Source organism: Pempheris klunzingeri, chromosome 6 (assembly GCF_042242105.1).
Source record: "Pempheris klunzingeri isolate RE-2024b chromosome 6, fPemKlu1.hap1, whole genome shotgun sequence".
Taxonomy (NCBI): domain Eukaryota; kingdom Metazoa; phylum Chordata; class Actinopteri; order Acropomatiformes; family Pempheridae; genus Pempheris; species Pempheris klunzingeri.
This window is the reverse complement of record NC_092017.1, coordinates 21,576,600-21,683,693: the sequence shown is the minus strand read 5'-3', so window position 1 is coordinate 21,683,693 and position 107,094 is coordinate 21,576,600. Positions and strand designations below refer to the sequence as shown.

General features: G+C 41.2%; 4 protein-coding genes across 7 annotated transcripts; 1 reads left to right on the top strand and 3 right to left on the bottom strand.

The window, feature by feature from the left end:
• Positions 1–832: 832 nt before the first annotated feature.
• Positions 833–11,359, bottom strand: ttc4 (tetratricopeptide repeat domain 4). The gene is made up of 10 exons (XM_070832408.1): positions 11,103–11,359; positions 10,848–10,965; positions 10,580–10,741; positions 10,392–10,469; positions 9,175–9,299; positions 9,006–9,092; positions 8,600–8,844; positions 8,077–8,161; positions 7,628–7,710; positions 833–1,148 (listed from the first exon to the last, which is right to left on the bottom strand). The coding sequence occupies exons 1-10, from the start codon at positions 11,211–11,213 to the stop codon at positions 1,049–1,051; spliced, it is 1,194 nt and encodes a 397-aa protein (XP_070688509.1). The 5' UTR covers positions 11,214–11,359; the 3' UTR covers positions 833–1,048.
• Positions 11,360–11,946: 587 nt separating this feature from the next.
• On the bottom strand, positions 11,947–15,542 carry pars2 (prolyl-tRNA synthetase 2, mitochondrial). 2 transcript variants are annotated; one of them, XM_070832414.1, is made up of 4 exons: positions 15,426–15,542; positions 14,213–14,549; positions 13,301–13,546; positions 11,947–13,155 (listed from the first exon to the last, which is right to left on the bottom strand). In XM_070832414.1, exons 2-4 carry the CDS (start codon positions 14,534–14,536, stop codon positions 12,274–12,276), a joined length of 1,452 nt encoding a protein of 483 aa, XP_070688515.1. In that variant the 5' UTR covers positions 14,537–14,549; positions 15,426–15,542; the 3' UTR covers positions 11,947–12,273. The 2 variants fall into 2 exon arrangements, with proteins under 2 accessions (XP_070688515.1, XP_070688514.1); XM_070832413.1 differs by having other exon boundaries at positions 14,213–14,552; positions 15,426–15,517.
• Positions 15,543–20,493: 4,951 nt separating this feature from the next.
• insl5a (insulin-like 5a) lies at positions 20,494–22,910 on the top strand. The gene is made up of 2 exons (XM_070832733.1): positions 20,494–20,744; positions 22,446–22,910. The coding sequence occupies exons 1-2, from the start codon at positions 20,573–20,575 to the stop codon at positions 22,622–22,624; spliced, it is 351 nt and encodes a 116-aa protein (XP_070688834.1). The 5' UTR covers positions 20,494–20,572; the 3' UTR covers positions 22,625–22,910.
• Positions 22,911–23,742: 832 nt separating this feature from the next.
• sgip1a (SH3GL interacting endocytic adaptor 1a) lies at positions 23,743–85,139 on the bottom strand. 3 transcript variants are annotated; one of them, XM_070831701.1, is made up of 24 exons: positions 85,061–85,139; positions 81,212–81,256; positions 52,671–52,734; positions 52,038–52,062; positions 51,320–51,382; positions 50,771–50,834; positions 49,744–49,919; positions 45,519–45,530; positions 43,975–43,996; positions 43,780–43,864; positions 42,426–42,511; positions 40,717–40,776; positions 39,930–40,004; positions 38,953–39,714; positions 38,003–38,124; positions 37,463–37,616; positions 33,096–33,155; positions 32,015–32,126; positions 30,972–31,127; positions 29,713–29,848; positions 29,313–29,515; positions 28,921–28,985; positions 27,721–27,885; positions 23,743–27,085 (listed from the first exon to the last, which is right to left on the bottom strand). In XM_070831701.1, the coding sequence occupies exons 1-24, from the start codon at positions 85,110–85,112 to the stop codon at positions 27,063–27,065; spliced, it is 2,787 nt and encodes a 928-aa protein (XP_070687802.1). In that variant the 5' UTR covers positions 85,113–85,139; the 3' UTR covers positions 23,743–27,062. The 3 variants fall into 3 exon arrangements, with proteins under 3 accessions (XP_070687802.1, XP_070687803.1, XP_070687804.1); XM_070831702.1 differs by lacking the exon at positions 40,717–40,776; XM_070831703.1 differs by lacking the exon at positions 40,717–40,776 and having other exon boundaries at positions 42,426–42,508.
• Positions 85,140–107,094: the final 21,955 nt, after the last annotated feature.

The following is a 107,094-nucleotide window of genomic DNA, read 5'->3' as shown; positions in this document are numbered from 1 at the left end:
GAGTAGACCGTCTGTGAGGTTACATCATAAGCGTTACTGATGCCCCTAAAATGACACAATTTCACAGTCTGTAAGTGATCATATTAGGGGACCTGAGACTACCACCAACACTTGTAATAAGGTTGCAACACTAATTTAACTTTTACACCCACGAGAGAATTGAAACTATGAGGAAATAGTGCCACAAATTCTCTTAAATCACTCCTATGAGCCCTTTTAAGAACAAATCTGTTCATTTGAGTGCTTCTTGCATGAGGGAAAGCGTTTGTGTGCAGTGTGCTCATGATTTGTAGGAAAGTCTGATGATGACAGCAGAAGTCAAAGATTCGACTCGGCCAGAGTATCTTGGTAATCAACCAAGCACCTAAACAACGCAGAAAGCTTAGATTTAGGGAGGTCACGTATGGCTCAGTAATCTGATGTGCTACAGTACATCAGCAGGACAGAAAAGCCTGCTAAACAAGCTTTTCGAGCATTCCATGCATTCAGACGCTTTACGTGGTTATCGTTAATCATCCGTGTTTTATGTCGCACTGGTAATGCAGATGGGGATCCCCCCCCCCCATGTGCATGAAACCATGAAACTTCCCTCTAAAAACAGATCGTCTCTTGCTTTCACTTCTCCCGTGGCTGCTTGTTAACGGTAGTTGGAATGAGGAATAATTTCCCTAAACATAACAGAGCTGAGCTCGACTTAATTGTATGTTGCTTTTGTTGTAGTGACTTTTTCTCCAAATGTTTACTTACAAGCACTCGCCATCACTTGTTTATATCAATTACACATTGTGATTAATTTCTCTAATAAAAAATAAGTTGAATCTCGTGAATAAAATCGGGTTACACAGTCTGTAGTTTATATATCGGTACAGACAGAAACACAAGCACTCCACATGGTTTAGTTTGAGAGAGCACATTTGTTTTCCATTCATTTATATTGATATCAAACAGCGTGTCCTGCTCTTGGCCACAGGAGGCACATGTGTCCTTTTCAAGAGCAAAGTCACATCACTTTGTGTATTAATAGTCCGAGATTTGAAAGCCGTTGTCTTTACAATCCTTGTATTTTCTTCCCCGTTAAAAACTGCTTGCAGAATGGAGAGCCGTTCACCAAAACGATGAAGCTGGGAGTGCCTGCCTTGATGAAAAACCTGTCATGGGAAGAAAAAAAAAGAGACAGTGAATCAGGAAGAGTGTGAAGGAAGTTAATGTCGAGGAAGTTATGGTACAAACACAGTCCCTGACAGAGACAAATATTACTCAGCTGTCCTGGATTGCGGAGGTATAACATCATGAAAAGGAACATGAGATTAATATGCTAATCAGAGGTTGCTATCCTGCTTACACCTGACAGAGAGAAGACTTAGTGTAGAGAAGACAGTATTGTTGCACTGACGGTTTTCCCTCTAGAAGTTTCTCCCATCTCCACACAGCTCTAGAAACAGTCTAATTTATTCACTGTGTTCTTGGGAACCTTCAATACAGCGACAGAAATGTTTCTGTAGCCTTCTGTTCCCCCGACACAATCCTGTCTCTGAGCTCTGATCTATGTTGAGCTGTGAGAGATTAGATAGACAGCCTGTGTGCCTTTCCAGATCCTGTCCAATCAATTTAGCTTACCACCGATGGACTCCAATCAAGGTGTGGAGACATCTCAAAGGCGATCAAGAGAAATGGGAGCAACACGAGTGAGCCTAGTGTCTTATCAAAGGGTTTGAATACTTTGTCAAGGTGATATCTAATTATATTAGATGTATATTAATACATGTGTGGACTGAAGAGGGGCAAAGTGAATTGAAGTGATTTCATTGTAAGACTGCAACATAAGAAAATGTGAAGAAAGTGAAGGGGTCTGAATATTTTCTGAATGTACTTCATGTGAATTGAGGCAGGGTCTGTAACACTGGAGAAACTAGCAAAAGTAGCTAGATTGTATCCACCTAAAAACATCCCACCCCTCACTCACACAGCCACTCCCCGAAACAATACACACAATACTAGTATTGTAGTAGTACCGGCTCAGAGGGTGCGCTTTGTGCTGTTAGCGGCCAGATTCGAATGGTTGAAAAGGCTTATTACATTCCTATTGCAGATGCTGGATAGCTGCATAGCCTGCCTTTAAGTTAATTTGTTCCTTCATGTCCTTCCTGCTTAACAAGGAAACCAAACAGCAGAGAGCACGAACAGATTTTTTTTTTTTTAAGTACTCTGAGCGGCTCCTCATTAGGTTATTTGTCTATTTTTTTGAACTGGTTGCAGGTGACTGATATTTTGACCTGCGTCTCATTTTTAGAGTTACAATCACAAAATTAAAGCTGCAAGCAGCGTTGGAGGGCCCTCGCACCTCCGTGCACGTCGTGGCGTGCTTCTACAGCTGACTCAATCAGTGAGTTTGTTTATGTCATTGTGTTACTTCGATGCTTTTAATGGTTAGTTTGGATCCAAAGAAATATTTATGTAGCACACAACAACACAAACATACTAACTGAATGAGGCAGCAGCAGAGCAGCAGCTTCCTGTGTTCTGTGTGGTAAAATCCCTGTTTTAGTGAATGTAGTCTGGTGTGTGTGCAGAGAGCGATAGAACGGCTGTTTGTGGTTAAACCAAAAGGATCTTCCAGGTCTCTCTCTGTAGGGATCCTTTCCATGATGCTGTCACACACTTAGAATAACACTCTGAGCCTGTCAGTGGATCAAACAAGCTCTTTTAGTGGACCTACTGTGATCAGGTGCAGTTGGCAGTCGACTGAGGCAAACTGGACCAATTTTTTTTTAAAGTTCCACTTTAATGTCTGACTGAGCTGCAGTGAAACGAGGAAAGCTTCAGTGTGACTGCAGGATTAGTTGGTTCTGTCATGAGGAAACCAGCTGGAGGTTCCTGCAGGGAGACTCTGACCCATGTGACGACGTGACACCTCATCGCCTCACACCGTCGCATACTAAGAGCAGAAGATGGGCCGCATGTGTCGTACATCCAGATCACACACTTGAACACAACACAAGCTGATTTGTAACGCTGCAGTAGGAAATATTACATTATAATTCTGGTTGAAATAACCCATTTTGTCACTACAATATTTATTTGAAGGTTTCCTTTAAAAACAAATGTGTCTGAGTGCTGTTCCCTTTGTGTTTAGATTTTTTTTGGCCTGTAAATGCACCAGTGATAATATCTAATTATATGAAAACACACTTTGTCCGTGACTCTTCAATTTAAAAGAAGAGCTGGAGCTGGAGGCAGGACGTGGTTAGCCTAGCTTAGCATAAAGAGTGGAAGCAGGGGGAAACAGCCAGCCTGGATCTGTCCAGAGTTCAAAAACACACCTGTGAACACCTCTAAAACTCATAGACGAAAACACGTTGTGTCTGGGTTGAGTGTGAACACAAACAGAAACGTAAAAATAACACAGTGGTTTCAGGGTGAGTTACGTGCTGGAGTGACCTCATCTCACTCTTGGAGAGAAAGCTAAATAGCACATTTCTGAAAATGTTGAACTGTTTCTTCATGCTACAATTAGACAATTAAATTAAAATGACATGTCATTTTATTATATGATACATATTATAATATTATTTTTATGTGCAACATTAAATCAAATCAGATCAGCTGATACTCAGTAAACAGTCCTTGATTGTATCCCAGTATGATATGAACAGTAAGACACCAGTCTGAACGATGTTCTACAGAGGAACAACTACACAGGAAATCAGTATTTAATTTCTAATTTAAGTTTTTATTTCAAATTATTTCAGATTTTTTGTTTGTTTGTTTTTTGTATGTTGGATAAACCGGAGCACCCGGAGAAAACCAGTTTAAACACGGAGGAACAGATCAGATCCTGACAGACGGATCGCTCCCGTCTGTCAGGACATGAAACTGAACCTCATGTTTGTTTTTTGTATGTTGGATAAACCGGAGCACCCGGAGAAAACCAGTTTAAACACAGAGGAACAGATCAGATCCTGACAGATGGATCGCTCCCGTCTGTCAGGACATGAAACTGAACCTCCGTGTCTTGTTTCACGCCTCCTTATTTTTCTGCTTCTTGTTCTTGTACTGGCGGCGGTGTTTCGGTGTTAGAACTTTCTTGAAGCGCCTCCACAAAGACGGCTGGCCGGTGACTTGGGCCTCCCCCAGTGGGGCGACCTCGTCAGTGACTTGGCCCTCGCCCCGTGGGGCGACCTCGTCTGGGACCTGGGCCTCTTCAAGTGGGAAAACCTCCTTGTTGACTTGGGCCTCCTCCTTTGGGGCGACCTCTTCGGTGACTTGGGCCTCCTCCTTTGGGGCGACCTCCTTGTTGACTTGGGTCACCTCCAGTGGGGCGACCTCCTCGGTGACTTGGGCGTCCTCCTTTGGGGCGACCTCTTCGGTGACTTGGGTCTCCTCAAGTGGGACGACCTCTTCGGTGACTTGGGCCTCCTCAAGTGGGACGACCTCCTCTGTGACTTGGGCCTCCTCAAGTGGGACGACCTCTTCGGTGACTTGGGCCTCCTCAAGTGGGACGACCTCTTCAGTGACTTGGGCCTCCTCAAGTGGGACGACCTCCTCTGTGACTTGGGCCTCCTCAAGTGGGACGACCTCTTCGGTGACTTGGGCCTCCTCAAGTGGGACGACCTCTTCAGTGACTTGGGCCTCCTCAAGTGGGACGACCTCCTCGGTGACTTGGGCCTCCTCAAGTGGAGCGACCTCTTCGGTGTCTTGGGCCTCCTCCAGTGGGGCGACCTCCTTGGTAACTTGGGCCTCCTCCTTTGGGGCGACCTCTTCGGTGACTTGGGCCTCCTCCAGTGGAGCGACCTGGGACTCCTCCGGAAGGGCAACCTCCTCTGCGACAGAAGTGTTCTGTGGTGCATGGAGGTCAGTTGTGATCAAGTTGTTTACCTTTGAAATGGGGGTTTTTCCAATCTGCTCACACACCTGGAGCATCATTTGCTTTTTGTAGGTATCAACTTGTTTCTGCAGTTCATGCGTCTTTAGTTTGAAGACCAACAGAGAGTCTCTTTCACCTTTCAGCCTTTCTTCCAGGCTCAGGACTTTGGTGACTCTCTCATTAAACTCAAGCCTGAGTTCCTCCAGTTCATTTTTCAGGAGGTCAGCTCTCTGCCTTTCAGCTTGGACTTGATCTGTGAGATCTTTGATCAGGTCGTCTTTGTTGTTGTTGGACCCGTCCAGGGGCTCGGCTGCGAGGGCTGTGGAGGAGAGACTCTTGATTTCCTGTTTGAGCCTCACCACCTCCTTGTCTAGATCGAACCTCAAGCTCTGCTGCTGCTTCAGTTTCCACTCTGCTTCTTCACGCATGTACTTCTCATTGTAAGAAGTTTGCTGCTCCCTACGTCTCAAACCTCTTTCATTGTGAAGGTCGGTTAGGGCTTTCTGCAGACGCTGGTGCAGAGGTGGATTCCTCCCCCAGTAGTATGGAGATGACTGGCCACCCTGGTGGTTTTGAGATGACTGGCCACCCTGGTGGTTTTGAGGTTGCTGGCCACCCTGGTGGTTTTGAGGTTGCTGGCCACCCTGGTGGTTTTGAGGTGGCTGGCCACCCTTGTGGCTTTGAGGTGGCTGGCCACCCTTGTGGCTTTGAGGTGGCTGGCCACCCCGGTGGTTTTGAGGTGGCTGGCCACCCCGGTGGTTTTGAGGTGGCTGGCCACCCCGGTGGTTTTGAGGTGGCTGGCCACCCCGGTGGTTTTGAGGTGACTGGCCACCCCGGTGGTTTTGAGATGACTGGCCACCCTGGTGGTTTTGAGATGACCGGGAATCCCAGTAGTATTGAGATGACTGGCCACCCCGGTGGTTTCGAGATGACTGGGAATCCCAGTAGTACTGAGATGACTGGCCACCCCGGTGGTTTTGAGGTCGGCCGCCACCCCGGTGGTTTTGAGGTGGCTGGCCATCCCCGTTGATTTGAGGTTGCTGGCCATCCCCGTTGTTTTGAGGTGGCTGCTCCCTCTGGGTGTTTTCATGAGGCTCTCTTGCATCCATCGGAGCAGGAGAGACCTCATTGGACTCCCAATCCATATTTTCGACAGCGCTGCTGCCATCAACAGGTAGTGTAGCTAGTAACTCCTGTTTTTCGTCCTCCAACTCCATGATCTCTCCCCAGGTGAGACCCGCAGGAAGCATTGCCTCGACTGGACTGCTGTTGGCTTTCATTGATCTTCTTAATGGAACCGATCGCAGTTGTAACGGGTTTTCAATGGTTGTTGAAGTGTTCTTCGAACGGTGGTGTGTCTTGGATGTGTGGTGTACGTGTATCTCTCTCTGTCTATCTCCCTCAGCTCAGTTTAGGATCCGTCTCTATTTATATCGTTTCAACATTCTGGAAGCCTCTGAGGTCATCAGTGACACCCTCAGCCAACATTCTGATTACTTACAAACTTGTTTTTGTTTGAAAAATAGTTTTTCCAGTATTGTTCATCACATAGAAATATCTCAAGACAAGATATCTCAAGATATCTTGTGTATATGTCAATGGTTGCAGGAGTCCTTTAGGAGTTTCTGAGAGCTCTGGAAGTGGCTCTGCTATGACTTTTCATATCCGAAACTTTAAAAATGTCCGATTTATTTATTTCCTCATAGAAATGAATGTGAAAAATTTTCAACATTCCCATTTCTTCACCCGACTTCTAGCCGTCACAGCTCCTTCATGCTTTTAGCTAGAAACTCCATTGAAGCTTTAAAACGTTCATCATCTCTCCCTCTTTCAGCACATACCTCTACCTCCTTTGTGCCATTCACCACTTCATCACAGTCGTCTTTTAAAACAAAGTTTTTCTCATTTTACATGAGTGTGTATGTGGCCGCGCTAGAGTGGGTGAAGTCATTGCTAGAGTGTGGAGGAGCGGAAAAATCACATGAAAGTTTTGTCTTTAACTCGCTGGTTTGGCCGAACCGTTTCACCCACAGTCACAGTTTATCACTCAAAATGTAGCTTAAGTCTTTGGACACGCAGTCATGTGACTCACAACACACAGAAACGCACGCAGCATGTCCCACGAGCCTCGGAGCGACGGGAGCACCGACCAAACGCCTCATTGACTGCCATGTTAAAATAACAGAGGAGGGAGAGAGAAACACTTCTCTTGCGCTCATTTCACCAGATAGAGACCTCAGATTACAGCTACGTGTTCAGGAGACTCTCTTATGTCCACTGGTCTGCACTTTATGGCTGTGACATGGACCGTTTTCAGTAAAACCTGCATTTTCAGGGCAATGCAATAAAAAAAAAAAAATCAGGGCATTACGGAATTTTTCACCACGACTGAATTTTCTGCAAACTTTCATGAGTTTTCGTGCATGTTCAGGCCCCCAAAAATGCAATTCATTTGCCTAAAAAAGAAGAAGAAGAAGAATTCCTTGCATTTCAACTATGTTTTTGGCCCCCTGGTCTCCTGGTTTTTTTCATTTCACGTATGTTTTCGAGGCCTACCTGCTCGAGGCCTATGAGGTCCGTACACCTCTTGGTTCTTGGGTACTGGCCCGTTTCCTCCCTTGCACATTTTTCCCCCCACGCAGTTTCAATAGGGTCCTCGCACCGCTTGGTGCTCGGGCCCTAAAAATAGCGGCCTCTTGGCAGCTGATCTCAACTAAGAATTCTTTGCTCACTAAAAAGCCGACTTTATCTGTATGGATTTACCTTTTGTGTTGCAGTGCTTTTAAAAGTGACGTCTCTGGGTCGACTCGGTAGAGCGTCTCCTTTTCCACATCCTCAAAGTACAGCTAGAAAATGGAGAGGTTCAATGTTAATTAGGATTAAAAATAGATTATCATTTCGTTTATTGACATAACTACCCTGTTTTTAAGTAATTAAGTATAAGCCTTGTTTGGCGGTTGTACTTTTGATTAGTTATTGGTTAATGTATTCAGTTCATCAGAATGTGACAACAAAGTCGTCCTGCTGCAGTTTGTAAGAAAAAGACAATTTCACAGGTTTAAGGACGCAGAACAAAACGACACAGTATGTCACTTTATCCGGGACGGTGGTGTAAATTATTCCTGACCATTTCTTGGGCTGACAAGTCACAACATTTTTGCTTCATCTACCTTACTTGTCACGAGTGACCAATAAGCCAAAAACACACAAACCTGCAGATTTTGTGGGTGGTATTTTCTGTCTGTGTCCCAAGGGGGAAGCTCTTCTCCAAACATGACCGCCAGGTGATCTATGAAACTGAACAAGACAAATAAAATGATGCAGGAGTGTTTTGCAGCCGTATTTCTGATTAAAAACACTTAAAACTAACGCATTTAATGCTATTTGATAAAATGAAATTGACATGATATATATAGAGTACACTGAATTATACCGTGGTCCACATATAGGAAGACCTACTCAGATGTCTGTTGAAATATTACATGGTGGTTTATCTTTGCTTTTCCTGTATTTCTATAAATATTTCTATATTATTTAGTATAGAGTGCTGTATAACAAAACTCTGATTGCCTCTATAGGAAGTTTTTCGTTTATGACTCTGGAGGAAATGACTTTACATTTCTTCTTTTAGTTAGCTTTCAATAAAATTCAACGACGTATTGCTTACCACAAGCACAGAAATACACAAAATCAAGACATATGCAGGACCAGACGAAAAGCACACGAGGAGCTTACCAGTTGTTCTCAGAGAAGGCGGAGATGAAGTCACTCTGCTGGTGCTCAGGATAGAGGAAGAGAACCGGCCAGTGCAGGCAGCCATGCTCGTCCAGGAAGACCTGAGCTCCCGTGACCTCCTGGGAGCTGAGGCCGTCCAGGCTCAACTGTGAGATCGCTGCCGAGGAGCCTTCACCCTCCTCCTCCTCACTGTCTGAACCGCGCGGACGATGCTTCACCTGCTGGAGAAGCTTGATGCCTCGATCCTGCAATAAAGCAGATAAAGCTGATAATCACTAAAAAATAAAAAAATAAAAAAAAACGCACAGTATGGTTAGATCTTCCGTCATATTACACACTTATTAGTAATAGAATGATTGTCAGATTTGATTGATTGTTTCAGGTATAGCAGTTATAGGAGGCTCACCTTTATAGCAGCCAGAACAGACTCTTTCTCACCATGCAGCTTTTTTTCTTTGGCCTTGGCCTTCCTGGCATCTCTCTCTGCTGCTCTCTGTGGCACAAAGAAACCAGTCGCGTTTGACTGAAACTAAAACCTCCAGCCCAAACCCGCTTGAGCTCATTTGTCGTCGTACCTTGTGTTTATCCGCTGCTGCTCTCAGCTCCTGCAGCTTCTTGTCAGTGGGATGGACCTTGAGCCCCTCATCACACCACTGCACAGCCTCTGCAAAGCTGCGCAGCTCTATACAACACTGAGCGCCTGCAGAGACAAACACAAGATGTGATTGCTTTTGTCATCAAAACGTTATGTATGTTCATATTTTTTGAAGATCCTTCTTTATTGGAAAAGATTTGAACACTTGAGAACATAAACTCATCAGGAAAGTGTTTCCTGAGGTAATAAATCAAGTGAGAAGTGGAGTCACTTCCATACAATCGTCTTCATTTGGAAGTTTATGAGACTTCTTTTGCAACAAGCAGTCGCCCCCTGCTGGCCAACAGAAAGAATGCTGGTTTAAAACGCTTCAGCTTTAGCTTCACTTTTCAGATCCAGAAACTACATCCTCTTCTTTTATACAGCCTATGGGTGCCACAGCAGAAATGTGTTTGTGGAGATTTGGGAACACCATTTCCACAGCCGAAGCTATGCCTTAGTGCCTCTGCTGTACAGTGTATTCAGAGTAAGCAGCAAATCAGAGCTGGACTCCTGTGTGATCTCATGATCTCCCCTCGCTGGAGAGAAACTGTAAATACAGAGCAGCAGAAGGAGGCATTCTAACCAACCCAAGATGAGGGAGAAGAAGAAGTGTTACTAAAAGAGGTGCAACCTGAACAGAAAACTATGCGCCTGACGGTCATCTCTGGAGGTGGAAGTATGTGTAACCACACACAGCAGTACTGTGAGGGCCAAAGACGCAGGACACATCCAAAAAAATAAATCAAAAGGGAGCACGTCCGAGTCTTTTGCCAGAGGCGCTAATTATAAATACAAGTAAAAAAAATATACAATAAACTTAAATGGAAAGAACACATTCCATTACAACACATATATATATATATAAATATGTAAGACTTGATATTATTGTCCTCATTTGGATCTTTGAAGCTTCCATTTTGAGAGAATATCAATTTTACTGTTTGTTTTTGTCTTTTTTAACTCAAGCGCCCGTCATCCCATGTGAGGCAGATGTTTTTGTTTGTATGGAATTTCAAAATAAAAGGAAAAAAAAAAATCAAATTTGATTAAGTATGGTTATTTCAGAACTACTGTATACTGTTACCCCAATATAAAATTCCATTTACACTGATGGAAGACTTTGGCCATGTTGTCCACCCCTACTTCACCACATACCTCTGATCAAGGCTTTAACGTGGTCTGGTTTGATCTTCTTTGCAGCCGCAGCATCATTCAAGGCAGAACGCATGTTACCTGTGTGATTGAAACCAGCAGAAGTGATGACACGATATTACTCGCATAATGCATAACAACATATAAAGGCTGTGAATTCTTTGTGGCATGTAAAAAAAAGAAATCCTCACCCAGGTGGAAGTGTGCTGCAGCTCGGTTGGTGAGGAGAACAGTGTTGAGGTCCTGGTCACCACATTTCTTCTTCAAACCTGCCGTGTAGGACAGTATGGCCTTCTGGTAGTTCTTCTCTTTAAAAAACGCGTTCCCCTCATCTTTCAGGCTCTTCGCTTGCTCTGGGGAGGAAGGAAGGAAGGAAGGAAGGACGTTCACTGAATCATAAAGAAGGAGAAGAGGTGTTTCACAAAAAGCTTGAGGGGCTTGAAGCTGTGGGCCACTTACCTTCAGGAGGTCTATCTTCATCATGGATGATGGCCTGGAGGCAAGCTAGCTCTGGGTATTTCTTTGGGTCAATCTCTTCAGGGGCTGTTTTCATGAACATGGGTATTTTATCAAACTCCTGAGTGAGAGAAAAACAGAGGGATCAGAAAATGTACCTCCAACAAGTTACCAGCTAGCTTGTTAGCTTACACTTAAAATGCAATGTTGATGCAGCAGAAATAAGAGTGCGGCTAACACATTGCTTCTTAACGTTACCTCTTCCCAGCCTTTTTCAGCGAAGGCATTTTTATATCTCTGGGTCTTGAATTTGTCCATGAACTCGTCCATGCCGTCGTCGCTGTCATATTGCGCTCCCGAAGACGCCATTTTCGATCAGCATATATTTTTGAAACACTTGTTTTGTTGTTTGTGAACCTTTTACAAACTATAACTTGATATCACTGCCACCCGCTTTAAAGACGATAAGTTGCCTATTTTAGTCGTTACCCAGCTCCTTGTTTACGCATGTTCACGGGCGGTACGACGCGAATGAAGATCCGTGCAGAAACACAGGACCATTACATTGGTTCCTCCTCCGCCTGGAGAACAAATGATGAAGATAACATTTTATCATCAAATCGCCAGAGATGGAAACACTGATATAAAGATATTATATAAATGTACTGTGGCCCACTTAAGTGTAACATGTGATTAAAGTGTACAATAGTTCAAATTAACCAGCAGCGATGAGTTCTTTCTTTTATGTAACAATTATTACATCTTAAATAAAACAGCTGTTAAACGTGGAAAGTCTGCATAATGAACTATTTATGGTTGTACGTTTTTGTACTTAAAATTTGCAGGATTAGTAATTACTTGTCATGTTGGGGTATTTGCCTTATTTACCTCTTCATCCAGTGTTAATGGTAATGTGAGGTGGTAGAAAGTCACTTAGTATACTTTAAATCAGGTAAAGGAAATATGATGCATTGTTATAGTTTAAAGGACCCAATTGTGTATAAAGCAGTTAAAATAGACCTTGGCAGCTATACACTACGGATGGAAAAGCATATTAAAACACAAGAAATGGTCATTATATCTGTTCACCTCTGTGGGCTCATGTTTTTATTTGCATGGGAACATGACAGTCTGCAAAAAATGAAATTGTGACGTCCTTGTGCACTATATCATGGAAACCAAATACAGTGTATTATCCTGAGGACCATTATCAATCACTTGTCGTGACAGTATGTTTACACCAATCAGTACATTGTTGGTTTTATAACTTTTTGTAAAACAAAAAGAAACTTCCAATCCTCTTAACGACAAAAAGTTACAAAAAATGCAAGGCTTTTATTTTCTTTTCCCACAACCTCACTAACTGCATCCCGTTTGCTTATACAAAGTCCTCACAAACGTAAAATAGAAGCTTTACTGTGGTTGTGATTCATACCGTCTCAACTCTTCCCAGAAGATCTAACAGTCCATCTTTGCTGAGAAACATCGTCTCACCTGTCTGCTGACAGATCACCTCAAACCTGGGTGCTGCCTCTAGAGCTCCTTGTCCTACTACGATAACGTACGGGTAGCCCAGTCTGCTGGCGTCCTTCAGCCTCTTACCGATGGTCATCTGTGTACGGTCATCAAGAACAACTTCACCTCTCATGTGAGGCAGAGTCTCGCCCAAAGTGTGAACCAGTTCCTCAGCTAAGACTGCTGCCCCGTCCACCTTACTGCCCTTCTTTGGGGGTAAGACACACACCTGGTAAGGGGCGAGAAGGCCCGGCCAGCGGATCTCCTCTTCTGTTGACATCACTTCAACGGCTGCAGCGAGAATACGGGTTACCCCAAGACCGTAGCAGCCCATCTCTGCAACACTGAGCTTGTTCTGGGCATTGATGAGGGTGGCATTGAACACACGAGAGTACTTTTTACCCAGGTAAAACGTGTGGCCAACCTCTATACCCTTCGACTCTACCAATGTACCAGTTTTGCACTGTGGGCAGTCGCTTCTGTCTGACGCCATGGTCTCCACATTAGCAGAGAAGGAGCAGCTCCCACAGACCAGAAGCCTGTCCTCGCCGATGTCTGCTGGCAGCTGGAACTCGTGGGAGAGTTTGCCACCGATGTTGCCAGTGTCCGCCTGCACCTTAACACAACGCAGACCGAGGCGGGCGAAGAGCCTGGCATAAGCCTCGCACACAGATTCGTAGGTCTCGTAAGCTGCTTCTTCACTCACATCAAATGAGTACATGTCCTTCATGTAGAACTCCCTCCCTCGAAGCAGACCAAACTTTGGCTTTGGTTCATCTCTGAATTTACGGGTGATCTGTTTAAAAAAAAAAAAAAAAATCATAATGTAAGAATTGCAGCTTGTTACAATAAATACCTTTATTCATTTAACCAGGAAGTCCTTTGAGATTTAAATGTCTGATTTGCACTATATACACTGGTGGCAGTGGGATAAAAGTTACCTGATACAGAAGCAGGGGGAGCTGTCTGTAGGAAAGAGTTGTCTGGTGAGCGACCAGAGTCGTCACTGCCTCTTCGTGCGTGGGAGCCAAGCAGTAGTCGACTCCATGGCGGTCGTTCAGACGGAGCAACTCTTTTCCCATCAAGTCCCAGCGCTCACTGGTTTTCCAGAGATCAGCCGAGCACAAACTGGGCATGTCCAGCTTCTGCCCGCCAATCCCCTGCATCTCTTGGTCAATCACTCTCCCCTGTTAATTTAAGTTGTGGCATTTTTTAGGATCAAAATTAGAGCTTTAGAGTCAACCATGCATCCTGGTTCGTCACACTTATGATCTAATGCTGTGGTTCACATCCTTTGAGCCAGGACCACACCCCAAAATAAATCTTAATGATTAAATGAATATGAAAGAAGGATTTTTGCAACACAATCAAGTTTTCTTCTGATTTTACCTCCTCAGGCCTCTAAAAATTGTTCACTCAATCTGAAAAATGTAAACTTATTCTTTATGCAAAATATGCAAAATGTGACCAAGGCCCAAAATTAGGCACGACTTTGATCTAAGGGGTCACAAACCAAAAAGGCTGTGAACTTTTGCTCTAGTATGCAGTCATGGATGGCCTATAAACCAGATACCAAATTATCAGATGCATATGATTAATTTTTTTGTCTTTTTATTTGGATCATTATTACTGTTGTTCCCTGAAGCAGTTGCAAGTCTTCTAAATAAAGAAAGAACAGAAATCCTTTCCAAATCCAAAAAAAAAAAAATCACAAAACACATTAAAATTAGACATAAAACTAAACGTAAGATCGATTTTTCTAACAAAAAAGTTTGTTTGTGGACATGACAAATCCAGATCCACCATGCTTACTTGACATGTGTTCTTTCTTTAACAAAACAAACTAGTCTCACCAGCTTCTCCATGGAGCGGACGGTGGCAGGAAGGTAGTAGTAACAACCCGGGTTGGACGGATGGATGAGTCCAGCCTGCATCATGAGCCTTTGGCTCTTGCACGTCAGCTCTCCTTGCAGCCGGCTGTCCTGCCCCATATCACGCAGGTTTGACGGCTGATAGAGGCGGGACACCAGCAGCGTGGGCTTGATATGTCTGGAAGTGGTGGAGGCAGGAACAGTTGCGTGCTCGGCGCAGCCTGAATGGCTCCTCCTGGGACGCACTGAGGCTCTGTGGAGCCACTGGAGGACTCTCGGCCACATCTGACTCACCATGGGCTCCATGGCAGATCCAGACCTTCTAGACAAGACAAATTAGTCAGAGCTGAAGCACAGAGTCAACTGACGGAGAATAAATTAGTTATATGTTGATTGTTGAAAATGCCACGCTGTTTGTGGCTCCAGTTTCTCAAAAGTGAAGCTGGTCAAATAAAAAACTTAGTCATGAGCTTTTAGAAATTGTAATTTTGATTTTCTGACATTTTATGAAATGAGCAATAAACTGATCAATCAAGATATGAATTAACAGATCAGTCAATGGTTAGTCGCAGCAATAAAAGTAGTGGAACATTTAGTGGTAAATTAAGTCAAGAACTGTGCATTAAGGTACAACTACTTTACTTTTGTATTAGAATACAAATAAATACAAAATAATATAAAATACAACAATAAACAATAAGAATAAAATACAAAAGTATTTTATTCTGCTTTATATGTCTACTGAGAGAAACTGTATACTTTATACTTGTTGCACATGTATAATAAATATGTTTATATGCTTAAGTCTATTCTAATAATACTAATGCATCTGTACATGTGTAGGTTTTTAGTGCCTTTAATACAATAGAATAGAACTACAGCTGTGCTTCATCTTTTACAGGAAGTCCAGCATTAGTAGCTGTATGCAAGTAGTGCAAACAAACAGGTGAAGTCAAGGTCGTTCTTAACTCAGAAAAATATCCATTCAGTCGCTGCAAAGATCTACTGCACAAACGCAGAGGACTCATAGCTGTGGTTGGACATTTGTCATTGGCTTCTGTCACTTTCAGAGTGTCCGCATGCATGTTATAAGATCCAGCCCTAATTTAGCAGTTTAGCTAGCTGAGGTTAGCATCTTCTGTCTCACACACACACACACACACACAGCGACGGACAACTACCGGGCAAGACTCACCTTGAGACCCGTAAATGCCGCGCGTTTATTCCGAGTGGATTAATGAGAAAAGATTTACATTTCTATAGAGTTGACAGACAGCAAAACATTGAAGGTCCCTCCACCATGCTGTCTTCCTGAGCTACATGGCTGGAGGCTCGTCGCTTTACCGTCACAGCGCCACCTGCAGGTCTGGAGGAGGAACGACGCAAATGCAGAAAACCAGAACCAACTTTGTAATATGTCAGATTTTTTTTTTTCAATGATATTGACTGGTTCATTTATTAATTTAGAATAGAATTAGAAAGATTAGAAAGAAACGGTATGTTTTTTTTTTATGATAGATGGCAAAAAGCATTCTGTCTTTATTTTATATTGAAAAGTAACACGTTCACAAATGTAAATGGACTATAAGGATGCCACATATAGAAGAATTTAAAATAGAAATCAAACAGTTTCTCTGATATGAACAGATATCTGTATTATACTGTATTTATAATGTATTTACTGATGCAGTGTGTGAAGTAGCTGGAATAAGTATTAAATTATTAATTCCACAGGTTGCTGTATAAACAGGAGCTAAGTGGATATGACAGTATGTGCATGTTTACAATATACAGTATAGACAGTGTGCCTATGTTTGTATTTGATATATACATGTAAACTACAAAGACAAAAGTCTATAGTCTCAAAGGCAGACCGAGTGTATTTTTACACCAATAAACACATATCATATGTCACCATAATCAAAAACTCTCCCCTCTGGTGATCTCCTTTGCAAAATGCAGCAGGTTTATTGAATTGAAAACACTAAATTAAAACAAAATATTTTAAAGTGGTATTTTTTTAAATGACATATTATGTAGATTCCATTTTAAGGCAAGACTAGTGTTTTTTATGGTCATGTTCTGTGAATTCTGGATTTAGACTTTATTGAGGTGAAAACAGGAAACATTTAGTGTGAAAGGGAAAGGCGGACGCACTGGACGGGAAAAAGGATGAAGGTTCAATTGACTGCAAACACATTTAATGAGTCATTTGGTGCTGGCATTACTTCACGTCCTCACACAGTCATGCTACTGTATGTATTCATGTACCAGTTACATCACATTTTTACAAAATAAAAGTGTTCACACAACCTTCTTATGTGAGTTTTACTCTGACCTCATAAAATCACACATTATTTTTTATCACTTTTCCTTGATGCAGCAGGATGTCACTGTCACCGGCTCTACAATTGACAAGTTTTTATTGAAAGAACTATACTATCACAGGTAATCTTCGCCTGTTGTTGACATTATACTGTGCTGCAGTCTGTGTTAATGTACATTTGCTGGCTTTATAGCGTTTTATGTTCGCAATTTGCAACCATTATTCACTCAGTCAGTCAATGGCACACAGACACCTGATGGTCAGCTCACATGGCAAACACATCTGAGCTCACGGTGTCTCTTCTCTCTCAGGTGGACACTGTGGAGGACATCGCTCAGTCTGCAGGTTACACACACACACACACACACACACACACACACACAAACACTGATGTATTCCCGAGCCAATTAGGTTTGCGCTTGTTTCATCCAGTTATCTAGTCGCTCTTGTTGTAAGATTTGGTTCTCAGAGAAATGGGCGACTGAATGTCTCCTTGAGATACAAACAATCCCATTAGGACAGATCTTATCTGCAAACATCACATTTGCCTGGTTTTATATCAACCATAGAGTTCAAACTTTTACTGTGGCAAAGATTAGTTTTTTTTGGGTGAAATCCAGTCTAAAAATGTAACGTGATCAGCTCCTCTCTTCTCTGATCTGGATTACACCATCTTGTATATTAGACTTCAGTTAAGTCGTCATACTTGTGACATGTACAGCAAATGATGATTGTGCAGTCTGCTAAAAAAAATACTTAACTGTGAACTGCTCATGGGAAATGTTGTCTGTTAAAAGTAGCTTAAAAAGCAGACATTTTAAATAAACAAGGGATCATTTTTCATAAAATGAAAAAAAGGCTCTGTACCAAAGCTGGATTTGTGGTTATTTCAGTGGTTAGAAATGTGGGATTAGGGATTTTGAATGACATTTCCTTGCATGTGGAGCAGAGCCCGGAAATCAGTGCTGTTGCATTAAGGGTGCAGAACAAAGATTCAAAGGGTGTCTAGATATTTTTGGCAAAGTAGTTTGTTAAATTGTGTTCAAGATGGAATAAATCCTTCACATGGGACGATCAGTGATCATCACCGTGAATGCTTCCCCTTTCAGTGTCCGTTCAGTTCTCAAATTCAGTCTCAACATTATGGCCCGATACTGAAATGGAAAACATGTACGAGCTTTGTAATTTGATAAAAGCTAACAACATCCTACCATGATGGGAGGGAACCTTTTTTACTTCACTGCAGCTGCTTCTCAGTTTGCTAGTACTGAATTTCTGTCTCGCCTCCGTCTGAATTGCATAAATTGTTCTTCTTTGAATTCAAATGAAATGCCGCTGATACGGCTCAGCACACAGTTGGAAACATTATTCTAACTTTCTGCAGTGGCCACACACAGCCAGAATAAACTCATAAGTTCTCTTTGAACTTGGTGCTGAAATATTGCTGTTTTAGTGCTTTAAATCTGCTTTTTGTTACTTCATGTATAACAACTAACATGAGATATTACATTTCTATTTGTGTTTTTTCTTATATGCTGGCAAAATAAATAAGTCTTGTTTCTGTTGAAAACAATTTTTTTTTGTCTTTTTAAAAAAAAAAAAATATTTTAAGGGATAAACAATCACATTTGTTGGTCGCCTGGTAAACTTACCTCACAGAGAGGTGATTTCAGGTCGTCTAAGTCGTCATAATTCAGGTCATCTTCTTTGCCTCTCCAAGCCCTAATTAGGGCAGTCGTACAGAACTGAGCTCATTATGTCGAAATGCGTTGCGTCCCTGGTTACAACCATCTTGGTGTGCAGCTCATCAGCTCCACACACACACACACACACACACACACACACACACACACACACACACACACACACACACACACAAGGCAGATGGCGACTGCAAACAGAAACCCTGTTATTTCTCTTCTCATATTATTAGAGTTAAATTTTATTAACACATGCAGCAGTGAATGGAATATAGACAAAATAGAGAAATAGAAGTTACAGTAACCATCATTGGAAGCTAGCAGTGGTTCATAAAACATGTTGAAACCTTAGTTGGACTCAACAGTCACAGTCATTCTCTCAGCCGAGATAACTTCATTAGAAATAAGAGCCAGAGCAGAATCATAACAGTAGCAAACATGTTAGCCAGCCTAAATGAATAAACCCGTGTCTGCTGATGCCGAATGATAACTTCACCTCAAAAGAACCATGAATATGTTTATTTAGTCATTATTTAGTATCAATCATACCACATGGTCTTCATCAGTGGAGGGAACCTGCTCAGATACCTTAGAGAAGGAGCTGTGAACATGCAGGCCAAGCAGCACTTTTCTGCTGACGAATACCATGTGACGCAGCTCAGGAAGATTTTGTGTTTATGTGGTTACTAGTGAAACATGACACTGACTCAGCGCTAAACTGGTGAGGTTTCCCAATCTGACTGATGTAGCAGCACCAAGATTTGAAACGTTATTAGACTGTTTAGGGTCTGGAACGAAGATAACATTATGGTAATTTTGTGCAAAGAGTCAGTAAATTATTATTGATTTCACATTTCATTATCTAAGGAGATAAAATGGCCCAATTGATGCTGAATCCCTTTAACATACAACACCAACACGTCCCGGCCTCGACCTGGAGCACAGCAAACTGTGCAGTTTGGTTCATGAAGTTAGTTTAGTTGTTTTTTTGTGTCATGTCATGCTGCATACTTACAGTTTATCCTGATAAAGAGCTTTTTTCCCCTCATCTTTCTCCGTGTATCTGGATAATTTAAATGTTTCACATGAAAACAATCAGCTCAATTTACGTGCATCATCCATATTTACAAAATCAATATCATAATAATAAATAATAATAAAAAAATAATATCCTATTAAACAAAATATTAGCTGTTCCCAGAAAAACGGACAATAAAGAAATAAAATGAAATGCATTTCCTATCTTATTCAGACATGACCTGAATAGAATATAAATATTTAATACAAGAGAGCTTCCAAAGTCTTTAGATGCCACTTCAGTAGGATTTTTTTTTTAGTTCTTGGTGAGTTTTGGTCGAGCTCCATTAGTCTGCTAAACCTGTTGATCAAGTTTGTTTTAAATAAGAAGGAAGAACAACAAAAAGACTTACTCTTCTTGTTTATTTCAGTGAACTTTGTAAAGCACTGTGAGACAACTCTGTTGTGATATTGGGCTATACAAAATAAATTGAATTGAATTGAACTGAATTCCAATAAAGAAGCCATTTTATTTTCATAACTAAAACCTTTGTCCTTGTCTTCTGCTACCATAGGGACAACCAGGCATCATGGTCAACTTAACATAATATCATTTCATTGACATCTTAAGTGGGACCTCCAGCGTTAATGGTCAAAGGGAGATGTCACGCTGAGTATCACATGGTGCCATCAGCAGCACCATAATGACCTGCGTGATGAGACGGTCAACATTGACTTTTTTCCTCTCATACGACCCAAACTGCTGTAAAGCAAAAGACACCCAGGTTGTCAAAGTGTTGTAAACAGCTTAAACATCTGTTTGACTGCGGGGGGAATCACTTTGCAATCACTTAGTTAGCCATGCAGCGTAGTGAAGGTCGGTGCAATCACTGCCATCACATAATCACAGAGAGTCCGAGGAGGAGGAGGAGGAGGAGGAGGAGGAGGAGGAGGGAGGCTTCCCTCATCAGTTCCTCAGTTGAGGGTTGTAAAAGCCTGATAGCTGTGTGTGTGTGTGTGTGTGTGTGTGTGTGTGTGTGTGTGTGTGTGTGTGGGATGGGCTAAGGGCAAATTAGAGGGAGGAGGAGGAGAGATCCTCAGCACTGATGAACTGAAAGGTGGATGGTATAAAATACAGGGAGATGCAAGCACGGGATCAACTAGCGGTCCGCTGTGCTGCAGAGTACAGAAGACTCAAAGACTGGCAGCAGAACAGCAGATAACCAAGAGAAAACAGCTGACGTAGTTTGAGAATAAACCAGACCTACAAAGAGATAAACCTGGTATCAGGTATCCAGCATGCGTGCTCTGGTGGTTTTGCCTCTGCTGTTGTGGGCAGTGGCTCATGTGGACCAGGTTAGAGCAGAGGTGAACGCGGTGAAGCTGTGCGGTCGTGAGTTCCTGAGGGCCGTCGTTTACACCTGCGGAGGCTCCCGCTGGAGGAGATTCCTCAGTGAGTCAGACCTGGATGGTGAGACAGCCTCTCTCTTTATTCTCAAAACAGCATAACACATGAATAGATGTTTCTGTTTCTGTGTAGACAATCTAGTAAAGGGGTCACATGTACATTGACAACAGGCTTGCTGGTTTATTTATACCGGCCATTAAGAGATCTTTTCCTAGTGTAAGTGATGGGGTACAATAATCCACAGTCCTCCCTTTACCTGAAGTTACCGTGAGGCTTCAGCAGTCAGAGTTGGATAAATCAAAATCAGATTTTCTTCAGTGTTTCAGTCCAGACAATCCCTCTGAGTGCTGCCACCCCTCCACTGGAGCTCACAGGCAAACACAAAGATGTGTTCCTTGATGTGACTAACTCAATCTGCTGAAGTCTCATATTAGCTTCAGAGAAACTTTAGAATATATTTTTGCACAAGTGAGGACCGTGACTTTGCCCCCCCCCCCATCACTTATATCGGAGGCACGCTTGGGTGAAAGGATCTTTTAGTGGCCAGTATGAACAGAGGGAACGATTACAGCAAGAAAACCTGCTTTTAATGTTCAAAAACTATTGTTTTGAGACTGGCTTGGAAAAACTGTGAACCTCTTCTTTAAACCGGGATTTATTTTCTACTTTTTTTTTCTCACACGTCTTGGAAAAGATATCTTGAGCTAAATGAGAGCCAGCTTCTGCTTTTTGTTTGCCTTTAAGTAGTTTTAAGGTTGTTAAAATCATCCTCGTCCACGCCGTCTAAGCTCCTCTAGTACATGTTCTGTATCAGCTTGTTTCAGCTCTTCATTAAACAAACCGTTTAACTTTGATAATCTCTACTTGCATTTAAAATCACTTCTATAGGTTTGAACACTATTTGACCACACAGAGTTTGTAATGACTGACCCACTCCTGGACAGCTGTCAGCTGCTCAAGTCTGATAAGTACTGATGAGGGGGGATGTCCCACCTATATATCCTGCAGCCTTGAGTGGAAATTTAATCTTTTCTGTGCCGTCTATAAGACCTCATCATCATCATATCTGGCTGAAACTGTTCCTTTTAAGTGTTACTGTTTCTTTAACCTCATAATATCTCTCATAGGATTTATGTGTTTTGATTTTACTTCTTTAACTTTAACCCTGCAGAGGTTGCACATGCAAGATAACAGCCTTTAGATTGAAACATAAAACAGTTCTCAAACAAAAAAAAGGGAGCTTTCCATGCTGTGTTCCAGCTGTTTTCACTAGTAAAACTTTTGTTTAAGGATCTCTCCCTTCATCCAAACTGACGTGATTCTTGCTGAATGTGCTGAATGCTGTTAATTCAATGGCTGCAGTGCAGTGGGTGTGCAGGCAGGCAGGTGGTCCAGCGCAGAGACATGGTCTGCTGTTCTACCTCATTAGTCCAGAGGAGCCCACATATCATGATTAAATGCCGCAGCCGACTGTTCCCCCGGGCGGCCTGTGTCTCACTGCCTGTCACACACAAACAAACCCGGTTAGCATATCAGTCGCGCTGATTAGAAAGAGTAAAGTGACACTGTAGAAGACAAATGGCAGTGAGTTAATATGTGCTGTCATTTGGAGTTTCCTTATTTAATGGGAACTCAGACCTCAGTTACACAATACGTTGATCATCTGGTATCCTGTGTGTTGGACTAAATTAGAACAAAGTTTTCTTTTTTTTTTTTTTTATGTCAGAGTGTTTCTTTAGCTGCTGCCGTGCTCTGTCGTTCCAGGCTTTCCCACAGGGGAGCAGAGCAGTTTGGAGAGCCTGAGCAGCAGCAGCAGCAGCAGCAGCAGCAGCAGCAGCAGCCGCCTCGGCTCCCAGCTGACCAGACGGGATGTTAATAACATACTGACCACCTTGTGCTGCCAGGTGGGCTGCAGGAAGAGCGACCTCACCTTCCTCTGCTGAGGACAACCCCTCTTCTTCTTCTTCTTCTTCTTCTCTCTCAATCTCCAAGTGACCAAAATGACTCTCCCATTTTGCCTAGGTAGAAAATCAAAACGCTGATGTTTAAAAACAATATGATCGCCGTATTTTGTGTACAATAATGATCATATCAACAACAACTACTGCTCTAATTACTTTTGATATTTTTGTGAGTTATTGCTTTAACTTTTGTTTGTAGATGTGAATGTGGGCCACTTGAGCATCTGTGAACATGGTTGTGAACCTGGGCTAAAAAATATGTGCAATCATAAAAACATTTTTTTAATTGTAACATAAAGGAAGAGAATTAAGAAACAAACCTGAATAGAGATAAATGCTCTCAGGGATGATATTCAAGCGGGCAGGACGGTATCACTTCCCAGTCACAGTGTAAAGGGAGGGCAGATGTCCTGTATGCAGCCAAGTACCTACAGGGTTTCAGGTTTGTACAATTTCCATCTCTGCCTTGATGTATTTATAGTTAACTTGAGCTGCAGTCTATCATTTTGCTGTTTTTGTCAAATAAATGTTCTTGCACGGGGCTTACACTCTGTGAAGTGTGAGATCTTTTTAAAACGGTGGTGAGCACTGGATACTGAACAATACTTAGTTCATTTCAGCAAACCTGGAGTCAATATGTAAACAACATGAATAATTGACAAGAACATCAAACAAAAGCACTCCAGCAGCCTTGATGCCAACCATGACCCACAGCGCTGGGGACCGTTGCTGCATTTCATTCCCCTTCGCTCTCTAACGTGGTCGTCACCTCATGCTGTGGGTTCACCAGAGTAGCTGCGATACAACGTCTAGAAACCATGAATGTCCGTACAAACATTTACGCTAATTTGTCAGATATTTTACCGATAAGTGAAAATTTTAACCTGCTGGTGATGCCAGATAACAATTCAGGGGATGACCATAGTGAACAGAGTTCACCTTCTGATACAGAATTTCAAAGATTGTGGCCTGCAGACAGACAAGCAAAGCCATTCCTAGATCCATGCTGCTGGTAAAACATAAAAAAGCCAAAGAAAAATACAGAACTTTTTTGTATGATTTCACGAGAAAGACTGAATCGCACATAATTATGTAATACAAAAACAAAAAACAAATGCAAGGATCCAGTTATAACTTTTATTGGTTTTGGAAAGAAGCAAACTAAGTTTCTCAGTTCATCTTAGCGTTGTTATGTACTGTACAAACAGCTTGCACATGTGTTTGAGGTTAACGGTACAGAACCAAAAAGCATTCTGGCGAATAGCACACATAAACACACTCCCTGCTCTCTTCTCAACATTAATACAGGTGACAGACACTCAGCACAACACGTCACTTTAGTACTATCTACCATCATAGATGCCCCACCTATTACTGCATGCTCTGCATGCAATAATAAATTACTGCAGGACAAATTCACCACAGAGATGAAGATCTGGAAAGTTTTGTTTCATTTTTTTTTAAACTAGGTGATGTAAAGAATGATCTGGCAGCTAACAGACTGAGACTGAGTTTCGCACTGCAACATGAGTTTTAAGCCAAAACCTGTGGTGTAGTGGTAATTTAAAACAGATGCATGATGGGAGGTGTGTGTGGTGGGCCTCTGTAGATAATGCTGTAGTGACTGTTGCACTGATTGCTTCAAGGTTCACTCAGAAGGTTCCAGCTTCTTGTCAGGCATGTCGATCCATCCGGTGAAGCAGAGGAAGGACTGACATGACTGAAAGGAAATGTTAACAAAATAATGTGGGAACTAAATGGCACCAATCATCATCACTTTGCATTAACAAATGAAGTGCAATGTCAGAGCACAGTGCTCTATTAGACAAAGTCTGCACAAGAATAATTGTAAAACCAGTCATAAAGACAATTTCCATTTTAATTGCACAGCTGAAATCTGATCGTTTTATTAGCAAAATTACCACGTTTAATACTATGTCCGATCGAAAGCACGCCATCATTGACCGAGAGCACTGACATGTTGCTAATAGTCCTCTTGTCCTAAACTCAGCCTAAGATGCTTCTACGACAGCTCTGAAAGGACCATGATTGGTTGCATTTAGCAGAATGCTGACATAAAGTACAGTACGGAGATCTTCACACACACTTTTTGTTCTTCATGTTGAGTGTGAGAGCATTCAGGAAGTTCAACATCATCAGCACAGTGTTTGTTTTTTTTGTTGTTTTTTTTTTTTTTTTTACACATTAGACAATATAATATTTTTTCACTTTTATCCGTTTTAAAAATATTCAGCTTATTCTCCTTAACAGAGGACTGACTGTCTGGGGTACACGCACATAAAATACAAAAAAAAAAAAAAAAAAGCATTTTGGTCAACTTAACCTTGCTCCACAACCTCATTCAACTCATGTCATCTCACAGAGACCATTACGATTATGCAAAATAAAGCCATGGATTCAAGCGCTGGTTGGATGATCGGGGGTGTGCTCATGAGAAAGTCAGGGAGTTCAGATACCACTGAGGTGGGTGGGAACAGGTAAGAAAACAGGTAGATGTGGGAACTGAGAATGCTGGATTAATACAAGTTTTCTCTCCGTTTTATCACAATGAGGTCTGAATTAAAAACAACAAAAAAAAAAAGAGCTGGTCCCAGTAAATCCTGTTCCAGTAGTGGTACCACTTAATCACCGTCATCGTCATCGTCTTGACCTTACTGAAAGGAAAAGTTTAACAATTCGGGAAACACGCTGATTCACTTTCTTCCTGAGAATTCGATAAGAAGATTAGCGTCACATTTCGTGTCTTTTTGTTAAATGTTAAGCTGGTGCCGTGAGATGTTTAACTTAGCGTACCAACAAGACTGGACACAGGGGGACACCTTCTCTCACTCTCGAAAAAAGAAAACGAATGAGCCTATTTCCCCCCCCAAAAAACAAAAAGAAAGGAAAAAAAAAAAAAAAAAGAAGTGTGGACCTTGCCCATGGTATAACTAACTCTACATTAACACTGCTTTCACAAAGCATTACACAGCATCCAGGAAGATATTTATCTTTTTCTTTAAATTACCCCCCTCCCCGCCCATATAGCTCAAATCTTCTGTTGCACTTGAGTTAAAAAATTATATCTGAAATAAATTCAAAAATTATACCTTATACTGTACACAGGTTACCCAACTACACAGATAACAAAAAAAGAGAATTCAAATATGTATACCTTTAAGGGTTCTGAGTTGTGTGATACCATTCAAATTCTATTTGTATACAGAATCACATGTTTTATACAACAAATCATCGTCATCAATAAATAAAAATAGAATGCTGTCATGTACTCTGGAGTCTATCACTGCTGTTCTGGGAACAACAGAAAGGCTATCTGACAATACGAGGAAAACACCAAACGCCCTTTAAGATATATATTATTGATTTAAAATGACACTTTGTACACTTCTTTTGTTCTGACGGGAAAACATATTGTCTTATTTTGCAACCAGTACATTGATTCGTCATTGCAGCTGCCTAACTCGCTAAAAACCTCTCCATGTTTGTATATTCCAGAGAAATAAAAAGAGAAAAAAGAGAAAAAAAAAACAGTTTGATTGACTGATCAGTGCATTTCTATTAAAAATGATGTGATCCAAAGTCATGTGACCCTGTAGTACCAGTAGGTGGTGCATGAAAATCTGTTTTTTTCTTTTTTTGAGTTACTTGATCCTGTGTTTTGTCTGATCGCAAACGAGCACAGGCAAGAAACATCGTTCATTTAGCTGTTTGTGACAACATGTGTCTAAAATGCATCAGTAAATGCACTTACTTTGCTGGCGAATGGCCGCCGTCAGTGCGAGACAGTGAGGTTAGCTATCTCAGGCTTCGAGCTCAGGTTCCGACAGATTATTCACAGAGCTTTTAGGTTTTTCATCTGCTAATGAAGTTGTATAACTTACTATGTATTATCCTGGGCCCTGCGTCAGACCACAAAGATCACACTCAAGGCTATGTTGTTGTTTTTTTTTTTTTTAAACAGCCAAATCTTTCTGAACTCGAGACAACAAACAGCATGTCATCCAGAGTTCAAATCTGGCCATAACTCTCTCTGTCCGTGTGTTCGGTCAGGCAGCTGCAGTGAAACTTGAATTAAAAAAAAAAAACACCACCATACATTGACCAGAGGAGGATGGAGACAGAGGCACAGACCTTCGAGGGAGGAGGAACCCAGGTGTCTAACTGCAGCAATACAGATGTTATGAAATGAATACAAATACGATAATTACATGACCTAAAACAGCTCCACGATGCTATATGCAAGTTATACAATACTGCTGGGTAGGCTGCGGACCTGTTGTGTGGGTTCAGAAAAGGTTAATGGAAAGTCTGTCTGGTCTCGGTTTGTCCTCTGTCCTCGGCGTCAACCTCAGTCCACTGGGATCGTTTTGTTCAACAGTGTTGTTCTCAGTAGCATGGGCTAGTTGTCGGCCAGGTACTTTCCTGAAACGCATCAGCAATATGTTTATTTTATGTTTCAGTCATTTATGGTTCTTTTCTAGATGTATTGTTACCTTCAGAGACATTTACTACAGTACGTACAAGCTGCATAATTACATAATAATGGAGGGAATGAAAATCGACCTGATGCATAAAACAATAAATCACACATACACTGAAATACTTTTTGGAACGATCAGATAAGTGAAAGTTATTCAGTTGCTGCACTGAGCATTCCACTGGAATCTAGAAGTTTTTTATTAGTAAATTAGATTTGTAATTTAGAACTAAAAATGTATAGAATAATACTTTCAGCTGACTGACTTCAAATTAGATTCAAATTAAAAGATAACTAACCAAACAAAACTCGCGTGTGTTATCTATGCAAACAGGAAGTATATCAAACCCTGATCCATAAATTAGCAACATCACATAGAATAACATGCACATTTTTAAACAGATAAATATAATTTTTTTTTTTTTCTAGTATTTAAAAAGGTTTTCAAAACACATAACTGCTGAAAACCAAACACTTTGAGTTTTAGAGGGTTTTGCTGACTGGCTCATTCACACTAGTGAGAGTGATGATTAACTCTTTACAAAAACCGCTCTTGATGTTACAAAAAAGCCAAACCAACCTGCGGCGAACCTCTTCTTGACGAGAGAGAAGCGGTATCCTGGCCCAGCCAGTTCAATGTCACAGCCCGACAGGGTGCTGCCCTCACTGGTAAACTGCACCGCCAGTGGAGCTGGTTTACTGGGGCCGTCTGTTAGCTGGAAACGTGCCAACAGCGATCCCACACCTAAGGGAAGAGGGCGAATTTAGAAAGATGTCTGTCTACCTTGAGAAATGATTTAAGGTGGACGGAACTGAATTGCAAATAAAATAAAATTACAAAGCATCCAAGAGTCACATTTCTGTGTCAGAGGACAATAAACAGATAAAAGACAAGATACAGAGTATTAGATTTATAAGTCATCCATGTTAAAGAGAAACAAGGACAATCTGATCATGCTTGAGCCTGTTTTCTGAAATGCATAATCTAGTTTACTGTTCTTCTGGAGACCAGGTAAGTCCCGGAAGCTTTCTGGCTTTGTAATGCATGAAACAGGCCAATAATTTAATGTGCACTGATTGGACACGGAGTTGTCTGACCATTAATGAGTAAAGAGAAGCTCTGGAAACACACGCACAGTACAACACACAGCCAACAGTCATAAAATAGCACATCAGGGGATTTGCTGACATAACTGTAACACCATCATTGGACAGAAGGGGGCACTGTTTACTTCAGGCAGAGCTAGGGCCCCATCCTTTACTGAGGGCCGTAGTGTACAACAGGCCTTTTTCCAACCTGTAGCCTGCTTAGCTGCATTCAGGCCTCTTAGTAAAGGCTGTAGGTCAGCAGACCTGTCTGGCCCTACATGCAGCAGAGCAATATTTAGACAGCGTGTATTTTTCTCTTTCCACCCTCTTGCTCTTATCTATAGTTTCCTCTTTTTCAGTTTTTGTACAGTACTAAAAAATGTACATAAACCTTTTTACCAAGGTTTGGATTATTCTGTCATTCTGTGAACACACAGGGCTGAAAAGGGATTCTCTCTGCCAGGCTTATACAATTTTGTGATTCTTCAAAGTCAGTTAAGATGTACAAATAAAAGAATCTGAGCTCAGGAGTCCTAAAAATGTCAAAGGCGGCTCCAGCAGCTGTCATCAGGTTTTTTTGAATCCCGGATTACGCCCGACTTTTATAAATGTAGCAGGGCTCTCATAACTCGCCACAAGTCGATTCAACATCACTACACATTACATGCTACTGTCATCACACTGCACATACCTCCATTTTCAGATTTCTGAGAGATATCAGGAATCTTCCAAAGGATTCTGTGCTGCTCCGCATTCCTGGATTACAAAGACAGAAAACCACATTCATAAAGTGACCAACAGAAAGTCAAAGGCAAACATCTTTAAGTGAAAACTTTTGTGTAGATACTACATATGAATTTGAGGTGTCTTCGTCCTTGGCAACCATACACAAAGAAGCGCCCTTTACACTAACCATTGGTGTGATGGTGACAGAAGCATTTCCAATGTGTACAGTCAGTATTTTCAAAATTAAAGTAGCAGAGAGGTCCCTTCCTGGTATCATTATATTTGTAATTTCTCTAACTGCAGTACACACACTGAATTCTGCGTGGTAATCTAAATAGTACTCGGCTTAGACTATACCATGCAGCAGGAGGTAAGACAGCCTGTAGTTTTGACACCCCTCCGTCTACAGGGACGAGGAACTGGACATTGTTGAGGGCCATTGGCGTCGTCATGGCCTCTCCGTTGTATTTGTAGTCTATCCTCAGGTCGGTGCTGGTGGGCTCACATCTCCAGCTCACCGCCAGATTCAGAGGAATCGACTGGTGTCCCTCCGCCGATACCTACACGCGGGTAGAAAATGTGCAGACACAACTTAAAATAACTCCAAAGCATTTCAGCTAATGTTTAGAGAACGACATGTCGTCACATTCGTTGTAAAGTTCATTCAAGCGTATTTTTCAGCGTTCATCTCGTCAAAGCTGCTGTGCATCTCTTAGCTTAGTAATGTCAAGTCCTAACCCCAAACGGCCGAGGTTACCTGATATTTAAGCATGTCCACATTGTAGTATGTTGCCTGCGGCTTCTGCTCTGCCACCTTCTTTAAGTGGGATATCAGGTTTGGCATGTTCACCCAGAAGTCCTTGGCGTTGGCCTTGGCTTGTGTGGTGGTGTCGCTGGTGGGGGAAGCATGCAGAAAAGCACGATCAGACCACAAATACTTCATTTGATCCAGGTGATTTGTCTGACCCGAGGAATCTGTAAAATTAGAACTCTGCATCCTGTTTCTCACATTTAAAGGACAGAAAGAGAGAGTTATTTTGGTATGAAAGACTTTGGAAATCTGCAACATCGCATTTGACAGGCTTTGGTCAGCATTTTAATTTCAATTTCAACAGTCAACCACAAGGGGTCAAGCTTTACACTGATTTTAAAACTATGCACACCAACTACACAAGGTTCAGGAAAAGCATTTCATCAATGACTTTCTGCAGAAATGATCCTCCATTACTTTGAAAGGGTTAGAGATATCCAATAATCTTCATTTTGTAATGAGTGTATCACAATTAAGGCAGTACAATTCAAGTGACATTAAGTAGTGATTTTTTGGATTGATTATTAAAATTAAAATGAGTTTTTGAGTATTTTACTATGCGATTTTAACACAAGTTAAACAAATGAAATACAATGAACAAAGGTGACCTCTGCTCAAGGTAGTAGGTCTGAAACTCAGATAGCCTCATGATGACTCAATATGCAGTCAGCATTAGTGTCTGAGATGATCTCACTGAAGTTTACTCATCCTCACTGGTCATCACTTGACAGCCAAACTCCATATGAGACCATGAATCTTTTATGAACCATTTCTGGCATAGTTTTACCAGCTTACATACGAATACAGAAGTATTGTATTATGATCAGTGACTCTACTATGATTATTATGAAAAATACAATGAACTTGAAACAAACATAGTTGATAACCTATGAATGTACTAATTTTTAAACTCTACAAATGTAACAGAAAAGGTGACTCATTTTGATTATATGATGGAACATGTTCAAAGTGAAATTAATATCATTAATACAAATTATAATGCACGGTGAGTGAGCACATTTGATTTGGTTTAGTTAAATTATAAACACTCGTAATATATAAAAACAAAACTTAGAGGGAATTTCAGGGCTGGACAGTACAGCATCCAGTGTGAAGTGCACAGGGAGAGGATGCAGTAAAACAAAAATGGTGTATGTATTTGTTTTTCTGTGAGTGAGGTGGTGAGGTCACAGCGGCGTCATTACCAGCAGAGGAGCTGGGGGTTAGGCAACACATGCTCCAGTCGGCTGTAGTTGGTTATGCTGAAGGTTAGCACGGCGGGGGACGGGTTATTGGCAAAGTGCCGCGTGATTCCCGCTGGAAACGACAAAACCATCTCACCTATGATCTTCACAACACACCTGAGAGGAAGAGGAAGACAAGGAGTGGGTTGAGAGAGAGAGAAAGAGAGAGACAGACTCTGTACGTATAATGGACACTTATTGTGTTGGTTTTTCAGTTTTCCATCTTTGTCATTTCTTTATTAACACAAGCAAGCACAACGGTGCCATTTTAAGCCATAATTTGTTTCACATAAATTTTTTTGGGTTGAAATTCTTCATTTTGGGACTGCAATATGTATTATAATACATCTGGACAAAAACACGACAATATATTTAAGAAAGTAAAGTGTGCCCACAAGAGCAATACAAAAGTATGTCGGGGAAAGTTGAGAGAAACTAAATTAAATCTCAATGAGGTTTGCTAGAATAAAACAGCATTACGGGGTTATTTATTCAACGCTTCCACAAAATCTGGCCGCAAGGGCCTCACATACTTAGTTTCCACTTAGTTTGAAATTTAATGAACACATTTTTCTACAGATGAAAACAAAAAGTAATCTTTTCCATAATAAATAATAAATGACATTCACTATAACATCCACTCTTGTATTTTGGGGGTGCTGGCAGTAACCAGCGCCTCGTGAGCACAAATATTTGTCAGTTCGTCCTGCCTGGATATCAACTCTTTCTAAAAATAATACATACTGTATTTTTTTAAACAAAAGTTTGTGCACAAGAGCCTTCAGAGATTCAATCATGTGGTCATAAATTAGACTGGGCATATTCATTATAATTAAACAATATGTCCAAATGCCAGCTGCAGCATTATCCTTTAAGTACTGCAGAATGAACATACATCAGCCAAAAATGAAGAAGACATGAAAATTGCAATCCCGGTCAGGGAATCTGTTCCCCTACTGTAACATGTGATCACTGGACCCGTTTGAAGGTATCTGTTGACCTACTTGCTTGGGTCGGCTCCTTTAAAGAAGGCGTTGACCGTCTCTGTGAATGCAGCGGCCACAGGAAGAGTGTCCTGAGCCCCCATGGTGAGAGGACTGGGCCCTCTGGAGCAGCCTGGAGGTGACGCACACACACACACATACAGACACACATTAAAATCGTCTGAATAGGGCACATACACAACGGATGTCAATAACTAACAATCCACTGAGCTGAAATGTCCATATTTACTATCCTTTCTATCACCCTTCAATGTACAGTAGCTTCAACCCAGAATAGAACAGCCGACAGAGGTCAACAGATTAAGAATAGACACCAAGATCCAACCCCCAAACCAGGACACTACACTCTTCCTAACCAATAATGTGTGGATTAAATGAGGAACAACACATGGTGTGTAATGAAATGAAACTTTGTGACCACTTGACATAAGAACTAATATGGATGTTAGTAAGGTGGCATGAAAACAGCAGGTTATGTGCATAGAGGTTACTCATTTCTCTCTGCTCTTTGACTGTGAAATTGCAGATTTCAACACAATGACTTAAAATATCTCCCTCTTTTAAACTGAACGTTACACGCCGACATCTGCTTGTAACTGAAGAAGCACAGGTGGATGAGAAAGGAAAGACAGAGGCAGACGTAGAGAGAAACCTGAGAGAGACGTGCATGCTTATTCCACACATGCTGCTGAAGCTAAATCATTCTGATAAGATCAAAGATCAGACAGTCCAAAGATCAAACCAAGAACCAAAGGACCAAAAGGACAAAAAAGACGACAAAGAGATTAGTAAAGTACTGAAGAACGATGATTCTTCAGGGAATGAAGTCAGTGCAGATGAATGAATGAACAATGTCAGGAAGAGAAGATAGAGAAAGATATGACATGACTGCACAGTTGGCTGCATATGAGGGGACTCAGCCAAGAGTTAGCATGGCGTGGGCTAGTGTGATGGAGGGATAGCAAAGGAGGAAGAGGAAAGGAGGGAGGGAGGAAAGAAGGGGAAGGGCAGGGGCGAAGCTTGCATAAATGAGCCACTAAAGAGTGTGTGTACACACTACCCTGGTGCAGAGAAAACTTACCTTCAAAGGTTAAATAAAACTTCCCTCTGTCAAACCATACAAGGGATGGCTGGTCATTCTCTGTGTGGGGTCAAGGGGTGGAGGAAGGAGGGAGGTGGGGTCAGGAGAAGGAGGAGGGAGGAGGAAGAGGGATGAAAGGGAGGGAAGTGGGTGAGGAGGGGTGAGAGGGAAAAGGAGAGAAGGAGAGTAGCGTGAGTCTCACATGGCAGGTCTATCACACGTCACAGTGAGGTGAAACGTGGAGGTGGAGGCTGGGGGACGAGGAGGGCCACGGCACGCTGAGACAGAACACGTGACGACGATGGGTGTTTTTGTGGGTGCTTGCGTGCGTGAGGAAAGGTGGGAGTGAGGTGGAGTGAGGCCCAGGTGCGTGCTGCTGGATGTTGGCAGCGGTACAAACTCAATGTGCAAGATGTGCAATGTAGGAAAGAGGAAATGGAGGCTGTAGAGTCTGAGGAGGGACTGCCAGGAGAGACCGTTTGGTGGTTGCCGGTTTTGGTTTTTTCCAGAATGTAACATAACAAAAATGGTAATTCTACACCAGCTGATGCTCCAATTGTGGCAATTTTGGTGGCACTAGGGGTCCACTGCAAAGCTGGCACTACTTTCTTCACCTTGTCATGTATAAGGACACCCTGCAGGGGGTAGTGATGACACAAGAGAGACCACAGTGCAGGGAGATGAGGAACTGTGGTGCACAGAGGGATGCTGCGTCCCAATTTCAGGGGCTGGGTCCTCCAAAGGACACAGACTACCAGGAATGATCTTTCAGAGGATGACACACAAAGTTAGGCTGAACTCCTCCAATGAGACAGACTAGCCTAACTAAACAAAGTGCATTAAGACAGTCCTGGATAACTAGAACAAGACAGATAAATTGGCTGGGCTGATATATCCTGAGTCCTCCTGAGTTTAGAGAAAACATTGTTAATATCACTTTGCACATGATGGGCAACAGGCAAAAAGTCTACAAGTTTAATGGTAAATAATATATATGTATAAATATCTCATACTTTTTTTAATAGGACTGTTTGACTAACAAGATATCCATAAAACAGTGGCACTTAAGTCTGGCTTCTGGGACAACCTGCAGCGTCCCAGTAGGCCCAAATGGGGACCAAATGATAAGATAGGTCCAAAAAGACAGATTAATCAGTAACTGATGACCACAACGGCCCAAATATGTGATTAATGAGAGAAGGATTTTTTTATTTCCTGATCCTATGAGTTAATAGATTGTCCAAACACTTACTGAACAAATGAACAATGCAAATGAACAATGCATTATGGCGACTGTTGACCGCCATAATGACCTCAAGAGGTCGAAGACGAAGGGAAAATTATTGCACTTGTCATGAGTCACAGACACATTAAACCTGTGATGAGAGGGTCACACAGAGAAGTTATTTGCTTCGTTTTAAGAACACAAGTCAAACAGACTGGGAATCTATGGATTAGAGGATATTGCAAGCTATGAAAGATACACCAGTTCTGTCCTCAAACTTCCTCGTGTCTCTGCTGCATTTAGAGGAGCGTTTCAAAAGCAGCAGGCTTTTCCGGCTGGCCATAATGAATTTGGTCTATGAATTGAGACTTCGGAGGATCCAGGCCCTGAACTGAGATGCAGCTCCAGTTTGAATAGAACTATCATTACCAGTGACTGAATGTGTGCATTTCACTCATGTCAGTGTTTCCCTTTAACCCAGAAAACTTGGCCAATATCCTGGCAGAGCAGGTTAGACTAGTCCATACTATTGTTTTGATGTGGGGTCCCAGCAGTGAAGGTGTGTTGTTGAGTGAATGCCGTGTTGGGTGGAGGAACGACGAGAGCAGCGCCGTGCTTCATGAAGAGAACAAAGGGGCAGGTGTTAAGATGGGAAGGGTGGGGTTTGGGGCTGTATTTTTCTATGGCTGGAGAGTGCGTGAGTGACAGGTGCCAAAGGTGGGCGTCAGGGGTCGAGTGTGGAAGTACACTGAGGCTGTAAGGCCGGCCTGTGTCGTGCTACTCCAGCGGTATTAGAGAGAATGGCATGAATACCAAACAGCTGCTGCCTGTCTAATTCGGCCTAATTCTCATGCCAGACTTCAAACGACTCTGTGAGCGGCAGCTCAGATCTGACAGTGTGTGTGAGAGTGTGTGTGTGTGAGAGAGAAAGACAGACAATATGGATCCCAAGGGCCCACAGATAAGGAGCTCTTCAGACATGCTCATTGAACACACAGCACACAAACACTCAAATACACTCGTGGTGCAGACCAAGAGTAAAGGTGTCTGGGAGTGACTGCGCTACACTCTGCACACACACACACACAATGTGTGTTGCCAAGAAAAGAGACGGGAGGTTGCCATGGTGACATGGCGAGACAGCCACTGGTGCACAGTCATAAAACAGAGAGAAAAGTCTCACAAGTGGGCAGATGGGCAAAGGGGAAGACACTCAAACTTCTTCATTTAAAAAATGTTATGCAATAGGTGCAGCTTTTTGTGTCACCACAGCTTTCATTTTTTTCTGGCAGATTTTCTGTTGGTCACAAGCGAGATACAACAGAGTGAGTGAAAGAGAGAGACAGACTGAGCGAGTAAGATATGCAGATATGACAGAGCGAGAAGCTATCATATCTATTAAATGGTTGGGAAGTGTGTGGGAAGGTATGAGTTGGCAAGAACAAAACAATGAAGAAAAAAAATGACAGTTTCAAAGGAAAATGCTGCCACATTGGGAAAGAAAAAAAATGAACGTGTGGATTGTCCCTACATCTGTGAGCAAAATCTGTAGAAGGGTAGTCAAATGAGTAGGTATTAGGATAATGACACAGGGATGGTCTATTACAAATTTCATAATTTGAGATATATTTAGTTTGACAAGATTGACATGAAGCCTAAAACCAGGCTTTCTGAAACTCTGAGAACATAGGAAAAAAGAGTCTCATTGTCCCCATACCTACACTTTTTTTGACTGACATTCATCAAGAAAGTACAAAAACACTCAGTAATGGCCTTCACCCCCTCTATGTCAAGTGCAATCTGGGTAAAGAGCATCAAAGAGAGTGAAACGGACACAGGAACACTCCTCCAACCCCTTCCCCCAACCCGTCCCCCTTTCCTCTGTCTGAGGGGTTCATTACTATACCTGCAAATGAATCAAAGTGTCTCTCAAAGGTGGGCAGTTTGTCTACATAATCGTCTTCTGACAAGGCAAAGGAAAAATAAAGAGACGAACTTCAAACTTCAGACAAACTTCAGAACAGAAAGAAAATCAAACCAAGGAAAAAAGGAAATTAAATGAAAAATCATAAAGCACCGTCAGGCACACAAAAAACGAAACAGTAAAAAACAAAAAATAAGCATCTTAAACAATAATGAAGTGTCAGAACCAAAAAACACTGGAGCTGGAATGGGGAAGTTTATAACTGAAACTGCCTGTAATCATCCATCAGATATTTGGTCTACAAAGCCACAATAAATAAATAGTGTATATAATTTAGGGAGACTTAAGTGAAATCTCCATACAGAAATGATATTTTGAACCTAGTGAAGCCATTTTTATTGTTTGTCCTGGCAATCTGTTTAAAAAAGCAACCTCCAACCAGGGACTGTATTCTGTTTTTATGTAACTCCTGCTGCTTTCAGAGTGCGTATTTTTTAAATCTATTATGACTCAGCCATGTTGCAGTCTACTGAGATTTGTTATTATCCACTCACAACTCTGCACTGCAAGGCCCCTCAACATTGACGCTAAAGTTAGATCAAGGAGAATAAACAGTTGTTGTGCCATTCATTTATTAAAGGAAGGTTTGTCGAGAATGTGCTTTAAAATTAAATCTAACACGCTGCCTCCCACATTCTCACCTCCCACTCATACTCATACTGAGACAGTGTAAATGTGAATGCATGTGTCAGCCGAAACCAGGCATAATATTTATGTGCAGTTTAATAATGCATTGTATAAAATGAAATTGAGGAGTAATTAATTCTTGTTCCAAATGAATAGAAATCAAGTTATAAATAATTATATCTTATTCTAATAATTCTGTTTTACTACCTCCACATAGTAACAGCATACAAGCATGAGTTTTAATAATAAAGTATGGTGAATTAGATGCTACAACAGGGTCTGGCACCGTATTACTGATATTCATCACTGCCGGGAAACCATTTCCAGTGAAAAATAAAAACTAAATTTAAAAATAAATAAATAAATACACAATTGCATGACTCATTCTGAGAACAAGGAAGGATGGGGCCACTGCATAAAATCAATAATTGACTTTTAATATTAGACATGAACAGTTAAATTCAGCACGGCTGTGACCGCAGCTGTCAGATGACGGCTGCAAAGCTCAGTGACTGTTGAGGGAGCACACACCTGACACGGACAAGGAAAGCTCTTTACTGACGGTGGGCGTGGTGGCGGCACTCAGGGAGTTGGTGGAGGAGATGGAGGAGGTGCTCTCAGCCCGCGCCAACGGGGCGATTGGAGGGGGGCTGGCAGAGTGGACTGGTGGGCTGAACGGACGATTCTGAAAAGAAAGTAGGGAAAAGCAAATCTGAAATCTTTGCTTGGCTGTGTTTTCGGTGAATGCATTTAACCATCAAAAGTTGTTTTGAGCAACCGGGATAAGCTCTTATTGTGAGGGACTTCATTTTAGCTGGAATAGTTTTCCACAATTTCATTTCACCATAAGCAAGCTCTACATTTGTGTTTGGCTCTGTTATGGAAGTTTCATGCGGGGATGTAGGTGAGCCACAGACCAGGAGAGCCACAGGCATTAACTGACCAGGACTTGCTGCAACAGTGACACGGTTCAGTGTCGGTAGGGTTAGTACTAAAGGTTAAACAGTTGGCAAAATACCCAAATACAACCACCTCAATTAGAAGTATAATTCGATTAAGTGCAACACTTACTGCATCTGCTATGGTGGGTTTCCCTGGAGGAAGTTTGGGCCGTGAAGAGGGGCGAGGCGGAGGGGGTGGTGGGGTGGGGTTGACTGATGAAGGAGTGGCAGGCCGCACCGGAGAGGAGGAACCTGTGGAGCAGAAACATTACAATCTTTTTAGATGCTTAATAGTGCGGAAACAGCTACAGTGCAGAATAGATGGAGGATCGACAGGGTCATGTACAGACACACTGGCAAGCATATTTCCTGTTTTGTGTATGTTTTAGAAATATATTTTCATGCTTCACTTACATAGATGCACATAAAACTTAAATTTTCATATTCTAGTTTCACTTCCATCCTCTGCAGAGGATTAAGAACAGATGTGCACCTTTTGAGCTCAGCTATTAGTCACACACTTTCTTTTGTGAACTACTGGCCCCCTGTGTATTTAGGCTATTTCTTCAGAATTTTGTATTCTGTGTTTGGCTCCCAGGTTCATTAGTATTTACCAGAAAAGATTTCTGTCTCCTGCATAATGGACAGTTGACACGTTCATACAAAGGTAGAAGTCCTTTGACTCAGTGATGCTGACAAGGCTGGTTGACAGCTCCTATGGAAGACACTGAATGTGCAATAAAAAAAAGTGTTTGCCTGACCTTTAACTACGAGTCAGACAGAACAGAAAAACCTCAGCTAACATAACAGAATTCTGCAGCAGGATGGCAGTGTACATCTAACCGGGTCAAGACATGACCTCTTTTCCAAGGATAAAAATGCAGGATCACTGTTCACTTTGAACAAGTTTAACAACAAAGATAAATATATAATTAGAAAGTTGTTCCTGTGTTTGCATTCTGTTCTCTGAACCCAGCTGTTATTATCTAGGCGGGACTCAGTAGGTTATTTTCACCAATCCAAGCTCTAAAAACCGGCCCTCTATTAACCATATTCCACTTAAAACACTAGACTACTCACCACTATTGGTGCCACCAGCTCCAGATGTGGGACCCGGTGACGACACCACCGCCCGGTATGTGGGGGGAGGAGGTGGGGGAGGCGTACTCCGGCTCCCCTGGCTGCCATCATTGGGAGAGGTGACAGCTTCACCTCCGTCCTCTTTGGGTTGGGTGGCGTCTGTGTTCTTGGACTGCTCCTCTTGAGACAGGACAAGAGGTGCTGGGACGGGGCGTGCTGCAGGTTCCTCAGCAGGAGGAGTCCCCGCTGAAGGGGTTCTTGCTTTGGGAGCAGGGGCTGGGGGGGTGCTGACGGGCGAGTCGAGAGTAGGGGGAGAAGAAGTGGGAGGAGACGCAAGCTCCTTTGGTGGTGCAGGGGGTGGAGAGGTGGCGAGCGCAAGAGGATTTCGGTCCTCTGGCGTAGGAGGGCCTGATGGGACAGTAGGTGCAGCGGGCTCCTCTGAGGGAGGTGGGGAGGTGGGTAGGGGGGGCACAGGGTCTTCATTTGGGGGAGGGGAGGTAGGGAGGGGTGGTGCAGGGTCTTCTGGAGGAGGTGGTGATGTTGGTAAGGGGGGGGCAGGAGATTCAGGTGGAGGGGGGGAGGTTGGTAATGGAGGTGCTGGTTCCTCTGGTAGAGGCGGCTCGTCAGCAGACTCTTCATTAAAGCAGACCCACGAGTCGCCTTTTTCCTCGCCATCAGGGGCAGCCTCTTCTGGTCCAAAAATGTTGTCCAAGTCAGCTATTGAGGCCTTCCTGGTGGAAGCCTCTGCTTCTGCTGACACTTCTGAAACACAGACGACCAGTGACCAAATCAAAGGTCGTGTTTGCAGAGGTGTTCAGTATGTTTACACACAGAGATAAAACATGACAGACAGGCAGAGAGAGTTCGAGACCGAAAGCTGGAGATAAACAAGCTGCTGAGATCACGTGTAAAAGTTTGATTTATGCTAAGGGTTAGCATAAATCAAATAAGAGAAAATAAATAAGAGGATTTCTTACCAGCGTCATCTATCGAGGGAGGGCCAGTTGTTGGAGGGGATGTCGGGACATTCTTAGGTGGAAGTGGAGGTGGAGCTGCAATAAAATTATCATCATTAAAACAATGAACAGTGACAGGCTATAACAGCTACCTCCAGGAGACTACTGCTTAATCAACATCAATGATTGTTAATTAGACAATGTTTGCATACAGTAAAAGGTCATTTAAGTGGTTTAAGATTTGTCAGGTCACAGTAACGTATGGTGGGCAGCATACAATCCAAAAAAAAAAAGGACCATGTCACAGATTAGCCTAAAACACAGAAAGATTCTTGTAACAAAAGGTTTGAAATTTTGGATCCACACATGATGGGAATTACCTCATCTGCCAAACACAACCACAACAACCGGAGGAGAAGACATCATCCAACAAATCATCAACCATGCAGCACAATACATTCAGTGACCACCATGCCAAATGCAAGGAGGAGGTAGTGACAGGGGAGGGACTGGTGCAGTATGGGAGACGGATACTGAACTCTCCCATACATTAAACAACACATTAAACAATCCAATAAACACTGTATTATCTTGCTGTGAAATGGCTGATGAAATGAAACAGGTTACAGCTGGCTGTTTGTAAAAAGAAGCAGTGTTATCGCCACACAACTGTTTGATCGGGCCAGTTTGCAGGTCTGTTTGTTAGTCGGGTGATGAAGGGGTTCATGAGGTGAGCTGATTGGCCTGTGCAGTCATTCCAGGGAGAAGAGGAAGTGCAGCACAATATCCAGGGAATAATAAAACTTACTTCCTGTGGGGAAGGGTCTTGACGGAGGAGTTGCCCACGCATCGGATTCAGACAGAACCACTAAGTTCAGGGGGGGACAGAACAGGCGATGTCAGGGGCATTAGAACCAAAACATTTAAGGGTTTTGGATGCTTTGGGGCTTCGAGGTGTCGGAGAGGAAACAACACAGATCAGCAAATCTTTTATTAGAGAAAGCAGATTTCCAGTCTGCAGTCAGGATGTTTTGTAAAACTAGACCAACCAGAATACCTTTGACTTGCCAACTAAAGTGTCACTATAACACACAGTGCTACTATAATAGTGGAATACACCGTTCAGCACAAAATGCAGAGATCTAAAGACATGGCTCCAAAACTGTTCCCTCTAACTGATTTTTGGAGACAGAATAAAAAGTGTGTGGGCACAGACAGCCGCATGAATGACATCAAACTTCTTCTACAAATCCACAACAAGTCCACTTATGACCACTTGTTTTGTTTTTAATCAACCATAGTATCATAGTATTTGCATTTTTCATAGGGTTATACATAACATAGTTGATATTGATTGATATGAAACCTAAACTTTCATTATTACCCTGAACAATAACTTGGCTACATAAATGTTAGCTTAACACCAGCTTAACTATTCCTATAAGGGTGAGGCAATATGACAAAATACAGTATGACAAGTTATTTAACTGAAGAGATTTTGTTATACTGTTTACACTAAGTTAGCTATCTGTCACTCTAACTGTACTTTTTCTGGATATACAAGCCAAAACGTTGCAAGAGATCTTCATGAAAATAATGGATCTACAGGATATTTGCATAAATGAGATGACAGAGTATGATTTTTCTAGCATTCAATTATCTGGATTTGCTAAACATATTCCCAAGAGATTTTTTTTTCTTCCATAAACTGTTTCTCAAATACATTTCCAAATAATTTACCATATGTTTACTCAGTTGCAAGTTAATCGTATACAAATAGTTAAAACTAATGCAGTATAACGGTGCAATAAACCTTCCTTTCACAAATATTAGATTGTTCACTTTTTTTTATCCAACTGTATCCATTTCCTGGGCTGCAGTTTGTGGTGCTGGTGAATTGCATTGCGTTCTACTAAATAACAGATGTATGATGCAACACAACTCAACAGCACCACAAACGACATCAAATCAACTCCTCCCAAAAATTTGCGCTGACTTGATGTTAGTCGTGCCTGACATGGCAGTTGCATAACAGCTAAGAGCGCTCCCACAGCCTGCACCACCAAATCCTGCTGGATCAGATGAGAGAGACGCCGACAGCAGAATCTGCATATTAACAAACTGCACTGTGCACATGAACGTGACCTCCTTGTGCCAATTTCAACTTCGACCTCTGCAAAGGCAGATGGAGCGAATCTACAGCTGAACAGTGAGCCTGAGGGAAGAACCATCATGTTGGGAGAAATAGGTGAGAGGGAGGGGGAGGAGGAGAGAGGAAGAGAGCGGGTATCTGCTATGACAGCCAAGCAGGGCTTAGCTGGCAGCTTTAAAGAGACAATAAGTGTGTGTTCGCAAAGCCTTTTTCATTGTATTGCTACCATATTTTGACAAAAAAAAGCAACAACCATGAACACAAATATATTTCAAGAACCATTACAGACACAAAGACCGAGAGAGAGACAGAGAGCATAAAGAGACAGAAACACAGAGCGGCAAAGACACACGGAGGAGTGTTACCTTCAGTTTTTGGTTCTCCAAAGGCTGTTTCCAAAGGAGGCCCAAATAAGGCTGTGGTGTCTTCGGGGACTCGTATTTGTTGACTGCTGAGACAGACAAAGCAAAATATGAGAGAAGAGGTTGTACGACACAGCAGTTACACAAGGTCAGTTTAGGAAACGGCTCCACCGTACATATCTTGAAGCATAGTTTCTATCATCTGATCGTGCTGCAGGTAGAACACGTTTTAAGTGACGTGGCAGCTCACATTTTTGCCCTGCCTTTATTTTGTTTATATTAAATGAACCATGTAGGGATAATATCGATTTTTTTTTTTTTTTACTGTTATTGATTTGCTTGTGCCAAGGCATACATTAAGATTACCTACTTTGTTTTATCTAATTTTATTTTTTTCCTCAAAGAGTTTCATAATTGATTAATGTTTTATGTGGACATTTTATTGAGTGAACCACAGGAATATGGGCAACTGCCTTGGAAGAAGCTAACTATCCTCAATAGTTATCACAATTACAAAATAAAATAGTTATTTTATGCAAAATATAAAAAAGTATTCTGTGCTCAAAATACCAAGGACTCTGGTAGTATACATAGTAATGTAAAGTGACAGAGTGAGACCAAAAAAGACTAAAAAAGACTGACAAGTTGTTTAACCAATAACAAATGTCAAAATAAAGTAAAGGAAAACAATCAAGTAGCACAAAATTGCACTTGAAACATGGGACATGCACAGTTACAACATTTTCAAGCAGTGATTGCTGCTGTGGAGAGAGGAAAAGCACTGGACAGACAAATCCAGTTACACAAAAATAGACACATGTAGAAACAGAAAATTAGCATTTAAACAACTCCCCCAAGGACATGCTGTATGTGGAGGAATAACTATGAAAACAAACATAAACTATATAACTAGAAACACAAGCCTTCAGACCACAAGAGCATGTGGTTATGTCCCCACAGCATACAGAGCATCACAGTGTTGTTGGGTAGATAAACACAGTGACAGCTCCGCAGATTCGCTGAAGCCTCAAGTGGCCCTCCAGCAAAATAAACAGAATCTTTGTCTTGAACTTCCTCTTATGTTTTAGCGGGATTTAGCGGGACAAAGGTTGGGCTTCTTGTAGTGTTTATCAGCAATTATGTTAGAAGCACAACACAAACATACCGTTTGGTTCTATCAAGAATATTTCCATGATGCCAGGCCTTTTATTAAAGATTTATTGCTATAAAGTCGTAAGCCGAAAGTTTCAATAAGACAAGATTTGACATAGGATGCTGGTGAATTCTGAATAAGAAAAAAAAAAGTGAAAGGTGATGTGATCGAAAATATGTGGTTTTAGTGAGGCATAGTACGTACCTGGGGGGTTGTGGTGCTGCAGGTGGTGTGGGGGCCACGGAGGATACAGTTGGGGCGACACGCCGCGGTCTGGCAATTTCCTCGCCTGGAACCACAATGAAAGTTTTTTAGCGCGTGTAACCGTTGCCTCAAATTCTCTGTATTTCACAATCATTAAAAGTGATCCTGTAAATGTGTGACAAGGTAGACACTTACTGGATGTGTTCCTTTTCAAACCCTGTAACATGAAAAAAATGTAAAACCTCAAAACCATAAAACTTCAAAAATGTCAACAGCAAGGACTGAATAGCATCAATAGTTGACTATTGTGATACTAAAATCATCATGTACAGTTGTATGTGCTGCACAAGTGTAGCAGGTACACTGAAAAACTAAAAACTGAAAAATAAATCAAATTGTCCTTTAATGATAATAATATTCTGTGTGGTTTCAACAGAACAACAATGTAGGCTGTACAGCAGTGAAGGTCACATGGTTGACTTAATGTGATAAGACCAGAGCAACTAGCTGTCTAGCTACAAGTTACACAGGAGTAGGTGTTACTAACATCCATAGCAAAGGTTGTGCCATCTTGCCAGGATGGTAATACTTTTGTTTCTTTATTAGACAGCAGACAGAAGAGGACCAGGGGTACTGTGGCCCCCAAATGGAAATACTGTACTGCAGTTGTTAAGCAGAAATAAGAAATGTTCTGAAGTTCTGAATCAAATTAATTGTCAACAGGTGAATTTTTTTAGCAGCAGCATTATTGAATGTTTTTTGTGTGCATCTGCCAGCTAAGGTACATGCTGTATGCTAATGCTGATCTGCATGACAGTGATCAATTTGAAGGCTATGTAAATGACACTTCTTATGCTTTATAAAGCCATTCACTGACGACTACACATTCATTGAAACGAAGGTGCAGTTCTGAGTTCAGTTCAGTGTACATCAGATGGAACAGCAAAAATGTCTTATGGATATAGTTTAAATTAAGGGAAGAGAAGTTGCTCCAATAAATAACTCCAAAATTCAATAACAACAACACTGTTAGTACTGCGTTAGAAAATTAAAACTTGATGAACTGCTGCTGCCTGTAGTGGAAATATTGGAAAGCTTTCAAAAACATGCTTTTGAAGTCCAAAGAAGCCACCCCTGGTACTAGAGAGGGTGCGAGGCTGATAAACTTAGAGCGTAAGAAAGTTAGAAGAGAAATGAGTTTTGTTGTTGGAGAGGCAACAGCACAAGAATATTGCCTCTTCAGCTTTGATCCTAAACACCCATGTGTATGTGAGCGCATGTACGAATTCACCATGAAAGGGACACAGAAAGCAGAGAAAGGCAGAGAGCAGATAAGGATAGAGAGGTGGAGGGGAGGGGAAGAGACAGGAGCAGATGAGATGAGAAGACACGGCGATGGGGAGTGACTGAAGTAAGACATCAAAGGGTCCAGCTGTCAAAAGTGCAAATTTTCTCCCACTACAGAGACCAAACTCGAAGCCATTCAAGATGAAAAACAAATATACTAGTGAGCTTCAGAATCTGCAAAAATACATTTAAACATGTATTTATCTGTTTGAATGTTAATGCCAAAACAATTTAGCCATCAGTTTTGACCCATTGCCTCAGGCACTGAACCCACCTACGTATTTTCTCGTATCTAACCAACTCCGAGGGCAAGGTGAGAGGCAAAAGGGCACGAGGAGGATGTGGCATATTTTGAGCCTGACCCCAGGGGGACGGAAGAAACAGACACTTACCGGGCTACGTCTCTGTGACCAGCAAAAAGGAAGAGAGAAGAGATACCTGGTCAGAGAGTGACAAATCAGTAAGGCAGACATCATGTGCATCAGGAGAAGAAGAATTTTGGCCTGGCTGGTGAGATTTGTGGATGACGACGATAGGATGTCCATAAAGAGGACGTTATGTGGTCGTCAGTCGTAGATTTAGTGAGAAAGTGCTTCTGCATCCTCATGTGTTTTAAGATATGTTGAGCACTAAAGCACATAGCTCAATAAGTCACGGATTATGAGACAATTATTATTATTGTTGTTATTGTTAGGAGACAGCTGAGGATGACTTATTCAAACTGATGTGTGTGTTTGTGTTCAAGAAATAAAAGTTCAGCAATTCAAGGTCTTAAGATGAATGAGAATATTTGCCTGAATCTCTTATGTCATCTGTGAACCTGCTGTGACATCCAAAATATCTTGTGGAGCTGATGAAATCACTTCCCTCTCTTCCTCCCTTTATTTTTTATCCTCAACGGTCTCCATCCCCATCCCTTTATTTGATTATTTTTGTAAAAAAAAAAAAAACATTTTTGTTGATCCTTTTGCATTTCCTGTCATTTCCCCGTGTAGTCTCCCATCTGCCCCCTTGGTCTCTTTTAATTTCTGGTGAAATCTCTCCATCTGCCTGCATCACGTCCACCTTGCATCAACCCTCTCTCCCTCCATCCCTCACTCTTGTGCTTGTTCCAGTTGTGCAGTGAGCCATGAGTGATTAAAGTGATGCAACCAGGGGGTGGGACATGCTGGTGGAAGGGATTCATTTCATTGGGTAAACTGGCGCAAGACTTGGCGCAACACTGGCTGACACGACCAATCACTGTCTTCCTGCTGCATGTAAACAGGAAGAACAACAGGAAGTATTCAGAGTCCCACACTGTGACCTTTTAGCCACAGTCAGTCATAAACAATGACCTTTAACACATAAAGAGTTGTGTACAGACGTGCCGATGTTTGAAATGGACAACTCCAAATACAGCTGTGTGGAATCAGAGAATGTAATAGAATCAGAAGAACTGCTTTTTTTTGTTTCATTTTTGTAAAGTTGCATCTTTGCTTTTGGTGCTAGAGTAATGACACGTTTTGTAATAGGGTCAGGTCATATCTGAACTGAGAGTCCGCTGGGCTGTAAAGTAACGGACATGGCCTGAGGGACCCTCACTGTGTAGACCTGACTGCACAGTGGCTGGCTACACTAATGGCACATATTCTGAAATGTGAAGAATTCATCATAAAAGTAAGATGTTTTTCTCCCAAATCAAGCCTTTCTGGCTGAAGTGCGGGCACACAATAAGACAAGGGAGGAATAAGATGCGATGTAAAACCTCTTGTTTTAAGTTTCTGCCATTTAAACGCCACCCTCGACCTTTTCTTCTCCTCCTCTACTGCTTGTAGTCTTGTTATCTGGAATGAGAGCTGGAAGCTCAAGGCTCCGGAACCAATTAAAATCAGATTTAAGACGTCTTAGTCAGCGGAAACAAGCTAAAAGACAGCGCTCTTGTACTCCAAGTACCTGGGCAAACAAATCAACATGTGCCATAAAAAATGCTGAGCAGTCACACACATGCACAGACAGTATAAAGTAAATACCTCCACAAAGAAAGACAAAAAAGAGAAATCACAAATATTGACCATTTGCCCAGTAAATACTGGGCCAATAATAGAGCCTAAAGTTATTACACACTGGCTCGATATCTTGCTTCTTTTAGTTAGCCTATTTTCAACAACACAGAGCAGGTTCTATGAGCAAATGCATTCATGAGCAAGCAGTAAGTATTAAATGGGATGAAAGTAAAAAAGATCCAAACACAACAGCATGCGAAGCAAAGGCTTACCGGACTCCTCTACAGAGGTTAGCATCATTACAGGCAGCGAGGGAACGAGAGATAAGAGAGAAATAAAAAGAAAAGAGGGGTGGAATAGTTAGAAGACTAGAGGTGGAAGCATATTAACAATGGCAAAGCAAAGCATCTGTGTACAATGTAGGCAGTCATCTAGGTCAGCCGTAATCATTAATACAGACAGATAAAGCTGGTGCACTACTATGACTGTTCACTGCGTTCAGTCAACCCTTCATCCCTCCGCCCACACATTACCCACTACTCCTCCTAACATGATGTGAGCACCGACTGCCGGCTACGGTTTTCTGTGAAATAAGCCGTTAACCTGCATTATCATGCCCCTTTCACGAGCTTGTGTACATATGAATGATTCATGCAGAATATGATAATACCACATAAATTAGGCACATGCAGTCGGCAAAATTCAACACTCTAGGTATCTAGGTGTGTATAACCTGTACGTATACCTGCATGTGTTTCAGAGCTGAGGTAAAAGCATCTAGAGCCGGAGCATCAGAGTGTGGAGTCTCAGTTATTAATCGAGGGAATCTCAATGATATTCAAATGGCTGCGAGCTGTTGACAAGTGTGAGCCTTGTTTTTGAAAATAAGAGCAAGTCATAAATGTTTTAGTCTGGGGAAAAAAGATCTTTTTGGATTACTTCAAGGAAAAGAAAAAGCTAGAGAGGTGGCGAGACGCAGTGTTTGCTTTTGGAGGGCTGTTAACATTTGGCCCCTCTTCCTCTTTTCATCAGACCATTTTATTGTTAGTCCATAGTCAAGGTTACCCACAGTTGCCAGGAAATGGGAGTGACTGCGTGACTCATGAAACTTATGTGTGAGGGAAAAGCTCTGCACAAGCAAACATGATGCTAATTTTAACTGGTAGAGGTGAAAGTGGCAGTTTCATAATCACAACTACGGGCCAGTAATTCCAATGTCATGATCTTTATTAACATTCTGGTGACCTGGCTGCATCATATTAGTTAAACACCCATGCATCTGGATTATACCTAGCTACTGTCTATCACCACAATGCATAGCAGCCCCAAAACCAAATCTGTTATATTATGAAAGCTACACCTAAAACCTATTGTCATTATCGATGAATCTGCTTCTCAATATCATTTACTCAATATCAGGAAAAAATAAAAATGACCTTGAGTTTCTCAGAATCAAGGGTGATGTCTCATAGTACCTATTCTGTCCAAAGATGAAAGGAAAACTGAGAGAAGCAGCAAATTCTCAAATTTAAGATTCTCTAACAATCTATCCATTATCAAAAGTCTTGATGATTGATTTTCTGTCGACTGACTAGTAGACAAAACTTAAAATGGGAAAAAAAACAACCAGTCTCCACGCACGTGCACAAAACCATTACAAACATGGAAAGACCTTCACACCTGATCGGGTTAACGGAGCCAGCGGGTGAACACACGGAGGCTCGGTTAAATTATTGAGTCCAGAAGCTCAAATGACCACAAGCAATCTCGCAGCACAGCAGACGGACACACCGGTTCATTGTGCCCACTTTCCTACCTGAATTATTAAAGGTGGACACCCAAGCTAACTCTCCAGACTGGGGACATAGGGATTGTGGGTAGAAACTAGAAAGGCAGGGGAGGCCAAAGCCTGTTTTGGTGCCCCACTGATAATTACAAGCTGTCTGAAGGGGATGTGCGCTTGGTTTTGGATTCATCAACTGAGCTGCGTCACATCAAACGGGAGCTTCACACCCCGCTATTTGGCAGCGGTACGTCGTCAGATGGTTTCTGTTGTGGTGGAACATCTGTCATGTTTTATATGACAGCGGACTAAACAGGAGAACATTTAGGTCCCTGACAGTGCTGACCAAGTTTCACAAATTAACTATATGGAATTCAAACTTTGATGTAAATTAACTGCCGTCACTTGTTACAGGGGCATAAGGGCTAGGGTTGAAATCAGAGACATTACGCACTTATGCACACAGGCTCATTGAAACAAACTGGTACTGTTGTCACATAAAGACCTAAGAAAAGTGAAGCAGTGTCTCATTTAGAGCTCTGAATCAAAAGTTAGAGCAAAAAGTGGGCTAAGGTAGAATACATATTGTAGAGAGATATAGTTGGTCAGTAGATAATAGCACACAGAAGTGGGAAAAAAAAAAAAATCACATATCACAGACACCATGTGAACAACACGCATGCGCAGCCATACCTGTACACATAAAAAGACCTAACTCAACATAAAAGGCAGTTAAACAGGATGGAGATAAGAAGCTGGAGTGATTTGCAGATGCACACTATAACTATCAGAGCACTAATACATAGCCGACTGTTGATGAAGGTCGTCAGTGGCGTCACAGCTACTCACCAGAGGAGACGGGGACAGGGTTATGTTGCCTATGGAGGCTTTGAGCTCGTCGACCGAGGGCACTGTCGTTACACGATTGGCCGGCAGCGGCTTGATCTTAATTTTGAATTTTTTCCTGTGGTCCTCCTCTCCTTCCGACTCATCAGAGGAAAACAAGTAGGACTTTTTCACAGGAAGTGGGAGCAGAACGTCAAGGAAAGCAAAGATCCTTTTCATGAATAGTTCAGGATTTTGTTCGACATAGCCTTACTACTTGTTTCAATTATTGTCTCACTGCAAAATGTCTCAAACAAAATGAGATCCCTGCATGGCTGTTAAAGTGGATGACCAGTTGAAACCTGAAAATCACTAGTAGATAAATTGACAGCTAAGGCAATTCCAGCCTAGACCTAATACAAATGTCAGCTTAGGTTTGGTGCATGCCTACCTACAGGATTGGGCGTCTCTTTAAATTACCTTCACAGTAGGTTGACCATTTGTTGTGATGGTTTTACTGTATTCATCACTTGGTTCACATTTTCAGAGAGAAGAGAAGAGAGCACCAACTCAATATGAGCTGACAGTCTGGAGAGTATTGACTGGTTTGGAGAATGTATTGATTAGAATGATATTTCCACATTTCACTTAGAGGTCTGGAGCCTTCTCTGCAACTTCCTGATCACGTCTGGCTTGTCAGTGACTCATTCCTCTAAGGCTGTGTTATGTACTGCACCATATTACCTTTATTTAGATCTTTGTTAATTGGATGTTTTTACACTTTGTTAAGCAGGGGTCGCACGTCATCAGCGTTACACGTCTAGTGGATTTTTTTTGTCTTTGGATTTCTCCGTAAAACACGAGGATATGAGGAGGGAAGGAGGAGGGAGATCTACTGCACAAGCTGATCTCCTATCAGTGTGCACCAATTTAACAAATCCTGTACTAACAACGGAAGCAATGCGTTGTTAGTGAGCCAAAGTAACTTGTCAGAGATAAAATAAGACGAAATAATTCTGTCAAATGACAAATCAAGCAGTGGTGAGGATATCTGCCTCTTCTGACTCCTCATCAGGTCTGATGCTGTAGCCCTCTTCATCCACCTCAGGGGAGTTCTGAAACACAAAGTGACTTAGTGTGAATCTCTTTCAATGTCTGTGTGACGTTATTAGTAACACACTGCTGTGATAGCAGTTGTATTGAAATAAAATTGAAATAGAAACAGCAGTTGGTTTAAAGAGCATTGACATATTCAGACAAATCATACTGAGACTTCCAGTCATATTAATGGCTAAGATCCCTCCTTAATGAAACATGACCAAATGCATATTGACAAAGTCATAATCTGGATCTAAATTATAAGCAAAATAATTGATAAATGATAATGATGATAATTGTTAAACCCATCAACCAGCTGTAGCCACTTTTAACATGCATTGTACACAAATTTGTCAATAGTACATTGATTTTACAATAACATGGATCAATAATATAGGCTGGTTTAATGCAAATGAAAACAAAGCAGCAGTGAGTTGGTGCCGACCAAGTGGAAACACATCAAAGCACAAAATAAAGAGTTAACATTCAAACTGTTACTTACATATCTGTCCCAGTCGATATCTCCATAGAAGCCATTAGGGGCCCCGTTGGTCTTCTTCTGAGACTGAGAAGAGACAGTTTGATTAAAATCCCACCAGACAGTCGATGTGTTTCTATGTAAGCTACTGTTCAGTGGAAGTATAGTGCAGCTAATTCTGCCCTATAAACCTTGATACTGTGTACTCTGGATGATATGTCACATGAGATTGTCCCACGCTTCCTCATTTTCCTGTTATGGGCCCTCATTTATTGACCGTTTTGTCCCTTTGTGGACATAATAAATATAATTTTAAGGAATTTCTGAGACTGTTTTCTGCAAAGCAAAATGAAACTCTGCTTGGTCACTAATGATCTGATGATGACGATGATTCTCGTTATTATCCAACATGCCACAAATAGTCAGTACTGAATAATATTCTGGATAAAATCTTAAAATCCAGGTCTCTTCAAGCTACCCCCTAGATCTCAGGGGGGAAGAATGGACAGGGATGTGTATCACCAGTCTAAGCTCTAAGTTCTAAGCAAACTACTCTAGAGGTTAGTCTACTCTAAAGGAGCAGAGACTAGAGTTCAGTACCGAGTCAACCTCTTGGGAATCCTGACAAGTGGAGAGAACACAGAAAATAAATGATTTCCTCCAGTAATACACATGCAGTGTAAATAATAATTTACAAATGAATAAGTTGGCTGTTACATATTAAGCATTTTCCGTTACTTACACCGCCATCTCTGTCTGGGGACCCCCTGTGAGGATTTAAAGAAGAAGAGAGAAAAAGGGACAGCATGAAAGTCACTTAAAATGTGAGCTCCTCATTTTGACTTCAAGTGCTTTGCTAATTAGTCGAGCTGAAATCTTTAAAAAGCGCTATTCAAGTAAAACCTTTTCACACCGCCATACCCACACACTTATTCACTCACACAAGCCTTTTACAGTAAATCCAAGAGTGTCATGTACAGTTACAAACTGGCTCAACACCCCTGGAAACCTGTCACACTTTGGCTCTCTGCAAGCTGACAAATACGGTACAATGTACAATATAACTGACTGGTAGACACTTCAGCTGTGCATGTTAATGGACACAACAGTCTTCATGTGACAAGACCTGTACTTTAAACTAATCCTGCAATTTGTCTTACTTATTCTAATCCTTTCATTCTGCTGTAATATATATATGGCACCTGCTGCCATATCTCAATTTCTCCTCTTAAAATTACTCATTCCATTTCAGGAGGTTTCAGCCAGCTCTCGGCTCCACTGCACAGCATCGGTGTAAACATGCTCAGCGGTGGAACGACTGACGTGCTCTATGTTTGGATCACACAGTTGACCAGGAGGGAGGATCAGGACTTACGTGGAGTCATTGTCTTTCTCTTTCTTCCGTATACCAAAGGCCTTCCTGGTACGTTTTTTCAATCCTGAGGGGGGAAAAAAAAAGGGAAAAGGGTGAATTATTACATGAAGAGACACCAAAGGCATGACTAAAAGGTGCAGTCTGTGGGTGGGTTAAAGGTTAGGGGCGGTCAGTTGTCCTGCATGCATCATCCAGGAGATAAAAGGTGACGGTTTTTATGTATTATTGAGTGACTGTCTGCATCACAGTGAAGGCAAACACCATCTTTTAGAAATAAAAATGTGCTCATGGTCATTGCAGATGAACAGGCAGCCTTGCGATTCTCAAGGCATGTTTTTGGGACTGAAAATTCATTAGCAATGCAAAAATCAATGCCCCAAGAATTTAGCAAGGATACTTTAAAGAGCTGTGGAGCACAGAGGAACCTACTGCAGGTCACACAGCAGATAATACCAAGGGATCGGATCTCCAGCTGCTCACTGACCAACAGTACAAATAAAGACTGTATCCTTAAAGCAACAAAAGTCTGAAAGTGCATTTTGGCCTTTTGGGGGAAAAACGCCTTAAATACAACCTTTGAGCTCTGAAAAAGACACTAACGTTCTCCTGTATATAAAGTGGATTGTATGGACAGTTGCCAGTTGAGTGCAAGCACGACAAAACCAACATTCAAAAGGAAAAGGAGAAGTAGTCCATCTGCACAATGAATACTGTAACTGCCAAAAAACTGCCAAGCATGATGCGGTTTCATATGTTCTAGCTTGTCACATAATCTTCTCCAACAACAACTCAAGCTCCGCCACACTGATATGTTTCAGCTCTCCTGATTAGCTTCATGTTTGAAAAAATAAATATCCAATCAGATCATGTCCTTTTCCCTTTGGAGGAAGTTCAATTGCAATCCATCTCTAGTTGACTCAGCTTTAGTATCATTAAATGTACCCATTGTACTTTACAATTATGCCCAACAGACAAATCTCAAAAGCTCCTGGCTCATTCTTACCCCAGATGAAAGCCCAGTTGTCTCCCTCCATTTGTTTTCAGATAATTTCTCGACACTCATTCTTCCTCGTCTTTGTCTGTTTGTGAACTCATCACATCACCTCATGACCAACCCCACTCTTCCTCATACCACATGCGGACGCACACTGAGCCTCAGAGCAGGAACCTGATGCTACCTCCTGCTAACCCACACACACATGAAAACACACACACACACACATACACACACGCACAGACAAGGTATCATGATCCTGTTCTTGATCTGTGTCTGGTACTCAAATTCAACACCTGTGACTCCACTCATGAATTAAAGACAAACTTTTTTTTTTTTCTTTCTTACATTTCATACAATTGTTTTACTACACTAATCTTTGCACCTGCACGGCTGCGGTCAAAATGGGGAATTGATCCAGACAGGCCTGCTGGCCACAAGGAGTCTCACCCAGAAATACCCTTTTATTGATTCTGTTAAAATATCTCGCCTTGAATACGATGAACAGTCACAAATCAATAAATCAAATACACGCCCCACTGCAGAGGAAAAGCATTCACATGCATTAAAAATGCAGCCACATTCATAAACACAAAGGCTTGTCCTTGTACACGCGAACGTAGGCACAAATGTTCCCGGAAAATTTTTTAGAGCTTATGCAGAGACATGCACACACCTCAAGAAACAGATCTTGATAAATATTCATGGGTACTAGATCAGGTGCTAGAAAGCAGCACCAGTTTCAACATCTCTATAAAAGCTATCAACATCATTACTCAGAGGCGAATAATTAGATAAAATCAAACATACAATGTGTGAGATGCATGAAAAAAAAATACATAAATATAAATAAAATAAAATTTCTTCTAATGATGTGTAAAGGCAATATGTCTGACAAGTTGGACGGTGAAATATCAGTGCTAAAATGTAAAAGCAACAGCTGTGGCCTTGAAAGAGGCAATGGCAAACCAAAAACAGTATTTTTTTTTCAGAACAATACTTTAGGGAGAGTGCTGAAACTATCACACTGTGTGGGTGTTTGTGGCTGCGTATGTGTTGCGTGTTTTGTCATTCTGTTTGCACACTTGTGCACACATTCAGACGCCTCCTCCCCATTACAGAGATCAACTTTTCCCACCTAAAGTACAGAAGCTTCGTTGCTATAAAGCCAGACTGAGGATTAATTCTTTCATTCTGTGGCAGTTTCCCCTCTTTCTGGTCTTGATGAGGCAGCTGACAGAGAGAGCTCAGTATGAGGACGCAGTGTGCTCTCTCAGTCTGTAGGGTAATACAGAGAAGGAGCTTAAAGTGTCCCTTCAGCAGCTGTTCAACAAAACCAAAGTTTCAGCACTGACTGAGTCCGTTTTCTAAACTGCTGCTTCAAATCTTGTGTTTATTTACAGTATTAATTTTCTGCTGAATGCCATTAGAAGCATTTTTCTCCCTGTGGTGACCCAAAACCTGGATGTTTAGAATTATCCTCCATGATAATGTCTGGTTTTCTTCATCCTCTTTAAGCACCATGCTCTCATCATCATCATCTTATTCACTCTAGGCACCGCCGAGGCGTACCAACTTTAACTGATTTAAGAATCTGAGCCATGTCGGTTTTTAAACCGCACTCTCATTTCAGCACTCTGTATCTATTTAAATGTGTTTTTAACGCGCTTCTTTAAGCTGCCATCTTGTTTCAGGCTGAAACTTGATGTCCTCAATAAATACCTTTCTATATTTCTTGCCCCTTTATTGGCCCCTCTTCTTTTTCTTTCCTTAGGTTTGTTTCCCTCTCCTGTGACTCCAGCATTGCCCCCAAGCAAGAGCTGACAGGTTTACAGCTGTGCTAATGAAAGAGTGTTTTGTGTGTGTGTGTGTGTGTGTGTGTGTGTTTGGATGTGGCAGTGTGAACGTGGTAGCTGTACCCTGGCTACAGCAAGTTTGCCTTCTGCATTATGTGAGATTACAAGCTTCATTAATATTTCACTTTATTTTTATTGTCTTTTTTGTCCTTTTGTTTCCCCAGTTCAGTTTTTTTTTTTTCATTTTATTGGCTTGTTGAGTTTTATATTAAGAAAAGTAAAAAAAAAAACCCAAAAAAGCAGCATGTAGAGATCCAGCAATCTGCCTTCTTGCCTTATGACGTATCTGTTCTTAATGCAGTTTCATTAATTCTACATTTATTTATTCAGTTTGGGACACTCATGATACAAATTACAAAACAGAATAATGTAAACTAATTCTTCAGATCATTCCAAAGTATAATATTTTAATCTTTTTACATACAAAGACCAGAACAGATGAGATACTTTGACATTGTATTCACACACAATTCAACTGACCAGTGAAACTTACTAATGATAAAATGGATTACAATTTGATGTCCAGAGTACAGCAGGACCTAAATCTGATTGGATGACGTTGATGTGAAAGAAAACATGAACGTCTATGGCAGGGGTTAATTAGCAGCGAAGGAAATAACAGAGCGTGCGGTACACAGTGTTTAATGACTTAATGGCTTCCGTTCAGAGGGATGCTAGCACAAGTGCTAACGTAATTAGCGGTCTCTTCTCAAGACACAGTAATGTAATTCTAGGAAAAGCCAAATGACATGAAGCCAAACAGGACAGGACACTGCCAAACCTAAAAAAAGAAAAAAAACTGCCTGACAACTGAAGAGCAACAGTACACTGATAAGAGTTTCAGTTTCAGAACCTATAGAAAGAACACAAAGCCATTTCTTTTTCTAGTGTGTCTGTGGGACTTATTTGCAGAGTAATGTTTCTCTGGTCTATGTATAGAATTTAGAGTCTGGGCTTCAGGATAATCTTGGAGGAGTGGGAAGCTAACTTTAGAAAGGGTCTCATGAAGTGAAAACACACTCGCAACAGGAGGAACACCACCCCGAGCAGCAGAGAGTGTATTATTATTATCATAATAATAACTCTGTGAGGTCCACTGCTCAGCCCACAGGAAGAGGTTGGCACTAACAAGCCTTCAATAAAGAGAACCTAGAAATGTTGAGACACAGCAATTAAACCTTTCTCCCATTACTAAATTGAGTGAATGTGCACATTAGCTCGCTGCAAGCTTTCGCCGTCAGGATGCAGATTTACACCTGGGAGCTGATTAATCAAAACAAACTGGTGCTGCATGGCGTTAGCTTTTAATGAAACTCAAATTGAGTGTCACTTGCATATGCTTTTGAGGGAGGGTAAAACATTTTTGTTTTCCAGAAAGCGAGTCTGAGAAGATCAACTTTGAAAGCAGTCCTTTAATTCAAAAGCTATCTAGAAAATACTTCAAATATTACTGCATCTAGGCCAAGTTACGCTGGGCTATTTTATCAGGCAGGAAGCCTTAATAAGTCCATTAGTGTTGCTGTATGGCTGCATGTCCATCTGTGTTTGTTTGTTAATCCTGCCCTGGTGAATAAAGCAGCAGTTGGTTATCTTAGTGAAATCTGAGTGACCATTTACCCCCCCTCATCTACAGGCGAACGAAATTGATATAACTGATGTTGGAGGTAAATTGTTCTCAAATTTCAGCTCTCAAATGAAATTTCTTGCAGCAAATTGTTACACAGTCACACACAGTTGCACGTGTATGTTACAGCACACACCCACTGAAACACACCTTTCTTTTCTTTTTAAAACTCTACTCAAGCAGAGCAGAGGCCGTTTAACAAGTTGCTCCAAAGGGGGAAGAGATGAAGAGGCTCTACTGGCCAACCGACAAAACACACACACACACACACACACACACACACACACACACACACACACACACACACACACACACACACACACACACACACACACACACACACACACACACACACACACACACACACACACACACACACACACACACACACACACACACACACACACACACACAAATACACAGCTTGTGCTGCCAGCCACAGCAGAGCAGAGCAGGCCAGGCCACTCCAAACTCTGGATGGGAGACCTGTGCTGCTGTGCATAATAAGTAGCGAGGACAATAATATGCCATTGAGATCTAGAGGCAGAAGACTAGGATGGTTTTGGTAAAAACACTGATGTTTACGACTTTTTAATACTAATTCTAATATGAGAGCGTTCAGTTGACTTCTTAAATCCTGTGTAGTACACATGACATCAGAGCGTGACGTAAGAGCATGTTTAGTTGGGAGAAAGGCAGAGAGAATTAAAGCGTGAAGACGGTGCGTTGGGTTGTTCTGGGTATTGAGTCAAGCTGTTGACTACGCTCGAGGAGAAGCATGTGGATCCACAGGCAGGCAGGTTAGCAGACAAGGAGACAAGTAATTAGTAGAAAAGGACATAGGCTGGTGAGCTCATAAATAAGCAGACAGAAAAAAAAAAAAAAAACACAGAGCAGACAGACAGGCTGTATGAAACAGTGAGTCGACAAGGAGGCCGGATGACTGACATGCAGTAACGAACAGAGTGATAGACAGGCACTGAAAACGGGAGGTTTAAAAGGCTCTTTCATTGGAGTGAGTCATCCATCCTCCTGGCCCTGAGAGGCACGAGGAGGAGGAGGAGGAGGACGCAGGTGAAGAAAGAAAAGCTGCTCAAGACTGGCAAATACACCAACAATGACCTCGCAATGATGCTGAGGCTGAAAAATGCTCCAAGACCATGAGCAGATGCGTGATGTGTAGCCATGTGAAAGCAGCCTCCATTTTATTTCATGCTCTGTTTTGGCAAATCATGCATGGAGCAGAAAATTAGAGATAGAAAAAAAAAAAAGCAGGCGAGACTGTGGATAAATGTTATTATTTACTTCTTCACCTTTACTATGATAAGCCGACAAAAAACATATTCTTCTTTGCAGCACCTACTATGCTGCACACTCACAATCAACCTTAAACATATGAAGCAGCATGTCTTAAGAATTAATTTATGGAGAGAGATGTCAACTCATTTCAGTGACACAAACATTTACACAAACACAGTTTCATCGACACAAACAAGGCAGTGCACATAAAATCATTCGGAGGCTCCCACTGCTGCATCTCTCTCCTGCCACAGGAAGGAAGAGAGCCATTTATTCAGTCTCCGCCTACATTTTCTTTGCTAGTCTCAGGACTTCAGTCACCACTTCTCTAATGTCACTGCCTCTACGGAGAATCTGACAAAAGTGGCCAAGAGGAGAGAGGCTGACTGAGGAAAAGGCTCCCCTGTCTCATTACCTGGCAGCACAAACACAAAGCTAGGGAGGGGCACAGGAGAACCTCCAGCAAGGGCCATCAACAGCCATCACCTTCAGCCTCACTGTGTTTAAGTGAAAGAGCCTGTGTCAGTGTGGCAGAGGAAAGACAAAGAGATGGTGTCAGTTTGCGTTTGTGCCCGTGGATGCTAAATTTAGGCCGTGATTGTACTGTCCAGGTGGCTGCACTGTGAGCCATCAGCTGTAACACTTGCAGTAACACAACACAAACGCACATTAGAAATTGGATGGTACTTGTCTGTTTTGCTACACAGATGCACCTTTTAGAGAAAAAAAAAAAAAAAAAAAAAAGAGATGTTTCATTGAGTGACGTCACCCACCTCTAAGGAAAGTGGGTCAGGGCCAGAAACCATATAGCAGCATGCTGCCAGTTGGTGCAGAGATGAACAAAAGATGTTTAAAAATGCCAGAACGGTAGTGGTTCATCCATCTGTGCACTTGCTGTTTCCACTCTACACCTAAAATGTTGTTTATTTATGCTTATTTTTATTCTCATATGGAAGGATAAATAGCATAATAATAAAAAAATTAGAATAATAAAAAGCATAAGCATTTAATGTACAGACAAGTCAGCAATTGAGGATTATTATCATTAACCTATGGATTATTTATTTGAATAAGTTGATTAAAATAGTTAAGTTAAAGCCACAATCACGGGTTCACTGAGCCCAAGCTGACATCTTTAAAGTGCTTGTTTGTCTGACTATGATATAACAGTTTGGTCAGTTGAAAAAAGTTGAAGTTGAAAGTCACATCTTAAAATTGCCAATATTTACTTTAGTATTTTGACTGTAAGTTGAATGAAAACAAGCATGTCAATTTGGGCTGTGGGCTATAACAAGATTATTAAATTAATGGTTAACTGGCAGATTGATCAACAATGACTATAACTGACAGTTGCAAGCCAAGATGGAACCAGTAAATATTTGGCTAATATTTGACTTCTCACTGTTTTTGCCATTTATCAAATATCAGAATTGTTCTATAATGACTAAATCATTTCAGCACTAGATTAATGTTATAATATACAAAAAGGTACAGCATTCAGTGTAAAATTATCTGCAGCACTTGTCTATCTCCTCTTGCACCCCCCATCATTGTTCTCCATCTCCTCCCCTCACCCTCCCTCAGTCCTGCCTCTATAAACAGCCAGCACTCATGGTTCCCATCCATCCCCAGGCTTCAAATAGCATCCACCAAGGACTGTGTGGCAAATGACCCTGCTGCAAAGCCAACAAAGTGGCTTTTAACATGGATTTTCAGCACAAAGACACCGAGAGAAGATGTATTTTCCAACAGTCTGTCCATTTATTGACACAAGACATTCATAGATCAGAGAGGCAGATATGGGAACCAAGTGCCCTCTCTACCTCAAGCTGGTGTTCAAAGCGCTCAGCTCGTGTCACGGTCTGATACTTCTGCGGTTTCCTACGATGCCTGCTTGCTCAATACAGACAGCAAATGAATGGTTATTTCTTACCAGATAATGTGAATCGTAATGAAGCTGGGTGCTCGGTGTGCGTCTAGTTTGCAGGATTCAATTAAAGATGCATGCTGTCAAGGTTTAAGCATATCTCTCAAAGCATTAGCAAATCACAAATGTGATTTTAGACTGTTTAGAATCTGCAGGGATCATTGCTCTAAGCTCTTTTTAGAACACTCAGTGCTCATTGTTTTGCTGTCTTTTCCTACATTTACTGACACTGAAAATAATATGAAGCTTCTAAACTTTACACAGAGCTACAGCTTCAGGGCGGCCTATAGTTTACAGGAAACATTTTTTTTTTTTTTTTTTTTAAATACAAGCCCCTTGAAATGGCTCCTGAAAAAAAAAAAAGCAAATGTATGGTGTTGCCAGACTACAGTTGTCAAAACCCCTGCTAGGCCTCTGACTCTCCCCTGGAGACGAGTCCCCAGCTATTTCAGTCATGTCCTCCTATCAAAACAGATCACCACAGCCGCCACTGAAGGGAAAGAACACAAAGCAGAAATTCTCCCTTCTTCTCTCGTCCACATTAATCTGACAGTGCCCAGAAATGTCATCCACAGCCGCCCGGCTGAACCCCATTACCATGGGAAGATGAAATAGCAGGGTGAGAAAAATATCCTCTTTTTTTTTTTTTCTTTTTATGCATGCTGCATGTCATAGCCACCCTTACCTGGCACATTGACTTAGCTGTGGAGTGAAGTTTAACAATCAGTTCAGCTAGAGCAGCAGTCATTCCACAGGCACTGGGGAAAAGTCTTTTCCCAAATGTGCGCTCTCTATGCACACTGGTTTCTATCACAGGCGTGCTGTGTGCTCACTAACAGGGCCTCCTTCCTCCTCATGATAATAGTTCTGACTTTAAGTATCTAGAAATATATTTGTATAAATATAATAACAATAATAAATAACTATATATATAAATATAATTGAATAAAGACACATTACTTTCCAGCACAAACTAACATAATGAAATGAATGGAGACACACGTTAATGGCACCATAAAGGTGCGAGACTGAGTTGCTAGTTGGCTGCATGATGACAACCTGAGGATCAATCACCAGAAGATGACTGGACAGAAATGCTTTCTTGTGTCTCCTTTGGGACAGTGAGGCCACATGTGACGTCAACCAGTGCGAAAGCGTCTGGTTTTCAAGGCTAAAGCAGCTCTGGTGTTTTAGCTGTGGGCTCGGCAACAGAAAACAAATAAGAATCCTCCACAGTTGATGGATTCATCAGCCTGCGGGGATCGTGACAAGTTCACCTTTTCCTCATAGCACTGTCACGTTTCCGTCCTTGCTCTGTAATCATTGTTGTAGTTACCACTCTTTGTTGAATCTTTTTCATGCCACTGCAGCCTTGTATTTCTGAATTGACTGAAAGCACACATGCCAGAAACCAAAATAACTGCAGCCCCCTTCTGCAGGAGGTAAAATGTAACAACTAACAGGCAGAGACATTATGCTGTGTTTATCATCATACAAAAGGGAAGGATGTTATCATAAAGTCAATGCATAAGGAAGTTGGACTGCAACACCAACTGCACTTAATAAAAGTGATCCTGATATATCGGTCAACCTTTAAATTCACAGCAAATACAATTCAAATGTGTCTCTTTCAGCTGTACGTCCCTGCTTGATAGCCAAGTGCCAACAGTAAACTGAGCAAAATTTGAAAATCAAAATGAAATCCAAAATAGAATATTTTCAAATTATAAATGTACAAAATATATATACACAAATATCACAGAAAAGTATTCAAACTATTCTTGAAAATCTCTCTCAATGTACTAAAATTTCTGCTGAAATTCCAGCACAGGTACATCTTCTTGACTAACAGTGTTTACCTTACTAGTGTGCATCCTATTTGAGAGTAAAAGAAAAAAACGTAGAGCCTGCCCATTGATCAACACAATCTCTGGTGTGTTTATTGACATGTGTTTATTGACAAGTGATCAATGTTTCGATCTCATTCACGTTTGTCAGGATTATCTGTCTATTACGGCACCGTAGCACAGCAGAACTAGTACAATGACGACAGAGATTAGATACTAATCACTTCAAGCCACATTAATATAGAAATATGTTTAATCAGAAGAACCTGCAAACATCTTAACCATAACAAGTTGCTACGGTAATACCAATATACAGTAAAAGTGCCTTGCTGCAAATCTGTTTTGTTTCTTTCTGCCAATCGTTTTCAGGCTCCTACTGCATTATGTGCCAATGCATCTCATTACTATGTAGGTAATTATGCCAGAATCAAACGTTAAGGGTTGCCTTGATTCAAAGAGTGTGTTTTAAGATTGTGGAAAAGCAAATATGCTAAACACAGAAAATGTTAATGACTCAACTGTCCAGAGATTTTAAGATTGAAAGCAATGATTCAGAGTGGTTGAGCCATACGACATAAGAAAGTGTGGGTGTACAATGAAGTGTGATTCACTGATGAGAGGATGGAGATATATATATATTTTTACTTTATTTATTTTTTTGATTATGAGCTCTCCATTGTATTAAGACTGAGATGGAGGAGGATGAGAAGAGATGGAGGGTCTGTGGTGAGAAAACATTTGACACACATGCCTGCAACCACATACGAAGCAAACACAAGCCTGCATTTGATATGAGTCACAGATGAATCAATTTTACAATTTTACACGCTGATGCACACTGTTCGCACACTTTTATAATGTAGATTGTTCATTAAATCTTACTGTATGAACATTATTTAAAGCTTTTCCTTAGGGTGGACCGCCTATAGGTGCCAGAGAATAGGCTAGAAAGTCGCTTCAAAATACTGTACCTTTATTTCATTTTGTGCATGTTGTCATGATGAAGGAGACCACAAATATATACGAACATGCAATGACAATATCTGTGTTAGATTAGATCAAGATTAGATTTGATTTTTTGGGTTAACTTTGCATTAGATGAGAGGTAAGGAGGATAGTGAAATCATCATTTTCAGATTCATTGTTCTACTGTGTACCGAAGTAATTAACGTGCAGACTGACTGACCGACCAGCTGACCTCTCTGATGCCACCCCGCCAGTGGTGGAGCAAAAAGGAGATAAATGCAAAGAGCTTGTGTTTGTTTATGGAAGCTAAAAGTTGGTTTTGCCACAAAACACTGTGAAACACGGGAGGAGTTTCTCAGTGGCCACATTAACGACAGCGAACAGACTAAAACATACAGTGAGGAGAGCCATGAACGTCGAGCAATACCCTGGAGATATAATACCGCTTACTGAACCCAATTATCATCGACTATCAAATACTGAGTTCACCAACCATCACTGTTTGTCGACTGTATCCTTAAATGTTATCAAGTGAAGCACAGCTGTGACTTCAAATCTGGATCTCCTCTATCTCCTGCGTGAATGGATCAACCTGATTAAATCTCTCTCAGACACACACACACACACACACACACGTTACTCTGTTCAAGGGGAAAAAAAATGACTGTAAAAATAACATGAGCAACTCAGATGACTTCAGACAGTTCGATCAATACTTGCTAAGGAGTTCAATGCTCTACACTAAAACTGGAAATGACTGAGTCAAGACTGGAAACTGCCAAATGATATCACTCAAGCTCATTATATCAAGATGTGGTCTATTATAACTTGTGTGGGTTTTTGAAGAGTTGTTGGTAAGTTGCTAATAAAACTTAGCGAACCTGCCTGTATTTGTTATGTATATTGTTTTCTTATTAAGTTAGATGCATTAATAGATGCATATGAACTGCAGCACCTTTATGACAGACTGAATACGTCTTTGTGCACACCCTTGCAACACTTATTCCTTTTCTGCAGCTTGTGAATGTTAAATCCTTCCTTTACCAATGTATAATTTGTTGCAGGGCCTTTTTGCTGGATGGCATTAGAAGTGCTACAGTTCCACATGAAACTCTACGGATGGACAGAAGGAAACCAGAGGGGTTTTAATGCATGTTTTTTTTGGCATAAATTAATCATCTAGGCTTCGGCCCAGCATAACCATCCAAGCCACAATTACAATCTTGGAACAGTAGTTTGAGTGCTATTTGCCCACCTTGATTACTTAGATGGTAAAACTGAGACTTTATAGAGAGACTTGAGATAATAAAATCAAGCATGAATTTTACAACAGCAAAATGGCACATTATGCTAAAGGAATTCTGCTTCCACTCTCAGTTACATCCAGTGAACCTTTCCTTTAGATCCCCAGCACAGCTTTCTATCAAGCTTCCATAAAGCAGGTATTTCTGTCAGAGTGTGCGTGTGTTTCTGTCGGTATAATCCTGGGAATCTCTGCATTTGTCTTGCCAGTGTACTGTATGAGCACTCTTAATGCCAAATCCTATTTCTTTTGGCCAATGCACCAAGTAACCAATCAGGTAAATGGCTTGAAACTCTTGTAAAAACTGACGGATATTGAATTCATAACTCATAAATTCCACAAATACTGATATTAATTCAAGCAACCGAGCACTCTCCCTATCCGGTACTTTTTCTATTCCTTTTCTTGTTATAGGCCATGTGTTTCACGTCCTGTCTTCATGTGTGCAAATAAAACTAACTCATTAATAATCAGCATCTCCTCCAATAAGTCCTGTTAGTACGATAAGTCGATTCATCAGAGTGTCAGTTCATCATGGGTCAGCAATGAGTCAATTCTCTGCAAAAGAGCAGATAAGAGTGGGAATGAAACTAGAGTGTCTAGAGACACGCTGCTTGATGTGCAGGGACTCATCAAATTTCAATGTTCATGAGGAAAAATGTTTGCTGGTTACAGCGTAGGTGGGAGGTATATTGTAAATGATGTTCAACACAACTTGCTACAACTACTGTACCAGGGTTCAAATCAGCAACTTTTTAATTAGCCTATTGCACCACTTTATTCATTTTGCCTTCCGGACGCTTTGTCAGTTCATTCAACAAAAAATGCCTGAGCTTCAAGAGAAAATGGTGGAGAGAACAGCAAGATTAAAAAAAAAAAAAAAAAAAAAAAAAAAAAAAAAAAAAAAGAGATGAATGAGGCAACAACTGAGAGAGACATGGAAGACTGATGTGGACAAACTGCATTACTCCTTCTGTGGGCACTGCTTTCCCTGCAGCCAATCAGACGTCTTTCAGTCACCATGCCAGCTATATGTTTCAGCTGGAGTTAAATATGGTCTGTTTTGGAAGACCTGTGAGATCCTTCGGAAGACCTGTGAGAGTGTGTGCATGAGATGTGTGACAGCGGGAGACGAGACACAGGCAGAGAGGCATACAGTAGATCGCCGGTCAGATTATGAGGCTGCTCCAGAATGAAAAGTTTCCACATGAGCAGTAAGCAGTGCGTTACCAGGCTGTGTGTGTGTGGTCTTGTCCAGATGAGGCTTGACAGAAAGTTGATATGTATCAGTGGTTCAGATGTAGCTTGGTCACGTCCTCCTTCCATGTGCCCCGCAGGAGCACAGGAAATTACTTTGTTTATAGAAAAGAAAAAACAATTATGAAAATGAGGACAGAAAAAGGGGGAGAGAATGAGAGATGGAAGAATACAGTGTGTCAGCTCTGCTCAATTTGAAGAGACACAGAAAGTCTTATGTTGAAATGGATGAAATCACAGACAAAGTCTGTATCTTCTCCTCCATCTTTTGTCTCTCTTGTTGAGATAGGATCCTAAAAAGCTGGCCCAAATTCCTGTGGATTACATCTGCCTTATTCCCTCCCTACAAATTCATCTCAGTTCATTCTGGTTAAGGCCGACCGCTCACTCCACCCCTCCCCTGTTCACACCCAGATTATAGGTTTGGTCAGGCTTTGGTTGGAAAAGGAATGTCCTGACAGTCAATGGTTCATTAAGACTGGAGGTTATTAAAAACCTCTGCATCTTCTCACAGTCACAGTCCTCAAATAAAGAACCACTGACATCATGAGAAGGTGGGGAGCCATTTCCCTCTAAAAAAGCTTGAAAATGAGAGCGACAGAAGGAGGGTGAGAGGGGAAGTGAAGAAACCACAGTGAACCACAAGATCTGGAGCCACTTTGAGGGAACACACCATTAATTCCAGTGTCACTCTAATGCCCAGCAAGCTGGTGTTAAGAGATCTTATATAACCTGCAGGTTAAGGGAGGCCACACATACTGACTGCTTCTACCTAACCTTATGGTGTAGGTAGACACAGTCGGTTGTATACTAACCTGAAGAAATAATCTTAATATAGTAAATTACAGTACAAAACCCCCAGCTAGGATCACAGTCATAATGCTGGCTCTGTCTGGTCGTGCACACACCACGTGCAAACCTGTGCAGAGGCATCAGTTTATATAATGTGAAATTTCAAAAAGCATTATAATAGGATAAGGAGACCATAAAAAATAAAGATACAAATGTTTAAACAAACTCAATATTTAATCCAGTACGGTTTAAGGATTGTGTGCTCCCTGCTCTATAAAATTCTTTACATGTAAGCTGGGACGACAGCATGTTTTGTGTTTTTGTCCAACACTTGTCGGTATGTGCGGCTAACGTTGTGTACACATGTTGTGCAAGCTGCGCAAAAGGTACTAGGAAAAAAAAAAAAGACATTGTTCTTAGTGTCTGCATGTTATGTAACATGCTGGTACTTCTAAAACAACAAAAGGGGCCACTGCAAGAGAGTCCTGCTACAACTGCTGCACTAAAATAATGCAAAATGGAGGACAGTGTGACTCTGCTCTCTACTCTACCAAGCAGCAGTCCTGAAGCACTGCCATGCATGCACTGACACACAAAAACACAGGGACGGATGCAAGACAAGCTTGCACCATGTAGGACTCCATTACTGTGCTCTAATGAGACAGTACACAGGGTTAAACCATGTGAGATCAGTGCTGGATTACACCCTGCTTCCCTCTCCTACTCTGGCTCACACTGTGATTAAAAAGAATATGAAACACCCCTTTCTCACCGCTGATATTTTGTGAGAGTTTAAATTTTAGGTCAGTGAAACGTATCAAACGGCATAAATTATAAATATTTTATTGAGGAATGAGATGATAAGATCCGGTAGATTTTTGGGCAATTAGACGAGAAAACTTGAGCAACTAAATGAAGTAATGAAGCCTCACTAGCACAATTTTCCCAGTCGTAGGGGAGCAGATATACAGTAGTGTGCAAAAGTCTTAGGCAGGTGTGAAGAAAGTAAGAATGCTTACAAAAGTATTATTTTTGATTTGACTTCGCTCAATTGCATGTTGTAAATAAAAATAATTAAATTAAATGTTATATTTTTTGAAAGCATTCTTACTTTACAGCATTTCTTCACACCTGCCTAAAACTTTTGCATAGTACTGTACGTTGAGGTTTTTCCAGCACTTGGATTCTAATTCCCAATGCTGTTAAAAGACAAAAAGAGCTAAAGAGATGCTGCATGTTGCTTTTAAACCTCGAGGGAATACCTGACATGAACATGCTGCTGACGGCAATGTCCATTTTAGTTCACTGATGCTAACAACCACAACTATTTGCAATGGGTCTAATGACTTGCCCGAGGGAAAAGAAAGGACAAAACAACCTTTGTGATTCTGGTGGAAAAAAGCCCTCAGCGTGGGTGGAGAAAAGTTTGTCAAACGTTTTGTGTTTGCTTTTAATGCAAATCAACCTCAAATAACTGAGATGACACGTTCTGCTGGTGTCTAAAGGTTCATTTAGACAACCCAATCTCAATTCACAAGACATGAGACAGGAAGGCATTCTTTTTCCTGCAACACCCTCACCAACTGTAGATAGTAGTTGACATTGTGGTTAAGTGAGGGGAGTAACTTCCATTTAATTTGGACAAATCACACTCTGGTCACATGGGTCTGCCAAGCCCATTTGTGTTGGAAAGGATGCTAAATGACCGAATATGAATCTCACTTAAGTCTGTGACCAATGAGGTCATCTCTGAGGAAATGTTAAAAGTTGGCAGGAGTGATGAGGACTGTTGTGTAATGAGAAACACTGCATATCGTCTTCAATCCAGTTCTCACTGACTCCCATTCGTTTTCTCCTTACTCTCTCCTCTTTTGCTGTTAGTTTCTTTGGTGCTGTCTGGCTTAACACAAAAAAGGTCAACTTTTTGTCTGTCATTTTGGCAATTCTTTGCCCCGCATGAGATACCAACCTGAGTAAACTAAAAGTGCTATATAATCTGATGTACTTTATCTGATGTCTAGACACTAATCTATTGCGGTCCTTTTCTGGCCTTTATCAGTTTACCTTTATTACAAGGTATAATCAAGAGAGCTGAAATAAAGCCTGGGCTCCCAGGTGGCATCAGTGTGTCACACTAAAAGGACAGAAGTGAAGAAGGCATCGCTGTATTTGTGCCACACAACATCAGCCCCCCCCCCCCCCCACAAGGTGGTTTTACGTTCAACTGGGGTGAGACTCCTCGAGTCACCTCATTACCTTTAGTTTAGGATGGTGCTTGAAGTCTGATTTCTATACAGCCACACACGCACAAAAAAAAAAAAAACAACAAAAAAAAACTGTGGTCGATTGCAGAGGCACTCCTCTGACGATGCACTCTGTGAAAACATTTACTGCTACACCAAACTGTAATACTGCGTGTCAAAAGCCCAAAACACAGGAGCTGAGGTACAGATGGAATGACAAAGTGCACTGCCCATAAGAGCAGCAACAGTTTTCAGGAGAAAAGAAGGCCCCTCTCCATCCTCCCCTGGTGAATCATTACAATTTGCTGAATAATGTTGGGATAAAAAAAAAAAAAAAAAAGAATATCAAAACTCCTTTGTGGCCATCTTTCAATGTAGACACAGATACTGAACAGTGTACAGCTAATGCTTGTTTCAGTGCTCCTCAGCAGTGTCTTGCAGTGGGACCACAGATGACAGGTGCTTTGTGCAGTGTGGTTTAGTTTCACTGATGTTCAGTTTTCTCGCAGTTGCAGTCCTCTCTTTACCGCCAAGTCCCTAGTCTCCCTGCCTCCCCTTTCTCTCCCCCTCCATCTCTCTCCCTGCTGATATGGTGAAAATCAATGGCTCCTCTATTCTGTGGAAGGTCTGATGTCTGCTAATGAAATCCTATCTGCTATGAGTCATCCATCTGATAGCTGCTGGGACAACGACTGGCAGAAGCGCCGTCTCTCCAGGGTTGTTTATGATCTCCATCATGCATACAAACATGCCCAATTTTATGGGCACATCTATTCATGCAAACATAGATGTTTTATGTGCAGAAGGAACCCCTGATATACGAGATGACTGTCCAAATCAAACTGCTCATATTAGAACAACTGCAAGACACACACACACACACATTCGCTCAAGTAGTGGCTTAGCGGCTTGGGTCAAATTATTCTCATGGTTAGCTGTGTGCAGAGGTTTTAATATACATTTTCATACTGTATAATGAAAGATGAAAGGCCCATTTTTATAGCAATTCTAAGAATATTTATTTTAATTAAAAATAAAACTGTTGGGATTTACAGTAGGTTTAAAATACATTGGTTATGTCAAGGTTAGGTTACGGTTTTAGTCAGTTACTTAAAAAGCACAATCATAGAACAGTTTCTCATGAACAGGTATCAATTTCATTTAAAGTCAGTTTCATGTGGAGCACTGAAGTTTGCCTGGCATGTTTTATCTCTAAAAGCGCAGAGCGTTTCATCTGAAAGCCAGCCAAGAATATCTGTTAAGTCATCGTGCAATTACTATTATTCTCAACCTTATTGATCCTTTACCTCATTCATAAAATATCTCTTATGGATGGCTGAATGTCTGATCTGTATTGGATTTTAAAGGCCGACATCATTTTTTGTTTTGACATTAATATTTATCATCAACCGTTTTTTGAAGGATTCCTTACAATGTTTAACAAATTGTGACCAATATATGTACAAAGCAGTACACTTGACTACTATCTTCTAATATGTTCAAAAGTAAACTTGTCTCTGCTGTTTAGTGGACAAAACTATGTGGTAGCATAACTGTTTCTAAACTTCCTCAAAGAAATCTTACAGACATTTATGAACTGTATTTTCCTAATGGACGACAGATATGCTGATGCTGATATATCTGTGATTATTGGCAAACATATTGTACACTATTATATTATTAGCTGGATAATTGACAAAATATCCTTCAATTCACTTTGCAGTCAATTCCTGAGAAATACAAATACTATATAGTACTTGTGAAAATATGTGAATAAAAACAGCAAGATTGATTCACATCTGTGACATAATATGATTGTGTAGGGTAGGGCGGCAATTAACCATTTTATCCATTCATTGATTATTCATTTGGTCCATACGTCTCCAAATGCCTTCTTTTGTTCGACCAACAGTACAAAATCCAAAGATATTCAATGTGCAATGATTTAAAATGGAGAAAAAGCAGCAAATCCTAACATTTAAGGAGCTGGAATGTTATAAATTAAAATGATTACATTTTTCAGAGTAGAAAACTAAAATCAGGAGTATGGACTCTGACTCCTGTGAGCCAGCTTGACACCTCAGTCACGAGTGTTTTCATTTCTGTTCTCTGAGACAGAACAGACTCAGAGACAACAAACTCGAATTTGTCACCCCAGGCTGTTAGCTCACACTCACACATACAGTATGCACACACACTCATGACTGTTTCATACTCTAAGATAAGTTAACTTAATAGAAGTAAAGGGTCAGGGATTGTCTAGCTGCGAAAAGTCCAGCAACGATGACCTCATTTCAGGTCAGCGTTAAATCGGCACATGTAAACACAGTGAATTACAAAGTGTTAAAAGACTCTCGCACGCTAGAATGAATGGAGTGACTATGCTGAGGGATTTTTCTTAAGTCCTTTCACACAAGCAGGGATGTTAACCAGGTCTAATGTACAGACATGTAACGTCTCACACTTACACAAACAGAAGATTCCAATGTGAACAGTTCGTGTCACATACAGCTGGTGGGACGCTTCTACAAATGCTGCGTCTCTCTTTAATAACACGCTCAAAACACTCAGTTCATCCCTCTTTCGTGAGTCACATTCCTCTTACCCCTAAATACCCATATCTCTCTCCATCCCTCTTTCTCTGTAGACGTCCAACCTTTCAATCCCTCCCTCATTACTACATCTCTCAGCCTAACCAGTATCAATCTAAACGCTGCTAATCTCTTCCTGGAGCTGCGGCTCTGCGTCACTGTGCTAGTCCATCCTCCGCTGATTGAAACTGACATCTGTTTGCAGTGGTCTGGCTCGCAGCCATACAGTACAAATACACATGGAGTGCGAGACCGAAACGCATCCACAGATATGGCAAAAGGAGAATTTGTCGTACAAATGGACAAATACGATGGCAAACCTTACTCCGAAAGGACATACTTAGAAACTGGAAGGAGGGTGGGGGTAAGGAAGGCCCATGAAAACTGAGTCCTTAACAGAAAGACTGATGTCAGCATTCCATCTTGTATTTCATGGCCTATTTTGTTTTTTGCTGCTGTATTTTTTTTTTTTTTTACTTCCACAGACAGCTGGACAATTCTGCGATGATGTCTGGTCATGTTGAAATACTTCAGCTAAAAACAGCAATGATAAAACGCAGGTTTTCATATCAGCTTCCAGAATCGAAGAGTTCTTTCTGGAGTCGACAATTAAATTAAACTAAGGTGAAACTAAAGTTTAAAAACACAGATGAAATGCTTTTTCTTTGCAGAAGCTGAATGCAGACGAGACGCATTATGGTTTGAGAAATGGAGACGCAATTATCAATGGATCATTATTACGTTATCAGTTGCTTTTTGTACACCACTAACTCATCCCTCACAGTGTTCCTACACATGTAACCCATTGCAAAACAGTATTTCCCTGGGGCTTGTTGAAAGTTATTCAGGGAAACCCAGAAATCACTAATTAAAGTAGATGATGTAAAGCAAAGGTAAGTAGGTACTCCAAAAAAACACAAGCTTACACAACTGTGCATGAATCAGAATCAGAACCAGATTTATTTGCCAGCTATGGGAACAAATACAAGGGCTTTGACCCCGGTTTTACTCTGGCATTTCCTCTCATGTACTTGCACATAAATAGACATGCAGGAAACATGTAGTCGAAGGAGAGCTTAAGGCTGAAGAGATAAACAAAAACAGACAAAGTACCGGAGAGCGCAGAACTGAGGCAGCCATCCGTGGTGCCACTGCATAAGGATCACGCGTGCCCATGTTTATCTCAAACAAAGAAAATAGCCACACAAATTTAATCAATTTAACTGCAATAAGACTTCATGTTAATTCATTAATTAAGTAGTCGAAAGAGACTGAGCCAAGCACTAACAGTCAGCTTGGGAGCTGAACACATTATGCAGAGAATCACATTAATATTATATGGCCAAATGGATCCAACTTTCCTGAGGGGTTTCCCTGCCACCGTGTCTATCCAATCCTCCTTCGATAATAAGAAAGACAGCACGAAAGGAAAGAGGAGGTGCCTTATCCACATCAGCAGGACAACAGGGCATAACAGATGTTTGGGGGATGAAATGAGTGAAGGAATTTTCAAGACAGACAGAGGTACTCAGGTGGAGAAGGGATGGTATGAGGCAGAGGTAAAGTAGGGTGAAGACAAAGTCTTCAAAATCTCACCGGAGCGCTGATGTGTTTGAGAAAACAAAAAAATCCTCACTAATCTTTGGCACCAAATGATGCTGAAGGGGTTTATATATCAACTTGCATGGGCCCACTGGTGTGACCAAGCTTCTAATTGAATAGCATGACACAACTTGGCACGAGCGAAGCAATGCGCCAGGAAGCCTTCCACGCTTTAGTTCATTTTTCCCCACAGTGCACACACTGCAGTGGTGACAGAAACTAGGATGTACCTAATTCTGTCCCTTTGAACCAAGATGCAAATCCAGGCGCAGAAAAGTAACATAAAATGATCACAAAAAAAAAATACAATAAAGTAAAATTAAATCTAGGACACAGTCCCTCTAATGCTTTCTTCCCACCACATCAGCTGATGAGACTCCAAAAAAAGGCCACAAACAAGGAAGTGACTCAACAAAATACAGGCTTTTCATGAGGATGGTACTGTCCTCTTCCCCTCCCTCTGGATCCATCTTGCTCTCTCTCCCTCCAGGGCTCTGACACGCATTGCTGCTCTCCATGTCTCTCTTCCACTCTCACGCTATCCCACTTGGACATTTTAACTCGGTTCTCCTTTTGTATCTCTTCCACTCCTCAGTTTGTTTACCTGCTTCTTCCTGGCAATGGCTTTATAGCACACTCTTCACTCTTCCTTTCCATCTCCCAGCTTGTGTCAGCTTCTTTCTCTGTGCCTCTTTCGTTGCATTTCTCTCCTCTAACTGGGTGCTGCGGTTCGCTCTGCTGGCTGCACTGCCAAGGACTGTGTAAAAGGCACTGTTATGAAAGCATATGTGAGAGAGATACAGAGAGATCTTGGATTCCGGTGGAGTTAGGCTCACAGAGGATCCACGCTGTGACCTGAACACATCCTAGTGGTGTGTAGGTGTGTAGGTGTGTGTGTGAAAGGATGCAGAGATTTTCCCTGCTCCTTTCTTGTCATAAACCTCGCCACAAAGACACCCATGGTGCCATCACGGTGATGCCATTAGTGTTACAACAGCAGCCACAACATTGGACTCTTTATATAATAAAACTAGAGCCGCTGATCAAATTAGCACACACACCTTTGACAGCAAATCACCTACTGTTTTGACAGCAGGCTCCTCTAAGTCTGTGCGGGCCCTGTCAGGCTGAAAAAGCATCCCTAGTCTGTTGGTTACCAGTCTGTGCTACTTCCTGTTTGTTTTTCTTAAATGTCCTATGTGTACAGTTTCAACTTCAAACCAATGTTGGCACTGATAAGAAGAGCAATCATTGGTAAATTATTTTTAAACACACATCCATTTACAATGCAGTGCTTGTAAGTTTGATCCTGTCAAACGATACCTCAGGCAGTTCAAACGTTTTTATCCGACAACATTTTTGAGAAATTGAAGACATTTCTCAAACAGAATCTGATGTGTCATTCAAGGAAACTTTGATTACACTATAACAGAAACTCATTCTCCCCCAGCTGCCAGTGGATTACACAAACATCTCTGTTTATCTGGCTCTGAATCTTGGGCATCATTACATAAGCTTGTCTGTGTGAATGTGTGTGTGTGTGTAAGAGAGGGTGTGTGTGTGTGTGTGTGTGAGGGTGGGTGTGTCTGCACAAAGAACAAGATGGAATTTGGAGGGGCTGTTGTAAGGATGTTGTGTCTATGAATGAACAAATATGGTTTTAGGAGGAGTGTGAGCAAGAACAACCAGATTCATTTTGACAGATTCATTCCCTTTGTGTCCTCCTCTCCTGAGTCTCTGTCCCTGCATGTCTTTGTTGTGGGAAAGTTCATTTGGGTCTCTGTCAAATTTATTGTCAAGCACCGCCACAATGGACCCATTCTACTGTGACACATTCAACAATGAGCTTTCCTCTGCGTCTGCGACACTTTGTGAGGAAGACACGCACAGAAACATGCACTGTGATGATTGTACAGCCAATACACATGAACAGGTTTTAAATATCAGCGTTGTCTAATGTCATGTTAGCGTCCATGCACACACTTATGTTATTATTAGGAGAAGTCCGTGATTCGAGCTTGTCACTTCTCCAGAGTACACATTAACTTCAAAAATAGCCTTGTCTGTCACCACCATCCTTTGTACACATTTCAATTAACCAAGTGTCTCACATCACTTTATACAAAGCTGAAAAACATGCAGCCATTTAATTAGTTTTCCACCTAATTATATTCTAACAGCATGCAATTACACTATTTTTAGTATTCAGAGGAAAGCATTTAATCTGCAATGGCATTTTAGTCATGCTACAATTACATGTTGTTAAAGCAGCAACATACCACCCCTACTGTGCTCCAGTGCAAGAATTTCCTCAAGAGCAACAGACAGCCTTAACCTGACTGTTTTCATCATTTTATATGCTGGTTGCTGTGATTTGAAATCTCTGTGGCTGATCACAAAAATCACTACTTGGGGACTACAACAATATACAGTCTGTGTGCAAGCATGTTTAGGCCTCCAGCTTCTCTTCGCTATGAAAAGTGGAAGGATGGATTTGTGAGTCTGTGTGTGGCTGTCTATGGAGGACCAGATCAGAGTAACACCTGGAGACATATGGACTCAAACTATGAGTCTGGATGGCACCAATGGTGAAGGATGGTGTGAAGATACAATTTCATTTCACATTCAGAGAGCTGTGTCAAATTATAAAAGTTCTGCTAAGCCAATGAGGGCTGTTTCCAATGCATCAGCCCACATAAGTTATGTGTTTGGGCCAATAGCAAGACATTATATTACTTATTTGGGTCTGCTACAGGCAGCAGTGTAGCAAACCTGGCAAATCAGGCCTCAAGAGGAAACATGTACTATTTATAATGTTTTCACCATCATCGACAGCCGTGGTGCTCCATCCTTTGTGTTGTTGTGCCTACGTCAACACACCAAATATCTCTTTATACAGAAATCAATGAAAATGTGCACTTGAGAGCCTCTGCTCAGCTCATTACCAAAACAGACATGAGTCAGCCTCACGGTCGTTACCCAGGAAACCATATGACAGCAGAGTCCTTCTAAGCGGGAGTTAGAGCCAATTGGATGCGACTGTAGATTGAGATGACCAAATACATGCTGACGTGCTGTTTGATGTCACTGATCTGTCCCCAAGGCTTCTCAAAATGATAAGTTCATGGTTTTTGTGGTAATACAATGTCACTGTGCAATGGGTTTGTGTCTATTAGACCCGAGCAATTGCATGTTTGTGATTATTGTACGATATGGCTGAACAAAATAATCCAACCAAGTATTTATTTTCCAATCCAACACAGTATTATGACCTCAGATCTATAATATACATAATAAGCAAAGGATAACAAGGTTGTTTGAGTGATCTTGCGTAGGAGAAAAAAAAAAAAAATCCTTAAAGGCAGTCTAGAGCTTTGAAAGAGAAAAATTGAAATACATGACTGCGACCTCAGCCCCAATTTTTCACTCATGCCAGAAGGCCTTAAAAAATCTGAGAAACACTTCATTAGCATATACAGTATGCCTCATGCAACCAGTATCCATTAATAGCTGGCTGTCTTGAAACTGAGGTCTTTGATCATTTATTAGATATATATTATTAATAGAAATATAACCTGCTTTGACAAGTTTGATAACAGTGATGGGTTAATTTTAAACTACAGCACTTGACCCATGAACAACACACACTGGTTATTCCACAGGGATCTCCACATCAATATCTGTTACTTTGATTACAAATCAATTGACACAGATGATCTTTTATGCTTTTGACAAGCTGAATCAGTGGATCTTACACTGCATGCTTGTACGTCATTGGCTGAGTCAGACAGACAAGGAATTTAGAACTTCAGTTGTTTAATTGTATCATAGCAAAACCAAAATAATTAAACTGATAAAACTTACTATTTGGGAGTCCACCTTCTCACAACATCAAATAATTATATTAAGCTATAATTTTATGTACAACTCAGGTAAAAGACTAGTGGAGTCGAGCATATGGCCTTGTGTCCTCTCTGCCCTCCACCCTGCAGCATTCCAAGCAAGGGTTTATCCAACTTTCAGACCGGCAAGCTCTAAGTACTGGGCCTCGCTGTGACAGTCTGATTCCAAACTAGGATTAACATGACTACAAGTCTGAAGCCCTGCTAATGGCCACATGTAGCTACAGTGTTCATTACAAACCACAAAATTGTTGGATGGAGTCAACAACGCTCTGACAACATACTGAATAAATACTAACAATATACTGGTTGTAGGGTTCTTAGAGCCTTGGAAGCGCTGGGACTACAACGTTACATTTCTCCTAATGATTGGCTGCAAGATTTTTATCAGAGGTTTTGTCACTGGGAGCATCACATTTTATGGCAATCTAACAATATGATGACGAACTATTTTGTGTACAAAGTTTATAATCGTGCCTAAAGGTGGAACCACAGGGAGTGTTAAGGCTTTAGGGAGCATGAGAAAATGTCATGGTGATCCGCCTGTTACATTATAATGTTGTTTCTTAAGTGCATGAGGAAGTTAAGGCTTGATAGTAGAGCAAGGGGAAAGGTCAGACGGTTACTTAAAGCATTAGGATTAATCTTCTGGGTAACAGGAATGCGCACAACGTATTGCCTGATAATCAACCCATTCATTTTAAAGATAACATGCCACTCTGACCAAACACGGTGACAGACATTGCCCGATATGTGGCATGACGTTTATGGTACCCATGATCCCTCTTCAGCTTCCATCTGTCAGTGTTACATAGAGAAACAAACCCACAAAGCATTTGTCCAACTGAGATTACAGGACATTAAGAGAGAGTAGTCTCTGATGCCATTTGATTTGAGTTAAAAATGATTGTGCAGTTAAAATGTATTATTCTATTCATTTTTTTCTTGATGACTGAGCCTCCCTCTTCTACCTCCTACCCTTAAAGTCCAACGGGATCAGGAATCCCATGCTGCACCAGTATGATTACCTTGAGGAGAGCTGAGTAAATTACACAAAAGTGCTGGTTTTCGTGAGCACAGAAAAGCATACAGGAGATTTGTTACTTAAAATGACATCTGCCTGGCAATGATGTATACACACTGTGAGCCACAACTGCTGATAAGCTCACTTGCAGTAAACCCAGGAAATTCATAGCAAATCAGATCATGTTAAGTACTATTAGACTGTTGTAAATTATAGAGGGAGAAGGTCTTTGACGGGAAACACAACACAGAAAAAATGCTTTTGTAAAAGTATGTTTGATTTTTGGTTTTAACCTTGTAGTGATTATAATTTGGGGGTCATTGTTCACCAACAGCTATATTTAGCACAACTTGTTTTATCCACTTTGTGTCTAGAGGTAAGGGGGGTTGTCGTCACTAATACTACCACAAATCATTAAATGCCAGCCTCTCTCCCTTTGAACTAAAATGAAATAATCACCCCATGTCTTGTACCCTGTGTGTTACCTAGGGACAACCACGCTGGCCATGGCATGGGGCTTTAAAAAGCAGAGCTAACAAGGATTAGCATCCAATTTTAACACCTGACTGTAATCCTGCCCTCACACAGTCCATGCTAAGCCTGTGCTAGCCATGCTAATGGAAAGGAAGCGTTCTGCAGACAGCCTGTTTTTTTCCTTTGCATCTGTTACCTAACAACTTGGCTCGTGACAGATGCAGTCGATGACAGGACAGCACACTTGCAGGCGAAGGGCAGCGATAGATTAGCTCATCCTTCATTACTGAAGTTGGACAATTCTTTATCAAAAACAAATCTATTCAGTTCTGTTACTGCACTTTTTTTGTGCAACGCTTTTTTGATTTTGGATTATGATTCAACATTGTACATACAATGGAACTAACAGAATTGTATATTGCTGTGTCCTGTAGGAGAAAAAAAAAGGTAGAGATGACCTACTAATATCCAGACAAACCATTTGAAAAGCACATACTGTTTTATAAACCAAATACCAAAAAGGGACAATACAGAATCAGTCACTTTGAGTTGATCATTAACTTTGGCTATTATGTCGTCTGTTATTATTGCTTGGAGAAATCCAATATCTATAGTTATCGACCATGCGTCTATACCTGCGCAGTCAGCACAAGCTTATTAGACACTGTTGTGCATAGCGTGACTGTGCGCTACCAACGCACCTCTGTCCTAAATCTGACAAGGGCAGAAAGAGTTCAGCCTTTACTACGATCACCGTCTAAATAATAACTTACTGGGCAGTCTGTAGTTTGTATGAGACAAATAGCTGATTGTTGCCTTTTTCCACTATCCAGTAGCATGGCAATTTAATACACTGTTGTCAAACATTCAAGAGACGCCATTATTGTTGTATCAGCCAGCTTCAATTGATTAAAAAAAACGTAGTTGATTTCCTACAAATTTAAATCTACTCCGACTGCAGCCAGCAGATCAGTTACCACTGTCCTTTATTTTGCATGTGCGGTTAACAAGGGCAACAGACAATAAGAATATGGTCTAGTCAAGACACTGATCATGAGACTTTGAGAGTTTCAACAGATCTCTAGTACCATTTAATCAGCTAACTATTTCAATTCATTACACAGTTACATAGCAGCATTTAAAGCAGTTCTCACTATTTTATGAGGGAAGAACTTCCTGTCTAATTAGGGGTTGACTTTATTTGGTTGTTAACTTCTTTTCTGTTTTACCCTATTGGCAAACTAAGTTTCCCTTATAGCACAATAAAGTTTGAGTGACTGATTAAGTCTTGGATTGTTTTAATGGTCTACATGCAGCGGTCATGATTTCCTAACTGCTAAGATTTTGAAACGTTATCCAAGCGAGCATAACATCCCAACCCCTGTGGTATCTCAGAAGAAACATGCACCATGCTTCAAGTCAGTAGGCTCGGCATTTGAAATAAGAAAAACTATTGTTTAGGACTGTGCTGGAAATCAAAATGAAAAAAAATGCTAGAAAGATGCCAACTATCTGAGAGCAGTCACTTGAAAATCAATATATACACAGTAGGTTCCAGTCCACCTTTCAAATGCACTTTAAATGACCTGGCTAATATGCAATTATGCCACAGCATCTTTTATTCTGCCACAGCTGATCACTGAGAGCCATCAACATATGACTAGGTAGCAATAACATAATTCCCCTCCAAACACTGATAGACAGACACGCATATACACAACCAGACAACAAGCTAATGAGATGCTTCCTTAGCAGTGGGTACATTGACATCGGGTTCATTTACTAAAAGAACGGGAATAAACAGGCTTGAAAGACAACACCATCTAGCATTTTTGGAACAAATATAACCACTTTTTGTAAACAGTGAACTATACATTTTTTTGATTAAAGTTTGATCCTTTCTTCTCTGTTCACTGCCTCAAAATGTTGCCTATGTGTCATTGTCATCTACGACAGCTTACATAACTAAAGGTTGATTCAGTGAAAGTCAACATATTTATGTTGTTCTGTTGAAAACAAACGCCAGTAGTCCTTAGATATAAGAAGCCTGAAGAGTATGAAATGTAAGGAATGAGACATATCACATGAAACAGATGGATGGATGGAGGCTTTCGTGTACCAGCTGCAGAGCTGTAGGGATTCATTCCTCCATCACTGGCCTTCCCCTTGATGATGTCATCAATTAAAGGGACATGAAACTAAAACAGTCATCAATTCTCTTTTTCCTCACTACACTCAACCCAACAGAGATGGATCAGTCCAACCATGGGTGGGTACAAAGGTACGCATGAGCCCACCCCTATAGACATGCAATCCACACGCGAGTGCTGGCAAAAATGGCAATGTAGTGTGAGCAGATACACAGCAGAGTCATACGGTCCGGCGTGTGCATGTGTGTGTGCGTGCGTGCATGCATGTGTTTCAGAGTACATACAAAGAGAATTTATACAAGTGAGCCAGCTGGGCACATAAGCCCTCCAGCACAATAAATCCAAATAATCCTTTACGATGGGAAGCGGGAAAAGGGGGGTTGGGGGGTACTCAGACATATACACACACACACACACGCTCACAAAAGGTACACACGGTTCAATTAGCTTCGCCATTGTGCCTCTGTGGTAGACATTCAGTGGCTGTGCCCTTTTCCTAAGAATAACATGCAAGTCACCAGAACGTATGCACTCAAAATAGCAGGGCAGCTTATGACATTTGAACCTCCCAAACATACACACACATGCCCGCCAGCAAATGAAGCGCTGTAGGACAAGGGCATACGGGGGGGATTACCCTGAATTACAACAGAAAACAGGACAGCGTATTTAAAAGAAGAATCATCTTACCTTCCATCATGGTTGCAGATTTGCATTCCTCTATTTCCAAGGAGCCTGAAAAGAAAGCAGGTGGTGTGGGGAGGGGGAGAGGAGAAGAAGCCCCCGGTTACCAGAGAGATACAGTAGAATTGATGGGCAGCAGAGCAGCCGTGTGCATGTGGCTAACGCCCTGGCTAACTGTGAGCCTCCCAGACGTCGCCTGTCAACCAGCCCAGGAGGGAGAGAGAGAGAGAGAGAGAGAGAGAGAGGGAGAGAGAGAGAGATACAGACAGAGATAGAAAGAGACAGAGAGAGAGAGGAGGGGTAGGAGCCTGGCCGGGCTGCTGCCGATGCGAGCTGGGGCTTAAGCCATGGATGCTGCCACTGCTACTGCTGCTGCGGCTCTAACCTACACATTCAGCCGAGGATGCTGAGAGGTGGGGGCAAAGCTAGCTGGAGGAAAAAAATAAATCAAAGAGGCAGAGAGAGAAAGAGAGAGACAGAGAGAGGGAGGGAGGGAGGGAGGCGGAGAGACTGAGAGGGAGGGTTGTGTGTGTGTGTATATATATATGTGTGTGTTTGGCAAGGGGGGTGGCTGTGTCGAGGAGAGGCGGAGGCAGAGGCAGTTTGCTGAGGTCAGAGATGGGCTCAGCCAATCCCTGCAGCTCTTTGCAGAGTCACATGGCTTACAGCTTGAATCTCCTGACACCATGGCCCAAGAGAACGCTGCATTAGTAACCTCCCTTGCTTGACAAATACTTGTGTGCATACACTGAACACACACATACACGTTGACACATCCAGAGGTGCAGAAAAAGCTACCAGATATGTACAGAGTAAATACACAAATACGGTAAATACACACACAAGCACCCCTCCCCTACATCCTACCTTATGTCAGTGCAGTGTGCCGAGCCTGCCCTGCGGTGAATGGCATTAATTGTTTGCCCGCGGAGAGAGTAACTGGCAGGTGTGAGCCAAATGACAATCCATGTTAAGGACCCGCATTTACGCAGAGTCTATAATAACACACCACTGTACAAAATATTTGCCCTGCGCAGTGACTATTCCTGTTGTAGCTGCTTGTGTGTCCCTGCCTGTGTCCCGCCCCCTATGAAATAAGGTGTGGTTTCACACTGCCCTCTCTTTTTCTCCCCTCCCACCATCCCCTCTCTCTGCCAGGCTGTTTCACTCTGCTGTCTTTTTCTGTCCCTGTGCTTTCTCACTGCACTGGGACCAGGATCAATCGGCGTGACGTTACGGCAACGCAGGCTACAGCTGCAACCAACAAGCAGGAAGGGCTGATGAGAGAACAGCCCCCTGAGAGGGGCGTGCACTTGTGTTTGTGTGTGTGCTGATTAATTATCTATGAGAGGGTGCAGAGAAAGGGGGGGGGATGTTTATGTGGACGAACCAAAGAGCAGAGGAGACTGACAATTAGGCAAACCCAAAAAAACAACTGAGACACTGAAAAGACAAACAAATAAAAATCTGGGAATGCAGCAACCATCTATTCTAGGAGGAGTCTATTGATATTAGTATCAGCACAAGGGTTATTATTTTTACTGCCAGTTGTAGTGGTAGTTAAAATAATATTCTATATTGTGTATCACCATCTTGTATATTAAGTATGTAGCTCATACTGTAAGCCATGAAGTACACATGCCAATATTACATGTAAATTACTATAATGAGAATTTTTAAAGATTAAAAATATTAAATACCCCTTTATCTTTATGAAACATACACATACGTTTACTAATATTAAAATTGAATGTATATTGCCTGTTATTTGCCAGACTTAACATATGCAGAAAGACAAATGAATTTCCAAAATGAAGATTAAGAAAATAAAGAGCAAAAGGAAATTAAATGTTAATAAGTAAAGGAGAAAAACCAACAACAACTAACTAACCAACCAAATTTTGCACAATTTGTCCGTGTTTTACTTGTAAGTCAATGTTTTGTATTTTAAAAAATAACTGGGTTGGGGAATCTTAAATGGTAATCTTATTCATATATCCAGGAACCTTTCCTTACATACCAAATGAGACAGTTCTCAATACACAGTAAAATATGCCAAAGGTTGGTTTAGCATTTCTAAGGAAGTTATTCAGACTGTGAGGTAAAAAAAAAAACTACACATATGACTTTGTATTCACACATAAGCATATATGGATGTATATACAGTATATACTGTGTTTAATACTATAATCTGTGGCAACTAAATCCTTTTAGAACAAGTATTTCTTTTTCCGTCCATCTATCTCTGTCTTCAGTCATGCTTTAACAACAGTCAGCCATGTGTCCCTCCATGTCCTCTAAAGTCATGCTTGTGCATGTGATAGTAACTCCCTCCCTCTCTCTCTCTCTCTCTCTCTCTCTCTCTCTCATTTATCACTTCTCTCCTTTTCATTTACTCATTTCCCTGTTTTTACCCCATTATTTTTGTCAAGCTGCCTCATTCTGTCACCTCCTTTCATCCCTCTGTCTTTCCATGCCCAGCTCCTCTGTCTTAACACCCAGCAGATGCTCCCAAGAAGAGGGTCCCCACCACCCTGGCCCCAGCTGAAGCACCCTTCCCCCTCGTCCCGTCTTCTCCCGCCCTGCTCCAAACCTGTATTTAGTGTCCCCCCCCACAGTCTCTGCTTTTTGATTTATTTTGTCTTCTAACCTACCTCATCATTTCTGTTCTATCACTTTCTCTTCTCCTCCTATCTCACACCTGCTCCCTGGCTGCAAGACAACCAGCATCTTCTCCTGCAGCTCCACCTAGTGTTCACTGAGAGATAATAACCATTGTGCTGTTAAGGCCACACTGCTGTGTTGGTAAAAATGTTGTGGATATTTGCTCAATGTATTGTTACACCAATATCAATACACTGTAGAGGCAACTGGGCTGATATCTGGCCATTATCTAGTACAAATAAAAACACATGTATAGTGATTATGCAGCTGACAGTGACGAGTGTAGGAGTGTAGAATAAGGGAGGAGGAAGGGAAGGGATTTGCTAAATAAAGCCTAATGCCCTATAAGCTCTGTTTTGGAGCTGCAGGAGTGAAGCAGCCTGAATAAAGACACTCTTATGTAATTTACTATGGAGATGAAAAGACAGTCACACCCGCACTTCTGTACATAAGTGAGCATTTCTGCATAACATACCAGAGAGCAGTGCCATTTATGACTATTTCAATTAGCAGTTTTTTTCAACTGCTGTATACATCTCACTTGTATACATGATGATAGTCCAATTTGCAAAAATCCAACCATATTTAAACATCCGGAAAAATATCTATTGACACATTATGTGAAAGCACCTTCACAAACAAAGGAAAAAAAGTATTAAAGTAAAGTAAGTTTTTGTATATCACGCGGGAAAAGAAGCCTTCTCTTTCTCTAATCTTTCTGTATCTAGTCCTTCCACCTGTCTGCCTTTCTCTCTTTTTCTATTTAAACGACATTAACATTTCCGTGATGGCGTGCTCCCTGATGTACCTTCGGGCAGGACGCACTGCAATGTGATCACACAAGCCCCCAGTGTACACATAAACTCATATAAGCACACACACACCCATATCCACATGTTACGCCAATAACACTGACTAAGGTGAACAAAAAAGTGAAGGTTAATCGCTACTTATATCACAGGCAGACACAAGCACACACCCTTACTGCTATTGTAGTAAGTCCACACATTCACAAGACAGACACTATCCATTTCACCACAGGGATTACATAATTTAGAGTAAGCCCCCAGAGAATAAAAAGAAAAAAAAAAGAAAGAGAAATGCAAGCCTTGTTTTCAGGTATGTTACCAATTCTTTCTCTCTGCTGAGGAGATGCTGCACTGTACTGATAGGGCAAGAAAGGGTTTTTACCTACTGTACTTGCAACAATCCGAAACCAGCCGGTACACAGCTCCTCAGCCATTTATGGCTCTCTCCATGGACGCCGTTGTCCTCACCTCAGCCAGACAGAGAGGTTAGCAGAGAGAATACAGATGTAGGACAAAGATTATCCTCTGAAAAAGAGCAGAGGGAGAAGAGAAAGACGAGTAACCATGGACTCTGTCAGAGCAAACTGCTCAGAGGACATGCACGTACTCCAGCGCTGATACCAGCACATCATTTAGCAACTGCAAATGCATCTGCAAAGGCATACACCCGACTACACAGGAGCACATCCTGCAGAGAATAGTAATGTGGCACAGTAGGCTATGAGTCCAGACAAGTCAGGCAGCGAAGGTCAACATGTCCTTTACTGCAGTACAGGCAGACGCAGACATGGTGATGATTTTTCCTATTCATGTACAAATTCTGCAGTACTGGCAGAGGACAAAAATTTGAGACTATGTGTATGCATGTAACACATTTCAAATGCTACTTTGCATCTCTACCAAACTTCTATTATGGCATTTCAAAAAAACAAACTTTTCAACAGTCTGAAAGACTCCATATGATGGGTGTGGATAAGGAGGGCTACAGCTGTGTAATACTGATTTCAGAGACTACAGGCTCTAGCAAGCGTTTTTGAATGTGGAAAAAAAAAGCAGTCTTGGTGATTTCAAAGACACCAACACAAATTCAGTTAGCCTACTGAAGGTATGAAACCACAGTGATACATTTGTAAAGGAATGTTCTCATGTAACTCTTGTATTTGCTCTGATGAAGACAAGGTAGTGTCAAACAAGTCCGTTTACCCCATTTAAGGCTGCTAATTCATAAGTGTACTTCAGATTTCTTTCCTCACCTCTAAAGTTTGCAATCCTGAATGTAAGAAGCATCGTACCTCTCACTGTGTTAGTATAGTTTGGAACAAAAAACAAACTAAAAATAAATGTCTGATTGAAAATTACTTTTTAAATGTGAGGTGGTACACTTACAATTGGACAGCCAAAAATGACTAATGATTTAACTACAGGTGAAGTAGAGCAAAATTAAGTTGATTTACTTCCCAAAAAGAATCCAGAAACGGCATGCTGCTGGCGCCATCTGCTGTTCACTTTAACGCGGTGCTCTTTTCCCTGTCCCTCTCCAACCCCTCCTTTTCTGATCCATTTCTACAGATGGTCTCAATTTCCTTTTTCAAGGAAAGTACAAGGACAGCAAAAGATAGCCTGTGACAGGCAGCAGCACCACAAAGACACACAGTGAAAAGGGGAATCCAGGTAAAAGCAATTATCCTTTTCTGACATCTTGCCACAATGCAGATACAGCACCTGCAAAAAAAAATATTAAAAATTCACATTCATGTTGCTTCACTGCAAGACTAATACCAGTATTCACAATGACATCTTTAGTGACGCAGGAAGGCAATAATAATTTAGTGTTACACTACAGTATAAGCTTGATGCCTTCAGTGACACCAACAACATTTCACTTCATTATCACATTCAAGCACATTGCTAGATGTTCCTTATCTTAGTAATACATTCACTCCTCAGAGCAGCAAAGTCTTCCTGGCATTCAGACAGACGCCACTTACTATTCAGAAATAGACTATTGGCAAGGATGCTCTTATTTCTACCACATTTCATAACCTCCCAGATGACAGAAACTTGTGAAGTGAGCCTGTTTATTTCAAAAGGAGCAGATGCAAAAGAAAACAAATCTGCTCTATCCCTGCCTCATCTACCTCTCAGTGCCTCTCTCCGACCCTGTCTTGGATCTGTCTCTATTTACCCTCCACCTAAACATCCACCCACCCACCCACCCACCCACCAACATACATCCTCCACCTCCCTCCCTCTGACCTACTTTCTCTGCACCTTTGCTCATGCCATTCGCCTGTGGGGTGCAGTGTTGCTCTAATCTTTCTATTTTTCAGTGACGTCTCATCTTTTTGCAGGTCTAAAACGGTTTCCTCCAACAGCAAGAACTGCAAGACAAATTCAAATGGGTCATCACTCTGTTACTGTGTGAATACAGTTAAGAAGGGGAAGCTGCATTTAGCAGAAAATGGCAGTTTTCCTCTGGCAAGTAAGGAACCACTGGGAATGGAGGATGTGGTATCGTGATGCCACTACAGGTCCCTGAATTGCTGATCATTTATCAAATGTGTCCTAGTTCCATCGTCAATTCCCCCACACAACAAAAACAGCAATCTTGCAGAAATTGTGCTTTTCCTTTTCTCGCTGTAACAGTTAATGCTGAACCATTTTGTCGATTAAATAATTGGAGAATTATTGATTAATTATTAACAAAATGAAAATGCCAAATCTTTTCTGGGTAAAATTCTCAATTGTGACGATTTGCTGCTTTTCTCTGTTTCAAATTATGTTGAATGGTAACTAATTTACATATTTGGCTACATCTAGTTGATGGTCAGACAAGTCAAGTGGTCAAGTTGGGCTCTAGGAGGGTAGGAGGGGAGCTTGTATGTAGTTTTAAAGACAACAATTTATCAATAAAACAATCAGAAGATTATTCATGCTATCCATCAGCTCTTGGCTCTGAAGACAGACACGTTTAGACAAGTGCGAGAGTGATAACTCACTGTGTGCTTTTGCAAAACTTCTTGGAAAGTACTGAAATTCCTATTAAAAGAAAAAGAAAAATGAAACCAACTCTATGATGTTCCATCTTGGGCCACACTTACTGAGGTGAGCAGGATGATGACACTAATTCAGTGATACAAGAGCAGGGCACAGGGGAGCAGGGAAAGCCCAGTGGCACATGACCATGCGGTGATGTGAGCCAAGCCAGCAGGAAGAGAGAAGGGCGACTTTTCTCCTACAATCAAATCATCAGGTTCATTCACAGACAGCCAACATGGTCACAGCAGCTAACAGTAAATATATATTCATTCATCTCTTATAGTCTGATTTTGATTTACGATGAATGAATATTGTGCTCCACCTGAAGATAACCCGACGCGTGACACCATTGTAGTTATTTGCCCACCTGGAGTACTCTACCCTAAGCTCGAGGTTTGTCGGCAAAGAGCAGGTGTTCTGTAGATACTTTATGATGCCTCTCAGTGAACGTCATCGCTATACTGGGACTTCCCTTGGATTATGTTGCAACTGTCACGTCTCATGTCCCAAGGACTGCTGCCATTTCCTGCACGCTGCTGAAGCAACATCCCTGAAAACCTCTCTCTCCACCTCCAAAGTGCCCTGATGAGGGACGTTGATTAGGCAGCAGTCATTAAATGTACACAGACAAACACCCACCCACCCACCGATTAGGCTGCAGTGAGTGCGGTCAAACCAAAACAACTCATTCTCCACTCAGCGGCAAGGGAAGGGGTGCAGGCGTGGCGATGGCAGTGTGCCATGTCGAGTGCCTACGTGCCATCCAGCCACTCGTGATGCTCTCCGTCTGGTAGTACTGCCAGACAGACACACTGTTCCCTGTCATTACCCCACTTGCTGCCCTGCCCAGGGGGCCAGCCACACACATACACAGAAACACATACACACTACATCAAGCAGCAAGGATTTGTGTGATTAGCACCCACTTCCTAATTACTTGATGAAGCTGAGGAGGCTGACTGCTAACTCATAAGTGGATTTGGCTTGATAAGCCTGATGCCACTGGGGGTATTATTTTGACTCATAGCGTTATGTTCATTTAAGAAAAATTTGACTTAGCTTGGGAGGAACTGTATGTCGCTGTTCTATGGGATGAACAGGGCTGACACTTATTTATTATTTGCATAGGCAATAACGGATATAAATTAGCATTCTTGCTAACTCCAGCATTTTTACATCTTGTATTCGTCTACTAATCATTAATGTGCTCTGTACCTACCAAACACACAAACAAATAAAAAAGGGGTCAGTTCAGTGCAAAATTATGAGAATTACTTAAAAGTTGAAATTATAGTCTTGTATGACTACATTTCCCATTGCCCCCTGGTTGTGTAGAGTAGTTAATGAACCACATCAGTGTGGACTATAATCTGACCCCAAACCTGATCCACAGTCAACCCTGTTACAATCCCCCTCTGAAAACCCAGTTCTCCCCTTCGGCCTCCGAACAGGGGATGGAAAACATGAGCTCATCCCTCCGATACTGGGCCGGTCTGGTCTGTGGTCTCCCTAATGGTCTCCAGGATGTCAACACCAGTCCAATAAGTCCCTCTTACACTCACCAATTACCATTTCCACACAGGGCCCAAGCCTAAATAAACAGAGCCTAAACTTGCTATACAATCAGCTTATATCTATAAACAGTGGACAAGTTTAAATTAGGCCACTCCCAAGAGTGCCGGTCTTTGCTTGAACAGCCAGGCTGAGATGACAGAATGGAGCCAGATGAACTCACTGCAGGGAGTTTCAAAGGAGAATTTTAAAGACAACAGAAATAGCACAGGCGTGAGTCCTATGGTCCCTAATAGGTTTGTTGGATAAACCAAACTGAAAATTTTAATATCAAGTGGAATTATTTTTAACTAGACATTAATTTGATTTGTAATGCTTGGCTCTGTTCAACTGGTAAATGACCTCTATGAAGAAGGCACTGAGCTACACGAGTCAGCCTGAAGCTAAGATGGGGACAGAAAATTAGGGTTGTGTCAGAGCATAGCACAGAAAACCCCATAGTTCAATTCATTTCAAAACTTGCATACACTTGCCTACTGGCTCACTCTAGTTAGGCTGGACACCCACAAGAAAGTTGCTAATATAGGTTACATGTCTGCTGTGACGTGCTGGTAGGAGGCCAGATCGGCCTCCCAATGACGCATTTAATACTGAACCCATAATTTATGAGGCATCTTAAAATAGGAGTGTAGATTTTTCTATCTGCTATTTTTCGATCTGCCACCTCTTCAGAGTAGCGAGAACAATGAACTAGCCTCTGCCATACTGCAGTAGGTTGTGAGCCAGACTCAGTGTTATGATGTAGGACACGTATGTTACCGTTGTAAGGTTCACAAAATAACCCGATCATGGTGGCTGTGAACCCAACTGGGACCAAGCACAACACATAGATTGACCACATTTCCTGAGTTGGGAGGGTGGAGGACCAGTAACACAGCAGGAATCTGTTTGAACATGTGTTTTTTGTGTATGTGTGTAATGTGCGGGAGTGGATGGGTAATTGTGGAAGTGATCCTTTTAGCATATTTCAGCTCCACTTGTATTGCAATTTTATTAGATGGGTAACACTGATAACTCACTGAAGCTGGGGGCAATGAATCTGTCAGTAGTGAGGGAGTACCCACAGGATTGATATTAGACGGTTATGAGATGGCACTGCCATGGCACTGTATCACTCCTTTGATAGCTCCGAGTTCTGCCCAACCAGGGCTGCAACTGACGATAATTTTCATCTTCATTCAATTAATTGAAGATGACAAAGTCGTACTTGTTTCGTCCAAACTACCTGAAAACAGGTAATGTGTGTGTGTGTTAATTATAAATACTTTACTTCTAGAAAACATCCAAATATAAATGTTATCTTACAGTATAAAACAACGTATGGTACATTGTAGTCCCCTGATCTGTGCCATGTTGAGGCGTATTAAGAGGTGTCCTGTGGAACCATTTGGGGGTATGTGCTTGTGGGACATGCCCACACATGCACACTCCAGCATGACATGACACACAAAATATTGGATACACGCATCAAAAGCCTTTCCAAGAGACTCTTTGAGTCAGAATACAGCAGCAGATAATACACACATAAGTCAAACCACACACTTGCACAAAGCTCAATCTGCGTGTACATATCCATACATGCAAAAGAGCTTCTATCCAGAAGGCACAGCATGTCGTGCTCTTTGTTACTCATCTCTGAGTTTCACACCATCTCCTCAGTGTCAAATAATAAAGCATACGTTCTCCTCTTTCCCCTCACAGAAAGCCGCTGCTCTCCCACGCACGCACAGCTCACCCAAATCCCTCACATACATTTCCGGTAAACTCTCTGCCTTAAAATGAGCGGCAGCCTCTGTGATGCTCACAGACGCACGACTACGACACAACGCCTCCAATGCAATTTCTTTTGCACTGGAAAAATATAGACCTTTTCAAAACCACACCTACCTCAATGTGAAAAATCCAATTCTGATATCAGCTGAGCAGGAAATTTGCAGTCCCAAGATGTCCGTCAGCCAGCTACTGTTTCAATCCAAAGTCCATTTGTGATCTGCAAAACAAGAAAACGTTTAAAATACTCAAACTACACACATCGGTCAGAAATTGTTTTAAAAGTACACCTTGACTTGAACATTTAGTGAGCAGGACGAAAGATCACTGAACAAAAAAATTGATGGACCAGATAACTGGCAGACTGGTCACTTGCAAGGTCACAAGGTTATTCGTTTCAAATTTTAATGTATTAGGACTGTATGTCTTATACTTGAAACAGAGATGTTCAGATAAACTGATGGATTGACATGGTCAAATGGTGTGTAATTTCTCGAGCATGCAGACAGACAGGAAAGGCTGATATTCTGAGGAAATACTTTGCTCCTCCACACTAGCACATAAGGCTTCCCCCATGAACAATCCTGCAGAAGCAGCATGGATGACTCACCCCTTCTCCAACAGCAACAACAACACTTTCTGTATTTAACCATGCAAGTCAGCTGAGGATACATTCTTACTTATATATTTGTTTTGTATTTGCTCTGGAGAGATTCAGGGCAGATAATAAAGACAAAATCAGTGCCTTTCTGAAAGTCACTGACAAAAGCTGATTTAAGTAGATAAACAACACTCTCAAAAACATAAATTGTACACACTATTTCTACTAACCTAGTGAATCAAATTCAGACTTAACTTTGTGAGAGGTTTGTATAACTTTTTATCAAATTATGTTACTTTTTCATGTTTTTTGTTGAGCAAACCTGTGAAAGGAGTGACCCAAAGAGGAACCAACCTTTCATATTCTGCCTTTTATTTATTTAAGCTATATACTAGTAAAACAGGTCTCAACAGGCCCGTGCATGCTGCATGTTTCTCTTCCACCACAAAAATAACAGCTGAATGTGTTTTACAGTGTTCATAGTAATACATGTTAAATGTAATGTCAAAACTTAAAAGTTAAATGTACAACACTTTATTCTTTTCTAGGCACTTAAGGTTCTGCTTATTCATTTGAAACTATCTTTAATCCATCTTTTCCCCAAAGCGTCCGCTGTGCTGCAGTGTGACACAGTACTGTCTTCATAGCCCAGAATCCATTGTCTCATAATGCTGCATTTGAGGGTTTTCACGGCTCAACACAGGAAACAGAGATCAGAACTTTTCCCAGGCTGTATTCCCAGGCAAAGCCCACCTAAAACTGAAACCTCTTTCCACACTCATCACTCTCAAACTTGGCAATCCCTTCTCTCCCCCACAGTGTTTCCCACATAGCACAAACCTCTACTTGACCTCACTCTACTTCAACTTTCACACATGCCGTAGGCCTCTGGGATATTGTAGCTGTCCCAACGAGATACACCCAGGCCCAGAGCTGCGTCTCGTATCTGAACTGACCTTTTGTAGAGAGACAACTTAAAACAGTGCTCATGGATCAACTTGTACTAACTTTGGAGGATCTGCTAATGGCAAATATGGACAGGGGGAATGATTACAGCCAGAATACACTGTGGTAATGTTCATGTGGATACGCGTTTTAAGACAATTTAAAAAAGAGGACCGCCATTGATACGGGACAGCAGTGTGGGATGGAAACCAAACTCAGGTGTAGCTCCATGTGAGACAACACATGCAGCAACACCTGTTCAGAATTCAGGACAAAATACCACAAAAATTCTGATTGGACAAAAACATCATCACATGCTCTCTGTTCTCTGATATTTTGATTTAACCCTCCCCAAGCATCAATGCTACAGCTCTTACAAAACATTCTCAGTGAAATTAATCAAACTGATAATTAATTTCCCAAGGTATTTATTTGTCAGTTGTGCCAAAACGTATGATGCAGTGAGCTTGGCTAATCGACCTGAATGAATTACTCTGCGGTTTGAGACTACAAACGCAGATCAGTCTCCACTCTTTACTTCTTTCTCCAGCCCTTGCTTGCACGTGCAGTATGGCTACATTGTGTAATAAACTTCAACTGACTGTTAGATCCATTGTGTTTATAGTATTGTCAGGAGTTCCATCGCTTTAAGGCCCGAGGTGACTAATGTCAGTGGCCGACTGTGTCAAGAATCCTGTGGCTTCCCAAGAGCAGGCTCGCACCTTTCATAAAGACCATGAAGAATGATCAGAAACCAACGTTGTACATTTGGAATCAATGATTATCAAGTAATTTTAAATAATGTTTATAGACTGTACATAAGAACTCCAAGTAACCACCAAGACGTCACCCACTGGCTTGTGGGTTACCACTTTGAAGTCTTAAATTTGTCATTTTGACCATTGAATCTTGTTTTTTTTTTGGACCCAGAAGTGATGCTTGATTTAATTTCCCACCTGATTGGTTAGGTTTAGGCATTACCCACCTCTGATTGTTTAGTCACAAGCTAGGCCACCTATGACCTCTCACCTGTGTTCACACTGCAAGCAGCATCCACAACAGCGAGTCACCCCAAACCCCATATAGATCTCAGCAACATCTCAGAGGTGTGTGAATGTATGGACAGTCAAAAACCCTCTGCGGCATTTTCTGCAATTAACTAGCATTAGATTTTTGAACCAATATAATTTGTTTTCCTGAACAATCGCAAGCACAAAATCATCACAAACACTTATATTCAACTACAGAAACAGTATGTCAAAAGCTATGGTTGGATAACCGTATTTCAACATGTAATCACTACACTAAAAGGACCTTGGCAGGACACTTAATTGGAAAAAGTGATAGTAAAACATAGCAGGAAACTGGATTACTGTGTATGCGTCATTCATGCCAGCTTGTACTAAAGCTCTTACTCATAACGTCAGATGAAGTGGCCTCAGCTCTACGTGCCCTAGAGATTTGGGATTTACCACCTTTTTCAATTCCATTACTCAGACAAGTATGACAAAGGATGATCCCAGTTACCAAAGAAATGCCAGTGCCCTGTTACATTTGTAGGACATAAGCTGTTCTGGATGGGGTCTCCATCCTTACAGGAACATTGCTCAAGTCCAAAAATACACAGGCCAGCTCTGGAGGAAATTACATAATTTACTGTAAATTAATTTCTGGCAAATTCTGTTATTTACTATCGTGAGTTTCTGGCTATGATATCATTTACCACAAAGGACTGGAATCATTTTCAGTTTCAGTCTTCAGATGTGCTGAAATGATTAAAGCTGGCAAATGTTTCCTCCAGTCTTAATTCTCACTTCAGACTGTATATTATGTTAAGCTATGTGCTTTTCTAGTTGCAGCCAAACTACTATGGTAGGCTAATGTTACTTTGCCAAGTCGACTTGTTGAGTCACTTTTATATTTATTGTTGATAAACTCATCAGTGTAATGACAGCAGTTATTTTGGGTCTAGATCTGACCTGAGTGAGGAGTATGTATCCACAATGATGGCTTACTGTTGTATTTGTAGCTGGCAAAATTTAGCCTGATGAAACTAGATGATGTTATACATCTGCCCATTATTTTAGCCAGGTAGCGAAGCATTGTCTAGCAGTTTAAATGCAATTTGGCAAAATGACACACTGTTATTTAAACTAACTTTATTTATTGGGCACTGTCAAACACTAACGCTAGCTAATGCTAATGCTAACGTTTTTCCATTTAAGCTAATTAAGTCAAGTTCAAATTGTTGCATTTCTGTTTACATTTGGGTCTGCTAGCCTCTCTTTTTCTCAGATGCATACATGTAACACTTACCGCTATTTAGGGCAACCTTTTAATCCTTCAGAGTTTCTTCTGTTCAGGTGAAAACAATGATATTCAGTCTCCTGCACTGTTAAGAAAAACTTCAGCGCTTCATAAAACTTGTGTCTATTTCTCTCAGCCAATGAAAGATGGTCGCCGGAAGTGACACAACTGCTATTTCCGCATATGAAGCAACGAAATAAACAAAAATTAGCGTTTAATCGTCAGGGCAGTGCAACGACATTAATTCATTTTACCGCTTTAATTTTAATTATTTTTAACATATAATGATTCATACAGGCTTCATTTATATTTTTCGTATATTTCTGTCCCAATATGACAAAATAAGGTGAGTCACTTCCGGTTACCGTTAACATTCGCTGTTAATTGTCTAAGAGTTCACGGATGCTCTTATATTATATCCACGATAGGGAAACATGTTGAAAATCGTCTTTGTCATGCAGTTTATATATGATATTTATATTCTATTTGGACAGAGGTCTGTTGGAAATCTGGAAATCTCTTCTAAACACAGGTAGGCTTATTTCTAACGCCTCAAACGTTAAAACTTTGATTATTAGGATATTAAGGGACAGAAGGACACCACGTTACATTATACATCATAATAATATCTCATATCATATATCGTTCATAATGTTATGAAAGTCTTGCATGTCCTATTTTGCGGGTTAATTGACAGATTGTTTATTTACACACACCAGAAGCAGAATAGCTGAATTGGGATTTCAATGCCAGGTGTAAATGTCATTTATGTTTTACTGATTGGACACACCTGACCAGCCTCTCACCCACCCCCTTGGTGTTAATAATTAATCAGAACTGTCCAGGAAAGTAATTTCCTCCGGCAAATCACAATGTTTTGACGTGCAGCCCAATAATGTTGCATAACAAGGAGGCCTGTCTCTCTCTCTCTTTCTCTCTCTCCCTCTGTGCTCACCCGCATTTGATTTTTTCCAAATATAATATCAGCCTATGAGACCAAACTTGGCCCCAGAACATGCAAACTGTACCTGGTCCGCGTGTTTATCCTCTTCTTTTACTTTTGTTTTGTATTTCTGCAGTATTACATGAATGGATCGTATCCGACTGTAGGTTACTGTTTTGGCTGGTACGCATGACATGCATGTTTGACTACGCCCCGAGGCAATGGGTGGGAGCTTATGTGAGGGTGCGCAGGGGAAGAGGAGACCTGCTGGGACTATTGGCAAATATGTCCACTGTGTTTTTCCCTAACAGAAAGGCATTCAGAAACCGCAGCAATCAACCAAGGAGATAAAAGTTTACATTTGTTAGATTTTATTAGCTCAACTTTAAGTATACTTCTCATGAATATGAAAGCTGGCTGACATCTTCAATGTTCAGCAACCAAAGATAATTTTATCATCAATTAATCAGCTTATTATTTTATTGATCAAACATTTGGTGTCTGTGTCAGAAAATAGGGGAATTGCCATTTAAACCGTCCCAGAGCCCCAGTTAATGTCTGTAAATTGCTTGTTTTGTCTGACCAACAGTCTCATATCCAAAGATATTCAGTTTACTACAATAGGAAAGTCTCTTAATTAAAGAGTTTGGTATGTTAATCTTGAACTGTTACATTTTTGTAATATTTGTTTGAAAAATAATTTAATTACTTGAATTTATAGCCTTTAGTAATCAGTTCAGCTGTCATAAGATAATATTTTTGGATTGTATGTATACAAAAGACACAGGGCTGCTCCTATCTATAAAACTGGACCCCTGGGCTGCAGTGATGTTGTAAAGTATATTTCTAAATTTAGTTGTAATCCATACTTTCAGTAATGATCCGTAGCAGCATGAATCTGTGTGTGTGTCTGCCTGAGTTCATATGCGCTGGTACCTGCTGTACGAGACGTCGCCTGCATGTGACTGAGGAGATGCTATCCCTCAGAGAAATGTCTAGAGAATGTGTCTCAGTATTCAACTCTTAGCACAGTTGCCATGGCAACCTGATCGACAGAGAGGACTTGGTCGTCCCTGTGATAGCGATGTGAGAGAAAAACCCTGTCAAAAATCCCAACTCACTGCGTCTCCTGTCTGGCTGTCTCTCTCTCTCTCTCTCTCTCGTTTTATACTCTCACTCTGCACGTGCGCCCATACACCTCCACACTCTGGCATTCACACATGATCACACCCTAATCAATGTTTGTTGGGGGAACAGTGGCTGTCCACTGGGGGGCAGCTTAATTACTGTGAGGTCACTCAATATTCTTGCCTAGAAAAACAGGTAGTGAAATCAAAGAATAAATCAAAAAGATTCTATCCATCTTTCTATCTATCTGGCTATCTGTCTATCTATGGTATAGGGCCAGTCAATTAGAGCGGTCCATATTGAGATCTTGATTGATTGATTGAAATCTTCTTCTTTTTCTTTGTTTCAGAACGCTGAGGATGCCACTTGTCGACACATGAAACTCATCGCCTTATGTGCCCCAGACGCTCCTTTCCTGTGAGGATTGACCCACATGTTCAAAACGCAGTCCGGGATGTGTTCAGCCACAACTTTTACTCAGGTTTGTCAGAAAACACGGCTCCTTCCTCTTCTCTCATCACATCAATGAGACTAGACCAGGCCACTGCACATGCTCAGCTGAACCCGTCAGAACAAATCAGAGCTACTGCACTGAAAACTGCGAAAACGGCAACAATACCTAATTGGAGAACCTGCTGTCCCCGTGTGAACTGGGAAAGCAACACATTGAATCTCTGAATAATGATTTCAGATTACTTACCATTAAATTTGTTTGCTAAATTTCCTCTTTTACTTTCTTTAAATATAATACAACACAAAAAGAAAATCAGCCGGGGATACTTTTGGTATTTGCTTTCTCATATCTTCATAAGTATGATGAGCAAATGAAACACTGTAACACATGCAATAAGACCACAGCAGTTAAGTTCAACAAGAATATTTCCTTAGTTGAAACCATAGATGGTATGAGGTCAACGCTGACGCAAATTCACTCTTCACTCCACACATGCTGCACTCTGCTTGCAATGTTTGACCTTAATGGACAGTTTGTGCTTAGCAATGCTAAAATTTTACTCTGCTTTTTGTGTGTGGGTCTTCAATGGGTTGTTTAATAGTTATTCTGTTTGTCTTGTCTCATAGCTCTGATAAATTGGGAGCTAATTGCTGTATATTATAGTTATTTGCCTCAATATTATATTTGTTGGTTTGTGTGCTCTGTGCACGTGGTACCTACCACAAGTTTTTTTTTTTTGTTCTCAAAATTATCTAAGTTGATGAGCTGAAGACAAGTGTTGTATGCTGCAGAGATTGAGACAAACTAAAGCCTTAAATACATATGACTTGACCAACTGGAGCCTCCAGAGTGATACTGTAGGCAACAGCATCATTTTTATGTGATGCAATATTTTTGGAGACCATTAAAAATATTTGATGGTGGGGTTGTCCAGTGGTCAGAGAATGTTTTCTTTAAAAAGGCGACCCGGGTTCGAGCCCTTTAGCTGACCTGTGTGTGCCTGTCATTAACTATAAATGCTCTGAAGTACTGGAGATTACTGGAAGGAATGGCATTACGGGAGGGCAATGAGGGAAACACATACTCACGTGTGTCATTGCACCAGCTCTCACGCAAGCCAAAGAACTGCTCCCATGTGCAGACCTACGATTTGGGAAGGGTGCGTGAGAGAAACACATTATTTATAAAGTTTAGAGTAATAGAACCAAGCTCTCAGTGACACAGCTGTGGAAGAACCAGAGAAAAGGGAAACAGAAACAACTGTGAAGTTGGTCACGCTACGGAAAAACACACATTCCTCATTCTAGCTCTCAGTCAGCCGTTTTTTCCCCACTATTTCTTCTATCGAGGGAACAATTTGAGACGATAACTCACAGTTGTTTATTTCTGTTCATGTCAGTGATTCAAAGGAAGAGTTTTTATGAATAGACTGTTCAACTCAATGGACTGGTCCAGCCTTTCGCTTCACTGTAGGTGACTGGCTTTTTGTTGAAGTTATGAATCTGTGGAAGCATAAAGAGGTGCTGATTTCACGTACACTGCTTGTATGTCTTTTACAGTAGGAAGTAGTTTGTGACTATAATGAACAGGGAAGCTCTGGCTATGCCCAGAGGTTTAGTTGATTTGAGTTAACTGGTAGTTTGTTTCTTGTTAATGTCTGATAGTTAATATTAGACTTTGTGCGGCAGTAAACTGACAACCCTGTTGTGTGCAAACTATAACTGTACCCAAGAAGCATCATAATGATCACCCAAATATTTTCCATTAATGGAGGCCGTTGCTAACAGTTTTCAGAAAGGCAGACCATGCTGCTCTCAGGAACAAAGTGGTACTAACCTCCACCACCCCAGTGCTCCTATCAGACTGGGGCCTGAGGTCAACTTTGAGCCCTTTTTTATCCAGTGCAGTCTGGGATGTACTGCGGCATATTTGAGACTTATGGTTCACATTTTTGAGCACCACCGACAACATGCAGCAGACATTGTCAGTGGTTTGCCTACAGCCTAGAAGTGGTGGCTTACTTTATCACCAAAATGCAGCCAGCTTTGTCCTCCTGTTCTCTCATCGCTTCCGAAAGCACAGTGAGGACTCGCCGAGGCTCAGAAGGCTGTCAGCGGTGTTTCTCTGCACCCTCAGCCACTTCATCATCTCTCCTCTAATTGGCTCTGGGGATATAAATAGCCACACGTATCAATCACGCGACTGATTTACTTGCTTCACTTACAAGGTTAATGCAGCCCCCGGGGACCCAGGAGGGGCATCATGTTGCCTTTTCCCTGGAAGTCACTGTGGCAACACCAATATATTTACTAATATATTTCATGAATTTGTTTGTTACCACACAGCAGGACTGTCTTAATGACGTAATCATGAAATCATGAAACGCAAAAATTAGGATTTTGTTCAGTTCAATTCAGTGTCTTGAAAGAAAAATGCCTGATTATGAACAAGAAAAATCATCCTGTCCTTTTACAAAATGTGAATGAGACAGTTTGATAACTCTTCATGCAAATTAAAATCAATTGCCAAGCTTGTCATTTATAACGGTGTACTCCTCGGCAGCAGCAGCAGTATCTGACCAGCTGGCCCTACAGCCAGCTATAAAACCACAATGACGCAAAAGCAAGAGCCACATAATTTTCATTAGAAGAAGAGATATTTAACCCCTTGTGATCAAAATAAATGTAAGCTGTTGCATTAAGCCAACACTGAACGGATTGTACTAAATGTACCCTGTACGGGTGATCTCTCCCTTAGATCAGATTCCTTAATTTAGCCCTTGTTGTCGGCAGTCACTGACCCTGAATAAACGGGTGGGCCAGAAGTACGCGTTTATGATTTCACAAATAAGTCTTCAACAAGACTTGCGGGCTCATAATAGCTCTACTGACATCAAAGGCTGGAAAAATTAAGTGTTCCTGCGTGCGTTTGTGCATATGTACACACATAATACGCATTCTCTAACCCACATGTTCATCGTGAGACTTTTCTATCATGATGACTTGTCATTCTGCAGACGGCGCTACAATACTAACGATCAACATCTGGGACAAATTCAACTCAGTTCAACTGACGCACATGCCCTTGTGTAAAGACCTTTCATTTGACACCCAAGTTTGCATCTGGTTTCAGGGACTGGTGTGAAGCTTTTGAAGGGCAAAATCTTCAGTCAGACTTTGGGGCGTTTACACACCTGTTATGTTCAGTGACCATAAAGTGTATTTTGGAGGGGGGGGCGGGGATTTTTAAGTGCGAGTTGACATACAAAATACCAGGCTTTGTCTTAAGACGATTGTAAGAAATAGGTTTCACTTTTGTTCAAGCAAAGATGTCTTAAGGCAAAAACAGTTTCACGCAGGTTAACAGAATGAAGACTAAGAAATCCACATTTGTCACTGCACCATCATTAACAACGCGTGGGCTTTGGAACCTTACATTTAATTATGAAACATCCCAATGAGGCCTTCATGTATTCATCTTAAAGTAGTTATATCAGCTGCTCTCTCCCCCTCTCCAGCTCGTGTGTGTGTGTGTTTCTCTTCTTATCAAACTACAACTTTTAAATGTGTCTTGTTAGAGCAGCCTAAAATCTAATGGCACAGCATCTTATCTTACTTTCTTGTGTTTTAACACGTGATTAATAACACTGAAACAACCATACTACTATTTAAAAGAGTATAAGAGGTGTAAATGTGTATTTCTAGGTTTTTTTTATTTAAGAGATTTGAGATATTAGTTAAGGTGAGAGATTCATGCTGTTTCCACACCCGCTGTCCTTTTTTCTTTCTTTCTCTTTCTCTCTGAATGTCTCATTCATTCATTCAGTCGTGTATAGAGGATACAATGGGGAATTTTTCAGCCTTAAGCCAATTCCCTAACACAAATCCTGAGCTAACCACTTCCTTTTCTTTGCTGAAAATATCCCTATCATCTTCTTTGTGCCACACAGGGGAGAAGTTAAGTGGTGTCATTTTCCTCGACTGGTGGGAAATGCTTTGCTCTGTTTTTAGCTGTATTAGGTAACCCATCATTCCCAAGGCCACCTGTCCCATATTCCAGTCTCTCCCATTTAGCTTTCTTTCGTCATGTATACGCAAGTAATTTAATCAAATCTCTTTCTTTTACTGGGTTATGTCAGAGGCAAGGCAAAGAGAGGCTTGCACAGTGGGAGATGTGAGAGAAGGACAAGGAGGTTGAGGAAATAAAAGGTGACTGGAAAATATTTGAGGTCAGAGACATGCAGTATATATGAAAACTCAAGGATAAGAGCTAAAAGATGAAAATAGCAATAGGGAGAATAAGATGACAGACCCTGGTGATATAATTCACTCACGATTCTCTTTTAAAACAACGTTGGAGTGGATACAAGGGCAGACGGCCTCAGAGCTCTTATCATGGGTCACAATGAAATTAGATATGAAGGGTCATGGATGGAAATTACACAAGCCTCTTAACTCAAGTTTTTCAGGTCAGGTTTGAATAATTCCTTCCCTGTCAGAAGTTTAAAAATAGGCAGTAAAAGAACCCAAGATACAATTGGTTTTGAATATCTTAATGTTACATAAGTTGTCCTTATGTAAATAGTCATGTAAAGCTTCCCTGAACCCATTTGCTAAAAGAACATAAGAAACAATATAACAATGTAACACCTGTTATTACTTTGCAAAACTAGCCTAATTATGTATTTATAGACAGAAGTTGTTGCTGTTATACAATAAAAACGCGGTATCTAATAGCCCAATATTGTGTTACATGGAATGTTCAAATTGTAGTAGTGCCTTTAAGCTGTGGAAAATGGCGAGCTAGTAAAACATTTCCAGGAAATATTTTCTCCCTGGGTTTATGTAAGGTCCCACCTGTTAAATAAAACAACTTAATAATGTAGCAATAAAACAACAGCATCCGCATCCTATCCAGTAAATGTTGCTGGGGGAGTCACTGTTGGAGGAACTGCCAAAGAGCAGGAGTCAGGTTGATGGTTTGATTTGAAACTACAAAGAATGTCAGTGTGCACCTTTTTTAACTGAGGTTCTTTAATCCCCTTAATTTGTTATTTAAATTGCCACCTATAGGTGAAATGCCATCAGATTGTGTGAGAATGCAGGGGGTCTATATGTGCTCCTGTTGCAGTTGAGTATTCGAGAGCCACACTAAGGACAAATTGTTCTGGAATATCAAAAAAACAAAAGAAATATAATCCTTTCTATCATCTACTTCATGCATGTTACGAAGAAGGAGTTTTAAAAACAATTTGCATGTAATCAGAATTGGTTGTCAATTTTTTTTTCATCTGTTTTCATCTACACGCGATTGAGGAGCCGAAAATATGAAGTGCTTCAGAAATGACCACTTGGTGGTGGTAACTGCGCCACATAGGCTCATGGTTAACGCTTACACCAAATCTTACTGAAATGAGTTGAGTAGGTTTTGAGATGCTGCGCCATCTACCACACAAGCATGCAGGGACTAAAAACATTAGCTCCTTGATACATGAAATGATGTTTGAGCCAATGGGAGAATTAATACTGTTTGTATGTGTTACCATGGCTGACATTGATCAATGAAGAGATGACATGATCATTACTGTAGATGTTGCAAAGAAGCCTTGCAAGGCACCTGTAGTGTGTTTGTGTGTGTGTGTGTGTGTGTGTGGGTGCGCACATTTCAACACAACAAAATGAACACTGCATGTGTTTTTGTATGTGTGAGGACCTTATGCCACATCAGGACATTCCTGTCAGATTGTGTGTGGGTCGTGGTGCTGAGTCTGTGTCACACTGTGTTCCCGTCTCAGCACATTAGAGCCGAGCCTCAGTGATGATGCAGCAAACGCAGTGACATCAAAGAAAATTAGGAGTAACATAGTACAGATTTACTAATACACACTGTGAGATCATTTTAATTCTACCTCACTTTCCACTGCTGTCCTGATGTTTGAGGTTGATTGTTTTTTTTTTTTTCCTTCACAAGACGGCCCGGAATCTGCTGACCTTTAGTGGCTCTGTTATTATTTTTATGTAGATTGTGGTGGATAAACGATGGGAACTTAAACTTCACTTTAAAAACAAATTGAATAAGTACAATCTCAGACTCAGTTAGTTTTCTTGTAAAATGGCACAGCATTAAGTCCTCTGCTGTCCATTACGCATTTGTAACACACATTTAAGTAGCCCTGAAACGTTGACTTGTCAATCAGCCGAAAATTCTTTGAAATGTTGCTGTTTTCCATTATTGTAAATTTGACTTTTGTAAATATGAAGGGAAAGCGTCATTTTAGGCTCCAGGAGTTTGTGATGGGCATCTTTTACCTGCCTGACATTTTATGGGAGATTAATTTAAAAAATGGCTAACAGATTAATCAATCATGAAACTAGCCAGTAGTTGGAGTGCTAAATCTGTGTATTTATCTAAGTGATGTAAAGCCTTTAAATGGAGTTCTGCTCTGTTGCATTGCCATGTTTCAGTCTAGTATCTTGTTGATATTTGCATGTTCTTGATATGGCAGTGTTTTTTTGCTCTGGAAATTCACAGCTCTTTGCTCAGGTTGGGTGTCAGCAGCAGCACATACCTCTAGGGGCCACCAGCAGGGATTTTAGACTATTGTTGATGCTGTTTCACATACGAGAGGCTCTTTTTTTTCTTTCAGCACTGGACCCAGGTGCTCAGTAAATACAGTTTTATATTGGGACACATGCTAATGAAACATGACAAACATGTGGGAACCCACCAGAAGCATTACTGTGACCCAATTTGTAGATCACACCCAGAGTAAGGAAAACTAGGCTATGAGGGGAAAAAAACTGCGGAAACGGAATGAATATATTCATGCTTTGTTTTTAATCACTTAATAGAAAAAGTATTTCAGATTTATTTTTGAACACAATATACAATATAATACCATACATTGTGTGAAACATTTAATAACCCACCTGCAACAACTGGTGGACTTGAACATATTATTGACGATAAAAAAAAAAGAACCCACCTCTCATGCAGATAGTGCTAAATCTGGCTAACCATTTGGACACAACTAGGACCAAAAAAAGCTTGAACATAGATAAACATTGTTAATACTGACAAATTTGAATTTCAAAACTGCTAACAAGTTTGGTCAGAAAGAGTTCACACATTAGCACAATCAGTTACATAAGATCATGTTTTGTTGTTAATTCAGAACGATTCACGTCAGTGCCGGGCGGATTGTAGCATGCTACCAATACCGTCCCGTGTTACCTACTTTTACATGAAGTGCGTTAAGTGTAAAAGGAAACAATTGCTTTGTGTTTGTCAGTCGAACCTGTGTCTGGCCTCGTATATCAGCACTCTGCATTCAAATGCTGGGTGGAGAAGCTTAGGTTGTGACAAGCCGCTGAGAGAAAATAAGCTATTTGTGTACTTCAACCAAGCATTGACTAAGCTTCTGTATTCCTTAGCTAGCTTGTACATGTCCTATAGCCAAGCCTGCGCAGTTTAACATGTCCTCTGTGTCGCCTCTGGGTTACCAAATTGATGCTGTCAGATGAAAACCTTGTAGCTTCAAAAAAACTCAGTTGAACTAAATTTGTGTGGAGTGAGGAGGTTCAAAGTCCTATGTAAAATTTGGGCAGTTTTTCAAGAAACGTAATTATAAGTTAATAATAATTATTTAAGAAACTAAAATTTTCAAAAAATATGAAAAAAATACCGTGATGTTAAGTAAGATTTCAAAGTCTAAGGTTTCAAAGTGAACATTTTTGGTTTAATATTAATGCATTATAAGCTTATAATGAAGTTTTTTCCATTTTCTTGTCGGTGACACGACATTAAAAGACCGTTTTAAGTCTTATGTGAAACTAAAAAAGGCTTGGAGTTACAAGGTTCTCATGTGACAACAACATGTCTCTTTAGCTGCTGCTCTGCTGGGCACTCAAAACATTGTGCGAATATATATACTTAGATATATTTATATATTTATATATATATATATAAAAACAATATATAATACATATATAAAAAGACTCTAATCCAGAGTCTTCTACACATTAGACACCACCACTTCCAGGTAATGCAAGTGCATATAAATTAAAATAGATTTTACACTGAACCAGTATTTCTTATTTACAAGCTTAAAGTATAGAATAAATACACACTGTTATAAACAGCAAAAAGGACCAACTTGAGCTCCTAGCAACAAACAGTAGAGACAAAGGTGTGGAGTGATGGGGATAAGGCCTGATGACAAAGTCAACACATCCAAAAACACATACACACATACAAAACCATCCATACATACATGCACACTGCACACAAACGATTGCCACTTAATCATGCTGGAGTGAAGTCAGATGAAGTACCTTTTGAGTATCTCAGTAAACCAATATGAAAATGGAGAGATGTGATTATAGATGGAACCAGAACATTAGTCGTGGAAGCCACAGGGGCAGAAATGTGAAATCTGCACACCATTTTCAAACCATATTCCCATCACATTAGTGGAGAAACAAAAAGGTTTTTTTTTTTTGGTTTGTTTTCAAACTAGAGCACCTAATTACTCCTCTTTTTTTCCAAAAGGGTACAGTCTACCATGCTGAATCCAGCTATTCCATCTGTGCCAAATCCTAATAACCCGACTGTCCTGGAAACCTGATACAAGGGGGGGGGAGGGAAAAAAATTCAATTGACGTCAATGAACAGACACCGGACTTGTGGGATTTTTATCACGAGGAAGAAATAGCCGGCCTGATTGTTTTGGGGTCGTGTCTGTGGAGCCCAGGGGGGTTTGTAAACCATGTGAATAGTGGCGCTGATGAGGGTAGGAGAGGGCCTTTCAGACAGGCAGCAGTAAGAGCACCGTTAATCATCTGGTCTGGCCCTGATTGCAGAGGGGCAGGGGGGCGTTACATCAGATGGGTCTGGGGTCAGGACCTGTTCCAACTAACAGGATTATTAAGACTGCAGCATACCTGTAGGCTAAAAATAGATTCACCGCTGTTGTGCATTTCGTCCTTGGCAGACCTCGTTTTGGATTTTATCGTAGATCTTAGCAGCTTGTTGCCACGTTTGTTTTTAGGCCTGGTTGTATGTCTGCCGATTTTTATCTGGTGCTAGGTTGTAGTTTATTACGGTTTGAACTGGACTAGCCTCCATTTCACACCAACACAACAACAATTGAATGCAAAAATGAAAAAACAAAGTTGTCAAATGTTGTAATAATTTTACACTGAAAATTTAGCAGGAATACCATATAGTCGCCAGTGTAGGATTTCATATATTCACTGACCATTTTGCATTAAAAGTCAGGTTTTGGTGTGAAAAGACAGGAAGCCCCAATGGTCTGCAGACGGTTCCAAAGAAAGAGGAAAAAATAATGTGTAAAGAGATGGAGTATGAAAATAGGTGATGTATTTCAGTGTGACTGTGACATTCATTGACTGACATCTGATATAGAAAGCAACAAACTAAACATGTAACATGAACCATGAGTGAACATAAGTGTTTGAATTCCACGTGTAAAGAAAAACATTGTGCTCAGATTGAAAAACAAATGTGACAAAATGTGCGTATAATGTGGGTGTTAATGTTTCCCTATTTAGATGAGTTTGTCCAAGAGTTGTTTGTCGACGTTTGTTTGGATATCTCTATTGCCCAATACATGGAAGACTGTTCTCTTTTTAACAT

What these genes read in the sequence shown, in the direction of transcription:
- ttc4 (XM_070832408.1), bottom strand. Translation starts at nt 11,213, where the DNA reads ATGGCGTCTTCGGGAGCGCAATATGACAGCGACGACGGCATGGACGAG. An exon ending in CTGTTCTGGCTGCTATAAAG is followed by an intron (nt 8,845 to 9,005) that starts GTGAGCCTCCTA and finishes GCTTTATTGCAG; the next exon opens with GATCGAGGCATCAAGCTTCT. An exon ending in GCCTTCTCTGAGAACAACTG is followed by an intron (nt 8,162 to 8,599) that starts GTAAGCTCCTCG and finishes TGTCTTGTTCAG; the next exon opens with TTTCATAGATCACCTGGCGG.
- pars2 (XM_070832414.1), bottom strand. Translation starts at nt 14,536, where the DNA reads ATGGAGCCCATGGTGAGTCAGATGTGGCCGAGAGTCCTCCAGTGGCTC. An exon ending in TCCGCTCCATGGAGAAGCTG is followed by an intron (nt 13,547 to 14,212) that starts GTGAGACTAGTT and finishes TTAAATTAACAG; the next exon opens with GGGAGAGTGATTGACCAAGA. An exon ending in TCCCCCTGCTTCTGTATCAG is followed by an intron (nt 13,156 to 13,300) that starts GTAACTTTTATC and finishes TTTTTTAAACAG; the next exon opens with ATCACCCGTAAATTCAGAGA.
- insl5a (XM_070832733.1), top strand. Translation starts at nt 20,573, where the DNA reads ATGCGTGCTCTGGTGGTTTTGCCTCTGCTGTTGTGGGCAGTGGCTCAT. An exon ending in CAGTGAGTCAGACCTGGATG is followed by an intron (nt 20,745 to 22,445) that starts GTGAGACAGCCT and finishes CTGTCGTTCCAG; the next exon opens with GCTTTCCCACAGGGGAGCAG.
- sgip1a (XM_070831701.1), bottom strand. Translation starts at nt 85,112, where the DNA reads ATGGCTGAGGAGCTGTGTACCGGCTGGTTTCGGATTGTTGCAAGTACA. An exon ending in GTTTTATTTAACCTTTGAAG is followed by an intron (nt 32,127 to 33,095) that starts GTAAGTTTTCTC and finishes CGTCACCTCCAG; the next exon opens with GCTGCTCCAGAGGGCCCAGT. An exon ending in AACCCCCAGCTCCTCTGCTG is followed by an intron (nt 29,849 to 30,971) that starts GTAATGACGCCG and finishes TTCCCCCACCAG; the next exon opens with CGACACCACCACACAAGCCA.